Raw genomic sequence first — 130,000 nt, 5'->3', positions numbered from 1 at the left:
CGTCAACAGCAAATGGGTTACCGAGCAGTTCCAACCTGCTTTTTTGTGCTTCAAAGTCAGCAAATCGGCGTCGAAAGTCAGCGGCAAGCATACCTATTTTATCAGCCAACTGTGCGCTCGGGAACGCACTGGTAGAGAGCTTCTCTTTCATGGTCTGGCAGCTGGGAAAGTGGCTCAAATTTTCTTTCCGCATCTGCGTCTCCCACAGAGTCAGTTTGGTTTTAAATGCCTTCACTGTACTGTACATATCAGAGATGACACGATCCCGACCCTGCAGCTGCAAGTTCATTGCATTCAGATGACTCGTAATGTCACACAGAAAAGCCATTTCACACAGAAACATTTCGTCTCGGAGTTGTGTTGTGTCTTTCCCTTTGCTGTCCAAGAACAGACAAATCTCCTCACGAAGCTCGAAACATCTTTGAAGCACCTTTCCCTGGCTTAGCCATCGCACCTCTGTGTGATAAGGCAAATCACCATGCTCCGTTTCTAACTCCGTCAGAAATGCCTTGAACTGGCGGTGATTCAAACCTTTGGCTCTGATAAAGTTAACTGTGCGCGTGATGATGCTCATTACATGCTCCATTTTCAAGGCTTTACCGCACAACGCTTCCTGGTGTATGATACAATGATAAGCTGTCAGCTCACCTGTCGCGTTTTCCTCTTGCATCTTTTCCCGTATCTTCGCCACCAGTCCGCTCCTGTGTCCACACATCGCAGGTGCTCCGTCGGTTGTCAAACCCACGAGTTTTTCCCAAGGCAGCTCCATCTCATTTACACATCTTGACACCTCTTCATACAAATCATGCCCCGTAGTTGTGCCATGCATAGGACGTAAAGCCAAAAACTCCTCTGTCACGCTTAGGCTGGAGTCCACTCCGCGGATGAAAATTGACAACTGGGCAATGTCAGAAATGTCGGTGCTCTCATCCACAGCCAAGGAATATGCAATGAAATCTTTTCCCTTTTTCACAAGCTGCTCTTTTAGATTGATGGACAACTGGTCTACTCTCTCGGCAATGGTGTTTCTGCTCAGACTCACATTTAAAAAGAGTTGCCTTTTTCTGGGCAAACTTCGTCACAAACTTTAATCATGCAGTTTTTGATGAAATCCCCCTCCGTAAATGGCCGGGCTGATTTAGCGATCTCTTCTGCCAAAATAAAACTGGCCTTGACAGCAGCCTGGCCTTGTGATTTGGCTTTTTTGAACAGAGCCTGTCGAGATTTGAGGCCTCGTTTTAATTCCTCTGCCTTTTGTAGCCTTTGTTCCATGTCCATATTCTTGTTTTTGTCCGCGTGTTTCGTTTCATAATGTCGTCTCAGATTATACCCTTTCAGTACCGCCACACTTTCTCCACACAGAAGACACACAGGTCTTCCAGCTACCTCCGTGAACAAATACTCCGACTCCCACCTTGTTTGAAACCCCCGGTTCTCAGTGTCCACCTTCCGTTTTGCCATTTTTGATGGGTATCTGAAAGTTAATTTTACTGTGATGCTGACAACTGCTGTGCCAATAAATATTGAAATGAAGCAGCCTACTGCTCGGTGCGTCACCGTTGCATTGTGGGAAATGTAGTATTGGTGCGTGTAAAAGATCTGCGGGCTGCCGGCTTGCTGCGGTCTGCGGGCCGGTTCTAATAATAAATCAAGATCATCCCAGGGGCCGTAAAAAACCTTCTCGCGGGCCGGATGTGGCCCGCGGGCCTTGACTCTGACATATGTGCTCTAAAGGGTACTGGGTCAGTGGTGTTCTCTCTAAAGGGTACTGGGTCAGTGGTGTTCTCTCTAAAGGGTACTGGGTCAGTGGTGTTCTCTCTAAAGGGTACTGGGTCAGTGGTGTTCTCTCTAAAGGGTACTGGGTCAGTGGTGTTCTCTCTAAAGGGTACTGGGTCAGTGGTGTTCTCTCTAAAGGGTACTGGGTCAGTGGTGTTCTCTCTAAAGGGTACTGGGTCAGTGGTGTTCTCTCTAAAGGGTACTGGGTCAGTGATGTTCTCTCTAAAGGGTACTGGGTCAGTGGTGTTCTCTCTAAAGGGTACTGGGTCAGTGGTGTTCTCTCTAAAGCGTACTGGGTCAGTGATGTTCTCTCTAAAGGGTACTGGGTCAGTGATGTTCTCTCTAAAGGGTACTCGGTCAGTGGTGTTCTCTCTAAAGGGTACTGGGTCAGTGATGTTCTCTCTAAAGGGTACTGGGTCAGTGGTGTTCTCTCTAAAGGGTACTGGGTCAGTGGTGTTCTCTCTAAAGCGTACTGGGTCAGTGGTGTTCTCTCTAAAGCGTACTGGGTCGGTCAGTGGTGTTCTCTCTAAAGCGTACTGGGTCAGTCAGTGGTGTTCTCTCTAAATGGTACTGGGTCAGTGATGTTCTCTCTAAAGGGTACTGGGTCAGTGATGTTCTCTCTAAAGGGTACTGGGTCAGTGGTGTTCTCTCTAAAGGGTACTGGGTCAGTGGTGTTCTCTCTAAAGCGTACTGGGTCAGTGATGTTCTCTCTAAAGCGTACTGGGTCAGTGGTGTTCTCTCTAAAGCGTACTGGGTCAGTGGTGTTCTCTCTAAAGGGTACTGGGTCAGTGGTGTTCTCTCTAAAGCGTACTGGGTCAGTGGTGTTCTCTCTAAAGCGTACTGGGTCAGTGATGTTCTCTCTAAAGCGTACTGGGTCAGTGGTGTTCTCTCTAAAGCGTACTGGGTCAGTGGTGTTCTCTCTAAAGGGTACTGGGTCAGTGGTGTTCTCTCTAAAGGGTACTGGGTCAGTGGTGTTCTCTCTAAAGGGTACTGGGTCAGTGGTGTTCTCTCTAAAGGGTACTGGGTCAGTGATGTTCTCTCTAAAGCGTACTGGGTCAGTGGTGTTCTCTCTAAAGCGTACTGGGTCAGTGGTGTTCTCTCTAAAGGGTACTGGGTCAGTGATGTTCTCTCTAAAGCGTACTGGGTCAGTGGTGTTCTCTCTAAAGCGTACTGGGTCAGTGGTGTTCTCTCTAAAGGGTACTGGGTCAGTGGTGTTCTCTCTAAAGGGTACTGGGTCAGTGGTGTTCTCTCTAAAGCGTACTGGGTCAGTGGTGTTCTCTCTAAAGGGTACTGGGTCAGTGGTGTTCTCTCTAAAGCGTACTGGGTCAGTGGTGTTCTCTCTAAAGGGTACTGGGTCAGTGGTGTTCTCTCTAAAGCGTACTGGGTCAGTGGTGTTCTCTCTAAAGGGTACTGGGTCAGTGGTGTTCTCTCTAAAGCGTACTGGGTCAGTGGTGTTCTCTCTAAAGGGTACTGGGTCAGTGGTGTTCTCTCTAAAGGGTACTGGGTCAGTGGTGTTCTCTCTAAAGGGTACTGGTTCAGTGGTGTTCTCTCTAAAGGGTGTTGGGTCAGTGGTGTTCTCTCTGGGTGTTGGGTCAGTGGTGCGTACTGGGTCAGTGGTGTTCTCTCTAAAGCATACTGGGTCAGTGGTGTTCTCTCTAAAGGGTACTGGGTCAGTCGTGTTCTCTCTAAAGGGTACTGGGTCAGTGGTGTTCTCTCTAAAGCGTACTGGGTCAGTGGTGTTCTCTAAAGGGTACTGGGTCAGTGGTGTTCTCTCTAAAGGGCACTGGGTCAGTGGTGTTCTCTCTAAAGGGTACTGGGTCAGTGGTGTTCTCTCTAAAGGGTACTGGGTCAGTGATGTTCTCTCTAAAGGGTACTGGGTCAGTCGTGTTCTCTCTAAAGCGTACTGGGTCAGTGGTGTTCTCTCTAAAGCGTACTGGGTCAGTGATGTTCTCTCTAAAGGGTACTGGGTCAGTGATGTTCTCTCTAAAGCGTACTGGGTCAGTGGTGTTCTCTCTAAAGCGTACTGGGTCAGTGGTGTTCTCTCTAAAGCGTACTGGGTCAGTGGTGTTCTCTCTAAAGGGTACTGGGTCAGTGATGTTCTCTCTAAAGCGTACTGGGTCAGTGGTGTTCTCTCTAAAGCGTACTGGGTCAGTGGTGTTCTCTCTAAAGCGTACTGGGTCAGTGGTGTTCTCTCTAAAGCGTACTGGGTCAGTGGTGTTCTCTCTAAAGGGTACTGGATCAGTGGTGTTCTCTCTAAAGGGTACTGGGTCAGTGGTGTTCTCTCTACAGCGTACTGGGTCAGTGGTGTTCTCTCTACAGCGTACTGGGTCAGTGGTGTTCTCTCTAAAGCGTACTGGGTCAGTGGTGTTCTCTCTAAAGGGTACTGGGTCAGTGGTGTTCTCTCTAAAGCGTGGGTCAGTGGTGTTCTCTCTAAAGGGTACTGGGTCAGTGGTGTTCTCTCTAAAGGGTGCTGGGTCAGTGGTGTTCTCTCTAAAGCGTGCTGGGTCAGTGGTGTTAGATGTTCTCTCTAAAGGGTACTGGGTCGGTGGTTTTCTCTAAAGCGTAATGGGTCAGTGGTGTTCTCTCTACAGCGTACTGGGTCAGTGGTGTTAGATGTTCTCTCTAAAGCATACTGGGTCAGTGGTGTTCTCTCTAAAGGGTACTGGGTCAGTGGTGTTCTCTCTACAGCGTACTGGGTCAGTGGTGTTCTCTCTACAGCGTGCTGGGTCAGTGGTGTTCTCTCTAAAGCGTACTGGGTCAGTGGTGTTCTCTCTAAAGCGTACTGGGTCAGTGGTGTTCTCTCTAAAGGGTACTGGGTCAGTGGTGTTCTCTCTAAAGGGTACTGGGTCAGTGGTGTTCTCTCTAAAGGGTACTGGGTCAGTGGTGTTCTCTCTAAAGGGTACTGGGTCAGTGGTGTTCTCTCTAAAGGGTACTGGGTCAGTGGTGTTCTCTCTAAAGGGTACTGGGTCAGTGGTGTTCTCTCTAAAGGGTACTGGGTCAGTGGTGTTCTCTCTAAAGTGTACTGGGTCAGTGGTGTTCTCGCTAAAGGGTACTGGGTCAGTCGTGTTCTCTCTAAAGGGTACTGGGTCAGTGGTGTTCTCTCTAAAGGGTACTGGGTCAGTGATGTTCTCTCTAAAGGGTACTGGGTCAGTGATGTTCTCTCTAAAGGGTACTGGGTCAGTGGTGTTCTCTCTAAAGCGTACTGGGTCAGTGGTGTTCTCTCTAAAGGGTACTGGGTCAGTGGTGTTCTCTAAAGTGTACTGGGTCAGTGGTGTTCTCTCTAAAGGGTACTGGGTCAGTGATGTTCTCTCTAAAGGGTACTGGGTCAGTGATGTTCTCTCTAAAGGGTACTGGGTCAGTGGTGTTCTCTCTAAAGCGTACTGGGTCAGTGGTGTTCTCTCTAAAGGGTACTGGTTCAGTGGTGTTCTCTCTAAAGGGTACTGGGTCAGTCGTGTTCTCTCTAAAGGGTACTGGGTCAGTGGTGTTCTCTCTAAAGGGTACTGGGTCAGTCGTGTTCTCTCTAAAGCGTACTGGGTCAGTGGTGTTCTCTCTAAAGGGTACTGGTTCAGTGGTGTTCTCTCTACAGGGTACTGGGTCAGTCGTGTTCTCTCTAAAGTGTACTGGGTCAGTCATGTTCTCTCTACAGCGTACTGGTTCAGTGGTGTTCTCTCTAAAGGGTACAGGAAATTATCAATGCCCTAGATCTGACAGTAGAGGGACAAATCTCTCACCATGACACTGCCCACAAAAACTCAGGCTGTCATTGACCATGTAGCTAAGATCTGCCTGACCCCTCACCCTCTTACTGACTGGTCTCAGAACAGAGGATATGATTCAGTCTGGGGACCCAAACACAAACAGGCTTAGTTTCCTCCCAACCACATGTTAGATTACACGTTGCCTGTTCTAAAAATAGCTTTGTATGCAATCTAAGAAGAAGAAGGAGGAGAGGGATGTGGAGGAGGAGGATGTGGAGGAGGAGGATGTGGAGGATGTGGAGGAGGAGGACGTGGAGGAGGAGGACGTGGAGGAGGAGGACGTGGAGGAGAAGACGAGGAGGAGGAGGACGTGGAGGAGGAGGACGTGGAGGAGGAGGACGGGTCATCTTGCTGATAAGAGGCCCAGCTCATAATTATATCTGGAGGGGCTTGGGGAGGGAGAGGAGGCCATATCTGGGCAGGGCCCACATTCCCTCTGCTCTGAGTCAGTCTTAGTGTCAGCTCCTCTCTCCCTTCTCCCTCCTCTCTCCCTTCATCCTCCTCTCTCCATTCTACCTCCTCTCTCCCTTCTACCTCCTCCTCCTCTCTCCCTTCTACCTCCTCCTCCTCCTCTCCCCTTCTACCTCCTCTCTCCCTTCTACCTCCTCCTCCTCTCCCCCTTCTACCTCCTCTCTCCCTTCTACCTCCTCCTCCTCTCCCCCTTCTACCTCCTCTCTGCCTTGTACCTCCTCTCCCCCTTCTACCTCCTCCTCCTCTCCCCTTCTACCTCCTCTCTGCCTTGTACCTCCTCTCCCCCTTCTACCTCCTCTCTGCCTTGTACCTCCTCTCTGCCTTCTACCTCCTCTCTCCCTTCTACCTCCTCTCTGCCTTCATCCTCCTCTCTGCCTTCATCCTCCTCTCTGCCTTCTACCTCCTCTCTCCCTTCTACCTCCTCTCTCCCTTCTACCTCCTCTCTCCCTTCTACCTCCTCTCTCCCTTCTACCTCCTCTCTGCCTTCTACCTCCTCTCTGCCTTCTACCTCCTCTCTCCCTTCTACCTCCTCTCTCCCTTCTACCTCCTCCTCCTCTCTCCCTTCATCCTCCTCTCTCCCTTCATCCTCCTCTCTCCCTTCTACCTCCTCTCTCCCCTTCTACCTCCTCTCTCCCTTCTACCTCCTCTCTGCCTTCATCCTCCTCTCTGCCTTCTACCTCCTCTCTCCCTTCTACCTCCTCTCTACCTTCATCCTCCTCTCTCCCTTCTACCTCCTCTCTCCCTTCTACATCCTCTCTACCTTCATCCTCCTCTCTGCCTTCTACCTCCTCTCTGCCTTCTACCTCCTCTCTACCTTCATCCTCCTCTCTGCCTTCTACCTCCTCTCTCCCTTCTACCTCCTCTCTCCCTTCATCCTCCTCTCTCCCTTCATCCTCCTCTCTCCCTTCTACCTCCTCTCTGCCTTCATCCTCCTCTCTGCCTTCTACCTCCTCTCTCCCTTCTACCTCCTCTCTCCCTTCATCCTCCTCTCTCCCGTCTACCTCCTCTCTCCCGTCTACCTCCTCTCTCCCTTCATCCTCCTCTCTCCCTTCTACCTCCTCTCTGCCTTCTACCTCCTCTCTGCCTTCTACCTCCTCTCTCCCTTCATCCTCCTCTCTCCCGTCTACCTCCTCTCTCCCGTCTACCTCCTCTCTCCCTTCATCCTCCTCTCTCCCGTCTACCTCCTCTCTCCCTTCATCCTCCTCTCTCCCTTCTACCTCCTCTCTCCCTTCATCCTCCTCTCTCCCTTCATCCTCCTCTCTTCCTTCTACCTCCTCTCTTCCTTCTACCTCCTCTCTGCCTTCATCCTCCTCTCTGCCTTCTACCTCCTCTCTCCCTTCATCCTCCTCTCTCCCTTCATCCTCCTCTCTGCCTTCTACCTCCTCTCTACCTTCATCCTCCTCTCTGCCTTCTACCTCCTCTCTGCCTTCTACCTCCTCTCTCCCTTCATCCTCCTCTCTCCCTTCATCCTCCTCTCTGCCTTCTACCTCCTCCTCCTCTCTCCCTTCTACCTCCTCTCTCCCTTCTACCTCCTCTCTGTCTTCTACCTCCTCCTCCTCTCTCCCTTCTACCTCCTCTCTCCCTTCTACCTCCTCTCTACCTTCTACCTCCTCTCTACCTTCTACCTCCTCTCCGCCTTCATCCTCCTCTCTGCCAGGCCAAGGACTGGGAGGTCATCCGCTCAACATTCCGTCACACCACTTCAAGGAAAACCACGCAGCTGGAAAGTACCTAGAATATCAACAGGTCTTTGTTTTTGTGACCACAGCTGACTGTGTTCTCCTTCCAATGTCTTTTCCTGGAAGGAGGATCGTAAAAATATCCTTACCCATTCCACAGTTTGTCCATTAGTTTGACTGAGCGGTAGTGTCCCCATTCCACAGTTAGTCCATTTTAACTGAGCAGTACTGTCCCCATTCCACAGTTAGTCCATTAGTTTGACTGAGCAGTACTGTCCCCATTCCACAGTTAGTCCATTAGTTTGACTGAGCGGCAGTGTCCCCATTCCACAGTTAGTCCATTAGTTTGACTGAGCAGTAGTGTCCCCATTCCACAGTTAGTCCATTAGTTTGACTGAGCAGTAGTGTCCCCATTCCACAGTTAGTCCATTAGTTTGACTGAGCAGTAGTGTCCCCATTCCACAGTTAGTCCATTAGTTTGACTGAGCGGTAGTGTCCCCATTCCACAGTTAGTCCATTAGTTTGACTGAGCAGTAGTGTCCCCATTCCACAGTTAGTCCATTAGTTTGACTGAGCAGTAGTGTCCCCATTCCACAGTTAGTCCATTTGACTGAGCAGTACTGTCCCCATTCCACAGTTAGTCCATTAGTTTGACTGAGCAGTACTGTCCCCATTCCACAGTTTGTCCATTAGTTTGACTGAGCAGTACTGTCCCCATTCCACAGTTAGTCCATTAGTTTGACTGAGCAGTAGTGTCCCCATTCCACAGTTAGTCCATTAGTTTGACTGAGCAGTAGTGTCCCCATTCCACAGTTAGTCCATTAGTTTGACTGAGCGGTAGTGTCCCCATTCCACAGTTAGTCCATTAGTTTGACTGAGCGGTAGTGTCCCCATTCCACAGTTAGTCCATTAGTTTGACTGAGCAGTAGTGTCCCCATTCCACAGTTAGTCCATTTGACTGAGCAGTAGTGTCCCCATTCCACAGTTAGTCCATTAGTTTGACTGAGCAGTAGTGTCCCCATTCCACAGTTAGTCCATTAGTCTGACTGAGCGGTAGTGTCCCCATTCCACAGTTAGTCAGAGCAGGGTAAATACTGATCTAGATTAGGACACAGTATTTCTGGTTTCATTCCCTCTGGACAGGGCAGAGCAGGTTAAATACTGATCTAGATTAGGACACAGTATTTCTGGTTTCATTCCCTCTGGACAGGGCAGAGCAGGGTAAATACTGATCTAGATCAGGACACAGTATTTCTGGTTTCATTCCCTCTGGACAGGGCAGAGCAGGGTAAATACTGATCTAGATCAGGACACAGTATTTCTGGTTTCATTCCCTCTGGACAGGGCAGAGCAGGGTAAATACTGATCCAGATTAGGACACAGTATTTCTGGTTTCCTTCCCTCTGGACAGGGCAGAGCAGGGTAAATACTGATCTAGATCAGGACACAGTATTTCTGGTTTCATTCCCTCTGGACAGGGCAGAGCAGGTTAAATACTGATCCAGATTAGGACACAGTATTTCTGGTTTCATTCCCTCTGGACAGGGCAGAGCAGGTTAAATACTGATCCAGATTAGGACACAGTATTTCTGGTTTCATTCCCTCTGGACAGGGCAGAGCAGGTTAAATACTGATCTAGATCAGGACACAGTTTCCAGTCCCTGTTTTTGGATTATCAGTTTTTGGGGACGGAAAACAGCAAGTATTTCTGGTTTCGGACAGGAAGACCCGACACGAACCAGGGCAAATGGATGTGAATTTATAGAGGAGGAGATGTTCAGTTATTCTCAATAAATATCAACATGTTTAGAAGGGAATGGGCCCATAACCTAGTCAGTAGTAGTAGTAGTCTGTTACAGGACTAGTTATGGGCCCATAACCTAGTCAGTAGTAACCTAGTAGTAGTAGTAGTCTGTTACAGGACTAGTTATGTGTCATAACCTAGTCAGTAGTAGTAGTAGTATTAGTCTGTTACAGGACTAGTTATGGGCCCATAACCTAGTCAGTAGTAGTAGTAGTCTGTTACAGGACTAGTTATGGGCCCATAACCTAGTCAGTAGTAGTAGTAGTCTGTAACAGGACTAGTTATGTGTCATAACCTAGTCAGTAGTAGTAGTCTGTTACAGGACTAGTTATGTGTCATAACCTAGTCAGTTGTAGTAGTCTGTTACAGGACTAGTTATGTGTCATAACCTAGTCAGTTGTAGTAGTCTGTTACAGGACTAGTTATGTGTCATAACCTAGTCAGTAGTAGTAGTCTGTTACAGGACTAGTTATGGGCCCATAACCTAGTCAGTAGTAGTAGTCTGTTGCAGGACTAGTTATGGGCCCATAACCTAGTCAGTAGTAGTAGTAGTAGTCTGTTGCAGGACTAGTTATGGGCCCATAACCTAGTCAGTAGTAGTAGTAGTCTGTTACAGGACTGGTTATGTGTCATAACCTAGTCAGTAGTAGTCTGTTACGGGACTAGTTATGTGTCATAACCTAGTCAGTAGTAGTAGTATGCTACAGGACTAGTTATGGGCCCATAACCTAGTCAGTAGTAGTAGTCTGTTACAGGACTAGTTATGTGTCATTGTAGTGATGTCATAACCTAGTCAGTAGTAGTAGTCTGTTACAGGACTAGTTATGGGCCCATAACCTAGTCAGTAGTAGTAGTCTGTTACAGGACTAGTTATGTGTCATTGTAGTGATGTCATAACCTAGTCAGTAGTAGTAGTCTGTTACAGGACTAGTTATGTGTCATAACCAAGTCAGTAGTAGTAGTAGTAGTAGTCTGTTACAGGACTAGTTATGTGTGATTGAAGTGATGTCATGAAAGAGTATTTTCAAAGATCAGCATGTCATCAACCTCCTCAGTGTGCTACAGAGCAACACTGTTTAATAACGATTAGTGCTATCTGGGATCCTTGGGATGTCCATACCCTAAATCCGAACCCCTAAATCCGAACCCCTAATTCCGAACCTCTAATTCCGAACCACTAATTCCGAACCTCTAATTCCGAACCACTAAACCCTAACCGCTAACCCCTAACGCCTAAATCGTAACCCCTAAACCCTAACACCTAAATCCTAACCCCTAAGTTCCTAAGTTCAATGCATTTAGTTGACTCCCTACTAAGTTCAATGCATTTAGTTGACTCCCTGCTAAATTCAATCTAATAGTTGATTCCCTACTGAGTTCAATACAGTGTGGGCCTAACACTGGGGGCGAGTGGGCCTAACACTGGGGGCGAGTGGGCCTGACACTGGGGGCGAGTGGGCCTGACACTGGGGGCGAGTGGGCCTGACACTGGGGGTGAGTGGGCCTGACACTGGGGCCCTGACACTGGGGGCCTGACACTGGGGGCGAGTGGGCCTGACACTGGGGGACACTGGGGGCCTGACACTGGGGGCCTGACACTGGGGCCTGACACTGGGGGCCTGACACTGGGGGCCTGACACTGGGGGCGAGTGGGCCTGACACTGGGGGCGAGTGGGCCTGACACTGGGGGCCTGACACTGGGGGTGAGTGGGCCTGACACTGGGGGCCTGACACTGGGGGCGAGTGGGCCTGACACTGGGGGCCTGACACTGGGGGCGAGTGGGCCTGACACTGGGGGCGAGTGGGCCTGACACTGGGGGCCTGACACTGGGGGCCTGACACTGGGGGCCTGACACTGTGGGCCTGACACTGGGGGCGAGTGGGCCTGACACCGGGGGCGAGTGGGCCTGACACTGGGGGCGAGTGGGCCTGACACTGGGGGCGAGTGGGCCTGACACTGGGGGCGAGTGGGCCTGACACTGGGGGCGAGTGGGCCTGACACTGGGGGCGAGAGGGCCTGACACTGGGGGCGAGTGGGCCTGACACCGGGGGCGAGTGGGCCTGACACCGGGGGCGAGTGGGCCTGACACTGGAACTGCAACATTGACAGTTTTGGTGTAACATGGCGACCCTCTATTTGTCTCCTCAGAGCTGCAGAAGGAAGAAGATGAGGAGCAGGGTCGTCATGGGTACCGTCCGGATCGCCCTCCAGCCCCACGTAGAGTCAGCTTCAGCCAGGACACCTCTCACCCCTACTACGATGTGGCTCGACACGGGATCCTACAGGTCACAGGTAACCAGGACACCTCTCACCCCTACTACGATGTGGCCCGACACGGGATCCTACTGGTCACAGGTAACCAGGACACCTCTCACCCCTACTATGATGTGGCTCGACACGGGATCCTACTGGTCACAGGTAACCAGGACACCTCTCACCCCTACTATGATGTGGCCACAGGGATCCTACAGGCCACAGGGATCCTACAGGCCACAGGGATCCTACAGGTCACAGGGATCCTACAGGGATCTGACAGGCCACAGGGATCCGACAGGCCACAGGGATCCTACAGGTCACAGGGATCCTACAGGCCACAGGGATCCGACAGTCCACAGGGATCCGACAGGTCACTGGGATCCTACAGGTCACAGGGATCCTACAGGCCACAGGTATCCTACAGGCCACAGGGATCCTACAGGCCACAGGGATCCTACAGGCCACAGGGATCCTACAGGCCACAGGGATCCTACAGGCCACAGGGATCCTACAGGCCACAGGGATCCTACAGGTCACAGGGATCCTACAGGCCACAGGGATCCTACAGGCCACAGGTATCCTACAGGCCACAGGTAACCAGGACACCTCTCACCCCTACTATGATGTGGCTCGACACGGGATCCTACAGGCCACAGGGATCCTACAGGCCACAGGTATCCTACAGGCCACAGGTAACCAGGACACCTCTCACCCCTACTATGATGTGGCTCGACACGGGATCCTACTGGTCACAGGTAACCAGGACACCTCTCACCCCTACTATGATGTGGCCACAGGGATCCTACAGGCCACAGGGATCCTACAGGCCACAGGGATCCTACAGGTCACAGGGATCCTACAGGGATCTGACAGGCCACAGGGATCCGACAGGCCACAGGGATCCTACAGGTCACAGGGATCCTACAGGCCACAGGGATCCTACAGGCCACAGGGATCCTACAGGTCACAGGGATCCTACAGGCCACAGGGATCCTACAGGTCACAGGGATCCTACAGGCCACAGGGATCCTACAGGCCACAGGGATCCTACAGGCCACAGGGATCCTACAGGCCACAGGGATCCTACAGGCCACAGGGATCCTACAGGCCACAGGGATCCTACAGGCCACAGGGATCCTACAGGGATCCTACAGGTCACAGGGATCCTACAGGTCACAGGGATCCTACAGGCCACAGGGATCCTACAGGCCACAGGGATCCTACAGGCCACAGGTATCCTACAGGCCACAGGGATCCGACAGGCCACAGGGATCCGACAGGCCACAGGGATCCGACAGGTCACAGGGATCCTACAGGTCACAGGGATCCGACAGGGATCCTACAGGTCACAGGGATCCTACAGGGATCCTACAGGTCACAGGGATCCTACAGGGATCCTACGGGTCACAGGGATCCTACAGGGATCATAGGGGCCACAGGGATCCTACAGGTCACAGGGATCCTACAGGGATCCTACAGGGATCCTACAGGGATTCTACAGGGATCCTACAGGTCACAGGGATCCTACAGGTCACACCTCCTAACCCTAACCCTTGACACACCTGTATTTGAGGAGTTTCTCCCATTTTTCTCTGCAGATCCTCTCAAGCTCTGTCCGGGTTGCATCGCTGCACAGCTATTTTCAGGTCTCTCCAGAGGGTTCAAGTCCGGGCTCTGGCTGGGCCACTCAAGGACATTCAGAGACTTGTCCCAAAGCCACTCCTGTGTTGTCTTGGCTGTGTGCTTAGGGTCGTTGTCCTGTTGGAAGGTGAACCTTCACCCCAGTCTGAGGTCCTTCGCACTCTGGAGAAGGTTTTCATCAAGGATCTCTCTATACTTTGCTCCGTTCATCTTCCCTCGATCCTGACTCGTCTCCCAGTCCCTGCCGCTGAAAAACATCCCCACAGCATGATGTTACCACCACCATTCTTCACAGGTTTCCTCCAGACGTGACCCTTGGCACTCAGGTCAAAGAGTTCAATCTTGTTTTCATCAGACCAGAGAATCTTGTTTCTCATGGTCTGAGAGTCCTTTAGGTGCCTTTTTGCAACTCCAAGCGGGCTGTCACGGGCATATTACTGAGGAGTGGCTTCCGTCTGGCCACTCTACCATAAAGGCCTGATTGGTGGAGTGCTGCAGAAATGGTTGTCCTTCTGGAAGGTTCTCCCATCTCCACAAAGGAACTATGGAGCTCTGTCAGAGTGACCACCGTCACCTCCCTGACCAAGGCCCTTCTCCCCAGATTGCTCAGTTTGGCCGGGCAGCCAGCACTAGGAAGAGTCTTGGTGGTTCCAGACTTCTTCCATTTAATAATGATGGAGGCCACTGTGTTCTTGGGGACCTTCAATGCTGCTGATATTTTTGGAACCCTTCCCCAGATCTGTGCCATGACTCAATCCTGTATCGGAGCTCTACGGACAATTCCTTCGACCTCATGGCTTGGTTTTTGCTCTGACATGCACTGTCAACTGTGGGACCTTATATAGACAGGTGTGTGCCTTTCCAAATCATGTCCAATCAATAGAATTTACCACAAGTGGACTCCAAGTTGTAGAAACATCTCAAGGATGATCAATGGAAACAGGATGCACCTGAGCTCAATTTCGAGACTCATAGCAAAGAGTCTGAATCCTTTTGTAAATAAGGTATGTGTTTTTTATTTTTATAGATTTTCCAAAAAAATCTATTTTTGCTTTGGCATTTTGTGGAAATGTGTGTGGATCGATGAGGAAAATATGTATTTCATAGATTTTAGAAAAAGGCTGTAACAAAAGGGTCTGAATACTTCCTGAATGCCCTGTATCCTGTTGGGTCAACCTGTCCTAAAGGTGAAAGGGTCTGAATACTTCCTGAATGCCCTGTATCCTGTTGGGCCAACCTGTCCTAAAGGTGAAAGGGTCTGAATACTTCCTGAATGCCCTGTATCCTGTTGGGTCAACCTGTCCTAAAGGTGAAAGGGTCTGAATACTTCCTGAATGCCCTGTATCCTGTTGGGCCAACCTGTCCTAAAGGTGAAAGGGTCTGAATACTTCCTGAATGCCCTGTATCCTGTTGGGTCAACCTGTCCTAAAGGTGAAAGGGTCTGAATACTTCCTGAATGCCCTGTATCCTGTTGGGCCAACCTGTCCTAAAGGTGAAAGGGTCTGAATACTTCCTGAATGCCCTGTATCAACCTGTCCTAAAGGTGAAAGGGTCTGAATACTTCCTGAATGCCCTGTATCCTGTTGGGTCAACCTGTCCTAAAGGTGAAAGGGTCTGAATACTTCCTGAATGCCCTGTATCCTGTTGGGCCAACCTGTCCTAAAGGTGAAAGGGTCTGAATACTTCCTGCTGAATGCCCTGTATCCTGTTGGGCCAACCTGTCCTAAAGGTGAAAGGGTCTGAATACTTCCTGAATGCCCTGTATCCTGTTGGGTCAACCTGTCCTAAAGGTGAAAGGGTCTGAATACTTCCTGAATGCCCTGTATCCTGTTAGGTCAACTTGTCCTAAAGGTGCGAGAGAAATATTCCAGACATCGTCTGGGACAGTTGTGGGATGCGATAGATCCCAAATGAATACAACCACAAGCATCAAAACACCTTTTAAAAGCAATGAAGCTGATGCATCAGATCAGAACGTTTTGGCTTGAAAATCGTCACTAAATGGCAGCAATGCACCTGGCAGGAGGCTATGAGCACCAGTGTACCTGGCAGGAGGCTATGAGCACCAATGTACCTGGCAGGAGGCTATGAGCACCAATGTACCTGGCAGGAGGCTATGAGCACCAATGTACCTGGCAGGAGGCTATGAGCACCAATTCACCTGGCAGGAGGCTATGAGCACCAGTGTACCTGGCAGGAGGCTATGAGCACCAATGTTCCTAAATGGCAGCAATTCACCTGGCAGGAGGCTATGAGCACCAGTGTACCTGGCAGGAGGCTATGAGCACCAATGTTCCTAAATGGCAGCAATACACCTGGCAGGAGGCTATGAGCACCAGTGTACCTGGCAGGAGGCTATGAGCACCAAAACCACCTGGCAGGAGGCTATGAGCACCAATGTACCTGGCAGGAGGCTATGAGCACCAATGTTCCTAAATGGCAGCAATGCACCTGACAGGAGGCTATGAGCTCCAATGTACCTGGCAGGAGGCTATGAGCACCAATGTACCTGGCAGGAGGCTATGAGCACCAGTGCACCTGGCAGGAGGCTATGAGCACCAATGTACCTGGCAGGAGGCTATGAGCACCAATGTACCTGGCAGGAGGCTATGAGCACCAGTGTACCTGGCAGGAGGCTATGAGCACCAATTCACCTGGCAGGAGGCTATGAGCACCAATTCACCTGGCAGGAGGCTATGAGCACCAATTCACCTGGCAGGAGGCTATGAGCACCAATTCACCTGGCAGGAGGCTATGAGCACCAATTCACCTGGCAGGAGGCTATGAGCACCAATGTACCTGGCAGGAGGCTATGAGCACCAGTGTACCTGGCAGGAGGCTATGAGCACCAATTCACCTGGCAGGAGGCTATGAGCACCAATTCACCTGGCAGGAGGCTATGAGCACCAATTCACCTGGCAGGAGGCTATGAGCACCAATTCACCTGGCAGGAGGCTATGAGCACCAATGTACCTGGCAGGAGGCTATGAGCACCATTGTACCTGGCAGGAGGCTATGAGCACCAATGTACCTGGCAGGAGGCTATGAGCACCAGTGTACCTGGCAGGAGGCTATGAGCACCAGTGTACCTGGCAGGAGGCTATGAGCACCAGTGTACCTGGCAGGAGGCTATGAGCACCAGTGTACCTGGCAGGAGGCTATGAGCACCAGTGTACCTGGCAGGAGGCTATGAGCACCAATGTACCTGGCAGGAGGCTATGAGCACCAATGTACCTGGCAGGAGGCTATGAGCACCAATGTACCTGGCAGGAGGCTATGAGCACCAATTCACCTGGCAGGAGGCTATGAGCACCAAAATCACCTGGCAGGAGGCTATGAGCACCAGTGTACCTGGCAGGAGGCTATGAGCACCAGTGTACCTGGCAGGAGGCTATGAGCACCAGTGTACCTGGCAGGAGGCTATGAGCACCAGTGTACCTGGCAGGAGGCTATGAGAACCAGTGTACCTGGCAGGAGGCTATGAGCACCAATGCACCTGGCAGGAGGCTATGAGAACCAGTGTACCTGGCAGGAGGCTATGAGCACCAATGCACCTGGCAGGAGGCTATGAGAACCAGTGTACCTGGCAGGAGGCTATGAGCACCAGTGTACCTGGCAGGAGGCTATGAGCACCAGTGCACCTGGCAGGAGGCTATGAGCACCAATGTACCTGGCAGGAGGCTATGAGCACCAATGCACCTGGCAGGAGGCTATGAGCACCAGTGTACCTGGCAGGAGGCTATGAGCACCAGTGTACCTGGCAGGAGGCTATGAGCACCAGTGTACCTGGCAGGAGGCTATGAGCACCAGTGTACCTGGCAGGAGGCTATGAGCACCAGTGTACCTGGCAGGAGGCTATGAGCACCAGTGTACCTGGCAGGAGGCTATGAGCACCAGTGTACCTGGCAGGAGGCTATGAGCACCAATGTACCTGGCAGGAGGCTATGAGCACCAGTGTACCTGGCAGGAGGCTATGAGCACCAGTGTACCTGGCAGGAGGCTATGAACACCAATGTACCTGGCAGGAGGCTATGAGCACCAATGTACCTGGCAGGAGGCTATGAGCACCAGTGTACCTGGCAGGAGGCTATGAGCACCAATGTACCTGGCAGGAGGCTATGAGCACCAATGCACCTGGCAGGAGGCTATGAGCACCAGTGTACCTGGCAGGAGGCTATGAGCACCAGTGTACCTGGCAGGAGGCTATGAGCACCAGTGTACCTGGCAGGAGGCTATGAGCACCAGTGTACCTGGCAGGAGGCTATGAGCACCAGTGTACCTGGCAGGAGGCTATGAGCACCATTCACCTGGCAGGAGGCTATGAGCACCAAAATCACCTGGCAGGAGGCTATGAGCACCAATGCACCTGGCAGGAGGCTATGAGCACCATTCACCTGGCAGGAGGCTATGAGCACCATTCACCTGGCAGGAGGCTATGAGCACCATTCACCTGGCAGGAGGCTATGAGCACCAATGTTCCTAAATGCATTAATTAGCGGGGAAAACACCATTCTCAAAGTGATTCTCTGTGTAATGCTGTCTTATAAAGGGGCATTGTTTTTATGGTGAAAAATGATCTTCCCCAGAAACTGTAAACTGACACGGTGTCTATGTGTTCCAGTTAGGCTCTACACCGGTTCTAATAAGGATTAATGTGCTGATGTGCTCTCTCCTCCTCCTGTTCTCTCTGTTTTCTCTCTGTTCTCTCTCCTCCTGTGCTCTCTCTCCTCCTGTTCTCTCTCTCCTCCTGTTCTCTCTCTCCTCCTGTTCTCTCTCTCTCCTGTTCTCTCTGTTCTCTGTTCTCTCCAGGTGATGATAACTATGGCAGGAAGCTAGTGATCTTCAGTAGCTGCCTGATGCCCCCTCCCATCAGCTCAACCACCACCACCTACTGCAGTGAGTCAGGACAACCATCATACGATATGTGTTGTTTATGTACACTTGACCCGTAGTAGCTCTATGTAGTCTATATCTACCTCTATGGTCTGTTCTGCTCTATGTAGTCCATATCTACCTCTATGGTCTGTTCTGCTCTATGTAGTCCATATCTACCTCTGTGGAATGTCCTCTATGGTCTGTTCTGCTCTATGTAGTCCATATCTACCTCTATGGTCTGTTCTGCTCTATGTAGTCTACAGTAATAGTTGTTGAGGTAGGAGCTGTCTGATAGGACCTTGGCTCAGGTACAGGACCTCTACAGTAATAGTTGAGGTAGGAGCTGTCTAATAGGACCTTGGATCAGGTACAGGACCTCTACAGTAATAGTTGTTGAGGTAGGAGCTGTCTGATAGGACCTTGGATCAGGTACCAGACCTCTACAGTAATAGTTGTTGAGGTAGGAGCTGTCTGATAGGACCTTGGATCAGGTACCAGACCTCTACAGTAATAGTTGTTGAGGTAGGAGCTGTCTGATAGGACCTTGGCTCAGGTACAGGACCTCTACAGTAATAGTTGTTGAGGTAGGAGCTGTCTGATAGGACCTTGGCTCAGGTACAGGACATCTACAGTAATAGTTGTTGAGGTAGGAGCTGTCTGATAGGACCTTGGATCAGGTACCAGACCTCTACAGTAATAGTTGTTGAGGTAGGAGCTGTCTGATAGGACCTTGGATCAGGTACAGGACCTCGACAGTAATAGTTGAGGTAGGAGCTGTCTGATAGGACCTTAGCTCAGGTACAGGACCTCTACAGTAATAGTTGTTGAAGTAGGAGCTGTCTGATAGGACCTTGGCTCAGGTACAGGACCTCTACAGTAATAGTTGTTGAGGTAGGAGCTGTCTGATAGGACCTTGGATCAGGTACAGGACCTCTACAGCAATAGTTGTTGAGGTAGGAGCTGTCTGATAGGACCTTGGTTCAGGTACAGGACCTCTACAGTATAATAGTTGAGGTAGGAGCTGTGTGATAGGACCTTGGCTCAGGTACAGGACCTCTACAGTAATAGTTGAGGTAGGAGCTGTCTGATAGGACCTTGGATCAGGTACAGGACCTCTACAGTAATAGTTGTTGAGGTAGGAGCTGTCTGATAGGACCTTGGCTCAGGTACAGGACCTCTACAGTAATAGTTGAGGTAGGAGCTGTCTAATAGGACCTTGGATCAGGTACAGGACCTCTACAGTAATAGTTGTTGAGGTAGGAGCTGTCTGATAGGACCTTGGCTCAGGTACAGGACCTCTACAGTAATAGTTGTTGAGGTAGGAGCTGTCTGATACGACCTTGGATCAGGTACCAGACCTCTACAGTAATAGTTGTTGAGGTAGGAGCTGTCTGATAGGACCTTGGATCAGGTACAGGACCTCTACAGTAATAGTTGTTGAGGTAGGAGCTGTCTGATAGGACCTTGGCTCAGGTACAGGACATCTACAGTAATAGTTGTTGAGGTAGGAGCTGTCTGATAGGACCTTGGATCAGGTACCAGACCTCTACAGTAATAGTTGTTGAGGTAGGAGCTGTCTGATAGGACCTTGGATCAGGTACCAGACCTCTACAGTAATAGTTGTTGAGGTAGGAGCTGTCTGATAGGACCTTGGATCAGGTACAGGACCTCGACAGTTATAGTTGAGGTAGGAGCTGTCTGATAGGACCTTGGCTCAGGTACAGGACCTCTACAGTAATAGTTGTTGAGGTAGGAGCTGTCTGATAGGACCTTGGCTCAGGTACAGGACCTCTACAGTAATAGTTGTTGAGGTAGGAGCTGTCTGATAGGACCTTGGCTCAGGTACAGGACCTCTACAGTAATAGTTGTTGAGGTAGGAGCTGTCTGATAGGACCTTGGCTCAGGTACAGGACCTCTACAGTAATAGTTGTTGAGGTAGGAGCTGTCTAATAGGACCTTGGATCAGGTACAGGACCTCTACAGTAATAGTTGTTGAGGTAGGAGCTGTCTGATAGGACCTTGGATCAGGTACAGGACCTCTACAGTAATAGTTGTTGAGGTAGGAGCTGTCTGATAGGACCTTGGATCAGGTACAGGACCTCTACAGTAATAGTTGAGGTAGGAGCTGTCTGATAGGACCTTGGATCAGGTACCAGACCTCTACAGTAATAGTAGTTGAAGCCCTTCACTCCCTCCCACCTCTCCTCAGGCCTCCAGACAGAAGGTATCTTCAGGTACAGGACCTCTACAGTAATAGTAGTTGAAGCCCTTCACTCCCTCCCACCTCTCCTCAGGCCTCCAGACAGAAGGTATCTTCAGGTACAGGACCTCTACAGTAATAGTAGTTGAAGCCCTTCACTCCCTCCCACCTCTCCTCAGGCCTCCAGACAGAAGGTATCTTCAGGTACAGGACCTCTACAGTAATAGTAGTTGAAGCCCTTCACTCCCTCCCACCTCTCCTCAGGCCTCCAGACAGAAGGTATCTTCAGGAGGTCCGCTCGTGTTCAGCTCATCAAGGACGTCCAGAAGCTCTACAACCAGGGTGAGATGGAACCTTTATAACCTCCATAATAACTTTTATAACCTCCATAATAACCTTTAACCTCCATAATAACCTCTATAATCTCCATAATAACCTTTATAACCTCCATAATAACTTTTATAACCTCCATAATAACCTATATAACCTCCATATTAAATGTTATAACCTCCATAATAACCTTTTTAACCTCCATAATAACCTTTATAACCTCCATAATAACCTCCATAATAACATCCATAATAACCTTTATAACCTCCATAATAACCTTTATAACCTCCATAATAACCTGTATAAGCTCTTTAACCAGGGTGAGATGGAACCTTTATAACCTCCATAATAACCTTTATAACCTCCATAATAACCTTTATAAGCTCCATAATAACCTTTAGAAACTTCATAATATCCTCTATAACCTCCATAATAACCTATATAACCTCCATAATAACCTTTATAAGCTCCATAATAACCTCCATAATAACCTTTATAACCTCCATAATAACCTCCATAATAATCTCCATAATAACCTTTATAACCTCCTTAATAACCTTTATAACCACCATAATAACCTTTATAAGCTCTTTAACCAGGGTGAGATGGAACCTTTATAACCTCCATAATAACCTTTATAACCACCATAATAACCTTTATAACCTCCATAATAACCTCCATAATAACCTCTATAACCACCATAATAACCTTTATAACCTCCATAATAACCTCCATAATAACCTTTATAACCACCATAATAACCTTTATAACCTCCATAATAACCTTTATAACCTCCATAACAACCTTTATAACCTCCATAATAACCTCCATAATAACCTCTATAACCACCATAATAACCTTTATAACCACCATAATAACCTTTATAACCTCCATAATAACCTCCATAATAACCTCTATAACCTCCATAATAACCTTTATAACCACCATAATAACCTCCATAATAACCTTTATAACCTACATAATAACCTTTATAACCTACATAATAACCTTTATAACCTCCATAATAACCTCCATAATAACCTTTATAACCTCCATAATAACCTCCATAATAACCTCCATAATAACCTTTATAACCTCCATAATAACCTTTATAACCTACATAATAACCTTTATAACCACCATAATAACCTTTATAAGCTCTTTAACCAGGGTGAGATGGAACCTCTAACCTCCATAATAACCTTTATAACCTCCATAATAACCTCCATAATAACCTCCATAATAACCTCCATAATACCCTTTATAACCTCCATAATAACCTTTATAACCTCCATAATAACCTTTATAACCTCCATAATAACCTTTATAAGCTCCATAATAACCTATATAACAACCTTTATAACCTCCATAATAACCTTTATAACCTCCATAATACCCTTTATAACCTCCATAATAACGTTTATAAGCTCCATAATAACCTATATAACAACCTTTATAACCTCCATAATAACCTCCATAATAACCTATATAACCTCCATAATAACCTTTATAACCACCATAATAACCTTTATAACCTCCATAATAACCTTTATAACCTCCATAATAACCTTTATAACCTCCATAACAACCTATATAACCTCCATAATAACCTTTATAACCTCCATAATAACCTATATAACAACCTCTATAACCTCCATAATAACCTTTATAACCTCCATAACAACCTCTATAAACTCCATAATAACCTTTATAACCTCCACAATACCCTTTATAAACTCCTATTAGCTCTACAACCAGGGTGAGATGGAACCTTTATATCCTCCATAATAACCTTTAGAAACTTCATAATATCCTCTATAACCTTCATAATATTCTCTATAATAACCTTTATAACCTCCATAATAACCTTTATAAGCTCCATAATAACGTTTATTAGCTCTACAACCAGGGTGAGATGGAACCTCTATAACCTCCATAATAACCTCTATAACCTCCCTAATAACCTATATAACCTCCTATAAGCCCTTTAACCAGAGGTAGAGGAGCTGGAACTCTGAGCCCCGCCAGAGGCGGGGGTCTCCCGGGGCCGGAGGCGGGGGTCTCCCGGGGCCAGAGGCGGGGGTCTCCCGGGGCTTTTATCCCTCACTACCAGGAAGCAGAGATCAATAATAATCCAGATCAACCTCTATCTCCTCTGTCTCAGATGACATCACACCACAGCCCCATGTCCCACCCAGACCTCTGTTGACTGTTGTCTGTTATCAGGTATCTCTCTCCTCCTCAGGGAAGCTCAGTCTGTTATCAGGTCTCTGTCTCTCCTCCTCCTCAGGGAAGCTCAGTCTGTTATCAGGTCTCTGTCTCTCCTCCTCAGGGAAGCTCAGTCAGTCTGTTATCAGGTCTCTGTCTCTCCTCCTCAGGAAGCTCAGTCAGTCTGTTATCAGGTCTCTGTCTCTTCTCCTCAGGGAAGCTCAGTCAGTCTGTTATCAGGTCTCTGTCTCTCCTCCTCAGGAAAGCTCAGTCAGTCTGTTATCAGGTCTCTGTCTCTCCTCCTCAGGGAAGCTCAGTCAGTCTGTTATCAGGTCTCTGTCTCTCCTCCTCAGGGAAGCTCAGTCAGTCTGTTATTAGGTCTCTGTCTCTTCTCCTCAGGGAAGCTCAGTCAGTCTGTTATCAGGTCTCTGTCTCTCCTCCTCAGGAAAGCTCAGTCAGTCTGTTATCAGGTCTCTGTCTCTCCTCCTCAGGGAAGCTCAGTCAGTCTGTTATCAGGTCTCTGTCTCTCCTCCTCAGGGAAGCTCAGTCAGTCTGTTATCAGGTCTCTGTCTCTCCTCCTCCTCAGGGAAGCTCAGTCAGTCTGTTATCAGGTCTCTCTCTCCTCCTCAGGGAAGCTCAGTATGTTATCAGGTCTCTCTCTCCTCCTCAGGGAAGCTCAGTCTGTTATCAGGTCTCTCTCTCCTCCTCAGGGAAGCTCAGTCTGTTATCAGGTCTCCGTCTCTCCTCCTCAGGGAAGCTCAGTCTGTTATCAGGTCTCTCTCTCCTCCTCAGGGAAGCTCAGTCTGTCTGTTATCAGGTCTCTGTCTCTTCTCCTCAGGGAAGCTCAGTCTGTTATCAGGTCTCTGTCTCTTCTCCTCAGGGAAGCTCAGTCTGTTATCAGGTCTCTCTCTCCTCCTCAGGGAAGCTCAGTATGTTATCAGGTCTCTCTCTCCTCCTCAGGGAAGCTCGGTCTGTTATCAGGTCTCTGTCTCTTCTCCTCAGGGAAGCTCAGTATGTTATCAGGTCTCTCTCCTCCTCAGGGAAGCTCAGTCAGTCTGTTATCAGGTCTCTGTCTCTCCTCCTCCTCAGGGAAGCTCAGTCAGTCTGTTATCAGGTCTCTGTCTCTCCTCCTCAGGGAAGCTCAGTATGTTATCAGGTCTATGTCTCTCCTCCTCAGGGAAGCTCAGTCTGTTATCAGGTCTCTGTCTCTTCTCCTCAGGGAAGCTCAGTCTGTTATCAGGTCTCTGTCTCTCCTCCTCAGGGAAGCAAGTGGTGTTTGAGCAGTACGGAGACATCCACGTGCCTGCTGTCATCCTGAAGACCTTCCTCAGAGAGCTTCCTGAACCTCTGCTCACCTTCCCCTCTACCACCAGATACAGGACATAGTCCGTAAGTACATGAGGCTTTAGCTCAGCAGGCTAAACACACTGTTGTGAAGAGCGTCTGCTAAATGACTTAAATGTAAATGTAAAACGTAGGTCCACGGGTCCAATGCAATGCCTTTTTCCTACAGAGTTCTCTGTCGACATGTTCACACGCCCCCTTAAGCCTTAGCTCCACCAATCTCTTTAAAATGTCACATGACGGCGGCTCTCTTCGGCTCTCTCTTCGTGGTCGGCGCTCTCTCTTCGTGGTCGGCGGCTCTCTCTTCGTGGTCGGCGGCTCTCTCTTCGTGGTCGCCGGCTCTCTCTTCGTGGTCGCCGGCTCTCTCTTTCGTGGTCGCCGGCTCTCTCTTCGTGGTTATCGGCTCTACTTTTTTTCCACCATAATTTGCAAATACATTCATTAAAAATCCTACAATGTGATTTTCTGGATTTTTTTTTCTCATTTTGTCTGTCATAGTTGAAGTGTACCTATGATGAAAATTACAGGCCTCTCTCATCTTTTTAAGTGGGAGAACTTGCACAATTGGTGGCTGACTAAATACTCTGTCTGAGAAGTAGTTGGTGAACCAGGCGAGGCAGTCATCTGAGAAACCAAGGCTATTGAGTCTGCCGATAAGAATATGGTGATTGACAGAGTCGAAAGCCTTGGCCAGGTCGATGAATACGGCTGCACAGTACAGTGATCACTGAGATCCTGGTTGAAGACAGCAGAGGTGTATTTGGAGGGCAAGTTGGTCAGGATATCATCTATGAAGTTGTCCATGTTTACGGATTTTGGGTTGTACCTGGTAGGTTCCTTGATAATTTGTGTGAGATGGAGGGCATCTAGCTTCGATTGTAGGACGGCCGGGGTTCTAAGCATATCCCAGTTTAGGTCAACATTGGAATTCATATCTCCAGATCATTGTGAAGTAGGAAGCTGTATCAATATACTAATTTAATGGCTCTACTGTGAAGTAGGAAGCTGTATCAATATACTAATTTAACGGCTCTACTGTGAAGTAGGAACCTGCATCGATATACTAATTTAACAGGCTCTACTGTGAAGTAGGAAGCTGTATCAATATACTAATTTAACGGCTCTACTGTGAAGTAGGAACCTGTATCAATATACTAATTTAACGGCTCTACTGTGAAGTAGGAACCTGTATCAATATACTAATTTAACGGCTCTACTGTGAAGTAGGAACCTGTATCAATATACTAATTTAACGGCTCTACTGTGAAGTAGGAACCTGCATCAATATACTAATTTAACGGCTCTACTGTGAAGTAGGAACCTGTATCAATATACTAATTTAATGGCTCTACTGTGAAGTAGGAACCTGCATCAATCAATATACTAATTTAACTGCTCTACTGTAAGTAGGAACCTGCATCAATATACTAATTTAACGGCTCTACTGTGAAGTAGGAACCTAAATCAGTATACTAATTTAACTGCTCTACTGTGAAGTAGGAACCTGTATCAATATACTAATTTAACGGCTCTACTGTGAAGTAGGAACCTGTATCAATATACTAATTTAACGGCTCTACTGTGAAGTAGGAACCTGTATCAATATACTAATTTAACGGCTCTACTGTGAAGTAGGAACCTGTATCAATATACTAATTTAATGGCTCTACTGTGAAGTAGGAACCTGCATCAATCAATATACTAATTTAACTGCTCTACTGTGAAGTAGGAACCTGCATCAATATACTAATTTAACGGCTCTATTGTGAAGTAGGAACCTAAATCAATATACTAATTTAACTGCTCTACTGTGAAGTAGGAACCTGTATCAATATACTAATTTAACTGCTCTACTGTGAAGTAGGAACCTGTATCAATATACTAATTTAACAGGCTCTACTGTGAAGTAGGAACCTGTATCAATATACTAATTTAACGGCTCTACTGTGAAGTAGGAAGCTGCATCAATATACTAATTTAACGGCTCTACTGTGAAGTAGGAACCTGTATCAATATACTAATTTAACGGCTCTACTGTGAAGTAGGAACCTGCATCAATATACTAATTTAACGGCTCTACTGTGAAGTAGGAACCTGCATCAATATACTAATTTAACGGCTCTACTGTGAAGTAGGAAGCTGTATCAATATACTAATTTAACGGCTCTACTGTGAAGTAGGAACTGTATCAATATACTAATTTAACGGCTCTACTGTGAAGTAGGAAGCTGTATCAATATACTAATTTAATGGCTCTACTGTGAAGTAGGAACCTGTAACAATATACTAATTTAACGGCTCTACTGTGAAGTAGGAAGCTGTATCAATTGCCCAGCTTCCTGAAGTGATATGAAACAGACTGTGGTGACCCGGTGTATCTGAACTGGAAAGAGAACCTCAACGTGTGATGTGTGACGTTGTTGTTCCAGGAGTGGAGAGCAGTCTACGAGTGACCACCTGTAAACACATCCTAGAGAGACTACCAGAACACAACTACATGGTGTTGAAGTACCTGCTCTGCTTCTTGAACATGGTAACAACACCGCAAGGCAACACACAACACCGCACGGCAACACACAACACCGCACGGCAACACACCACACCGCACGGCAACACACAAATACCGCACGGCAACACACAACACCGCACGGCAACACACCACGCCGCACGGCAACACACAACGCCGCACGGCAACACACAAACACCGCACGGCAACACACCACACCGCACGGCAACACACCACACCGCACGGCAACACACGCACCGCACGGCAACACACAACACCGCACGGCAACACACAACGCGCACGGCAACACACAACACCGCACGGCAACACACACGCCACGGTAACACCGCACGGCAACACACCACACCGCACGGCAACACACCACACCGCACGGCAACACACACGCCGCACGGCAACACACCACGCCGCACGGCAACACACCACGCACGGCAACACACAACACCGCACTGCAACACACAACACCGCACGGCAACACACCTGACACACACACCACGCCGTGCGGCAACACACCACGCCGCACACACACCACGCACGGCAACACACACACCGCACGGCAACACACCACACGGCAACACACACGCACGGCAACACACCACACCGCACGGCAACACACCACGCCGCACGGCAACACCACCCGCACGGCAACACACAACACCGCACGGCAACACACAACACCGCACGGCAACACACAACACCGCACGGCAACACACAACACCGCACGGCAACGCACAACACCGCAAGGCAACACACCACACCGCACGGCAACACCGCACGGCAACGCACAACACCGCACGGCAACACACAACGCCCCGCACGGCAACACAACACCGCACGGCAACGCACAACACCGCACGGCACGCACAACACCGCACGGCACGCACACAACACACACACCGCACGGCGACACACCACACCGCACGGCAACACACAACACCGCACGGCAACACACAACACCGCACGGCAACACACAACACCGCACGGCAACACACAACAACATGACACAACCCGCACGGCAACACACAACACCGCACGGCAACACACAACAACATGACGCAAGGCAACACACAACAACATGACACAACGCCGCACGGCAACACACAACAACATGACACAACGCCGCACGGCAACACACAACAACATGACACAACGCCGCACGGCAACACACAACAACATGACACAACGCCGCACGGCAACACACAACAACATGACACAACGCCGCACGGCAACACACAACGCCGCACGGCAACACACAACAACATGACACAACACCGCACGGCAACGCACACCACACACAACACCGCACGCACGGCAACACACACAACACCGCACGGCAACACACAACACCGCACGGACAACACACAACACCGCAAGGCAACACACAACACCGCACGGCAACACACAACGCCGCACGGCAACAACACACACCACGGCAACACACAACAACATGACACAACGCCGCAAGGCAACACACAACAACATGCCGCACGGCAACGCACAACAACATGACACAACGCCGCACGGCAACACACAACAACCACAACTCCGCACGGCAACACACAACAACATGACACAACGCACGGCAACACACAACAACATGACACAACGCCGCACGGCAGTTTTGTTTTTGCACGGCGCACCACACCGCACGGCAACACCACACCGCCCTGGCAACACAACACCGCACGGCAACACACAACAACACGGCAACACACCACGCCGCACGGCAACACACCACGCCGCACGGCAACACACCACGCCATGTGACGGCACGCCGCACGGCAACACTTGAGACGCCGCACGGCAACACACACACCGCACGGCAACACACAACACTCCCATGCAACACACAACAACCGCACGGCAGGGCCACACCGCACGGCAACACACCGCACGGCAATGCACCACACCGCACAGCACTCACACAACACACCACGCCGCACGGCAACTTACCACGCCCTGCACGGCAACACACAACACCGCAAGGCCACAACACCGCAAGGTAATAAATACCGCAAGGAACGCATGAAAATGACCGCATGTTTTTGTCCGCACAACGCAAATGCACACCGCACGGCCGCACACCGCACGTAACATTTTAGACGGCAACAAGACCGCACGGGAAACACCACCAATAATAGCACACTGTTGCACTCAGACAGCACAGTTTTTGCACGCACCACACCGCACGGCAACACACAACACCGCACGGCAACCACAATGACCGCACGGCAACACACCACCGGGCAACCACAACACCGCACGGCAACACACAACAACATGACACGGACCACAACAACATGACACAACGCCGCAGGGCAACACACAACAACATGAGCCGCACGGCAACACACACAACATGACACAAGGCCTCAGAACATGACTGCCGACGGCTGGAGATGTGTCCCAACAACATGACACCCCGCACGGCAACGGCCACACACACAAATGTGCACGGCTGCACTTTGACCAGCACGGCCCACCTTCGCACGGGGAACCATTTGCACGAACACACAACACCGCAGACACAGGACGGCTAACATGACCACAACAGCACCACTGCTGCACGGCAACACACAACAACATGACACAACGCCGCACTGTCTTTGACCAGCTGGCCGCACAACAACATGATGAATAACGCCGCACGGCCACACAACAACATGACACAACTCCGGATCCACACAACAACATGACACAACGCTGGAGCACGGCAACACACAACAAACATGACACAACGCCGCACGGCCACACAACAACATGACACTGCACTGCAACTCACAACAACATGACTTTACCTTCACGGCCCATGCTGGTTACATGAATGCTGCAGGGCTTGACACAACGCACAGGGCTCTGACACTTTACCGCACTTCCCAACTGACACAACGCGCACGGCAACACACTGACACTTTACCCGCACGGCCCACAACAACATGACACAACGCCGCAGGGCAACACACAACAACATGACACAACTTCACGGCAACACACAACAACATGACACAATTACCGCACTTCCATGCTGATGTTAATATAATGCTGCGCACGTTAACACACAACAACATGAGCTCTCTGAGACTTTACCTTCACTTGACCATGCTGATGTTAATGTAAACGCTGACGCTCTCTGAGACTTTACCTTCACTTGACCATGCTGATGTTAATGTAATGCTGAGCTCAACGACTTTACCTTCACTTCCACACAACACAACCGCCATAATGTAAAGGGCTTTGTTCTGCATGGAGACAGACTTTACCTTAATGTCCTTAAGATGAGACATCTCAAAGCCCACTGAATAAATATTGCTGAAAATGACTTTTGTTTTTGACTTTATAACCAAATGCACAGCTATATGAATGCCCTGTAGACATTTTAGAAAAGGCCTGACCAACAAAAACAGACCACCACAATAATAGTCCACTGTTGAGAGAAATCAAACCCACGTCCCCTTTTTCTCCCATGTGAAATGCTGAGGTTTCAATGAGAAAACTTTACCTTCACTTCCCATGCTGATGTTAATGTAAAGGCCTGACTGGACGGCTGGAGATGTTTAGCACCTTCTGGCCCCTATATAGTGCACTGCTGACCAGGGTCCCATAATGTTTGCGAAGGCTCAGACAGGACGCTCCCTCAGCACCCTGGCCCCTTTGCACTTCACTTCCCATGGCCCCATAGTTAATGTAATTGCTGAGGCCTCAGACAGGACGGCTGGAGATGTGTCCTTCAGCACCCTGGCCCCTATATAGTGCACTGCCTTTGACCAGGGCCCCATAGGGAATAGGGAGCCATTTGGGATGAGGGCTTGCTCTGATCCAGATTGTGAGGACTCCCAGGGCTATGTTAATGTAATGCTGAGCTCACTCTCTGAGACTTTACCTTCACTTCCCATGCTGATGTTAATGTAATGCTGAGCTTCACTCTCTGAGACTTTACCTTCACTTCCCATGCTGATGTTAATGTAAAGCTGAGCTCTCTGAGACTTTACCTTCACTTCCCATGCTGATGTTAATGTAATGCTGAGCTCACTCTCTGAGACTTTACCTTCACTTCCCATGCTGATGTTAATGTAATGCTGAGCTTCACTCTCTGAGACTTTACCTTCACTTCCCATGCTGATGTTAATGTAATGCTGAGCTCTCTGAGACTTTACCTTCACTTCCCATGCTGATGTTAATGTAATGCTGAGCTCTCTGAGACTTTACCTTCACTTCCCATGCTGATGTTAATATAATGCTGAGCTCTCTGAGACTTTACCTTCACTTCCCATGCTGATGTTAATGTAATGCTGAGCTTCACTCTCTGAGACTTTACCTTCACTTCCCATGCTGATGTTAATGTAATGCTGAGCTCTCTGAGACTTTACCTTCACTTCCCATGCTGATGTTAATGTAATGCTGAGCTCTCTGAGACTTTACCTTCACTTCCCATGCTGATGTTAATGTAATGCTGAGCTCTCTGAGACTTTACCTTCACTTCCCATGCTGATGTTAATGTAATGCTGAGCTCTCTGAGACTTTACCTTCACTTCCCATGCTGATGTTAATGTAATGCTGAGCTCTCTGAGACTTTACCTTCTCTTCCCATGCTGATGTTAATGTAATGCTGAGCTTCACTCTCTGAGACTTTACCTTCACTTCCCATGCTGATGTTAATGTAATGCTGAGCTCTCTGAGACTTTACCTTCACTTCCCATGCTGATGTTAATGTAATGCTGAGCTCTCTGAGACTTTACCTTCACTTCCCATGCTGATGTTAATGTAATGCTGAGCTCTCTGAGACTTTACCTTCACTTCCCATGCTGATGTTAATGTAATGCTGAGCTTCACTCTGAGACTTTACCTTCACTTCCCATGCTGATGTTAATGTAATGCTGAGCTCTCTGAGACTTTACCTTCACTTCCCATGCTGATGTTAATGTAATGCTGAGCTCTCTGAGACTTTACCTTCACTTCCCATGCTGATGTTAATGTAATGCTGAGCTCTCTGAGACTTTACCTTCACTTCCCATGCTGATGTTAATGTAATGCTGAGCTCTCTGAGACTTTACCTTCTCTTCCCATGCTGATGTTAATGCTGAGCTTCACTCTGAGACTTTACCTTCACTTCCCATGCTGATGTTAATGTAATGCTGAGCTCTCTGAGACTTTACCTTCACTTCCCATGCTGATGTTAATGTAATGCTTCACTCTCTGAGACTTTACCTTCACTTCCCATGCTGATGTTAATGTAATGCTGAGCTTCACTCTCTGAGACTTTACCTTCACTTCCCATGCTGATGTTAATGTAATGCTGAGCTCTCTGAGACTTTACCTTCACTTCCCATGCTGATGTTAATGTAATGCTGAGCTCACTCTCTGAGACTTTACCTTCACTTCCCATGCTGATGTTAATGTAATGCTGAGCTCTCTGAGACTTTACCTTCACTTCCCATGCTGATGTTAATGTAATGCTGAGCTCTCTGAGACTTTACCTTCACTTCCCATGCTGATGTTAATGTAATGCTGAGCTCACTCTGAGACTTTACCTTCACTTCCCATGCTGATGTTAATGTAATGCTGAGCTTCACTCTCTGAGACTTTACCTTCACTTCCCATGCTGATGTTAATGTAATGCTGAGCTTCACTCTCTGAGACTTTACCTTCACTTCCCATGCTGATGTTAATGTAATGCTGAGCTTCACTCTCTGAGACTTTACCTTCACTTCCCATGCTGATGTTAATGTAATGCTGAGCTCTCTGAGACTTTACCTTCTCTTCCCATGCTGATGTTAATGTAATGCTGAGCTCACTCTCTGAGACTTTACCTTCACTTCCCATGCTGATGTTAATGTAATGCTGAGCTTCACTCTGAGACTTTACCTTCACTTCCCATGCTGATGTTAATGTAATGCTGAGCTCTCTGAGACTTTACCTTCACTTCCCATGCTGATGTTAATGTAATGCTGAGCTCTCTGAGACTTTACCTTCACTTCCCATGCTGATGTTAATGTAATGCTGAGCTCTCTGAGACTTTACCTTCACTTCCCATGCTGATGTTAATGTAATGCTGAGCTTCACTCTCTGAGACTTTACCTTCACTTCCCATGCTGATGTTAATGTAATGCTGAGCTTCACTCTCTGAGACTTTACCTTCACTTCCCATGCTGATGTTAATGTAATGCTGAGCTCTCTGAGACTTTACCTTCTCTTCCCATGCTGATGTTAATGTAATGCTGAGCTTCACTCTCTGAGACTTTACCTTCACTTCCCATGCTGATGTTAATGTAATGCTGAGCTTCACTCTCTGAGACTTTACCTTCACTTCCCATGCTGATGTTAATGTAATGCTGAGCTCTCTGAGACTTTACCTTCACTTCCCATGCTGATGTTAATGTAATGCTGAGCTCACTCTGAGACTTTACCTTCACTTCCCATGCTGATGTTAATGTAATGCTGAGCTTCACTCTCTGAGACTTTACCTTCACTTCCCATGCTGATGTTAATGTAATGCTGAGCTTCACTCTCTGAGACTTTACCTTCACTTCCCATGCTGATGTTAATGTAATGCTTCACTCTCTGAGACTTTACCTTCACTTCCCATGCTGATGTTAATGTAATGCTGAGCTCTCTGAGACTTTACCTTCACTTCCCATGCTGATGTTAATGTAATGCTGAGCTCTCTGAGACTTTACCTTCACTTCCCATGCTGATGTTAATGTAATGCTGAGCTTCACTCTCTGAGACTTTACCTTCACTTCCCATGCTGATGTTAATGTAATGCTGAGCTCTCTGAGACTTTACCTTCACTTCCCATGCTGATGTTAATGTAATGCTGAGCTTCACTCTGAGACTTTACCTTCACTTCCCATGCTGATGTTAATGTAATGCTGAGCTCTCTGAGACTTTACCTTCACTTCCCATGCTGATGTTAATGTAATGCTGAGCTCTCTGAGACTTTACCTTCACTTCCCATGCTGATGTTAATGTAATGCTGAGCTCTCTGAGACTTTACCTTCACTTCCCATGCTGATGTTAATGTAATGCTGAGCTCTCTGAGACTTTACCTTCACTTCCCATGCTGATGTTAATGTAATGCTGAGCTTCACTCTCTGAGACTTTACCTTCACTTCCCATGCTGATGTTAATGTAATGCTGAGCTTCACTCTCTGAGACTTTACCTTCACTTCCCATGCTGATGTTAATGTAATGCTGAGCTTCACTCTCTGAGACTTTACCTTCACTTCCCATGCTGATGTTAATGTAATGCTGAGCTCTCTGAGACTTTACCTTCACTTCCCATGCTGATGTTAATGTAATGCTGAGCTCTCTGAGACTTTACCTTCACTTCCCATGCTGATGTTAATGTAATGCTGAGCTTCACTCTCTGAGACTTTACCTTCACTTCCCATGCTGATGTTAATGTAATGCTGAGCTCTCTGAGACTTTACCTTCACTTCCCATGCTGATGTTAATGTAATGCTGAGCTCTCTGAGACTTTACCTTCACTTCCCATGCTGATGTTAATGTAATGCTGAGCTCTCTGAGACTTTACCTTCACTTCCCATGCTGATGTTAATGTAATGCTGAGCTCTCTGAGACTTTACCTTCACTTCCCATGCTGATGTTAATGTAATGCTGAGCTCTCTGAGACTTTACCTTCTCTTCCCATGCTGATGTTAATGTAATGCTGAGCTCTCTGAGACTTTACCTTCACTTCCCATGCTGATGTTAATGTAATGCTGAGCTCTCTGAGACTTTACCTTCACTTCCCATGCTGATGTTAATGTAATGCTGAGCTCTCTGAGACTTTACCTTCACTTCCCATGCTGATGTTAATGTAATGCTGAGCTCTCTGAGACTTTACCTTCACTTCCCATGCTGATGTTAATGTAATGCTGAGCTTCACTCTCTGAGACTTTACCTTCACTTCCCATGCTGATGTTAATGTAATGCTGAGCTCTCTGAGACTTTACCTTCTCTTCCCATGCTGATGTTAATGTAATGCTGAGCTTCACTCTCTGAGACTTTACCTTCACTTCCCATGCTGATGTTAATGTAATGCTGAGCTCTCTGAGACTTTACCTTCACTTCCCATGCTGATGTTAATGTAATGCTGAGCTCTCTGAGACTTTACCTTCACTTCCCATGCTGATGTTAATGTAATGCTGAGCTCTCTGAGACTTTACCTTCACTTCCCATGCTGATGTTAATGTAATGCTGAGCTTCACTCTCTGAGACTTTACCTTCACTTCCCATGCTGATGTTAATGTAATGCTGAGCTCTCTGAGACTTTACCTTCACTTCCCATGCTGATGTTAATGTAATGCTGAGCTTCACTCTCTGAGACTTTACCTTCTCTTCCCATGCTGATGTTAATGTAATGCTGAGCTCTCTGAGACTTTACCTTCTCTTCCCATGCTGATGTTAATGCTGAGCTTCACTCTCTGAGACTTTACCTTCACTTCCCATGCTGATGTTAATGTAATGCTGAGCTCTCTGAGACTTTACCTTCACTTCCCATGCTGATGTTAATGTAATGCTTCACTCTCTGAGACTTTACCTTCACTTCCCATGCTGATGTTAATGTAATGCTGAGCTTCACTCTCTGAGACTTTACCTTCACTTCCCATGCTGATGTTAATGTAATGCTGAGCTTCACTCTCTGAGACTTTACCTTCTCTTCCCATGCTGATGTTAATGTAATGCTGAGCTCTCTGAGACTTTACCTTCACTTCCCATGCTGATGTTCATGTAATGCTGAGCTTCACTCTCTGAGACTTTACCTTCACTTCCCATGCTGATGTTAATGTAATGCTGAGCTCTCTGAGACTTTACCTTCACTTCCCATGCTGATGTTAATGTAATGCTGAGCTCTCTGAGACTTTACCTTCACTTCCCATGCTGATGTTCATGTAATGCTGAGCTTCACTCTCTGAGACTTTACCTTCACTTCCCATGCTGATGTTAATGTAATGCTGAGCTCTCTGAGACTTTACCTTCACTTCCCATGCTGATGTTAATGTAATGCTGAGCTCTCTGAGACTTTACCTTCACTTCCCATGCTGATGTTCATGTAATGCTGAGCTTCACTCTCTGAGACTTTACCTTCACTTCCCATGCTGATGTTAATCTAATGCTGAGCTTCCTGGGTTCTGAGACTTTACCTTCACTTCCCATGCTGATGTTAATGTAATGCTGAGCTTCTCTCTGAGACTTTACCTTCACTTCCCATGCTGATGTTAATGTAATGCTGAGCTTCTCTCTGAGACTTTACCTTCACTTCCCATGCTGATGTTAATATAATGCTGAGCTCTCTGAGACTTTACCTTCACTTCCCATGCTGATGTTAATGTAATGCTTCACTCTCTGAGACTTTACCTTCACTTCCCATGCTGATGTTAATGTAATGCTGAGCTTCTGAGACTTTACCTTCACTTCCCATGCTGATGTTAATGTAATGCTGAGCTTCTCTCTGAGACTTTACCTTCACTTCCCATGCTGATGTTAATGTAATGCTGAGCTCTCTGGGTTTGTTAGACACTTCCCATGCTGATGTTAATGTAGTCAGAGCTCTCTGAGACTTTACCTTCACTTCCCATGCTGATGTTAATGTAATGCTGAGCTTAACTCTCTGAGACTTTACCTTCACTTCCCATGCTGATGTTAATGTAATGCTGAGTTCTCTCTGAGACTTTACCTTCACTTCCCATGCTGATGTTAATGTAATGCTGAGTTCTCTGAGACTTTACCTTCACTTCCCATGCTGATGTTAATGTAATGCTGAGCTTCTCTCTGAGACTTTACCTTCTCTTCCCATGCTGATGTTAATGTAATGCTGAGCTTCACTCTCTGAGACTTTACCACTTCCCATGCTGATGTTAATGTAATGCTGAGCTCTCTGAGACTTTACCTTCACTTCCCATGCTGATGTTAATGTAATGCTGAGCTCTCTGAGACTTTACCTTCACTTCCCATGCTGATGTTAATGTAATGACTTCACTCTCTGAGACTTTACCTTCACTTCCCATGCTGATGTTAATGTAATGCTGAGGTACTCTCTGAGACTTACCTTCAGATTCCCATGCTGATGTTAATGTAATGCTTCACTTTCTGAGACTTTACCTTCACTTCCCATGCTGATGTTAATGTAATGCTGAGCTTCTGAGACTTTACCTTCACTTCCCATGCTGATGTTAATGTAATGCTGGGCTTCACTCTCTGAGACTTTACCTTCACTTCCCATGCTGATGTTAATGTAATGCTGAGGTCTCTGAGACTTTACCTTCACTTCCCATGCTGATGTTAATGTAATGCTGAGCTCTCTGATACTTTACCTTCACTTCCCATGCTGATGTTAATGTAATGCTGGGCTCTCTGAGACTTTACCTTCACTTCCCATGCTGATGTTAATGTAATGCTGAGCTCTCTGAGACTTTACCTTCTTTCCCATGCTGATGTTAATGTAATGCTGAGCTTCAGATCTCTCTGGGACTTTACCTTCACTTCCCATGCTGATGTTAATGTAATGCTGAGCTTCACTCTCTGAGACTTTACCTGGGTTCCCATGCTGATGTTAATGTAATGCTGAGCTTCACTCTGAGACTTTACCTTCTCTTCCCATGCTGATGTTAATGTAATGCTGAGCTCTCTGAGACTTTACCTTCACTTCCCATGCTGATGTTAATGTAATGCTGAGCTCTCTGAGACTTTACCTTCACTTCCCATGCTGATGTTAATGTAATGCTGAGCTTCACTCTCTGAGACTTTACCTTCTCTTCCCATGCTGATGTTAATGTAATGCTGAGCTCTCTGAGACTTTACCTTCACTTCCCATGCTGATGTTCATGTAATGCTGAGCTTCACTCTCTGAGACTTTACCTTCACTTCCCATGCTGATGTTAATGTAATGCTGAGCTCTCTGAGACTTTACCTTCACTTCCCATGCTGATGTTAATGTAATGCTGAGCTCTCTGAGACTTTACCTTCACTTCCCATGCTGATGTTCATGTAATGCTGAGCTTCACTCTCTGGGACTTTACCTTCACTTCCCATGCTGATGTTAATGTAATGCTGAGCTTCACTCTCTGAGACTTTACCTTCACTTCCATGCTGATGTTAATGTAATGCTGAGCTTCACTCTCTGAGACTTTACCTTCACTTCCCATGCTGATGTTAATATAATGCTGAGCTCTCTGAGACTTTACCTTCACTTCCCATGCTGATGTTAATGTAATGCTTCACTCTCTCTGAGACTTTACCTTCACTTCCCATGCTGATGTTAATGTAATGCTGAGCTCTCTGAGACTTTACCTTCACTTCCCATGCTGATGTTAATATAATGCTGAGCTTCACTCTCTGAGACTTTACCTTCACTTCCCATGCTGATGTTAATGTAATGCTGAGCTCTCTGAGACTTTACCTTCACTTCCCATGCTGATGTTAATGTAATGCTGAGCTCTCTGAGACTTTACCTTCACTTCCCATGCTGATGTTAATGTAATGCTGAGCTCTCTGAGACTTTACCTTCACTTCCCATGCTGATGTTAATGTAATGCTGAGCTCTCTGAGACTTTACCTTCACTTCCCATGCTGATGTTAATGTAATGCTGAGCTTCACTCTCTGAGACTTTACCTTCACTTCCCATGCTGATGTTAATGTAATGCTGAGCTTCACTCTCTGAGACTTTACCTTCACTTCCCATGCTGATGTTAATGTAATGCTGAGCTCTCTGAGACTTTACCTTCACTTCCCATGCTGATGTTAATGTAATGCTGAGGTATTCACTCTCTGAGACTTTACCTTCTCTTCCCATGCTGATGTTAATGTAATGCTGAGCTCTCTGAGACTTTACCTTCACTTCCCATGCTGATGTTAATGTAATGCTGAGCTCTCTGAGACTTTACCTTCTCTTCCCATGCTGATGTTAATGTAATGCTGAGCTCTCTGAGACTTTACCTTCACTTCCCATGCTGATGTTAATGTAATGCTGAGCTCTCTGAGACTTGATCCTTCTGGCTCAGTTGGTAGAGCATGGCGCTTGTAACGCCAGGGTAGTGGGTTCGATTCCGGGACCACTGGTAGAATGTATGCACACATGACTGTAAGTCGCTTTGGATAAAAGCGTCTGCTAAATGGCATATATTATTATTATTATTATTATTATTATTTACCTTCACTTCCCATGCTGATGTTAATGTAATGCTGAGCTTCACTCTCTGAGACTTTACCTTCTCTTCCCATGCTGATGTTAATGTAATGCTGAGCTCTCTGAGACTTTACCTTCACTTCCCATGCTGATGTTAATGTAATGCTGCCAGACGGGGGGACTGGTTGTCGGGCCGACGGGGGACTGGTTGTCGGGCCGACGGGGGACTGGTTGTCGGGCCGGCGGGGGACTGGTTATCGGTTATCGGACCGGGGGACTGGTTATCGGTTATCGGACCGGGGGACTGGTTATCGGTTATCGGACCGGGGACTGGTTATCGGTTATCGGACCGGGGGACTGGTTATCGGTTATCGGACCGGGGGACTGGTTATCGGACCGGGGGACTGGTTATCAGACGGGCCGACAGGTTTATTAAAGGGCTTTTTTTGTGGATTAGCAGACTTCTCTTCCGCCATGTAGTCTGTCAAACCAATAGGAGTAAATACATTCCTGGAATAGTCTTCTGTTGTCATACAGATCATTAGGATGTTGCCATTTTATATGTGGACTAGGTTGAATGGCAGGCAGTCTGTTTAGTCAGGATCGTACTCTGACAGGTTGAATAGCAGGCAGTCTGTTTAGTCAGGATCGTACTCTGACAGGTTGAATAGCAGACAGTCTGTTTAGTCAGGATCGTACTCTGACAGGTTGAATAGCAGACAGTCTGTTTAGTCAGGATCGTACTCTGACAGGTTGAATAGCAGGCAGTCTGTTTAGTCAGGATCGTACTCTGACAGGTTGAATAGCAGACAGTCTGTTTAGTCAGGATCGTACTCTGACAGGTTGAATAGCAGACAGTCTGTTTAGTCAGGATCGTACTCTGACAGGTTGAATAGCAGACAGTCTGTTTAGTCAGGATCGTACTCTGACAGGTTGAATAGCAGACAGTCTGTTTAGTCAGGATCGTACTCTGACAGGTTGAATAGCAGACAGTCTGTTTAGTCAGGATCGTACTCTGACAGGTTGAATAGCAGACAGTCTGTTTAGTCAGGATCGTACTCTGACAGGTTGAATAGCAGACAGTCTGTTTAGTCAGGATCGTACTCTGACAGGTTGAATAGCAGACAGTCTGTTTAGTCAGGATCGTACTCTGACAGGTTGAATAGCAGACAGTCTGTTTAGTCAGGATCGTACTCTGACAGGTTGAATAGCAGACAGTCTGTTTAGTCAGGATCGTACTCTGACAGGTTGAATAGCAGACAGTCTGTTTAGTCAGGATCGTACTCTGACAGGTTGAATAGCAGACAGTCTGTTTAGTCAGGATCGTACTCTATGATCCTTCTGACAGGTTGAATAGCAGCAGAGTCAGGATCAGTCTGTTTAGTCAGGATCGTACTCTGACAGGTTGAATAGCAGACAGTCTGTTTAGTCAGGATCGTACTCTGACAGGTTGAATAGCAGACAGTCTGTTTAGTCAGGATCGTACTCTGACAGGTTGAATAGCAGACAGTCTGTTTAGTCAGGATCGTACTCTGACAGGTTGAATAGCAGACAGTCTGTTTAGTCAGGATCGTACTCTATGATCCTTCTGACAGGTTGAATAGCAGACAGTCTGTTTAGTCAGGATCGTACTCTGACAGGTTGAATAGCAGACAGTCTGTTTAGTCAGGATCGTCTATGATCCTTCTGACAGGTTGAATAGCAGACAGTCTGTTTAGTCAGGATCGTACTCTGACAGGTTGAATAGCAGACAGTCTGTTTAGTCAGGATCGTACTCTGACAGGTTGAATAGCAGACAGTCTGTTTAGTCAGGATCGTACTCTGACCGGTTGAATAGCAGACAGTCTGTTTAGTCAGGATCGTACTCTGACAGGTTGAATAGCAGACAGTCTGTTTAGTCAGGATCTATGATCCTTCTGACAGGTTGAATAGCAGACAGTCTGTTTAGTCAGGATCGTACTCTGACAGGTTGAATAGCAGACAGTCTGTTTAGTCAGGATCGTACTCTATGATCCTTCTGACAGGTTGAATAGCAGACAGTCTGTTTAGTCAGGATCGTACTCTGACAGGTTGAATAGCAGACAGTCTGTTTAGTCAGGATCGTACTCTAACAGGTTGAATAGCAGACAGTCTGTTTAGTCAGGATCGTACTCTGACCGGTTGAATAGCAGACAGTCTGTTTAGTCAGGATCGTACTCTGACAGGTTGAATAGCAGACAGTCTGTTTAGTCAGGATCGTACTCTGACAGGTTGAATAGCAGGCAGTCTGTTTAGTCAGGATCGTACTCTGACAGGTTGAATAGCAGACAGTCTGTTTAGTCAGGATCGTACTCTGACAGGTTGAATAGCAGGCAGTCTGTTTAGTCAGGATCGTACTCTGACAGGTTGAATAGCAGACAGTCTGTTTAGTCAGGATCGTACTCTGACAGGTTGAATAGCAGACAGTCTGTTTAGTCAGGATCGTACTCTGACAGGTTGAATAGCAGACAGTCTGTTTAGTCAGGATCGTACTCTGACAGGTTGAATAGCAGACAGTCTGTTTAGTCAGGATCGTACTCTGACAGGTTGAATAGCAGACAGTCTGTTTAGTCAGGATCGTACTCTGACAGGTTGAATAGCAGACAGTCTGTTTAGTCAGGATCGTACTCTGACAGGTTGAATAGCAGACAGTCTGTTTAGTCAGGATCGTACTCTGACAGGTTGAATAGCAGGCAGTCTGTTTAGTCAGGATCGTACTCTGACAGGTTGAATAGCAGGCAGTCTGTTTAGTCAGGATCGTACTCTGACAGGTTGAATAGCAGACAGTCTGTTTAGTCAGGATCGTACTCTGACAGGATGAATAGCAGACAGTCTGTTTAGTCAGGATCGTACTCTGACAGGTTGAATAGCAGGCAGTCTGTTTAGTCAGGATCAAATGTAAACACTTTCTCTCTCCCTCCTCCTCTTCCAGGTCTCTCAGCAGAGTATCATCAACAAGATGTCTCCCTCCAACCTGGCTTGTGTGTTTGGTGTCAATCTGTCCTGGCCTTCTCAGGGCTCTGTCTCTCTGACATCTCTAACACCGCTCAACATCTTCACTGAGATCCTTATAGAACATTACCATACAGTCTTCAGCTCCCGCTGCCCACAAGCAGAGGTACTGCCCTGATAGCAGCCCTGATAGCAGCCTGATAGGCTTGCAGCCTGATTAGTCAGCCCTGATACCAGCTCCTGATACCAGCCCTGATACCAGCCTGATACCAGCCCTGATACCAGTCCCGATACCAGTCTGATACCAGTCCTGATACCAGCCCCGATACCACCTGATACCAGCCCGATACCACCTGATACCAGCCCGATACCACCTGATACCAGCCCGATACCACCTGATACCAGCCCGATGACCTGACCTGATACCAGCCAGACCATCTGATACCAGCCCGATACCACCTGATACCAGCCCCGATACCACCTGATACCAGCCCCGATACCAGCCTGATACCAGCCCCGATACCAGCCCGATACCACCTGATACCAGCCCACCTGATACCAGCCCAGCCTGATACCAGCCCGATACCACCTGATACCAGCCCGATACCACCCTGATACCAGCCCCGATACCAGCCCGATACCACCTGATACCAGCCCGATACCACCTGATACCAGCCCGATACCAGCCTGATACCAGCCCACCTGATACCAGCCCCGATGACCTGATACCAGCCCCGATACCAGCCCTGATACCAGCCCCAGATACCACCTGATACCAGCCCGATACCACCTGATACCAGCCCCGATTGATACCAGCCCCGATGATACCAGCCCCGATACCACCTGATACCAGCCCGATACCACCCCCTGTGTTACCAGCCTGATACCAGCCCGATACCACCTGATACCAGCCCCGATACCACCTGATTAGATACCAGCCCGATACCACCTGATACCACCTGATACCAGCCCCGATACCACCTGATACCAGCCTGATACCACCTGATACCAGCCCGATACCACCTGATACCAGCCCGATACCACCTGATACCAGCCCGATACCAGCCTGATACCAGCCTGATACCAGCCCCCCGATACCACCTGATACCAGCGATACCACCTGATACCAGCCAGCCCCGATTGATACCACCTGATACCAGCCCGATACCAGCCCCGATACCAGATACCAGCCCGATACCACCTGATACCAGCCCTGATACCAGCCCGATACCACCTGAGTCCCGATACCAGCCTGATACCAGCCCGATACCACCTGATACCAGCCCGATACCAGCCCCGATACCACCTGATACCAGCCCCGATACCACCTGATACCAGCCCGATACCCTGACCCCGAGGTTGATACCAGCCCGCCCCCGATACCACCTGATACCAGCCCGATACCACCTGATACCAGCCCTGGATGAGCCCCGATACCAGCCCATACCACCTTACCAGCCCGATACCAGATACCAGCCCGATACCACCTGATACCAGCCCGATGAACCTGATACCAGCCCGATACCAGCCCGATGACCACCTGATACCAGCCCGATTACCAGCCCCGATACCACCTGATACCAGCCCGATACCACCTGATACCAGCCCGATACCACCTGATACCAGCCCCGATACCAGCCCCGATACCAGCCCCGATACCACCTGATACCAGCCCGATACCACCTGATACCAGCCCGATACCACCTGATACCAGCCCGATACCACCTGATACCACCCGATACCAGCCCCGATACCACCTGATACCAGCCCCGATACCACCTGATACCAGCCCGATACCACCTGATACCAGCCCGATACCACCTGATACCAGCCCGATACCAGCCTGATACCAGCCCGATACCAGCCCGATACCACCTGATACCAGCCCGATACCACCTGATACCAGCCCGATACCAGCCTGATACCAGCCCCCACCTGATACCAGCCTGATACCAGCCTGATACCAGACCCGATACCACCTGATACCAGCCCGATACCAGCCTGATACCAGCCCGATACCACCTGATACCAGCCAGCCCTGATACCAGCCTGATACCAGCCACCTGATACCAGCCTGATACCAGCCCCGATACCAGCCTGATACCAGCCCCGATACCAGCCCCGATACCAGCCTGATTACCACCTGATACCAGCCCCGATACCAGCCCTGATACCAGCCACCTGACCAGCCCGATGATACCAGCCCCGATACCAGCCTGATACCAGCCCGATACCACCTGATACCAGCCTGATACCAGATACCTGATACCACCTGATACCAGCCCCGATACCACCTGATACCAGCCCCTGATACCACCTGATACCAGCCCCGATACCACCTGATACCAGCCCCACCTGATACCAGCCCGATACTGATACCAGCCCCGATACCACCTGATACCAGCCCGATACCACCTGATACCAGCCCCGATACCACCATACCAGCCCCGATACCACCTGATACCAGCCCGATGCCACCTGATACCAGCCCGACCACCTGATACCAGCCTGATACCAGCCCCGATACCACCTGATACCAGCCCCGATGACCTGATACCAGCCCACCTGATACCAGCCCCGATACCACCTGATACCAGCCCGATACCAGCCTGATACCAGCCCGATACCACCTGATACCAGCCCGATACCACCTGATACCAGCCCGATACCACCTGATACCAGCCCGATTGATACCAGCCCCGATACCACCTGATACCAGCCCGATACCAGGATACCAGCCCCTGATACCAGCCCTGATACCAGCCCGATACCACCTGATACCAGCCCCGATACCACCTGATACCAGCCCGATACCACCTGATACCAGCCCCGATACCCAGCCCGATACCACCTGATACCAGCCCGATACCACCTGATACCAGCCCCTGATACCAGATACCCCCCGATACCAGCCACCTGATACCAGCCACCTGATACCAGCCCGATACCAGATACCACCTGATACCAGCCCGATACCACCTGATACCAGCCCGATACCAGCCTGATACCACCTGATACCACCTGATACCAGCCCGATACCACCTGATACCAGCCCGATACCACCTGATACCAGCCCCGATACCACCTGATACCAGCCCGATACCACCTGATACCAGCCCGATACCACCTGATACCAGCCCGATACCACCTGATACCAGCCCCGATACCCCGACCACCTGATACCAGCCCGATACCACCTGATACCAGCCCCGATACCACCTGATACCAGCCCGATACCACCTGATACCAGCCCCGATACCACCCCGATACCACCTGATACCAGCCCGATACCACCTGATACCAGCCCGATACCACCTGATACCAGCCCGATACCACCTGATACCAGCCCGACCAGCCCCGATACCACCTGATACCAGCCCCGATACCCTGATACCAGCCCGATACCACCTGATACCAGCCCGACCACCTGATACCAGCCCGATACCACCTGATACCAGCCCGATACCACCTGATACCAGCCCCGATACCACCTGATACCAGCCCCGATACCAGATACCAGCCCGATACCATACCAGCCCCTGACCTGACCAGCCTGATACCAGCCCCGATACCAGCCCACCTGATACCATACCACCTGATACCACCTGATACCAGCCCCTGATACCACCTGATACCAGCCCCGATACCACCTGATACCAGCCCCTGATACCAGCCTGATACCACCTGATACCAGCCCCGATGATACCAGCCCCGATACCAGCCCCTGATACCAGCCCGATACCAGCCCGATACCACCTGATACCAGCCCGATACCACCCCGATACCAGCCCGATACCACCTGATACCAGCCTGATACCACCCGATACCAGCCCGATACCAGCCCCGATACCACCTGATACCAGCCCCACCTGATACCACCTGATACCAGCCCCCACCTGATACCAGCCCCGATACCTGATACCAGCCCGATACCACCTGATACCAGCCCGATACCACCTGATACCAGCCCCCGATACCTGATACCCCGATGATACCAGCCCGATACCAGCCCGATACCACCTGATACCAGCCCGATACCACCTGATACCAGCCCCGATACCAGCCTGATACCAGCCCGATACCACCTGATACCAGCCCCGATAGATACCAGCCCCCAGATACCAGCCCTGATACCAGCCCGATACCACCTGATACCAGCCCCACCTGATACCAGCCCGATACCAGCCCCGATACCACCTGATACCAGCCCGATACCACCTGATACCAGCCCGATACCACCTGATACCAGCCTGATACCAGCCCCGATACCACCCACCTGATACCAGCCCGATACCAGCCACCTGATACCAGCCCGATACCACCTGATACCAGCCCCTGATACCAGCCCGATACCACCTGATACCAGCCCGATACCACCTGATACCAGCCCGATACCAGCCTGATACCAGCCCACCTGATACCAGCCCACCTGATACCAGCCCGATACCAGCCAGCCCGATACCACCTGATACCAGCCCCCACCTGATACCAGCCTGATACCAGCCCCATACCACCTGATACCAGCCCCTGATACCAGCCCGATACCAGCCCGATACCACCTGATACCAGCCCGATACCACCTGATACCAGCCCCGATACCACCTGATACCAGCCCCGATACCAGCCCGATACCACCTGATACCAGCCCGATACCACCTGATACCAGCCCGATACCACCTGATACCAGCCCGATACCACCTGATACCAGCCCCGATACCACCTGACCAGCCCGACCAGCCCGATACCACCTGATACCAGCCCGATACCACCTGATACCAGCCCGATACCACCTGATACCAGCCTGATACCAGCCCCGATACCACCTGATACCAGCCCCGATACCACCTGATACCAGCCCGATACCCAGCCCCGATACCACCTGATACCAGCCCCGATACCACCTGATACCAGCCCCGATACCAGCCTGATGACCAGCCCGATACCAGCCCGATACCACCCTGATACCAGCCCCAGATACCAGCCTGATACCAGCCCCGATACCACCTGATACCAGCCCGATACCACCTGATACCAGCCCGATACCAGCCCGATACCCACCTGATACCACCCGATAGCCCGATACCACCTGATACCAGCCCGATACCAGCCCGATGACCTGATACCAGCCCCCAGCCCGATACCACCTGATACCAGCCCCGATACCACCTGATACCACCCCGATACCAGCCTGATACCAGCCCGATACCAGCCCCGATACCACCTGATACCAGCCCGATGATACCAGCCCACCTGATACCACCTGATACCAGCCCGATACCAGCCCGATACCAGCCTGATACCAGCCCGATACCACCTGATACCAGCCCGATACCACCTGATACCAGCCCCGATACCACCTGATACCAGCCAGCCCCGATACCAGCCCCGATACCACCTGATACCAGCCCGATACCAGCCCCCAGCTGATACCACCTGATACCAGCCCACCTGATACCAGCCCGATACCACCTGATACCAGCCCGATACCACCACCTGATACCAGCCCCGATACCACCTGATACCAGCCCGATACCACCTGATACCCCGATACCAGCCTGATACCACCTGATACCAGCCCGATACCACCTGATACCAGCCCCACCTGATACCAGCCCCGATACCACCTGATACCAGCCCGATACCACCTGATACCACCTGATACCAGCCCCCTGATACCACCAGCCCCAATGATACCACCTGCCCCACCTGATACCAGCCCCCGATACTGATACCAGCCCCACCTGATACCAGCCCGATACCACCTGATACCAGCCCGATACCAGCCCGATACCAGCCCGATACCAGCCCGATACCACCTGATACCAGCCCCGATGATACCAGCCCTGATACCAGCCCGATGACCAGCTGATACCAGCCCCGATACCAGCCTGATACCAGCCCCTGATACCACCTGATACCAGCCCGATACCAGCCCCGATACCACCCCGATGATACCAGCCCCGATACCACCCCTGCCCCGATACCACCTGATACTGATACCAGCCCCTGATACCAGCCCCGATGATACCAGCCCCTGATACCAGCCCGATCTGATACCAGCCCCGATACCAGCCCCGATACTGATACCAGCCCGATACCACCTGATACCAGCCCGATACCAGCCCCGATACCACCTGATACCAGCCCGATACCACCTGATACCAGCCCCGATACCAGCCTGATACCAGCCCCTGATACCAGCCTGATACCAGCCCCTGTACCACCTGATACCAGCCCCGATCCAGCCCCGATACCACCTGATACCAGCCCCCGATGATACCAGCCCTGATACCAGCCCCTGATACCAGCCCCGATCTGATACCAGCCCCTGATACCAGCCCCGATACTGATACCAGCCCCTGTACCAGCCTGATACCAGCCCCTGTACCAGCCCCGATGATACCAGCCCCTGTACCAGCTCTGATACCAGCCCCGATGATACCAGCTACTGATACCAGCCCTGTACCAGCTCCACCTGATACCAGCCCGGTACCAGCCCGGTCTGATACCAGCCCGATACCACCTGGTACCACCTGATACCAGCCCCCCTGATACCAGCCCCGATACCACCTGATACCAGCCCCGATACCACCTGATACCAGCCCGATACCATACCTGATACCAGCCCCGATACCACCTGATACCAGCCCCTGATACCAGCTCTGATACCAGCCCCTGTACCAGCTCTGATACCAGCCCCTGTACCAGCTCTGATACCAGCCCCTGTACCAGCCCTGATACCAGCCCCTGATACCAGCCCTGATACCAGCCCCGATGTACCAGCTCTGATACCAGCCCCTGATACCAGCCTGATACCAGCCCCTGATGTACCAGCTCTGATACCAGCCCCTGTACCAGCTCTGATACCAGCCAGCCCCTGTACCAGCTCGAGCCCCGATACAACTACCAGCCCTGTACCAGCTCTGATACCAGCCCCTGTACCAGCTCTGATACCAGCCCCTGTACCAGCTCTGATACCAGCCCCGGTACCAGCTCTGATACCAGCCCGGTACCAGCCGATACCAGCCCACCACCGTACGGACAGGCTCCACGGCACAGCCCAACACTGAGCAACTCAACCCAGCAAAACAGACATGCTGTGATTGTCTACTGGGACGACCTGTTTTGAAGAACGTCCCCAACCACCTGTTGCTGCTGAAACAAGATGGCTCCCAAATCTGTTCCTTTTCTTTCTCCTGTCACATAATCCAGTTTGTTTTGGTACACAACTTCCTGACTTTATTGTCCCCATGGGGAAATGTTGTTGCAGTGTCATGTACACATTTAAAGTGGCGTTTAGATACAAAACCAAATTGACAATACAACTTTCATAACAGTTACATACCAATAAAAAATGTAATAATTATAAGAAATAAAGAAATAAAACATACATTTAAAAAAAAATGTAAAAAAGACGTTAGCCTGCTGGTCTTACTGAGTCTATAGGAACATTAGCCTGCTGGTCTTACTGAGTCTATAGGAACATTAGCCTGCTGGTCTTACTGAGTCTATAGGAACATTAGCCTGCTGGTTTTACTGAGTCTATAGGAACATTAGCCTGCTGGTCTTACTGAGTCTATAGGAACATTAGCCTGCTGGTCTTACTGAGTCTATAGGAACATTAGCCTGCTGGTCTTACTGAGTCTATAGGAACATTAGCCTGCTGGTCTTACTGAGTCTATAGGAACATTAGCCTGCTGGTCTTACTGAGTCTATAGGAACATTAGCCTGCTGGTCTTACTGAGTCTATAGGAACATTAGCCTGCTGGTCTTACTGAGTCTATAGGAACATTAGCCTGCTGGTCTTACTGAGTCTATAGGAACATTAGCCTGCTGGTCTTACTGAGTCTATAGGAACATTAGCCTGCTGGTCTTACTGAGTCTATAGGAACATTAGCCTGCTGGTCTTACTGAGTCTATAGGAACATTAGCCTGCTGGTCTTACTGAGTCTATAGGAACATTAGCCTGCTGGTCTTACTGAGTCTATAGGAACATTAGCCTGCTGGTCTTACTGAGTCTATAGGAACATTAGCCTGCTGGTCTTACTGAGTCTATAGGAACATTAGCCTGCTGGTCTTACTCGGTCTATAGGAACATTAGCCTGCTGGTCTTACTGAGTCTATAGGAACATTAGCCTGCTGGTCTTACTGAGTCTATAGGAACATTAGCCTGCTGGTCTTACTGAGTCTATAGGAACATTAGCCTGCTGGCCTTACTGAGTCTATAGGAACATTAGCCTGCTGGTCTTACTGAGTCTATAGGAACATTAGCCTGCTGGTCTTACTGAGTCTATAGGAACATTAGCCTGCTGGTCTTACTGAGTCTATAGGAACATTAGCCTGCTGGTCTTACTGGGTCTATAGGAACATTAGCCTGCTGGTCTTACTGAGTCTATAGGAACATTAGCCTGCTGGTTTTACTGAGTCTATAGGAACATTAGCCTGCTGGTCTTACTGAGTCTATAGGAACATTAGCCTGCTGGTCTTACTGGGTCTATAGGAACATTAGCCTGCTGGTCTTACTGAGTCTATAGGAACATTAGCCTGCTGGTCTTACTGAGTCTATAGGAACATTAGCCTGCTGGTCTTACTGAGTCTATAGGAACATTAGCCTGCTGGTCTTACTGAGTCTATAGGAACATTAGCCTGCTGGTCTTACTGAGTCTATAGGAACATTAGCCTGCTGGTCTTACTGAGTCTATAGGAACATTAGCCTGCTGGTCTTACTGAGTCTATAGGAACATTAGCCTGCTGGTCTTACTGGGTATATAGGAACATTAGCCTGCTGGTCTTACTGAGTCTATAGGAACATTAGCCTGCTGGTCTTACTGAGTCTATAGGAACATTAGCCTGCTGGTCTTACTGAGTCTATAGGAACATTAGCCTGCTGGTCTTACTGGGTCTATAGGAACATTAGCCTGCTGGTCTTACTGAGTCTATAGGAACATTAGCCTGCTGGTCTTACTGAGTCGATAGGAACATTAGCCTGCTGGTCTTACTGGTCTATAGGAACATTAGCCTGCTGGTCTTACTGAGTCTATAGGAACATTAGCCTGCTGGTCTTACTGAGTCTATAGGAACATTAGCCTGCTGGTCTTACTGAGTCTATAGGAACATTAGCCTGCTGGCCTTACTGAGTCTATAGGAACATTAGCCTGCTGGTCTTACTGAGTCTATAGGAACATTAGCCTGCTGGTCTTACTGAGTCTATAGGAACATTAGCCTGCTGGTCTTACTGAGTCTATAGGAACATTAGCCTGCTGGTCTTACTGGGTCTATAGGAACATTAGCCTGCTGGTCTTACTGAGTCTATAGGAACATTAGCCTGCTGGTTTTACTGAGTCTATAGGAACATTAGCCTGCTGGTCTTACTGAGTCTATAGGAACATTAGCCTGCTGGTCTTACTGGGTCTATAGGAACATTAGCCTGCTGGTCTTACTGAGTCTATAGGAACATTAGCCTGCTGGTCTTACTGAGTCGATAGGAACATTAGCCTGCTGGTCTTACTGAGTCTATAGGAACATTAGCCTGCTGGTCTTACTGAGTCTATAGGAACATTAGCCTGCTGGTCTTACTGAGTCTATAGGAACATTAGCCTGCTGGTCTTACTGAGTCTATAGGAACATTAGCCTGCTGGTCTTACTGAGTCTATAGGAACATTAGCCTGCTGGTCTTACTGGGTCTATAGGAACATTAGCCTGCTGGTCTTACTGAGTCTATAGGAACATTAGCCTGCTGGTCTTACTGAGTCTATAGGAACATTAGCCTGCTGGTCTTACTGAGTCTATAGGAACATTAGCCTGCTGGTCTTACTGAGTCTATAGGAACATTAGCCTGCTGGTTTTACTGAGTCTATAGGAACATTAGCCTGCTGGTCTTACTGAGTCTATAGGAACATTAGCCTGCTGGTCTTACTGAGTCTATAGGAACATTAGCCTGCTGGTCTTACTGAGTCTATAGGAACATTAGCCTGCTGGTCTTACTGAGTCTATAGGAACATTAGCCTGCTGGCCTTACTGAGTCTATAGGAACATTAGCCTGCTGGTCTTACTGAGTCGATAGGAACATTAGCCTGCTGGTTTTACTGAGTCTATAGGAACATTAGCCTGCTGGTCTTATTGAGTATATAGGAACATTAACTATCAGTCACTATCCATGGAATGCCCACTGCCTTCTATATACAGTATGTAATGTATATTTAATGTTTGATCTGATTTGTTTAATGATGGACGAAACAAAAGCTAGTAACAGCAGAGGTCTATACTGCCCCCTACTGTAGTAACAGCAGAGGTCTATACTGCCCCCTACTGTAGGAACAGCAGAAGTCTATACTGCCCCCTACTGTAGGAACAGCAGAGGTCTATACTGCCCCCTACTGTAGGAACAGCAGAAGTCTATACTGCCCCCTACTGTAGGAACAGCAGAGGTCTATACTGCCCCCTACTGTAGTAACAGCAGAGGTCTATACTGCCCCCTACTGTAGGAACAGCAGAAGTCTATACTGCCCCCTACTGTAGGAACAGCAGAGGTCTATACTGCCCCCTACTGTAGTTACAGCAGAGGTCTATACTGCCCCCTACTGTAGGAACAGCAGAAGTCTATACTGCCCCCTACTGTAGGAACAGCAGAGGTCTATACTGCCCCCTACTGTAGTAGCAGAGGTCTATACTGCCCCCTACTGTAGGAACAGCAGAGGTCTATACTGCCCCCTACTGTAGTAGCAGAGGTCTATACTGCCCCCTACTGTAGGAACAGTAGAGGTCTATACTGCCCCCTACTGTAGGAACAGTAGAGGTCTATACTGCCCCCTACTGTAGGAACAGCAGAGGTCTATACTGCCCCCTACTGTAGTAGTAGAGGTCTATACTGCCCCCTACTGTAGGAACAGCAGAGGTCTATACTGCCCCCTACTGTAGTAGCAGAGGTCTATACTGCCCCCTACTGTAGGAACAGTAGAGGTCTATACTGCCCCCTACTGTAGGAACAGTAGAGGTCTATACTGCCCCCTACTGTAGGAACAGTAGAGGTCTATACTGCCCCCTACTGTAGGAACAGTAGAGGTCTATACTGCCCCCTACTGTAGGAACAGTAGAGGTCTATACTGCCCCCTACTGTAGGAACAGCAGAGGTCTATACTGCCCCCTACTGTAGGAACAGTAGAGGTCTATACTGCCCCCTACTGTAGGAACAGTAGAGGTCTATACTGCCCCCTACTGTAGGAACAGTAGAAGTCTATACTGCCCCCTACTGTAAGAACAGCAGAGGTCTATACTGCCCCCTACTGTAGGAACAGAGGTCTATACTGCCCCCTACTGTAGGAACAGTAGAGGTCTATACTGCCCCCTACTGTAGGAACAGTAGAGGTCTATACTGCCCCCTACTGTAGTAACAGAGGTCTATACTGCCCCCTACTGTAGGAACAGCAGAGGTCTATACTGCCCCCTACTGTAGGAACAGCAGAGGTCTATACTGCCCCCTACTGTAGGAACAGTAGAGGTCTATACTGCCCCCTACTGTAGGAACAGTAGAGGTCTATACTGCCCCCTACTGTAGGAACAGTAGAGGTCTATACTGCCCCTACTGTAGTAACAGTCTATACTGCCCCCTATGTAGGAACAGCAGAGGTCTATACTGCCCCCTACTGTAGGAACAGTAGATTTCTATACTGCCCCCTACTGTAGGAACAGCAGAGGTCTATACTGCCCCCTACTGTAGGAACAGCAGATCTATACTGCCCCTACTGTAGGAACAGTAGAGGTCTATACTGCCCCTACTGTAGGAACAGTAGAGGTCTATACTGCCCCTACTGTAGGAACAGTAGAGGTCTATACTGCCCCCTACTGTAGGAACAGCAGAGGTCTATACTGCCCCCTACTGTAGGAACAGCAGAGTCTATACTGCCCCCTACTGTAGGAACAGTAGAGGTCTATACTGCCCCCTACTGTAGGAACAGTAGAGGTCTATACTGCCCCCTACTGTAGGAACAGTAGTCTTAGGTCTATACTGCCCCTACTGTAGGAACAGTAGAGGTCTATACTGCCCCCTACTGTAGGAACAGTAGAGGTCTATACTGCCCCTACTGTAGGAACAGTTGAGGTCTATACTGCCCCCTACTGTAGGAACAGCAGAGGTCTATACTGCCCCCTACTGTAGGAACAGTAGAGGTCTATACTGCCCCCTACTGTAGGAACAGTAGAGGTCTATACTGCCCCCTACTGTAGGAACAGTAGAGGTCTATACTGCCCCCTACTGTAGGAACAGCAGAAGTCTATACTGCCCCCTACTGTAGGAACAGCAGAGGTCTATACTGCCCCCTACTGTAGGAACAGCAGAGGTCTATACTGCCCCCTACTGTAGTAGCAGAGGTCTATACTGCCCCCTACTGTAGGAACAGCAGAAGTCTATACTGCCCCCTACTGTAGTAACAGAGGTCTATACTGCCCCCTACTGTAGGAACAGCAGAGGTCTATACTGCCCCCTACTGTAGGAACAGCAGAGGTCTATACTGCCCCCTACTGTAGTAACAGCAGAGGTCTATACTGCCCCCTACTGTAGGAACAGCAGAGGTCTATACTGCCCCCTACTGTAGTAACAACAGAGGTCTATACTGCCCCCTACTGTAGGAACAGCAGAGGTCTATACTGCCCCCTACTGTAGGAACAGTAGAGGTCTATACTGCCCCCTACTGTAGTAACAGCAGAGGTCTATACTGCCCCCTACTGTAGGAACAGAGGTCTATACTGCCCCCTACTGTAGGAACAGTAGAGGTCTATACTGCCCCCTACTGTAGTAACAACAGAGGTCTATACTGCCCCCTACTGTAGGAACAGCAGAGGTCTATACTGCCCCCTACTGTAGGAACAGTAGAGGTCTATACTGCCCCCTACTGTAGGAACAGTAGAGGTCTATACTGCCCCCTACTGTAGGAACAGTAGAGGTCTATACTGCCCCCTACTGTAGGAACAGCAGAGGTCTATACTGCCCCCTACTGTAGGAACAGTAGAGGTCTATACTGCCCCCTACTGTAGGAACAGTAGAGGTCTATACTGCCCCCTACTGTAGGAACAGTAGAGGTCTATACTGCCCCCTACTGTAGGAACAGCAGAAGTCTATACTGCCCCCTACTGTAGGAACAGCAGAGGTCTATACTGCCCCCTACTGTAGGAACAGCAGAGGTCTATACTGCCCCCTACTGTAGGAACAGTAGAGGTCTATACTGCTCCCTACTGTAGGAACAGCAGAGGTCTATACTGCCCCCTACTGTAGGAACAGCAGAGGTCTATACTGCCCCCTACTGTAGGAACAGCAGAGGTCTATACTGCCCCCTACTGTAGGAACAGCAGAGGTCTATACTGCCCTGTACTGTAGGAACAGCAGAGGTCTATACTGCCCCCTACTGTAGGAACAGCAGAAGGTCTATACTGCCCCTACTGTAGGAACAGTAGAGGTCTATACTGCCCCCTACTGTAGGAACAGTAGAGGTCTATACTGCCCCTACTGTAGGAACAGTAGAGGTCTATACTGCCCCCTACTGTAGGAACAGCAGAAGTCTATACTGCCCCTACTGTAGGAACAGCAGAGGTCTATACTGCCCCCTACTGTAGGAACAGCAGAGTCTATACTGCCCCCTACTGTAGGAACAGCAGAGGTCTATACTGCCCCTACTGTAGGAACAGCAGAAGGTCTATACTGCCCCCTACTGTAGGAACAGCAGAGGTCTATACTGCCCCAACACTGTAGGAACAGCAGAGGTCTATACTGCCCCCTACTGTAGGAACAGCAGAGGTCTATACTGCCCCCTACTGTAGAAACAGCAGAGGTCTATACTGCCCCCTACTGTAGTAACAGAGGTCTATACTGCCCCCTACTGTAGGAACAGCAGAGGTCTATACTGCCCCCTACTGTAGTAACAGAGGCTATACTGCCCCTACTGTAGGAACAGCAGAGGTCTATACTGCCCCCTACTGTAGGAACAGCAGAGGTCTATACTGCCCCCTACTGTAGGAACAGCAGAGGTCTATACTGCCCCCTACTGTAGGAACAGCAGAGGTCTATACTGCCCCCTACTGTAGCAACAGCAGAGGTCTATACTGCCCCCTACTGTAGGAACAGTAGAGGTCTATACTGCCCCCTACTGTAGGAACAGCAGAGGTCTATACTGCCCCCTACTGTAGCAACAGCAGAGGTCTATACTGCCCCCTACTGTAGGAACAGTAGAGGTCTATACTGCCCCCTACTGTAGTAACAGCAGAGGTCTATACTGCCCCCTACTGTAGTAACAGCAGAGGTCTATACTGCCACCTACTGTAGGAACAGCAGAGGTCTATACTGCCCCCTACTGTAGGAACAGCAGAGGTCTATACTGCCCCCTACTGTAGGAACAGAGGTCTATACTGCCCCCTACTGTAGGAACAGCAGAGGTCTATACTGCCCCCTACTGTAGGAACAGCAGAGGTCTATACTGCCCCCTACTGTAGGAACAGTAGAGGTCTATACTGCCCCCTACTGTAGGAACAGTAGAGGTCTATACTGCCCCCTACTGTAGGAACAGTAGAGGTCTATACTGCCCCCTACTGTAGGAACAGTAGAGGTCTATACTGCCCCCTACTGTAGTAACAGAGGTCTATACTGCCCCCTACTGTAGGAACAGCAGAGGTCTATACTGCCCCCTACTGTAGGAACAGCAGAGGTCTATACTGCCCCCTACTGTAGGAACAGCAGAGGTCTATACTGCCCCCTACTGTAGGAACAGCAGAGGTCTATACTGCCCCCTACTGTAGGAACAGCAGAAGTCTATACTGCCCCCTACTGTAGGAACAGCAGAGGTCTATACTGCCCCCTACTGTAGTAACAACAGAGGTCTATACTGCCCCTACTGTAGGAACAGTAGAGGTCTATACTGCCCCCTACTGTAGGAACAGCAGTTGTCTATACTGCCCCTACTGTAGGAACAGAGGTCTATACTGCCCCCTACTGTAGTAACAGAGGTCTATACTGCCCCCTACTGTAGTAGCAGAGGTCTATACTGCCCCCTACTGTAGGAACAGCAGAGGTCTATACTGCCCCCTACTGTAGGAACAGTAGAGGTCTATACTGCCCCCTACTGTAGGAACAGCAGAGGTCTATACTGCCCCCTACTGTAGGAACAGCAGAGGTCTATACTGCCCCCTACTGTAGTAACAGAGGTCTATACTGCCCCCTACTGTAGTAGCAGAGGTCTATACTGCCCCCTACTGTAGGAACAGTAGAGGTCTATACTGCCCCCTACTGTAGGAACAGTAGAGGTCTATACTGCCCCCTACTGTAGTAACAGTAGAGGTCTATACTGCCCCCTACTGTAGGAACAGTAGAGGTCTATACTGCCCCCTACTGTAGTAACAGAGGTCTATACTGCCCCCTACTGTAGGAACAGCAGAGGTCTATACTGCCCCCTACTGTAGTAACAGTAGAGGTCTATACTGCCCCCTACTGTAGGAACAGCAGAGGTCTATACTGCCCCCTACTGTAGGAACAGCAGAGGTCTATACTGCCCCCTACTGTAGGAACAGCAGAGGTCTATACTGCCCCTACTGTAGGAACAGCAGAGGTCTATACTGCCCCTACTGTAGGAACAGCAGAGGTCTATACTGCCCCCTACTGTAGGAACAGCAGAGGTCTATACTGCCCCCTACTGTAGGAACAGAGGTCTATACTGCCCCCTACTGTAGGAACAGCAGAGGTCTATACTGCCCCCTACTGTAGTAGCAGAGGTCTATACTGCCCCCTACTGTAGTAGCAGAGGTCTATACTGCCCCCTACTGTAGGAACAGCAGAGGTCTATACTGCCCCCTACTGTAGTTACAGCAGAGGTCTATACTGCCCCCTACTGTAGGAACAGCAGAGGTCTATACTGCCCCCTACTGTAGTAACAGCAGAGGTCTATACTGCCCCCTACTGTAGGAACAGCAGAGGTCTATACGGCCCCCTACTGTAGTAACAGAGGTCTATACTGCCCCCTACTGTAGTAACAGAGGTCTATACTGCCCCCTACTGTAGTAGCAGAGGTCTATACTGCCCCCTACTGTAGGAACAGCAGAGGTCTATACTGCCCCCTACTGTAGTTACAGCAGAGGTCTATACTGCCCTCTACTGTAGTAACAGAGGTCTATACTGCCCCCTACTGTAGGAACAGCAGAGGTCTATACTGCCCCCTACTGTAGTAACAGCAGAGGTCTATACTGCCCCTACTGTAGGAACAGCAGAGGTCTATACGTTGTACTGTAGTAACAGAGGTCTATACTGCCCCTACTGTAGTAACAGAGGTCTATACTGCCCCCTACTGTAGTAACAGAGGTCTATACTGCCCCCTACTGTAGTAACAGTAGAGGTCTATACTGCCCCCTACTGTAGTAACAGCAGAGGTCTATACTGCCCCCTACTGTAGTAGCAGAGGTCTATACTGCCCCCTACTGTAGTAACAGCAGAGGTCTATACTGCCCCCTACTGTAGTAGCAGAGGTCTATACTGCCCCCTACTGTAGTAACAGAGGTCTATACTGCCCCCTACTGTAGGAACAGCAGAGGTCTATACTGCCCCCTACTGTAGGAACAGTAGAGGTCTATACTGCCCCCTACTGTAGGAACAGCACACACACACACACACACACACGTCAAAGGATCACGTTTCCACCCAGTGTGTTTTGTTCTTGAATTTTTATTTATTTAATGATTCCATTTTTCATAAGAACTTGGTAGAAAACAAAGTGAGACTACTCTTATTAACCATTTACCAATGTCCATCAATCAACTTTAAATCACCATCAAGATACAACTACATTGGCAATAGACGAACGCTTCCCTGTACACGCCATCCACTGAACAGCCCCCTTGTCATCAATGCCAATGGGAGAAAAAAAAAAACTACTTTAATAACAGCCAAACGACATTTCCATGTAAAAAAAAAAAAGAGTGTAGTCATCTCTCCTGTTTTTACCCTCTCCGTCCTCCTCGTGGCAAAACAACACATTGAACATTGCAAGCTCATTACTATGCATAATTGGCAAACAATATATTTTAAAAAACAGTCCCAATGTTTATTTTCTTATTTTTATTTGTTCATCGTTGATAAAAAGAATATAAAATAATAAAAAAAAGATGTATGTTTTTATCATTTGTTCAAAGGTTGTGTCTGAGTGTATTAAAATAGATGTGTATTTAAACACTGCACAGTTTCTCCCGATATTCTGGGTGATGTAGTCTGGGATACCTCTTGATGGGGATAATGGATGAAGGGCACACTGCGGAGGTGGTAGAAGCTGCTTCACTAAAAACCTCTGATCTGGAGTCATGTTATGTTATGTATTCTGTATTCTCCTAATGTTAAAGTTCGGGTTGAGCCTGATCCTAGATCTGTGTGGGGTTGAACTTCTACCTTGATGCAACGTGATGTGGCACCAGTCTTTCAGCCCCCTCTCTTGGGGATTTGATTCCCATCAGAGTGGTAGACCGTATGCTGTGCAGATGCTCGTCTCTGTCTGTCGTGATATTCCATGTTGGAAGAGGCAGAGCTCATGATATGTGTTGAATGTTGCACCAGACTAAGGAATGGTAAAGACCTATTAGAAAGAAAGAGAGACGGACGGACGGATCAGTAGACAGACAGACAGATAGATCAGTAGACAGACAGACAGATAGATCAGTAGACAGACAGACAGACAGATCAGTAGACAGACAGACAGACAGACAGACAGACAGACAGATCAGTAGACAGACAGACATATCAGTAGATAGACAGACAGATCAGTAGATAGACTGACAGATCAGTAGACAGACAGATCGATCAGTAGACAGACGGATCGATCAGTAGACAGACAGACAGATCAGTCGATATGTTAGTTAGTTGGTATGGATGTCCTCAGTGTGTTTTGAGGCTTGGTATGGATGTCCTCAGTGTGTTTTGAGGCTTGGTATGGATGTCCTCAGTGTGTTTTGAGGCTTGGTATGGATGACAGCTGGATCAGTCCTCTCTATAGTCCTAGCGCTGTCAACAACCTCCTGCCCAAAGTGTTCGACACTACATCATAGATTCCGGTCTCTGTGTAGAAAACAAGTATTGTATTCGATATGTATTGGTGGTCTCTTCTAATTATTGCATTTTCCTTCTCATTTGATCAGTTTGGTTCCAACACAAATACAGATTATAATATTGTTGTCCTCTCTTTAGAGTGATATATTATCTCTCGATTCCCATAGTTAGTTTTTTGTTCCTCAGTGTGTCATTTTAGAATAGAGGGATCCCACAACACAGCGTTGATTTGATCATCAGGAACCCCCCGTGATGAAGTCTAACGAGATCAACACTGAACTGTTGCAGAGTGATATGACAGTCCTCTCCCCCCTGTGACAGCAGGAAGTCTAACTAGAGATCAACACTGAGCTGTTGCAGAGTGATATGACAGTCCTCTTCCCCACCCCCTGTGACAGCAGGAAGTCTAACTAGAGATCAACACTGAGCTGTTGCAGAGTGATATGACAGTCCCCCCCCCTGTGACAGCAGGAAGTCAAACTAGAGATCAACACTGAGCTGTTGCAGAGTGATATGACAGTCCTCTTCCCCACCCCCTGTGACAGCAGGAAGTCTAACTAGAGATCAACACTGAGCTGTTGCAGAGTGATATAACAGTCCTCTTCCCTCTCCCCCCTGTGACAGCAGGAAGTCAAACTAGAGATCAACACTGAGCTGTTGCAGAGTGATATGACAGTCCTCTTCCCCACCCCCTGTGACAGCAGGAAGTCTAACTAGAGATCAACACTGAGCTGTTGCAGAGTGATATGACAGTCCCCCTGTGACAGCAGGAAGTCTAACTAGAGATCAACACTGAGCTGTTGCAGAGTGATATAACCGTCCTCTCCCCCTGTGACAGCAGGGAGTCTAACTAGAGATCAACACTGAGCTGTTGCAGAGTGATATGACAGTCCTCTTCCCCACCCCCCTGTGACAGCAGGAAGTCTAACTAGAGATCAACACTGAGCTGTGCAGAGTGATATAACAGTCCTCTTCCCTCTCCCCCTGTGACAGCAGGAAGTCAAACTAGAGATCAACACTGAGCTGTTGCAGAGTGATATGACAGTCCTCTTCCCCACCCCCTGTGACAGCAGGAAGTCAAACTAGAGATCAACACTGAGCTGTTGCAGAGTGATATGACAGTCCTCTTCCCCACCCCCTGTGACAGCAGGAAGTCCAACTAGAGATCAACACTGAGCTGTTGCAGAGTGATATAACAGTCCCCCCATTCACTGGTGTCTGACTGTTTATTAAACTATAGAATAAAGAAACCCTGGTTGGATTCTAGTTGTTCTCGAGGCAGTGTTCATTTTGTACCTTCTAGCAGACTAGAAAGCAGTTCATTTGTACCTATCTAACAGACTATAAACAGAACAATAGAAACAGTTGAAATCAGCAGGCTCTTCAAATGTCAAGTCATCATAATGAACATCATCTAGAGTTTTTTTTTTAAACAAATAGTGTGAAAACGACAAAATATATATTTTTTAAATATACAAAACCAGGCAGGGATAAAAAAAAGCATGCCAGACATATCTGATACGTACACAGGATGTCCCAGTACTAAATGTAATGGGGTTTTTTTGGCATATTTTTTTCTATAGTGGTGAAAAGAAAAGGATTTAAAATGGTTTGGATCTCACAGCTACAGGATGGTTGTTGTTGTTGTGAATCCGGTAACAGGAACATGGACTACTACAGGATGGTTCAAAATGGCCGCTTCTGAGTTGTTGTTGTTGTTGTTGTAGTAGATGTTGTTGTAGTAGATGTTGTTGTAGTAGATGTTGTTGTTGTTGTTGTAGTAGATGTTGTTGTTGTTGTTGTAGTAGATGTTGTTGTTGTTGTAGTAGATGTTGTTGTTGTTGTTGTTGTAGTAGATGTTGTTGTTGTTGTAGTAGATGTTGTTGTTGTTGTAGTAGATGTTGTTGTTGTTGTAGTAGATGTTGTTGTTGTTGTTGTAGTAGATGTTGTTGTTGTTGTTGTAGTAGATGTTGTTGTTGTTGTTGTAGTAGATGTTGTTGTTGTTGTAGTAGATGTTGTTGTTGTTGTTGTTGTTGTAGATGTTGTTGTTGTAGATGTTGTTGTTGTTGTAGTAGATGTTGTTGTTGTTGTAGTAGATGTTGTTGTTGTTGTAGTAGATGTTGTTGTTGTAGTAGATGTTGTTGTTGTTGTTGTAGTAGATGTTGTTGTTGTTGTTGTTGTAGTAGATGTTGTTGTTGTTGTAGTAGATGTTGTTGTTGTTGTTGTTGTTGTTGTTGTTGTTGTTGTAGATGTTGTTGTAGTAGATGTTGTTGTTGTTGTTGTTGTTGTAGTAGATGTTGTTGTTGTTGTTGTTGTAGTAGATGTTGTTGTTGTTGTTGTTGTAGTAGATGTTGTTGTTGTTGTAGTAGATGTTGTTGTTGTTGTAGTAGATGTTGTTGTTGTTGTAGTAGATGTTGTTGTTGTAGTAGATGTTGTTGTTGTTGTTGTAGTAGATGTTGTTGTTGTTGTTGTTGTAGTAGATGTTGTTGTTGTTGTTGTAGTAGATGTTGTTGTTGTTGTTGTAGATGTTGTTGTTGTTGTAGTAGATGTTGTTGTTGTTGTTGTTGTTGTAGTAGTTGTTGTTGTTGTTGTTGTAGTAGATGTTGTTGTTGTTGTTGTAGTAGATGTTGTTGTTGTTGTTGTTGTAGTAGATGTTGTTGTTGTTGTAGTAGATGTTGTTGTTGTTGTTGTTGTAGTAGATGTTGTTGTTGTTGTAGTAGATGTTGTTGTTGTTGTTGTAGTAGATGTTGTTGTTGTTGTTGTAGTAGATGTTGTTGTTGTTGTTGTAGTAGATGTTGTTGTTGTAGTAGATGTTGTTGTTGTTGTTGTTGTAGTAGATGTTGTTGTTGTTGTAGTAGATGTTGTTGTTGTTGTTGTAGTAGATGTTGTTGTTGTTGTTGTAGTAGATGTTGTTGTTGTTGTTGTAGTTGATGTTGTTGTTGTAGTAGATGTTGTTGTTGTTGTTGTAGTAGATGTTGTTGTTGTTGTTGTAGATGTTGTTGTTGTTGTAGTAGATGTTGTTGTTGTTGTAGTAGATGTTGTTGTTGTTGTAGTAGATGTTGTTGTTGTTGTTGTAGTAGATGTTGTTGTAGATGTTGTAGTTGTAGATGTTGTAGTTGTAGATGTTGTTGTTGTTGTAGTAGTAGATGTTGTTGTTGTTGTTGTAGTAGTGATGTTGTTGTTGTAGTAGATGTTGTTGTTGTTGTTGTAGTAGATGTTGTTGTTGTTGTTGTAGTAGTAGATGTAGTAGTTGTTGTTGTTGTTGTTGTTGTTGTTGTTGTTGTTGTTGTTGTTGTGAATCCGGTAACAGGAACATGGAGAAGGACCTGGGATAATTATACAACCTATATACAACGATAGATCCCTTCCATCAATACTCCTCAATACTCAAACTAAGTCATCAACAGCATGAAAATACTCAACTCTCCCCTAAGAAAGACTAAATTCTGTAGTCGTCTATAAATACTTTTTCTCTCTCTCTTTAAACTATATACTAATACTGAGAGAGAAAAAAAAATTGATTCTCTTGTTTTTTTGTTGTTGTTTTTGAAGGCTTGCATGTGCTTTTCTTCCGTACATACACAATGAAAACTTCTCTCCCTTTTCCCCCGTAATCACCTGATAATTATGGCAAAATGTTGTTCACTGTACTCTCATTTATAGCAGTCCTTTGTCCCCACTTCTTAATATCCATTGTTCATTTGTAACTAACTACGCTAGTGTTGTCTCTCTCTCTCTCTCTCTCTATATGCAGAACAAATATTATACCGGTTTATAAAATAAAAAAAAATCTAAAATATTTTTCGGCCACACAGAAAATACCTATTTGATTTTGCAGCACTGTGATCGAGCTTCTTTACAGTCAGAGTAAATACATTAAGGCCAGGAAACATTGATAATTACAATAATAAATACCACAAAAAAATAAAAAACTATAAATAAAATAAATCTCGTAAGCACTGTAGGTGTTGGGTTTAAAAAATACTTATCATGAAATGTAGTGAAAAGGAAGATGTGGTTTTTTTTTTGTGTGTTTCTCGTTCATCCCCCTCCAGCTCTTCAACCGTACGGTTCACTGATATTCAATGGTTTCAATGGAGTCTCTGACTTCTACTTCTTCTACTTCTTCTTAAAAAAAAACCCGCTGTCTTCAATGTCTCTGTGACAGGTGGCCACGTGGCATGGATACTTCGTCTAAGTCCCAAATGGCACCCTATTCCCTATGTAGTGCACTACTTTAGACCAAAGCCCTAATTCCCCCCTATATAGTGCACTACTATAGACCAGAACCCTATTCCCTATATAGTGCACTACTTTAGACCAGAGCCCTATTCCCTATATAGTGCACTACTATAAACCAGAGCCCTATTCCCTATATAGTGCACTACTTTAGACCAGAGCCCTATTTCCTATTTATTACACTACTTTAGACCAGAGCCCTATTCCCTATATAGTACACTACTATAGACAGAGCCCTATTCCCTATATAGTACACTACTTTAGACCAGAGCTCTGATGTCAAATGGACATGTATTTGAAACTTCCCCTATGGGTCTGTTTATTAAAAGTTCTACAGTATATAGGGAATAGAGTGCCATTTGTGGCGCAACCTTGGACTGTGAACTGTGGCCCCCTGATGGGCTGGGGTGGTACTCCTAGAGCTCAGACATTGCCCTGAGCCTGGCTCTGTGTCTGAGACTTCTGCTGCAGTAGCATAGACGGTCCAGCAGGGGGCACTGTGTGTGTGGCGGCGCCGGAGGGTTTGATCCAGGGCAGGGAGAGCAGGGACACTCCGGTGGTGGTGGCGGTGGCTGTCATGGTAACCTGGATCATCTGGTCTCTTTGGATCAGACGAATCAGAGCCTTGAGACGCTCCAGGGAGGACTGGGTGTCCCTCTGTTGACCAATCAGACGCTCCCGCACGCCCATCACCTTCTGCTGGGACAGAGACACAGGAACATAAACATGTGTAAGTACTGACGAAGACTTCTGACTAGTTAGTTAGCAGTCTGCTTCACTGTTGAGCTCCATCTGACTAGTTAGTAGCAGTCTGCTTCACTGTTGAGCTCCATCTGGCTAGTTAGTTAGCAGTCTGCTTCACTGTTGAGCTCCATCTGGCTAGTTAGTTAGCAGTCTGCTTCACTGTTGAGCTCCATCTGGCTAGTTAGTAGTAATATGCTTCACTGTTGAGCTCCATCTGACTAGTTAGTTAGCAGTCTGCTTCACTGTTGAGCTCCATCTGGCTAGTTAGTTAGCAGTCTGCTTCACTGTTGAGCTCCATCTGGCTAGTTAGTTAGCAGTCTGCTTCACTGTTGAGCTCCATCTGGCTAGTTAGTTAGCAGTCTGCTTCACTGTTGAGCTCCATCTGGCTAGTTAGTAGCAGTCTGCTTCACTGTTGAGCTCCATCTGACTAGTTAGTAGCAGTCTGCTTCACTGTTGAGCTCCATCTGGCTAGTTAGTAGCAGTCTGCTTCACTGTTGAGCTCCATCTGGCTAGTTAGTAGCAGTCTGCTTCACTGTTGAGCTCCATCTGACTAGTAGCAGTCTGCTTCACTGTTGAGCTCCATCTGGCTAGTTAGTTAGCAGTCTGCTTCACTGTTGAGCTCCATCTGACTAGTTAGTTAGCAGTCTGCTTCACTGTTGAGCTCCATCTGGCTAGTTAGTAGCAGTCTGCTTCACTGTTGAGCTCCATCTGGCTAGTTAGTTAGCAGTCTGCTTCACTGTTGAGCTCCATCTGGCTAGTTAGTAGCAGTCTGCTTCACTGTTGAGCTCCATCTGGCTAGTTAGTTAGCAGTCTGCTTCACTGTTGAGCTCCATCTGGCTAGTTAGTTAGCAGTCTGCTTCACTGTTGAGCTCCATCTGGCTAGTTAGTAGCAGTCTGCTTCACTGTTGAGCTCCATCTGGCTAGTTAGTAGCAGTCTGCTTCACTGTTGAGCTCCATCTGGCTAGTTAGTTAGCAGTCTGCTTCACTGTTGAGCTCCATCTGGCTAGTTAGTTAGCAGTCTGCTTCACTGTTGAGCTCCATCTGGCTAGTTAGTAGCAGTCTGCTTCACTGTTGAGCTCCATCTGGCTAGTTAGTTAGCAGTCTGCTTCACTGTTGAGCTCCATCTGGCTAGTTAGTAGTAATATGCTTCACTGTTGAGCTCCATCTGGCTAGTTAGTTAGCAGTCTGCTTCACTGTTGAGCTCCATCTGGCTAGTTAGTAGCAGTCTGCTTCACTGTTGAGCTCCTTCTGACTAGTTAGTTAGCAGTCTGCTTCACTGTTGAGCTCCATCTGACTAGTTAGTAGCAGTCTGCTTCACTGTTGAGCTCCATCTGACTAGTTAGTAGCAGTCTGCTTCACTGTTGAGCTCCATCTGGCTAGTTAGTAGCAGTCTGCTTCACTGTTGAGCTCCTTCTGGCTGGTTAGTAGCAGTCTGCTTCACTGTTGAGCTCCATCTGGCTAGTTAGTAGCAGTCTGCTTCACTGTTGAGCTCCATCTGACTAGTTAGTTAGCAGTCTGCTTCACTGTTGTGCTCCATCTGGCTAGTTAGTAGCAGTCTGCTTCACTGTTGAGCTCCTTCTGGCTAGTTAGTAGCAGTCTGCTTCACTGTTGAGCTCCATCTGGCTAGTTAGTAGCAGTCTGCTTCACTGTTGAGCTCCATCTGGCTAGTTAGTAGCAGTCTGCTTCACTGTTGAGCTCCATCTGGCTAGTTAATAGTAATATGCTTCACTGTTGAGCTCCATCTGGCTAGTTAGTTAGCAGTCTGCTTCACTGTTGAGCTCCATCTGACTAGTTAGTAGCAGTCTGCTTCACTGTTGTGCTCCATCTGGCTAGTTAGTAGCAGTCTGCTTCACTGTTGAGCTCCATCTGACTAGTTAGTTAGCAATCTGCTTCACTGTTGAGCTCCATCTGACTAGTTAGTTAGCAGTCTGCTTCACTGTTGAGCTCCTTCTGGCTAGTTAGTAGCAGTCTGCTTCACTGTTGATCTCCTTCTGGCTAGTTAGTTAGCAGTCTGCTTCACTGTTGAGCTCTTTCTGACTAGTTAGTTAGTAGTATGCTTCACTGTTGAACTCCATCTGACTAGTTAGTAGCAATATGCTTCGCTGAGCTCCATCTGACTAGTTAGTTAGCAATATGCTTCACTGTTGAGCTCCATCTGGCTAGTTAGTTAGCAGTCTGCTTCACTGTTGAGCTCCTTCCGTGAGGGACTTGCTGAGTTGCTGGTCCTGCTGTACTGTGTTGTGAGTGTGTCAGGGGTCAGAGGTCATACTGTGAGGGACTTGTTGGTCCTGCTGTACCGTGTTGTGAGTGTGTCAGGGGTCAGAAGTCATACTGTGAGGGACTTGTTGGTCCTACTGTGTTGTGAGTGTGTCAGGGGTCAGAAGTCATACTGTGAGGGACTTGTTGGTCCTGCTGTACCGTGTTGTGAGTGTGTCAGGGGTCAGAGGTCATACTGTGAGGGACTTGCTGAGTTGCTGGTCCTGCTGTACTGTGTTGTGAGTATGTCAAGGGGTCAGAGGTCATACCGTGAGGGACTTGCTGAGTTGCTGGTCCTGCTGTACTGTGTTGTGAGTATGTCAAGGGGTCAGAGGTCATACCGTGAGGGACTTGCTGAGTTGCTGGTCCTGTTCCTCCAGGTGAGCACACTCCTTCTTCAGCTCTACATTCCTCCTGAGTAGACTCCTCTTCTCCCCTCTCTCACTAAACACACAAATACACCTAGTATTAACACAGCATAACACACACACCTAGTATTAACACAGCATAACACACAATACACCTAGTATTAACACAGCATAACACACAATACACCTAGCATTAACACAGCATAACACACAATACACCTAGTATTAACACAGCATAACACACAATACACCTAGCATTAACACAGCATAACACACAATACACCTAGCATTAACACAGCATAACCTACAATACACCTAGCATTAACACAGCATAACACACAATACACCTAGCATTAACACAGCATAACACACAATACACCTAGTATTAACACAGCATAACACACAATACACCTAGCATTAACACAGCATAACACACAATACACCTAGTATTAACACAGCATAACACACAATACACCTAGCATTAACACAGCATAACACACAATACACCTAGTATTAACACAGCATAACACACAATACACCTAGCATTAACACAGCATAACCTACAATACACCTAGCATTAACACAGCATAACACACAATACACCTAGTATTAACACAGCATAACACACAATACACCTAGCATTAACACAGCATAACACACACACCTAGCATTAACACAGCATAACCTACAATACACCTAGCATTAACACAGCATAACACACAATACACCTAGCATTAACACAGCATAACACACAATACACCTAGCATTAACACAGCATAACACACAATACACCTAGCATTAACACAGCATAACCTACAATACACCTAGCATTAACACAGCATAACACACAATACACCTAGTATTAACACAGCATAACACACAATACACCTAGCATTAACACAGCATAACACACAATACACCTAGCATTAACACAGCATAACACACAATACACCTAGCATTAACACAGCATAACACACAATACACCTAGTATTAACACAGCATAACACACAATACACCTAGCATTAACACAGCATAACACACAATACACCTAGCATTAACACAGCATAACACACAATACACCTAGCATTAACACAGCATAACACACAATACACCTAGTATTAACACAGCATAACACACAATACACCTAGTATTAACACAGCATAACACACACACACACACACACACACACACACACACACACACACACACACACACACACACAACACACACACACCTAGTATTAACACAGCATAACACACACACCTAGCATTAACACAGCATAACACACAATACACCTAGTATTAACACAGCATAACACACAATACACCTAGTATTAACACAGCATAACACACACACCTAGCATTAACACAGCATAACACACAATACACCTAGTATTAACACAGTATAACCTACAATACACCTAGCATTAACACAGCATAACCTACAATACACCTAGCATTAACACAGCATAACACACAATACACCTAGCATTAACACAGCATAACACACAATACACCTAGTATTAACACAGCATAACCTACAATACACCTAGCATTAACACAGCATAACACACAATACACCTAGCATTAACACAGCATAACACACAATACACCTAGTATTAACACAGCATAACACACAATACACCTAGCATTAACACAGCATAACACACAATACACCTAGCATTAACACAGCATAACACACAATACACCTAGTATTAACACAGCATAACACACACACACACACACACACACACACACACACACACACACGCACACACACACACACACACACACACCTAGTATTAACACAGCATAACACACACACACACACACACACACACACACACCTAGTATTAACACAGCATAACACACACACACACCTAGCATTTACACAGCATAACACACATTGCAGGCCCAACAGCCACATGCGAGCCAAGTAAAGGAGTCTCACCCGTCTTGTGTGTCACATAGGACTGGACAAAGTTCTGTGGCCACGACATATTCTCTTTGTTCAGAACCTTCAGGAGGAAGGGAAATACAAGGTTGTAAAATGGAGGACGACACGAGGTTATAAAATGGAGTACGATACAAGGTTATAAAATGGAGGACGATACAAGGTTATAAAATGGAGGACGATACAAGGTTATAAAATGGAGTACGATACAAGGTTATAAAATGGAGGACGACACAAGGTTATAAAATGGAGGACGACACAAGGTTATAAAATGGAGGACGACACAAGGTTATAAAATGGAGGACGATACAAGGTTATAAAATGGAGGACGATACAAGCTTATAAAATGGAGTACGATAGAAGGTTATAAAATGGAGGACGACACAAGGTTATAAAATGGAGGACTGACACAAGGTTATAAAATGGAGGACGACACAAGGTTATAAAATGGAAGACATACAAGGTTATAAAATGGAGGACGACAAGGTTATAAAATGGAGGACGACACAAGGTTAAAAATGGAAGACGATACAAGGTTATAAAATGGAGGACGATACAAGGTTATAAAATGGAGGACGACACAAGGTTATAAAATGGAGGACGACACGAGGTTATAAAATGGAGGACGATACAAGGTTATAAAATGGAGGACGACACGAGGTTATAAAATGGAGGACGACACGAGGTTATAAAATGGAGGACGATACGAGGTTATAAAATGGAGGACGACACGAGGTTATAAAATGGAGGACGATACAAGGTTATAAAATGGAGGACGACACGAGGTTATAAAATGGAGGACGATACAAGGTTATAAAATGGAGGACGACACGAGGTTATAAAATGGAGGACGACACAAGGTTATAAAATGGAGGACGATACAAGGTTATAAAATGGAGGACGACACGAGGTTATAAAATGGAGGACGATACAAGGTTATAAAATGGAGGACGACACAAGGTTATAAAATGGAGGACGACACAAGGTTATAAAATGGAGGACGACACAAGGTTATAAAATGGAGGACGATACGAGGTTATAAAATGGAGGACGATACGAGGTTATAAAATGGAGGACGACACAAGGTTATAAAATGGAGGACGACACAAGGTTATAAAATGGAGGACGACACAAGGTTATAAAATGGAGGACGACACAAGGTTATAAAATGGAGGACGATACAAGGTTATAAAATGGAGGACGATACAAGGTTATAAAATGGAGGACGATACAAGGTTATAAAATGGAGGACGATACAAGGTTATAAAATGGAGGACGATACAAGGTTATAAAATGGAGGACGACACAAGGTTATAAAATGGAGGACGATGGAAACAGTTATCTTCCCTTCATCTAATACATTCAGTAGTGTTGTTATAGTCAGTAGATGTCATTCAGTAGTGTTGTTATAGTCAGATGTCATTCAGTAGTGTTGTTATAGTCAGATGTCATTCAGTAGTGTTGTTATAGTCAGTAGATGTCATTCAGTAGTGTTGTTATAGTCAGATGTCATTCAGTAGTGTTGTTGTAGTCAGATGTCATTCAGTAGTGTTGTTATAGTCAGATGTCATTCAGTAGTGTTGTTGTAGTCAGATGTCATTCAGTAGTGTTGTTATAGTCAGATGTCATTCAGTAGTGTTGTTATAGTCAGTAGATGTCATTCAGTAGTGTTGTTATAGTCAGATGTCATTCAGTAGTGTTGTTATAGTCAGATGTCATTCAGTAGTGTTGTTATAGTCAGATATCATTCAGTAGTGTTGTTATAGTCAGTAGATGTCATTCAGTAGTGTTGTTATAGTCAGATGTCATTCAGTAGTGTTGTTATAGTCAGATGTCATTCAGTAGTGTTGTTGTAGTCAGAGATGTCATTCAGTAGTGTTGTTATAGTCAGATGTCATTCAGTAGTGTTGTTATAGTCAGTAGATGTCATTCAGTAGTGTTGTTATAGTCAGATGTCATTCAGTAGTGTTGTTATAGTCAGATGTCATTCAGTAGTGTTGTTATAGTCAGATATCATTCAGTAGTGTTGTTATAGTCAGTAGATGTCATTCAGTAGTGTTGTTATAGTCAGATGTCATTCAGTAGTGTTGTTATAGTCAGATGTCATTCAGTAGTGTTGTTATAGTCAGTAGATGTCATTCAGTAGTGTTGTTATAGTCAGATGTCATTCAGTAGTGTTGTTATAGTCAGTAGATGTCATTCAGTAGTGTTGTTATAGTCAGATGTCATTCAGTAGTGTTGTTATAGTCAGATGTCATTCAGTAGTGTTGTTATAGCCAGATGTCATTCAGTAGTGTTGTTATAGTCAGATATCATTCAGTAGTGTTGTTATAGTCAGATGTCATTCAGTAGTGTTGTTATAGTCAGATGTCATTCAGTAGTGTTGTTATAGTCAGATGTCATTCAGTAGTGTTGTTATAGCCAGATGTCATTCAGTAGTGTTGTTATAGTCAGATGTCATTCAGTAGTGTTGTTATAGTCAGATGTCATTCAGTAGTGTTGTTATAGTCAGATGTCATTCAGTAGTGTTGTTATAGTCAGATGTCATTCAGTAGTGTTGTTGTAGTCAGATGTCATTCAGTAGTGTTGTTGTAGTCAGATGTCATTCAGTAGTGTTGTTATAGTCAGATGTCATTCAGTAGTGTTGTTATAGTCAGTAGATGTCATTCAGTAGTGTTGTTATAGTCAGATGTCATTCAGTAGTGTTGTTATAGTCAGATGTCCTTCAGTAGTGTTGTTATAGTCAGATGTCATTCAGTAGTGTTGTTATAGTCAGTAGATGTCATTCAGTAGTGTTGTTATAGTCAGTAGATGTCATTCAGTAGTGTTGTTATAGTCAGATGTCATTCAGTAGTGTTGTTATAGTCAGATGTCATTCAGTAGTGTTGTTATAGTCAGTAGATGTCATTCAGTAGTGTTGTTATAGTCAGTAGATGTCATTCAGTAGTGTTGTTATAGTCAGATGTCATTCAGTAGTGTTGTTATAGTCAGTAGATGTCATTCAGTAGTGTTGTTATAGTCAGATGTCATTCAGTAGTGTTGTTATAGTCAGATGTCATTCAGTAGTGTTGTTATAGTCAGTAGATGTCATTCAGTAGTGTTGTTATAGTCAGATGTCATTCAGTAGTGTTGTTATAGTCAGATGTCATTCAGTAGTGTTGTTATAGTCAGATGTCATTCAGTAGTGTTGTTATAGTCAGTAGATGTCATTCAGTAGTGTTGTTATAGTCAGTAGATGTCATTCAGTAGTGTTGTTATAGTCAGATGTCATTCAGTAGTGTTGTTATAGTCAGTAGATGTCATTCAGTAGTGTTGTTATAGTCAGATGTCATTCAGTAGTGTTGTTATAGTCAGTAGATGTCATTCAGTAGTGTTGTTATAGTCAGTAGATGTCATTCAGTAGTGTTGTTATAGTCAGATGTCATTCAGTAGTGTTGTTATAGTCAGATGTCATTCAGTAGTGTTGTTATAGTCAGATGTCATTCAGTAGTGTTGTTATAGTCAGATGTCATTCAGTAGTGTTGTTATAGTCAGATGTCATTCAGTAGTGTTGTTATAGTCAGTAGATGTCATTCAGTAGTGTTGTTATAGTCAGTAGATGTCATTCAGTAGTGTTGTTATAGTCAGATGTCATTCAGTAGTGTTGTTATAGTCAGATATCATTCAGTAGTGTTGTTATAGTCAGATGTCATTCAGTAGTGCTGTTATAGTCAGTAGATGTCATTCAGTAGTGTTGTTATAGTCAGATGTCATTCAGTAGTGTTGTTATAGTCAGATGTCATTCAGTAGTGTTGTTATAGTCAGATGTCATTCAGTAGTGTTGTTATAGTTAGATGTCATTCAGTAGTGTTGTTATAGTCAGATGTCATTCAGTAGTGTTGTTATAGTCAGATGTCATTCAGTAGTGTTGTTATAGTCAGATGTCATTCAGTAGTGTTGTTATAGTCAGTATATGTCATTCAGCAGTGTTGTTATAGTCAATAGATGTCATGTCATTCAGTAGTGTTGCTATAGTCAGATGTCATTCAGTAGTGTTGTTATAGTCAGATGTCATTCAGTAGTGTTGTTATAGTCAGATGTCATTCAGTAGTGTTGTTATAGTCAGAGATGTCATTCAGTAGTGTTGTTATAGTCAGATGTCATTCAGTAGTGTTGTTATAGTCAGATGTCATTCAGTAGTGTTGTTATAGTCAGATGTCATTCAGTAGTGTTGTTATAGTCAGATGTCATTCAGTAGTGTTGTTATAGTCAGATGTCATTCAGTAGTGTTGTTATATTCAGTAGATGTCATTCAGTAGTGTTGTTATAGTCAGATGTCATTCAGTAGTGTTGTTATAGTCAGATGTCATTCAGTAGTGTTGTTATAGTCAGTAGATGTCATTCAGTAGTGTTGTTATAGTCAGATGTCATTCAGTAGTGTTGTTATAGTCAGATGTCATTCAGTAGTGTTGTTATAGTCAGATGTCATTCAGTAGTGTTGTTATAGCCAGATGTCATTCAGTAGTGTTGTTATAGTCAGTAGATGTCATTCAGTAGTGTTGTTATAGTCAGTAGATGTCATTCAGTAGTGTTGTTATAGTCAGTAGATGTCATTCAGTAGTGTTGTTATAGTCAGATGTCATTCAGTAGTGTTGTTATAGTCAGTAGATGTCATTCAGTAGTGTTGTTATAGTCAGATGTCATTCAGTAGTGCTGTTATAGTCAGTAGATGTCATTCAGTAGTGTTGTTATAGTCAGATGTCATTCAGTAGTGATGTTATAGTCAGATGTCATTCAGTAGTGTTGTTATAGTCAGTAGATGTCATTCAGTAGTGTTGTTATAGTCAGATGTCATTCAGTAGTGTTGTTATAGTCAGTAGATGTCATTCAGTAGTGTTGTTATAGTCAGATGTCATTCAGTAGTGTTGTTATAGTCAGTAGATGTCATTCAGTAGTGTTGTTATAGTCAGTAGATGTCATTCAGTAGTGTTGTTATAGTCAGATGTCATTCAGTAGTGTTGTTATAGTGAGATGTCATTCAGTAGTGTTGTTATAGTCAGTAGATGTCATTCAGTAGTGTTGTTATAGTCAGATGTCATTCAGTAGTGTTGTTATAGTGAGATGTCATTCAGTAGTGTTGTTATAGTCAGTAGATGTCATTCAGTAGTGTTGTTATAGTCAGATGTCATTCAGTAGTGTTGTTATAGTCAGATGTCATTCAGTAGTGTTGTTATAGTCAGATGTCATTCAGTAGTGTTGTTATAGTCAGTAGATGTCATTCAGTAGTGTTGTTATAGCCAGATGTCATTCAGTAGTGTTGTTATAGTCAGTAGATGTCATTCAGTAGTGTTGTTGTAGTCAGATGTCATTCAGTAGTGTTGTTATAGTCAGATGTCATTCAGTAGTGTTGTTATAGTCAGATGTCATTCAGTAGTGTTGTTATAGTCAGATGTCATTCAGTAGTGTTGTTATAGTCAGTAGATGTCATTCAGTAGTGTTGTTATAGTCAGATGTCATTCAGTAGTGTTGTTATAGTCAGATATCATTCAGTAGTGTTGTTATAGTCAGATGTCATTCAGTAGTGTTGTTATAGTCAGATGTCATTCAGTAGTGTTGTTGTAGTCAGATGTCATTCAGTAGTGTTGTTATAGTCAGTAGATGTCATTCAGTAGTGTTGTTATAGTCAGATGTCATTCAGTAGTGTTGTTATAGTCAGATGTCATTCAGTAGTGTTGTTATAGTCAGATGTCATTCAGTAGTGTTGTTATAGTCAGTAGATGTCATTCAGTAGTGTTGTTGTAGTAGATGTCATTCAGTAGTGTTGTTATAGTCAGATGTCATTCAGTAGTGTTGTTATAGTCAGATGTCATTCAGTAGTGTTGTTATAGTCAGATGTCATTCAGTAGTGTTGTTATAGTCAGTAGATGTCATTCAGTAGTGTTGTTATAGTCAGATGTCATTCAGTAGTGTTGTTATAGTCAGTAGATGTCATTCAGTAGTGTTGTTATAGTCAGATGTCATTCAGTAGTGTTGTTATAGTCAGATGTCATTCAGTAGTGTTGTTATAGTCAGATGTCATTCAGTAGTGTTGTTATAGTCAGTAGATGTCATTCAGTAGTGTTGTTATAGTCAGATGTCATTCAGTAGTGTTGTTATAGTCAGATGTCATTCAGTAGTGTTGTTATAGTCAGATGTCATTCAGTAGTGTTGTTATAGTCAGATGTCATTCAGTAGTGTTGTTATAGTCAGATGTCATTCAGTAGTGTTGTTATAGTCAGTAGATGTCATTCAGTAGTGTTGTTATAGTCAGATGTCATTCAGTAGTGTTGTTATAGTCAGATGTCATTCAGTAGTGTTGTTATAGTCAGATGTCATTCAGTAGTGTTGTTATAGTGAGATGTCATTCAGTAGTGTTGTTATAGTCAGATGTCATTCAGTAGTGTTGTTATAGTCAGATGTCATTCAGTAGTGTTGTTATAGTCAGATGTCATTCAGTAGTGTTGTTATAGTCAGATGTCATTCAGTAGTGTTGTTATAGTCAGTAGATGTCATTCAGTAGTGTTGTTATAGTCAGATATCATTCAGTAGTGTTGTTATAGTCAGATGTCATTCAGTAGTGTTGTTATAGTCAGAAGTCATTCAGTAGTGTTGTTATAGTCAGATGTCATTCAGTAGTGTTGTTATAGTAGATGTCATTCAGTAGTGTTGTTATAGTCAGTAGATGTCATTCAGTAGTGTTGTTATAGTCAGATGTCATTCAGTAGTGTTGTTATAGTCAGATGTCATTCAGTAGTGTTGTTATAGTCAGATGTCATTCAGTAGTGTTGTTATAGTCAGATGTCATTCAGTAGTGTTGTTATAGTCAGATGTCATTCAGTAGTGTTGTTATAGTCAGATGTCATTCAGTAGTGTTGTTATAGTCAGATGTCATTCAGTAGTGTTGTTATAGTCAGATGTCATTCAGTAGTGTTGTTATAGTCAGTAGATGTCATTCAGTAGTGTTGTTATAGTCAGTAGATGTCATTCAGTAGTGTTGTTATAGTCAGATGTCATTCAGTAGTGTTGTTATAGTCAGATGTCATTCAGTAGTGTTGTTATAGTCAGTAGATGTCATTCAGTAGTGTTGTTATAGTCAGATGTCATTCAGTAGTGTTGTTATAGTCAGATGTCATTCAGTAGTGTTGTTATAGTCAGATGTCATTCAGTAGTGTTGTTATAGTCAGATGTCATTCAGTAGTGTTGTTATAGTCAGTAGATGTCATTCAGTAGTGTTGTTATAGTCAGATGTCATTCAGTAGTGTTGTTATAGTCAGATGTCATTCAGTAGTGTTGTTGTAGTCAGATGTCATTCAGTAGTGTTGTTATAGTCAGATGTCATTCAGTAGTGTTGTTATAGTCAGATGTCATTCAGTAGTGTTGTTATAGTCAGATGTCATTCAGTAGTGTTGTTATAGTCAGATGTCATTCAGTAGTGTTGTTATAGTCAGATGTCATTCAGTAGTGTTGTTATAGTCAGATGTCATTCAGTAGTGTTGTTATAGTCAGATGTCATTCAGTAGTGTTGTTATAGTCAGATGTCATTCAGTAGTGTTGTTATAGTCAGATGTCATTCAGTAGTGTTGTTATAGTCAGTAGATGTCATTCAGTAGTGTTGTTATAGTCAGTAGATGTCATTCAGTAGTGTTGTTATAGTCAGTAGATGTCATTCAGTAGTGTTGTTATAGTCAGATGTCATTCAGTAGTGTTGTTATAGTCAGTAGATGTCATTCAGTAGTGTTGTTATAGTCAGATGTCATTCAGTAGTGTTGTTATAGTCAGATGTCATTCAGTAGTGTTGTTATAGTCAGATGTCATTCAGTAGTGTTGTTATAGTCAGATGTCATTCAGTAGTGTTGTTATAGTCAGTAGATGTCATTCAGTAGTGTTGTTATAGTCAGATGTCATTCAGTAGTGTTGTTATAGTCAGATGTCATTCAGTAGTGTTGTTGTAGTCAGATGTCATTCAGTAGTGTTGTTATAGTCAGATGTCATTCAGTAGTGTTGTTATAGTCAGATGTCATTCAGTAGTGTTGTTATAGTCAGATGTCATTCAGTAGTGTTGTTATAGTCATTCAGTAGTGTTGTTATAGTCAGATGTCATTCAGTAGTGTTGTTATAGTCAGATGTCATTCAGTAGTGTTGTTATAGTCAGTAGATGTCATTCAGTAGTGTTGTTATAGTCAGATGTCATTCAGTAGTGTTGTTATAGTCAGATGTCATTCAGTAGTGTTGTTATAGTCAGATGTCATTCAGTAGTGTTGTTATAGTCAGTAGATGTCATTCAGTAGTGTTGTTATAGTCAGATGTCATTCAGTAGTGTTGTTATAGTCAGATGTCATTCAGTAGTGTTGTTATAGTCAGATGTCATTCAGTAGTGTTGTTATAGTCAGATGTCATTCAGTAGTGTTGTTATAGTCAGATGTCATTCAGTAGTGTTGTTATAGTCAGTAGATGTCATTCAGTAGTGTTGTTATAGTCAGTAGTGTTGTTATGTCATGTCAGTAGTGTTGTTATAGTCAGATGTCATTCAGTAGTGTTGTTATAGTCAGATGTCATTCAGTAGTGTTGTTATAGTCAGATGTCATTCAGTAGTGTTGTTATAGTCAGATGTCATTCAGTAGTGTTGTTATAGTCAGATGTCATTCAGTAGTGTTGTTATAGTCAGATGTCATTCAGAGTGTCATTCAGTAGTGTTGTTATAGTCAGTATGTCATTCAGTAGTGTTGTTATAGTCAGATGTCATTCAGTAGTGTTGTTATAGTCAGTAGATGTCATTCAGTAGTGTTGTTATAGTCAGATGTCATTCAGTAGTGTTGTTATAGTCAGATGTCATTCAGTAGTGTTGTTATAGTCAGATGTCATTCAGTAGTGTTGTTATAGTCAGATGTCATTCAGTAGTGTTGTTATAGTCAGATGTCATTCAGTAGTGTTGTTATAGTCAGATGTCATTCAGTAGTGTTGTTATAGTCAGATGTCATTCAGTAGTGTTGTTATAGTCAGATGTCATTCAGTAGTGTTGTTATAGTCAGATGTCATTCAGTAGTGTTGTTATAGTCAGATGTCATTCAGTAGTGTTGTTATAGTCAGATGTCATTCAGTAGTGTTGTTAAAGTCAGATGTCATTCAGTAGTGTTGTTATAGTCAGATGTCAGTAGTGTTGTTATAGTCAGATGTCAGTAGTGTTGTTATAGTCAGATGTCATTCAGTAGTGTTGTTATAGTCAGATGTCATTCAGTCATAGTCAGATGTCATTCAGTAGTTTGTTATAGTCAGATGTCATTCAGTAGTGTTGTTATAGTCAGATGTCATTCAGTAGTGTTGTTATAGTCAGATGTCATTCAGTAGTGTTGTTATAGTCAGTAGATGTCATTCAGTAGTGTTGTTATAGTCAGATGTCATTCAGTAGTGTTGTTATAGTCAGATGTCATTCAGTAGTGTTGTTATAGTCAGTAGATGTCATTCAGTAGTGTTGTTATAGTCAGTAGATGTCATTCAGTAGTGTTGTTATAGTCAGATGTCATTCAGTAGTGTTGTTATAGTCAGTAGATGTCATTCAGTAGTGTTGTTATAGTCAGTAGATGTCATTCAGTAGTGTTGTTATAGTCAGATGTCATTCAGTAGTGTTGTTATAGTCAGTAGATGTCATTCAGTAGTGTTGTTATAGTCAGATGTCATTCAGTAGTGTTGTTATAGTCAGATGTCATTCAGTAGTGTTGTTATAGTCAGATGTCATTCAGTAGTGTTGTTATAGTCAGATGTCATTCAGTAGTGTTGTTATAGTCAGATGTCATTCAGTAGTGTTGTTATAGTCAGATGTCATTCAGTAGTGTTGTTATAGTCAGATATTCCCAGTGTTGTTATAGTCAGATGTCATTCAGTAGTGTTGTTATAGTCAGATGTCATTCAGTAGTGTTGTTATAGTCAGATGTCATTCAGTAGTGTTGTTATAGTCAGATGTCATTCAGTAGTGTTGTTATAGTCAGATGTCATTCAGTAGTGTTGTTATAGTCAGATGTCATTCAGTAGTGTTGTTATAGTCAGTAGATGTCATTCAGTAGTGTTGTTATAGTCAGATGTCATTCGGTAGTGTTGTTAAAGTCAGATGTCATTCAGTAGTGTTGTTATAGTCAGTAGATGTCATTCAGTAGTGCTGTTATAGTCAGTAGATGTCATTCAGTAGTGTTGTTATAGTCAGATGTCATTCAGTAGTGTTGTTATAGTCAGATGTCATTCAGTAGTGTTGTTATAGTCAGATGTCATTCAGTAGTGTTGTTATAGTCAGTAGATGTCATTCAGTAGTGTTGTTATAGTCAGTAGATGTCATTCAGTAGTGTTGTTATAGTCAGATGTCATTCAGTAGTGTTGTTATAGTCAGATGTCATTCAGTAGTGTTGTTATAGTCTTAAAATGTCGCTGTAGCATTACAAAGTATCCATTCTACCCCAACCAGATCTCTATCCTCCCACCTTCTTCTGACACTTTGTGCAAACCCAGACCCCCCGGGGCGGTGTTTTGAGAGGTGGGTGCAGGCAGTCAGGGTGGTAGGCTCTGGGGCAGTTGTGGCACAGCTGCAGCTCTCCGTCCCCCTTACACACAGAGCAGTGGTCGTCGTGCTCCAGCTCTTCCTGTCGGACAGACACACAGTCAGATGGTTCAGGACGTACGGCTGTTAGGGCTTCTCTTCCACCTGCCCTTCAAATATCACAGTAATGACACGTCTAAACAACACACACTTTTATGGGTGGGCGGGGCTTTTGACTGTAGATCCACTGTAAAGTACTGAATGATTGATTGATCCAGTGAAACACTGAATATCTCTCTGATTACATCGCCCTCTAACAGTTCGTCACATCGTCCCCCATCTCTCAGATTATCTGTCAAATGACTGTTGGAAAAACTACAACACCACTATCTACAGTATACCACACTACAACACCACTATCTACAGTATACAACACTACAACACCACTATCTACAGTATACCACATCACTATCTACAGTATACAACACCACTATCTACAGTATACAACACTACAACACCACTATCTACAGTATACAACACTACAACACCACTATCTACAGTATACCACACCACTATCTACAATATACAACACCACTATCTACAGTATACAACACTACAACACCACTATCTACAGTATACAACACCACAACACCACTATCTACAGTATACCACACTATAACACCACTATCTACAGTATACCACACTACAACACTACTATCTACAGTATACCACACTACAACACCACTATCTACAGTATACAACACTACAACACCACTATCTACAGTATACCACACTACAACACCACTATCTACAGTATACACCACCACTATCTACACTATACAACACTACAACACCACTATCTACAGTATACAACACTACAACACCACTATCTACAGGATACAACACTACAACACCACTATCTACAGTAAACAACACTACAACACCACTATCTACAGTACATAACACCACTATCTACAGTATACAACACCACTATCTACAGTATACAACACTACAACACCACTATCTACAGTATACAACACTACAACACCACTATCTACAGTATACAACACTACAACACCACTATCTACAGTATACAACACCACTATCTACAGTATACCACACTACAACACCACTATCTACAGTATACAACACTACAACACCACTATCTACAGTATACAACACCACTATCTACAGTATACAACACTACAACACCACTATCTACAGTATACAACACTACAACACCACTATCTACAGTATACAACACCACTATCTACAGTATACCACACTACAACACCACTATCTACAGTATACAACACTACAACACCACTATCTACAGTATACCACACTACAACACCACTATCTACAGTATACAACACCACAACACCACTATCTACAGTATACAACACCACAACACCACTATCTACAGTATACAACACTACAACACCACTATCTACACACTACAACACCACTATCTACAGTATACAACACCACTATCTACAGTATACAACACTACAACACCACTATCTACAGTATACCACACTACAACACCACTATCTACAGTATACAACACCACAACACCACTATCTACAGTATACAACACTACAACACCACTATCTACAGTATACAACACTACAACACCACTATCTACAGTATACAACACTACAACACCACTATCTACAGTATACAACACTACAACACCACTATCTACAGTATACAACACCACTATCTACAGTATACAACACTACAACACCACTATCTACAGTATACAACACCACTATCTACAGTATACAACACTACAACACCACTATCTACAGTATACAACACTACAACACCACTATCTACAGTATACAACACTACAACACCACTATCTACAGTATACAACACTACAACACCACTATCTACAGTATACAACACCACTATCTACAGTATACAACACTACAACACCACTATCTACAGTATACAACACCACTATCTACAGTATACAACACTACAGCACCACTATCTACATTATACAACACTACAACACCACTATCTACAGTATACAACACTACAACACCACTATCTACAGTATACAACACTACAACACCACTATCTACATTATACAACACTACAACACCACTATCTACAGTATACAACACTACAACACCACTATCTACAGTATACCACACTACAACACCACTATCTACAGTATACAACACTACAACACCACTATCTACAGTATACAACACTACAACACCACTATCTACAGTATACCACACTACAACACCACTATCTACAGTATACCACACTACAACACCACTATCTACAGTATACAACACTACAACACCACTATCTACAGTATACAACACTACAACACCACTATCTACAGTATACAACACTACAACACCACTATCTACAGTATACAACACTACAACACCACTATCTACAGTACATAACACCACTATCTACAGTATACAACACCACTATCTACAGTATACAACACCACTATCTACAGTATACAACACTACAACACCACTATCTACAGTATACAACACTACAACACCACTATCTACAGTATACAACACCACTATCTACAGTATACCACACTACAACACCACTATCTACAGTATACAACACCACAACACCACTATCTACAGTATACAACACCACTATCTACAGTATACAACACCACTATCTACAGTATACAACACCACTATCTACAGTATACAACACCACTATCTACAGTATACAACACCCCTATCTACAGTATACAACACCACTATCTACAGTATACAACACCACTATCTACAGTACATAACACCACTATCTACAGTATACACCACTATAACTACTACGTCAGACACATCGTAGCTGTAATCATGCTCCGGTACATACCTTCCATCTGTAGTCCCCAGTGGCTAGCGTGCGTAACACAGGAAGCAGATAACAGGTTAGTAGCTGACAACAGGTGAAGACAATGGGGGTTGAGCAGCAGTTTGGGCCGGAGAGGGGAAGGGGTGCAGGAACAGGGTTTTAGACCCGGGAAACATTAAGCAACAGACCGGCAACATCTCTGTTCTGGGGAACGCAGCTCATATCGACACAGACATGCTCTAGTCTAGTAGGATACAGTGTAATTACAGTCCATGCTCTAGTCTAGTAGGATACAGGGTAATTACAGTCCATGCTCTAGTCTAGTAGGGTACAGTGTAATTACAGTCCATGCTCTAGTCTAGTAGGGTACAGTGTAATTACAGTCCATGCTCTAGTGTAGTAGGGTACAGTGTAATTACAGTCCATGCTCTAGTCTAGTAGCATACAGTGTAATTACAGTCCATGTTCTAGTCTAGTAGGATACAGTGTAATTACAGTCCATGCTCTAGTCTAGTAGGATACACTGTAATTACAGTCCATGCTCTAGTCTAGTAGGATACACTGTAATCCTTCTCACCCCCCTTAAAAGATTTAGATGCACTATTGTAAAGTGGCTGTTCCACTGGATGTCATAAGGTGAATGCACCAATTTGTAAGTCGCTCTGGATAAGAGCGTCTGCTAAATGACTTAAATGTAAATGTAATTACAGTCCATGCTCTAGTCTAGTAGGGTACAGTGTAATTACAGTCCATGCTCTAGTCTAGTGGGATACACTGTAATTACAGTCCATGCTCTAGTCTAGTAGGATACAGTGTAATTACAGTCCATGCTCTAGTCTAGTAGGATATAGTGTAATTACAGTCCATGCTCTAGTCTAGTAGGGTACAGTGTAATTACAGTCCATGCTCTAGTCTAGTAGGATACAGTGTAATTACAGTCCATGCTCTAGTCTAGTAGGATACACTGTAATCCTTCTCAACCCCCCCCCCCCTTAAAAGATTTAGATGCACTATTGTAAAGTGGCTGTTCCACTGGATGTCATAAGGTGAATGCACCAATTTGTAAGTCGCTCTGGATAAGAGCGTCTGCTAAATGACTTAAATGTAAATGTAAATGTAATTACAGTCCATGCTCTAGTCTAGTAGGGTACAGTGTAATTACAGTCCATGCTCTAGTCTAGTGGGATACACTGTAATTACAGTCCATGCTCTAGTCTAGTAGGATACACTGTAATTACAGTCCATGCTCTAGTCTAGTGGGATACACTGTAATTACAGTCCATGCTCTAGTCTAGTAGCATACAGTGTGATTACAGTCCATGCTCTAGTCTAGTAGGATACAGTGTAATTACAGTCCATGCTCTAGTCTAGTAGGATACAGTGTAATTACAGTCCATGCTCTAGTCTAGTAGGGTACAGTGTAATTACAGTCCATGCTCTAGTCTAGTAGGATACAGTGTAATTACAGTCCATGCTCTAGTCTAGTAGGATACACTGTAATTACAGTCCATGCTCTAGTCTAGTAGGGTACAGTGTAATTACAGTCCATGCTCTAGTCTAGTAGGATACACTGTAATTACAGTCCATGCTCTAGTCTAGTAGGGTACAGTGTAATTACAGTCCATGCTCTAGTCTAGTAGGATACAGTGTAGTTACAGTCCATGCTCTAGTCTAGTAGGATACAGTGTAATTACAGTCCATGCTCTAGTCTAGTAGGGTACAGTGTAATTACAGTCCATGCTCTAGTCTAGTAGGATACAGTGTAATTACAGTCTACGCTCTAGTCTAGTAGGATACAGTGTAATTACAGTCCATGCTCTAGTCTAGTGGGATACACTGTAATTACAGTCCATGCTCTAGTCTAGTAGGATACAGTGTAATTACAGTCAAGCTCTGTGATCTGGACCTCTTTCTAAACAACCACAAAGTCCAGTTTTAATGTTTATAGATGTGTTTTACCAGTCCTGTCTAGTTGTGTTGAGGGGCTGGTATACATGTGTTTTACCAGTCCTGTCTAGTCGTGTTGAGGGGCTGGTATACATGTGTTTTACCAGTCCTGTCTAGTCGTGTTGAGGGGCTGGTATACATGTGTTTTACCAGTCCTGTCTAGTTGTGTTGAGGGGCTGGTATACATGTGTTTTACCAGTCCTGTCTAGTCGTGTTGAGGGGCTGGTATACATGTGTTTTACCAGTCCTGTCTAGTTGTGTTGATGGGTCAGTATAAATGTGTTTTACCAGTCCTGTCTAGTTGTGTTGAGGGGCTGGTATACATGTGTTTTACCAGTCCTGTCTAGTCGTGTTGATGGGTCAGTATACATGTGTTTTACCAGTCCTGTCTAGTCGTGTTGAGGGGCTGGTATACATGTGTTTTACCAGTCCTGTCTAGTCGTGTTGAGGGGCTGGTATACATGTGTTTTACCAGTCCTGTCTAGTTGTGTTGAGGGGCTGGTATAAATGTGTTTTACCAGTCCTGTCTAGTTGTGTTGATGGGCTGGTATACATGTGTTTTACCAGTCCTGTCTAGTCGTGTTGAGGGGCTGGTATACATGTGTTTTACCAGTCCTGTCTAGTTGTGTTGATGGGCTGGTATACATGTGTTTTACCAGTCCTGTCTAGTCGTGTTGATGGGCTGGTATACATGTGTATTACCAGTCCTGTCTAGTTGTGTTGAGGGGCTGGTATACATGTGTTTTACCAGTCCTGTCTAGTCGTGTTGATGGGCTGGTATACATGTGTATTACCAGTCCTGTCTAGTTGTGTTGAGGGGCTGGTATACATGTGTTTTACCAGTCCTGTCTAGTCGTGTTGAGGGGCTGGTATAAATGTGTTTTACCAGTCCTGTCTAGTTGTGTTGAGGGGCTGGTATACATGTGTTTTACCAGTCCTGTCTAGTTGTGTTGAGGGGCTGGTATAAATGTGTTTTACCAGTCCTGTCTAGTTGTGTTGAGGGGCTGGTATACATGTGTTTTACCAGTCCTGTCTAGTTGTGTTGAGGGGCTGGTATACATGTGTTTTACCAGTCCTGTCTCGTTGTGTTGAGGGGCTGGTATACATGTGTTTTACCAGTCCTGTCTAGTTGTGTTGAGGGGCTGGTATACATGTGTTTTACCAGTCCTGTCTAGTTGTGTTGATGGGCTGGTATACATGTGTTTTACCAGTCCTGTCTAGTTGTGTTGAGGGGCTGGTATACATGTGTTTTACCAGTCCTGTCTAGTCGTGTTGATGGGGTCAGTATAAATGTGTTTTACCAGTCCTGTCTAGTTGTGTTGAGGGGCTGGTATACATGTGTTTTACCAGTCCTGTCTAGTCGTGTTGAGGGGCTGGTATACCTGTGTTTTACCAGTCCTGTCTAGTTGTGTTGAGGGGCTGGTATACATGTGTTTTACCAGTCCTGTCTAGTTGTGTTGATGGGTCAGTATAAATGTGTTTTACCAGTCCTGTCTAGTTGTGTTGATGGGCTGGTATAAATGTGTTTTACCAGTCCTGTCTAGTTGTGTTGATGGGGTCAGTATAAATGTGTTTTACCAGTCCTGTCTAGTCGTGTTGAGGGGCTGGTATAGATGTGTTTTACCAGTCCTGTCTAGTTGTGTTAATGGGCTGGTATAAATGTGTTTTACCAGTCCTGTCTAGTCGTGTTGAGGGGCTGGTATACATGTGTTTTACCAGTCCTGTCTAGTCGTGTTGAGGGGCTGGTATACATGTGTTTTACCAGTCCTGTCTAGTTGTGTTGATGGGCTGGTATACATGTGTTTTACCAGTCCTGTCTAGTTGTGTTGAGGGGCTGGTATACATGTGTTTTACCAGTCCTGTCTAGTTGTGTTGATGGGGTCAGTATACATGTGTTTTACCAGTCCTGTCTAGTTGTGTTGATGGGCTGGTATACATGTGTTTTACCAGTCCTGTCTAGTTGTGTTGATGGGTCAGTATGAATGTGTTTTACCAGTCCTGTCTAGTTGTGTTGAGGGGCTGGTATACATGTGTTTTACCAGTCCTGTCTAGTTGTGTTGAGGGGCTGGTATACATGTGTTTTACCAGTCCTGTCTAGTTGTGTTGAGGGGCTGGTATACATGTGTTTTACCAGTCCTGTCTAGTTGTGTTAATGGGCTGGTATAAATGTGTTTTACCAGTCCTGTCTAGTCGTGTTGAGGGGCTGGTATACATGTGTTTTACCAGTCCTGTCTAGTTGTGTTGAGGGGCTGGTATAGATGTGTTTTACCAGTCCTGTCTAGTTGTGTTGAGGGGCTGGTATAAATGTGTTTTACCAGTCCTGTCTAGTTGTGTTGATGGGCTGGTATACATGTGTTTTACCAGTCCTGTCTAGTTGTGTTAATGGGCTGGTATAAATATGTTTTACCAGTCCTGTCTAGTTGTGTTGAGGGGCTGGTATACATGTGTTTTACCAGTCCTGTCTAGTTGTGTTGATGGGGTCAGTATAAATGTGTTTTACCAGTCCTGTCTAGTCGTGTTGATGGGCTGGTATACATGTGTTTTACCAGTCCTGTCTAGTTGTGTTGATGGGGTCAGTATACATGTGTTTTACCAGTCCTGTCTAGTTGTGTTGATGGGCTGGTATAGATGTGTTTTACCAGTCCTGTCTAGTTGTGTTGATGGGGTCAGTATACATGTGTTTTACCAGTCCTGTCTAGTTGTGTTGATGGGTCAGTATACATGTGTTTTACCAGTCCTGTCTAGTCGTGTTGATGGGCTGGTATACATGTGTTTTACCAGTCCTGTCTAGATGTGTTGATGGGTCAGTATAAATGTGTTTTACCAGTCCTGTCTAGTCGTGTTGAGGGGCTGGTATACATGTGTTTTACCAGTCCTGTCTAGTCGTGTTGAGGGGCTGGTATACATGTGTTTTACCAGTCCTGTCTAGTCGTGTTGAGGGGCTGGTATACATGTGTTTTACCAGTCCTGTCTAGTCGTGTTGAGGGGCTGGTATACATGTGTTTTACCAGTCCTGTCTAGTCGTGTTGAGGGGCTGGTATACATGTGTTTTACCAGTCCTGTCTAGTTGTGTTGAGGGGCTGGTATACATGTGTTTTACCAGTCCTGTCTAGTCGTGTTGAGGGGTTAGGGTTAGGGTTACCTCTCACTGACAGGAAGAGCGGGTCGTTCAGGTAATTTGATGCAAGGCGTTTACGCTGTAAAGTAGAAAGTGAGGAGAGAAACAGAGAAAATGTTTACTTCCTTCACCTCAGACACAACAGGAATTATAGCTCTGCTTATCGACCCTCAACAGCATTCACTGAATTCTCCCAAGTTTACACGGAAAGCACTTTAGTAGAAAGACTGCAGCACACGACTAAGGCCATCAGAGACTAAGGCCATCAGAGACTAAGGCCATCAAAGACTAAGGCCATCAGAGACTAAGGCCATCAGAGACTAAGGCCATCAGAGACTAAGGCCATCAGAGACTAAGGCCATCAGAGACTAAGGCCATCAGAGACTAAGGCCATCAAAGACTAAGGCCATCAGAGACTAAGGCCATCAGAGACTAAGGCCATCAGAGACTAAGGCCATCAGAGACTAAGGCCATCAGAGACTAAGGCCATCAGAGACTAAGGCCATCAGAGACTAAGGCCATCAGAGACTAAGGCCATCAAAGACTAAGGCCATCAGAGACTAAGGCCATCAAAGACTAAGGCCATCAGAGACTAAGGCCATCAGAGACTAAGGCCATCAGAGACTAAGGCCATCAGAGACTAAGGCCATCAGAGACTAAGGCCATCAGAGACTAAGGCCATCAGAGACTAAGGCCATCAGAGACTAAGGCCATCAGAGACTAAGGCCATCAGAGACTAAGGCCATCAGAGACTAAGGCCATCAGAGACTAAGGCCATCAGAGACTAAGGCCATCAAAGACTAAGGCCATCAGAGACTAAGGCCATCAGAGACTAAGGCCATCAAAGACTAAGGCCATCAGAGACTAAGGCCATCAGAGACTAAGGCCATCAGAGACTAAGGCCATCAGAGACTAAGGCCATCAGAGACTAAGGCCATCAGAGACTAAGGCCATCAGAGACTAAGGCCATCGGAGACTAAGCCATCGGAGACTAAGGCCATCGGAGACTAAGGCCATCGGAGACTAAGGCCATTGGAGACTAAGGCCATCGGAGACTAAGGCCATCGGAGACTAAGGCCATCGGAGACTAAGGCCATCGGAGACTAAGGCCATCGGAGACTAAGGCCATCGGAGACTAAGGCCATCAGAGACTAAGGCCATCAGAGACTAAGGCCATCAGAGACTAAGGCCATCAGAGACTAAGGCCATCAGAGACTAAGAACTGTCTAAACTGAACCAATCAGAGACTAAGGCCATCAGAGACTGAACCCATCAGAGACTAAGAACTGTCTAAACTGCCAATCAGAGACTAAGGCCATCAGAGACTAAGGCCATCAGGAGACTAAGGCCATCGGAGACTAAGGCCATCAGACTAAGGCCATCTAAGGCCATCGGAGACTAAGGCCATCGGAGACTAAGGCCATCAGAGACTAAGGCCATCGGAGACTAAGGCCATCAGACTAAGGCCACTAAGGCCATCAGAGACTGAACCCATCAGAGACTAAGGCCATCAGGGAGGCCACAGGGACTAAGGCCATCAGAGACTAAGGCCATCAGAGACTAAGGCCATCAGAGACTAAGGCCATCCAAGGCCATCAGAGACTAAGGCCATCAGAGACTAAGGCCATCAGAGACTAAGGCCATCAGAGACTAAGGCCATCAGAGACTGAACCCATCAGAGACTAAGGCCATCAGAGACTAAGGCCATCAGAGACTGAACCCATCAGAGACTAAGGCCATCGGAGACTAAGGCCATCAGAGGAGACTAAGGCCATCAGAGGAGACTAAGGCCATCAGAGACTAAGGCCATCAGAGACTAAGGCCATCAGAGACTGAACCCATCAGAGACTAAGGCCATCAGAGGAGACTAAGGCCATCAGAGACTAAGGCCATCAGAGACTAAGGCCATCAGAGACTAAGGCCATCAGAGACTAAGGCCATCAGAGGAGACTAAGGCCATCAGAGACTAAGGCCATCAGAGACTAAGGCCATCAGAGACTAAGGCCATCAGAGACTAAGGCCATCAGAGACTAAGGCCATCAGAGACTGAACCCATCAGAGACTAAGAACTGCCAACCAATCAGAGACTAAGGCCATCAGAGACTGAAGGACCATCTAAACTGAACCAATCAGAGACTAAGGCCATCAGAGACTAAGGCCATCAGAGACTAAGGCCATCAGAGACTAAGGCCATCGGAGACTAAGGCCATCGGAGACTAAGGCCATCAGAGACTAAGGCCATCAGAGACTAAGGCCATCGGAGACTAAGGCCATCAGAGACTAAGGCCATCAGAGACTGAACCCATCAGAGACTAAGGCCATCAGAGACTGAACCCAAGAGACCATCAGAGACTAAGGCCATCAGAGACTAAGGCCATCAGAGACTAAGGCCATCAGAGACTAAGGCCATCAGAGACTGAACCCATCAAGGCCATCAGAGACTGAACCCATCAGAGACTAAGGCCATCAGAGACTAAGGCCATCAGAGACTAAGGCCATCAGAGACTAAGGCCATCAGAGACTAAGGCCATCAGAGACTAAGGCCACTAAGGCCATCAGAGACTAAGGCCATCAGAGACTAAGGCCATCAGAGACTAAGGCCATCAGAGACTAAGGCCATCAGAGACTAAGGCCATCAGAGACTAAGGCCATCAGAGACTAAGGCCATCAGAGACTAAGGCCATCGGAGACTAAGGCCATCAGAGACTAAGGCCATCAGAGACTAAGGCCATCAGAGACTAAGGCCATCAGAGACTAAGGCCATCAGAGACTAAGGCCATCAGAGACTAAGGCCATCGGAGACTAAGGCCATCGGAGACTAAGGCCATCAGAGACTAAGGCCATCAGAGACTAAGGCCATCAGAGACTAAGGCCATCAGAGACTAAGGCCATCGGAGACTAAGGCCATCAGAGACTAAGGCCATCAGAGACTAAGGCCATCAGAGACTAAGGCCATCAGAGACTAAGGCCATCAGAGACTAAGGCCATCAGAGACTAAGGCCATCGGAGACTAAGGCCATCGGAGACTAAGGCCATCAGAGACTAAGGCCATCAGAGACTAAGGCCATCAGAGACTAAGGCCATCAGAGACTAAGGCCATCAGAGACTAAGGCCATCAGAGACTAAGACCATCAGAGACTTAAAGCCATCAGAGACTAAGGCCATCGGAGACTAAGGCCATCAGAGACTAAGGCCATCAGAGACTAAGGCCATCAGAGACTAAGGCCATCAGAGACTAAGGCCATCAGAGACTGAACCCATCAGAGACTAAGGCCATCAGAGAGTAAGGCCATCAGAGACTAAGGCCATCAGAGGAGACTAAGGCCATCAGAGACTAAGGCCATCAGAGACTAAGGCCATCAGAGACTAAGGCCATCAGAGACTAAGGCCATCAGAGACTGAACCCATCAGAGACTAAGGCCATCGGAGACTAAGGCCATCAGAGACTAAGGCCATCAGAGACTAAGGCCATCAGAGACTAAGGCCATCAGAGACTAAGGCCATCAGAGACTAAGGCCATCAGAGACTAAGGCCATCAGAGACTAAGGCCATCAGAGACTGAACCCATCAGAGACCCATCAGAGACTAAGGCCATCAGAGACTAAGGCCATCAGAGACTAAGGCCATCAGAGACTAAGGCCATCAGAGACTGAACCCATCAGAGACTAAGGCCATCAGAGACTAAGGCCATCAGAGACTAAGGCCATCAGAGACTAAGGCCATCAGAGACTAAGGCCATCAGAGACTAAGGCCATCAGAGACTAAGGCCATCAGAGACTAAGGCCATCAGAGACTAAGGCCATCAGAGACTGAACCCATCAGAGACTAAGGCCATCAGAGACTAAGGCCATCAGAGGAGACTAAGGCCATCAGAGACTAAGGCCATCAGAGACTAAGGCCATCAGAGACTAAGGCCATCAGAGACTGAACCCATCAGAGACTAAGGCCATCGGAGACTAAGGCCATCAGAGACTAAGGCCATCAGAGACTAAGGCCATCAGAGACTAAGGCCATCAGAGACTAAGGCCATCAGAGACTAAGACCATCAGAGACTAAGGCCATCAGAGGAGACTAAGGCCATCAGAGGAGACTAAGGCCATCAGAGACTAAGGCCATCAGAGACTAAGGCCATCAGAGACTAAGACCATCAGAGGAGACTAAGGCCATCAGAGACTAAGGCCATCAGAGACTAAGGCCATCAGAGACTAAGGCCATCAGAGACTAAGGCCATCAGAGACTAAGGCCATCAGAGACTAAGACCATCAGAGACTAAGGCCATCAGAGACTAAGGCCATCAGAGACTAAGGTCATCAGAGACTGAACCCATCAGAGACTAAGACCATCAGAGACTAAGGCCATCAGAGACTAAGGCCATCAGAGACTAAGGCCATCAGAGGAGACTAAGGCCATCAGAGACTAAGGCCATCAGAGACTAAGGCCATCAGAGACTATGGCCATCAGGGACTAAGGCCATCAGAGACTAAGGCCATCAGAGACTAAGGCCATCAGGGACTAAGGCCATCAGGGACTAAGGCCATCAGGGACTAAGGCCATCAGAGACTAAGGCCATCAGAGACTGAACCCATCAGAGACTGAACCCATCAGAGACTGAACCCATCAGAGACTAAGGCCATCAGAGACTAAGGCCATCAGAGACTGAACCCATCAGAGACTAAGGCCATCGGAGACTAAGGCCATCAGAGACTAAGGCCATCAGAGGAGACTAAGGCCATCAGAGACTAAGGCCATCAGAGACTGAACCCATCAGAGACTAAGGCCATCAGAGGAGACTAAGGCCATCAGAGACTAAGGCCATCAGAGACTAAGGCCATCAGAGACTAAGGCCATCAGAGACTAAGGCCATCAGAGACTAAGGCCATCAGGGACTAAGGCCATCAGGGACTAAGGCCATCAGAGACTAAGGCCATCAGAGACTAAGGCCATCAGAGACTAAGGCCATCAGGGACTAAGGCCATCAGAGACTAAGGCCATCAGAGACTAAGGCCATCAGAGACTAAGGCCATCAGAGACTAAGGCCATCAGAGACTGAACCCATCAGAGACTAAGGCCATCAGAGACTAAGGCCATCAGAGACTGAACCCATCAGAGACTAAGGCCATCGGAGACTAAGGCCATCAGAGGAGACTAAGGCCATCAGAGGAGACTAAGGCCATCAGAGACTAAGGCCATCAGAGACTAAGGCCATCAGAGACTGAACCCATCAGAGACTAAGGCCATCAGAGGAGACTAAGGCCATCAGAGACTAAGGCCATCAGAGACTAAGGCCATCAGAGACTAAGGCCATCAGAGACTAAGGCCATCAGAGACTAAGGCCATCGGAGACTAAGGCCATCGGAGACTAAGGCCATCGGAGACTAAGGCCATCAGAGACTAAGGCCATCAGAGACTAAGACCATCAGAGACTAAGGCCATCAGAGACTAAGGCCATCAGAGACTAAGGCCATCAGAGACTGAACCCATCAGAGACTAAGAACTGTCTAAACTGAACCAATCAGAGACTAAGGCCATCAGAGACTGAACCCATCAGAGACTAAGAACTGTCTAAACTGAACCAATCAGAGACTAAGGCCATCAGAGACTAAGGCCATCGGAGACTAAGGCCATTAGAGACTAAGGCCATCGGAGACTAAGGCCATCGGAGACTAAGGCCATCAGAGACTAAGGCCATCAGAGACTAAGGCCATCGGAGACTAAGGCCATCGGAGACTAAGGCCATCAGAGACTGAACCCATCAGAGACTAAGGCCATCAGAGACTGAACCCATCAGAGACTGAACCCATCAGAGACTAAGGCCATCAGAGACTAAGGCCATCAGAGACTAAGGCCATCAGAGACTAAGGCCATCAGAGACTGAACCCATCAGAGACTGAACCCATCAGAGACTGAACCCATCAGAGACTAAGGCCATCAGAGACTAAGGCCATCAGAGACTAAGGCCATCAGAGACTAAGGCCATCAGAGACTAAGGCCATCAGAGACTAAGGCCATCAGAGACTAAGGCCATCGGAGACTAAGGCCATCAGAGACTAAGGCCATCAGAGACTAAGGCCATCAGAGACTAAGGCCATCAGAGACTAAGGCCATCAGAGACTAAGGCCATCAGAGACTAAGGCCTGTCTAAACTGAACCCATCAGAGACTAAGGCCATCAGAGACTAAGGCCATCGGAGACTAAGGCCATCAGAGACTAAGGCCATCAGAGACTAAGGCCATCAGAGACTAAGGCCATCAGAGACTAAGGCCATCAGAGACTAAGGCCATCAGAGACTAAGGCCATCGGAGACTAAGGCCATCGGAGACTAAGGCCATCAGAGACTAAGGCCATCAGAGACTAAGGCCATCAGAGACTAAGGCCATCAGAGACTAAGGCCATCGGAGACTAAGGCCATCGGAGGAGACTAAGGCCATCGGAGACTAAGGCCATCAGAGACTAAGGCCATCAGAGACTAAGGCCATCAGAGACTAAGGCCATCAGAGACTAAGGCCATCAGAGACTTAAGGCCATCAGAGACTCAGAGGAGACTAAGGCCATCGGAGACTAAGGCCATCGGAGACTAAGGCCATCAGAGACTAAGGCCATCAGAGACTAAGGCCATCAGAGACTAAGGCCATCAGAGACTAAGGCCATCAGAGACTAAGACCATCAGAGACTAAAGCCATCAGAGACTAAGGCCATCGGAGACTAAGGCCATCAGAGACTAAGGCCATCAGAGACTAAGGCCATCAGAGACTAAGGCCATCAGAGACTAAGGCCATCAGAGACTGAACCCATCAGAGACTAAGGCCATCAGAGAGTAAGGCCATCAGAGACTGAGGCCATCAGAGGAGACTAAGGCCATCAGAGACTAAGGCCATCAGAGACTAAGGCCATCAGAGACTAAGGCCATCAGAGACTAAGGCCATCAGAGACTAAGCCCATCAGAGACTAAGGCCATCGGAGACTAAGGCCATCAGAGACTAAGGCCATCAGAGACTAAGGCCATCAGAGACTCAGAGACTAGGCCATCAGAGACTAAGGCCATCAGAGACTAAGGCCATCAGAGACTAAGGCCATCAGGCCATCAGAGACTGAACCCATCAGAGACCCATCGGAGACTAAGGCCATCGGAGACTAAGGCCATCAGAGACTAAGGCCATCAGAGACTAAGGCCATCAGAGACTGAACCCATCAGAGACTAAGGCCATCAGAGACTAAGGCCATCAGAGACTAAGGCCATCAGAGACTAAGGCCATCAGAGACTAAGGCCATCAGAGACTAAGGCCATCAGAGACTAAGGCCATCAGAGACTAAGGCCATCAGAGACTAAGGCCATCAGAGACTAAGGCCATCAGAGACTGAACCCATCAGAGACTAAGGCCATCAGAGACTAAGGCCATCAGAGACTAAGGCCATCAGAGGAGACTAAGGCCATCAGAGACTAAGGCCATCAGAGACTAAGGCCATCAGAGACTGAACCCAAGAGACCATCAGAGACTAAGGCCATCAGAGACTAAGGCCATCAGAGACTAAGGCCATCAGAGACTAAGGCCATCAGAGACTAAGGCCATCAGAGACTAAGGTCATCAGAGACTAAGGACATCAGAGACTAAGGCCATCAGAGACTAAGGCCATCAGAGACTAAGGCCATCAGAGACTGAACCCATCAGAGACTAAGGCCATCAGAGACTAAGGCCATCAGAGACTAAGGCCATCAGAGGAGACTAAGGCCATCAGAGACTAAGGCCATCAGAGACTAAGGCCATCAGAGACTAAGGCCATCAGAGACTGAACCCATCAGAGACTAAGGCCATCGGAGACTAAGGCCATCAGAGACTAAGGCCATCAGAGACTAAGGCCATCAGAGACTAAGGCCATCAGAGACTAAGGCCATCAGAGACTAAGACCATCAGAGACTAAGGCCATCAGAGGAGACTAAGGCCATCAGAGGAGACTAAGGCCATCAGAGACTAAGGCCATCAGAGACTAAGGCCATCAGAGACTAAGACCATCAGAGGAGACTAAGGCCATCAGAGACTAAGGACATCAGAGACTAAGGCCATCAGAGACTATCAGAGACATCAGAGACTAAGACCATCAGAGACTAAGGCCATCAGAGACTAAGGCCATCAGAGACTAAGGTCATCAGAGACTGAACCCATCAGAGACTAAGACCATCAGAGACTAAGGCCATCAGAGACTAAGGCCATCAGAGACTAAGGCCATCAGAGGAGACTAAGGCCATCAGAGACTAAGGCCATCAGAGACTAAGGCCATCAGAGACTATGGCCATCAGGGACTAAGGCCATCAGGGACTAAGGCCATCAGAGACTAAGGCCATCAGAGACTAAGGCCATCAGGGACTAAGGCCATCAGAGACTAAGGCCATCAGGGACTAAGGCCATCAGAGACTAAGGCCATCAGAGACTAACCCATCAGAGACTGAACCCATCAGAGACTAAGGCCATCAGAGACTAAGGCCATCAGAGACTAAGGCCATCAGAGACTGAACCCATCAGAGACTAAGGCCAAGACCATCAGAGACTAAGGCCATCAGAGACTAAGGCCATCAGAGACTAAGGCCATCAGAGACTGAACCCATCAGAGACTAAGGCCATCAGAGGAGACTAAGGCCATCAGAGACTAAGGCCATCAGAGACTAAGGCCATCAGAGACTAAGGCCATCAGAGACTAAGGCCATCAGAGACTAAGGCCATCAGAGGAGACTAAGGCCATCAGAGACTAAGGCCATCAGAGACTAAGGCCATCAGAGACTAAGGCCATCAGAGACTAAGACCATCAGAGACTAAGGCCATCAGAGACTAAGGCCATCAGAGACTAAGGTCATCAGAGACTGAACCCATCAGAGACTAAGACCATCAGAGACTAAGGCCATCAGAGACTAAGGCCATCAGAGACTAAGGCCATCAGAGACTAAGGCCATCAGAGACTAAGGCCATCAGAGACTAAGGCCATCAGGGACTAAGGCCATCAGAGACTAAGGCCATCAGAGACTAAGGCCATCAGAGACTAAGGCCATCAGAGACTAAGGCCATCAGAGACTAAGGCCATCAGAGACTAAGGCCATCAGAGACTAAGGCCATCAGAGACTAAGGCCATCAGAGACTAAGGCCATCAGAGACTAAGGCCATCAGAGACTAAGGCCATCAGAGACTAAGGCCATCAGAGACTAAGGCCATCAGAGACTAAGGCCATCAGAGACTAAGGCCATCAGAGACTGAACCCATCAGAGACTAAGGCCATCAGAGACTAAGGCCATCAGAGACTAAGGCCATCAGAGACTAAGGCCATCAGAGACTAAGGCCATCAGAGGAGACTAAGGCCATCAGAGACTAAGGCCATCAGAGACTAAGGCCATCAGAGACTAAGGCCATCAGAGACTAAGGCCATCAGAGACTAAGGCCATCAGAGACTAAGGCCATCAGAGACTAAGGCCATCAGAGACTAAGGCCATCAGGGACTAAGGCCATCAGGGACTAAGGCCATCAGAGACTAAGGCCATCAGAGACTAAGGCCATCAGAGACTAAGGCCATCAGGGACTAAGGCCATCAGAGACTAAGGCCATCAGAGACTAAGGCCATCAGAGACTAAGGCCATCAGAGACTAAGGCCATCAGAGAGACTAAGACCCATCAGAGACTAAGGCCATCAGAGACTAAGGCCCATCAGAGACTAAGGCCATCAGGAGACTAAGGCCATCAGAGAGACTAAGGCCATCAGAGACTAAGGCCATCAGAGACTAAGGCCATCAGAGACTAAGGCCATCAGAGACTAAGGCCATCAGAGACTAAGGCCATCGGAGACTAAGGCCATCAGAGACTAAGGCCATCAGAGACTAAGGCCATCAGAGACTAAGGCCATCAGAGACTAAGGCCATCAGAGACTAAGGCCATCAGAGACTAAGGCCATCAGAGACTAAGGCCATCAGAGACTAAGGCCATCAGAGACTAAGGCCATCAGACTAAGGCCATCAGAGGCCCATCAGAGACTGAAGGCCATCAGAGACTAAGGCCATCAGAGACTAAGGCCATCAGAGGAGACTAAGGCCATCAGACTAAGGCCATCAGAGACTAAGGCCAGACTAAGGCCATCAGAGACTAAGGCCATCAGAGACTAAGGCCATCAGAGACTAAGGCCATCAGAGACTAAGGCCATCAGAGACTAAGGCCATCAGAGACTAAGGCCATCAGAGACTAAGGCCATCAGAGACTAAGGCCATCAGAGACTAAGGCCATCAGAGACTAAGGCCATCAGAGACTAAGGCCATCAGAGACTAAGGCCATCAGAGACTAAGGCCATCAGAGACTAAGGCCATCAGAGACTAAGGCCATCAGAGACTAAGGCCATCAGAGACTAAGGCCATCAGAGACTAAGGCCATCAGAGACTAAGGCCATCAGAGACTAAGGCCATCAGAGACTAAGGCCATCAGAGACCTTCAGAACCTAAGGCCATCAGGACCATCAGAGACTAAGGCCATCAGAGACTAAGGCCATCAGAGACTAAGGCCATCAGAGACTAAGGCCATCAGAGACTAAGGCCCATCAGAGACTCAGAGACTAAGGCCATCAGAGACTAAGGCCATCAGAGACTAAGGCCATCAGAGACTAAGGCCATCAGAGACTAAGGCCATCAGAGACTAAGGCCATCAGAGACTAAGGCCATCAGAGACTAAACCCATCAGAGACTAAGGCCATCAGAGACTAAGGCCATCAGAGACTAAGGCCATCAGAGACTAAGGCCATCAGAGACTAAGGCCATCAGAGACTAAGGCCATCAGAGACTAAGGCCATCAGAGACTAAGGCCATCAGAGACTAAGGCCATCAGAGACTAAGGCCATCAGGAGACTAAGGCCATCAGAGACTAAGGCCATCAGAGACTAAGGCCATCAGAGACTAAGGCCTGTCTAAATTGAACCCATCAGAGACCTTCAGACGAGTCTAGTGAGGCCTGTGGCGTCTTAGAGAAAAACAGCTGACATCTACATGTCCGTGAGAGACTCACCTCTACCACAGCTATATATCTAGCTTAAACTGACAGATTTCTGTGGGGGATTTTTTTTCTTTCTGATAATTAAGATTTCAGCACTGGCGCGGACAATCGACCCTTATTTAAACTAGCACTACTCAACGTCTTAATTAACATAAATGTTACATACTGTATGTCTATCTCTTACACATTTCAAACACACATATCTCTCCTAAACAGCTCTAACTGACTTTCAGATGACATTTTGTCAACTATTGCAGCTCTTTGAACCAGACAAAAAGGGTACCTCTGGTTGGACCAGGCCGCTGTAGGCTGGGTTGGCTGTGCTCCGCCTCTTCCTCTCCTGTCTCTTGGTCTGGATCTCTGCCATGGTAGAGGAACGCAGGCTTATGTTACAGAGGTTTAGATACACACAGCCAGTACAGCTAGATGGGTCAGACAGACAGGTAGACACAGCCGGTACAGCTAGATGGGACAGGTACACACAGCCAGTACAGCTAGATGGGACAGGTAGACACAGCCGGTACAGCTAGATGGGACAGGTAGACACAGCCGGTACAGCTAGATGGGACAGACAGGTAGACACAGCCGGTACAGCTAGATGGGACAGACAGGTAGACACAGCCGGTACAGCTAGATGGGACAGACAGGTAGACACAGCCGGTACAGCTAGATGGGACAGACGGGTAGACACAGCCGGTACAGCTAGATGGGACAGGTAGACACAGCCGGTACAGCTAGATGGGACAGACAGGTAGACACAGCCGGTACAGCTAGATGGGACAGACAGGTAGACACAGCCGGTACAGCTAGATGGGACAGACAGGTAGACACAGCCGGTACAGCTAGATGGGACAGACGGGTAGACACAGCCAGTATAGCTAGATGGGACAAACAGGTAGACACAGCCGGTACAGCTAGATGGGACAGGTAGACACAGCCGGTACAGCTAGATGGGACAGGTAGACACAGCCGGTACAGCTAGATGGGACAGGTAGACACAGCCGGTACAGCTAGATGGGACAGACAGGTAGACACAGCCGGTACAGTTAGATGGGTCAGACAGACAGGTAGACACAGCCGGTACAGCTAGATGGGACAGGTAGACACAGCCGGTACAGCTAGATGGGACAGGTAGACACAGCCGGTACAGCTAGATGGGACAGGTAGACACAGCCGGTACAGGTAGATGGGACAGACAGGTAGACACAGCCGGTACAGCTAGATGGGTCAGACAGACAGGTAGACACAGCCGGTACAGCTAGATGGGACAGGTAGACACAGCCGGTACAGCTAGATGGGACGGGTACACACAGCCGGTACAGGTAGATGGGACAGACAGGTAGACACAGCCGGTACAGCTAGATGGGACAGACAGGTAGACACAGCCGGTACAGCTAGATGGGACAGGTAGACACAGCCGGTACAGCTATATGGGACGGGTACACACAGCCGGTACAGGTAGATGGGACAGACAGGTAGACACAGCCGGTACAGCTAGATGGGACAATAGACACAGCCGGTACATCTAGATGGGACAGACAGGTACACACAGCCGGTACAGCTAGATGGGACAGACAGGTAGACACAGCCGGTACAGCTAGATGGGACAGACAGGTAGACACAGCCGGTACAGCTAGATGGGACAGACGGGTAGACACAGCCAGTATAGCTAGATGGGACAAACAGGTAGACACAGCCGGTACAGCTAGATGGGACAGGTAGACACAGCCGGTACAGCTAGATGGGACAGGTAGACACAGCCGGTACAGCTAGATGGGACAGACAGGTAGACACAGCCGGTACAGCTAGATGGGACAGGTAGACACTGCCGGTACAGCTAGATGGGACAGGTAGACACAGCCGGTACAGCTAGATGGGACAGACAGGTACACACAGCCGGTACAGGTAGATGGGACAGACAGGTAGACACAGCCGGTACAGCTAGATGGGACAGACAGGTAGACACAGCCGGTACAGCTAGATGGGACAGGTAGACACAGTCGGTACAGCTAGATGGGACAGGTAGACACAGCCGGTACAGCCGGTACAGCTAGATGGGACGGGTACACACAGCCGGTACAGGTAGATGGGACAGACAGGTAGACACAGCCGGTACAGCTAGATGGGACGGGTACACACAGCCGGTACAGGTAGATGGGACAGACAGGTAGACACAGCCGGTACAGCTAGATGGGACAGACAGGTAGACACAGCCGGTACAGCTAGATGGGACAGGTAGACACAGCCGGTACAGCTAGATGGGACAATAGACACAGCCGGTACATCTAGATGGGACAGACAGGTACACACAGCCGGTACAGCTAGATGGGACAGACAGGTAGACACAGCCGGTACAGCTAGATGGGACAGACAGGTAGACACAGCCGGTACAGCTAGATGGGACAGGTAGACACTGCCGGTACAGCTAGATGGGACAGGTAGACACAGCCGGTACAGCTAGATGGGACAGACAGGTACACACAGCCGGTACAGGTAGATGGGACAGACAGGTAGACACAGCCGGTACAGCTAGATGGGACAGACAGGTAGACACAGCCGGTACAGCTAGATGGGACAGGTAGACACAGTCGGTACAGCTAGATGGGACAGGTAGACACAGCCGGTACAGCTAGATGGGACAATAGACACAGCCGGTACAGCTAGATGGGACAGACAGACAGACAGGTAGACACAGCTGGTACAGCTAGATGGGACAGACAGGTAGACACAGCCGGTACAGCTAGATGGGACAGGTAGACACAGCCGGTACAGCTAGATGGGACAGGTAGACACAGCCGGTATAGCTAGATGGGACAGGTAGACACAGCCGGTACAGCTAGATGGGACAGGTAGACACAGCCGGTACAGCTAGATGGGACAATAGACACAGCCGGTACAGCTAGATGGGACAGACAGATAGACACAGCCGGTACAGCTAGATGGGACAGGTAGACACAGCCGGTACAGCTAGATGGGACAGACAGGTAGACACAGCCGGTACAGCTAGATGGGACAGGTACACACAGCCGGTACAGCTAGATGGGACAGACAGGTAGACACAACCGGTACAGCTAGATGGGTCAGACAGACAGGTAGACACAGCCGGTACAGCTAGATGGGACAGGTACACACAGCCGGTACAGCTAGATGGGACAGACAGGTAGACACAGCCGGTACAGCTAGATGGGACAGACAGACAGGTAGACACAGACGGTACAGCTAGATGGGACAGACAGGTAGACACAGCCGGTACAGCTAGATGTGACAGACAGGTAGTCACAGCCGGTACATCTAGATGGAACAGACAGGTAGACACAGCAAGTACAGCTAGATGGGACAGGTAGACACAGCCAGTACAGCTAGATGGGACAGACAGACAGACAGGTAGACACAGCCGGTAGAGCTAGATGTGACAGACAGGTAGTCACAGCCGGTACATCTAGATGGAACAGACAGGTAGACACGGCAAGTACAGCTAGATGGGACAGGTAGACACAGCCGGTACAGCTAGATGTGACAGACAGGTAGTCACAGCCGGTACAGGTAAAATATATATCTGCCGCTGATGTGTGGATGAACAAGTTTTAACACAGTGATACTAGCCAGAGCAGTGTGTGGGTTTCTCAGTTCATTCTCTGTGTGGGTAAAAACAGTGATACTAGCCAGAGCAGTGTGTGGGTTTCTCTGTTCATTCTCTGTGTGGGTAAAAACAGTGATACTAGCCAGAGCAGTGTGTGGGTTTCTCTGTTCATTCTCTGTGTGGGTAAAAACAGTGATACTAGCCAGAGCAGTGTGTGGGTTTCTCAGTTCATTCTCTGTGTGGGTAAAAACAGTGATACTAGCCAGAGCAGTGTGTGGGTTTCTCTGTTCATTCTCTGTGTGGGTAAAAACAGTGATACTAGCCAGAGCAGTGTGTGGGTTTCTCCGTTCATTCTCTGTGTGGGTAAAAACAGTGATACTAGTCAGAGCAGTGTGTGGGTTACTCCGTTCATTCTCTGTGTGGGTAAAAACAGTGATACTAGTCAGAGCAGTGTGTGGGTTACTCCGTTCATTCTCTGTGTGGGTAAAAACAGTGATACTAGCCAGAGCAGTGTGTGGGTTTCTCTGTTCATTCTCTGTGTGGGTAAAAACAGTGATACTAGCCAGAGCAGTGTGTGGGTTTCTCCGTTCATTTAATTTCTCTCGTTGTTACCACCTGCCACAAGACAGCAAAGATGTGCCAATGCCTTGTTGAATTCTGATGAGTTTAATTAAATTAGTGTCACAGGACGAACTCACCTTCCAGTGTCTCTGTAGTGACCAGGCCAAGAGCCACCATGAAGGACATTTTCTGTAGGGGAGAGGGGACACGTTAGAGTGTGACACCCATATGAATACCATACAGGTGGAGAGGGGACATGTTAGAGTGTGACACCCATATGAATACCATACAGGTGGAGAGGGGACACGTTAGAGTGTGACACCCATATGAATACCATACAGGTGGAGAGGGGACACGTTAGAGTGTGACACCCATATGAATACCATACAGGTGGAGAGGGGACACGTTAGAGTGTGACACCCATATGAATACCATACAGGTGGAGAGGGGACATGTTAGAGTGTGACACCCATATGAATACCATACAGGTGGAGAGGGGACACGTTAGAGTGTGACACCCATATGAATACCATACAGGTGGAGAGGGGACACGTTAGAGTGTGACACCCATATGAATGGAGAGGACATGTTACCATACAGGTGGAGAGGGACATGTTAGGAGTGTGACACCCATATGAATACCATACAGGTGGAGAGGGGACACGTTAGAGTGTGACACCCATATGAATACCATACAGGTGGAGAGGGGACACCCATATGTACCATGCAGGTGGAGAGGGGAGTGTGACACCCATATGAATACCATACAGGTGGAGAGGGGACATGTTAGAGTGTGACACCCATATGAATACCATACAGGTGGAGAGGGGACACGTAACAGTGTGACACCCATATGAATACCATACAGGTGGAGAGGGGACAGTTATATCATATAGATTGATAACAAGGTAGTGTATAGTATTACCATTCCAGTCCCACTGTGGGAGGCATGGCAACTGGAACATCTATCCTCTATTCTCCAGCCGGAGAACCCTCAGAGAACCCCTCCCTTCTTGTCTGGGTCTATTACCCTCCCTCCCTGTCTGGGTCCCTCCCTCCCTCCCTCCCTCCCTCCCTGTCTGGGTCCCTCCCTCCCTCCCTTCTTGTCTGGGTCCCTCCCTCCCTCCCTTCTTGTCTGGGTCCCTCCCTCCCTCCCTGTCTGGGTCCCTCCCTCCCTCCCTTCTTGTCTGGGTCCCTCCCTCCCTCCCTCCCTCTTCTTGTCTGGGTCCCTCCCTCCCTCCCTCCCTTCCTTGTCTGGGTCCCTCCCTCCCATTCCTACCTGGGTCCCTCCCTCCCTCCCATGGAAAGAGTTCTGCCCTTGTCTTTGTGTACATATGTCCCTCCCTCCCTTCCTGTCTGGGTCCCTCCCTCCCTCCCTCCCTCCCTCCCTGTCTGGGTCCCTCCCTCCCCCTCTTTGTCTGGGTCCCTCCCTCCCTCTCCCTTCTTGTCTAGGTCCTCCCTCTCATTGTCTGGGTCCCTCCCTCCCTTCTTGTCTGGGTCCCTCCCTCCCTCCCTCTGGGTCCCTCCCTCCCTCCCTTCTTGTCTGGGTCCCTCCCTCCCTTCTTGTCTGGGTCCCTCCCTCCCTCACTGGGTCTGGGTCCCTCCCTCCTTCTTGTCTGGGTCCCTCCCTCTGGGTCCCTCCCTCCCTTCCTGTCTGGGTCCCTCCCTCCCTGTCTATTACCTCCCTGTTCCTGTCTATTGATCCTCCTCCCTGTCTGGGTCCCTCCCTCCCTCCCTGTCTGGGTCTATTACCCTCCTCCCTGTCTGGGTCCCTCCTCCCTCCCTAGCTGGGTCTGTCTCTCTCTCATTAGTCTTCTCTCTCATTATCCAAACACTGTCCACCCTGCCACTCTCATTAGTCACTGCTTGTCTGGGTGTCCCTCCTCAAGTACTCCAGTCACTGCTGGGAGTTGGGCTAGTACTGGGTCCCTCCGTTGTGATGTCTCCCCAGTGACTCCTGTGTCCATGGCACGTCCATCTCCAGTCAGTCCGTAGTGAATCACTCTCATTAGTCACTGCTTGTTGAATCAGTCAGTCCGTAGTGAATCACCTCCACTGCTTGTTGAATCAGTGTCCGTAGTGAATCACCTCCACTGCTTGTTGAATCAGTCAGTCCGTAGTGAATCACTCTCATTAGTCACTGCTTGTTGAATCCCCATAGTGAATCACCTCATTAGTCTCCCCGTAGTGAATCACTCTCATTAGTCACTGCTTGTTGAATCCAGTCCGTCACTCTCCTCACTGCTTGTTGAATCTCAGTCCGTAGTGAATCACTCTCATTAGTCACTGTTTGTTGAATCAGTCAGTCCTAGTGAATCACTCTCATTAGTCACTGCTTGTTGAATCAGTCAGTCTCACTCTCATTAGTCACTGCTTGTTGAATCAGTCAGTCCGTCACTCTCATTAGTCACTGCTTGTTGAATCACAGTCCGTGTGAATCACTTCACACTGCTTGCCAGTCCGTAGTGAATCACTCTCACACTGCTTGTTGAATCAGTCAGTCCTACAATGTCACGGTTGAATCAGTCAGTCCGTAGTGAATCACTCTCATTAGTCACTGTTTGTTGAATCAGTCAGTCCGTATAATCACTCTCATTAGGCTTGTTTCAGTCAGTCCGTAGTGAATCACTCTCATTAGTCACTGCTTGTTGAATCAGTCAGTCCATAGTGAATCACTCTCATTAGTCACTGCTGGTCAGGTGAATCACTCTCAGTCAGTGAATCACTCAGTCCGTAGAATTAGTCACTCTTGCTAGTACGTGTGGTTCCCTCATTAGTCACTGGCAACAGCAACACTTACTGTAGTAAGGGAACCGCTTGTGATGTCTCCCCAGTGACCACTCCATTAGTCACTGCTTGTTCCATGGCACCAGTGATCCATCTCTGTCAATCAGTCAATCCAGTCCGTAGTGAATCACTCTCATTAGTCACTGCTTGTTGAATCAGTCAGTCCGTAGTGAATCACTGTTTGTTGAATCAGTCAGTCTTAGTAATCACTCTCATTAGTCACTGCTTGTTGAATCAGTCAGTCCGTAGTGAATCACGTTAGTCACTGCTTGAATCAGTCAGTCCGTAGTGAATCACTCTCATTAGTCACTGCTTGTTGAATCAGTCAGTCCGTAGTGAATCACTCTCATTAGTCACTGCTTGTTGAATCAGTCAGTCCGTAGTGAATCACTCTCATTAGTCACTGCTTGTTGAATCAGTCAGTCCGTAGTGAATCACTCTCATTAGTCACTGTTTGTTGAATCAGTCAGTCCGTAGTGAATCACTCTCATTAGTCACTGCTTGTTGAATCAGTCAGTCCGTAGTGAATCACTCTCATTAGTCACTGCTTGTTGACAGTCAGAGAATCAACTTCATAGTCACTGTTTGTTGAATCAGTCAGTCCGTAGTGAATCACTTCATTAGTCACTGCTTGTTGAATCAGTCAGTCCGTAGTGAATCACTCTCATTAGTCACTGCTTGTTGAATCAGTCAGTCCAGTGAATCACTCCGTCATTAGTCACTGCTTGTAGAATCAGTCAGTCCGTAGTGAATCACTCTCATTAGTCACTGCTTGTTGAATCAGTCAGTCCAGAGACACTCATTAGTCACTGCTTGTTGATCAGTCAGAGTGAATCACTCATTAGTCACTGCTTGTTGAATCAGTCAGTCCGTGAGTGAATCACCAGAGAATCTCATTAGTCACTGTTTGTTGAATCAGTCAGTCCGTAGTGAATCACTCTCATTAGTCACTGTTTGTTGAATCAGTCAGTCCGTAGTGAATCACTCTCATTAGTCACTGACTTGTTGAATCAGTCAGTCCGTAGTGAATCACTCTCATTAGTCACTGCTTGTTGAATCAGTCAGTCCGTGAATAGTGAATCACTCTCATTAGTCACTGCTGGTTGAATCGGTCAGTCCGTAGTGAATCACTCTCATTAGTCACTGCTTGTTGAATCAGTCACCCTGTAGTGAATCACTCTCATTAGTCACTGCTTGTTGAATCAGTCAGTCCGTAGTGAATCACTCTCATTAGTCACTGCTTGTTGAATCAGTCAGTCCGTAGTGAATCACTTCATTAGTCACTGCTTGTTGAAATCAGTCAGTCCATGAATCACATTAGTCACTGCTTGTTGATAGTCAGTCCGTAGTGAATCACTCTCATTAGTCACTGCTTGTTGAATCGGTCAGTCCGTAGTGAATCACTCTCATTAGTCACTGCTTGTTGAATCAGTCAGTCCGTAGTGAATCACTCTCATTAGTCACTGCTTGTTGAATCAGTCAGTCCGTAGTGAATCACTCTCATTAGTCACTGCTTGTTGAATCCGTAGTCACTCTCAGTCCTGCTTGTTGAATCAGTCAGTCTGTCACCACTCTCATTAGTCACTGCTTGTTGAATCAGTCAGTCCGTAGTGAATCACTCTCAGAGTCACTGCTTGTTGAATCAGTCAGTCCGTGAATCATTAGTGAGTGAATCACTCTCATTAGTCACTGCTTGTTGAATCAGTCAGTCCGTAGTGAATCACTCTCATTAGTCACTGCTTGTTGAATCAGTCAGTCCGTAGTGAATCACTCTCATTAGTCACTGCTTGTTGAATCAGTCAGTCCGTAGTGAATCACTCTACCATTAGTCACTGCTTGTTGAGATCAGTCAGTCCGTAGTGAATCACTCTATTAGTCAGCAGTAGCTTACCAGAGAACCTGATCAGTCAGTCCATACCAGAAGACCCTTATCAGTAGCAGCCATACCAGACCCTTATAGTCAGAGTGAACCTGATCGTGAAGTAGACATACCAGAAACCCTTATAGTCAGCAGTCCATAATAATTACCAGAGTCAGCAGTACCAGAGACCCTTATAGTCAGTAGTAGCACCATACCAGAGACCCTGATAGTCAGCAGTAGCACCATACCAGAGACCCTGTCAGCAGTCAGCATAGTAGCACACATACAGCAGAGACCCAGAGACCCCTTATAGTCCAGAGACCCTTATAGTAGCACCATACCAGAGACCCTTATAGTCAGCAGTAGCACCATACCAGAAACCCTTAGCACCCATACCAGAGACCCTTATAGTCAGCAGTAGCACCATACCAGAGACCATAGTCAGCAGTAGCAGAGACCCTTATAGTCAGCAGTAGCACCATACCAGAGACCCTTATAGTCAGTAGCACCATACCAGAGACCCTTATAGTCAGCAGTAGCATCATACCAGAGACCTTCAGAGACCCATACCAGAGACCTATAGTCAGCAGTAGCACCATACCAGAGACCCTTATAGTCAGCATAGAGCCATCAGCAGTAGCACCATACCAGAGACCCTTATAGTCAGCAGTAGCACCATACCAGAAACCCTTATAGTCACAGTAGAGCCCAGAGACCCTATCAGAGACCCATACCAGAGACCTTTATAGTAGCACCATACCAGAGACCCTTATAGTCAGCAGTAGCCATACCAGAGACCCTTATAGTCAGCAGTAGCACCATACCAGAGACCCTTATAGTCAGCAGTAGCACCATACCAGAGACCCTTATAGTCAGCAGTAGCACCATACCAGAGACCCTTATAGTCAGCAGTAGCACCATACCAGAGACCTTTATAGTCAGCAGTAGCACCATACCAGAGACCCTATAGTCAGCAGTAGCCATACCAGAGACCCCTACCAGAGACCATACCAGAGACCTTATAGTCAGCAGTAGCACCATACCAGAGACCCTTATAGTCAGCAGTAGCACCAGAGACCCTTATAGTCAGAGTAGCCCATAACAGAGACCCTATAGTCAGCAGTAGCACCATACCAGAGACCCTGATAGAGACAGCAGTAGCACCATACCAGAGACCCTGATAGTCAGCAGTAGCACCATAACATCAGCCACCATACCAGAGACCCTGATAGTCAGCAGTAGCACCATAAGCAGTAGCACCATACCAGAGACCCTTATAGTCAGCAGTAGCACCATACCAGAGACCCTGATAGTCAGCAGTAGAGCCATACCAGAGACCCTTATAGTCAGCAGTAGCACCATACCAGAGACCCTTATTGTCAGAAACCCTTAGTCAGCAGTAGCACCATACCAGAGACCCTTATAGCAGTAAAGCACCATACCAGAGACCTTTATAGTCAGCAGTAGCCATACCAGAGACCCTTATAGTCAGTACCAGAGACCCTTAGTCAGCAGTAGCACCATACCAGAGACCCTTATAGTCAGCAGTAGCATCATACCAGAGACCAGAGAGTAGCACCATACCAGAGACCCTATAGTCAGCAGTAGCACCATACCAGAGACCCTGATATAGTCACCCTTATAGTCAGCAGTAGCACCATACCAGAGACCCTTATAGTCAGCAGTAGAGCCATACCAGAAACCCTTATCGTCAGCCATACCAGAGACCCTTATAGTCAGCAGTAGCACCATACCAGAGACCCTTATAGTCAGCAGTAGCACCATACCAGAGACCCTTATAGTCAGCAGTAGCACCATACCAGAGACCCTTATAGTCAGCAGTAGCACCATACCAGAGACCCTTATAGTCAGCAGTAGCACCATACCAGAGACCCTTATAGTCAGAGACATCGTCAGCAGTAGCACATACCAGAGACCCTTATAGTCAGCAGTAGCACCATACCAGAGACCTTATAGTCAGCAGTAGCACCATACCAGAGACCCTTATAGTCAGCAGTAGCACCATACCAGAGACCCTGTCAGCAGTAGCACCATACCAGAGACAGTAGTAGCACCATACAGAGACCCTTATTCAGTTAGAGACCTTTATAGTCAGCAGTAGCACCATACCAGAGACCCTTATAGTCAGCAGTAGCACCATACCAGAGACCCTTATAGTCAGCAGTAGCACCATATCAGAGACCTGATAGTCAGCAGTAGCATTACTTAGATAAATACCAGATGTTTTTATTGGCTTTAAATCCTTATTTATATAATAGCACCATACATTTAATACAAGCACCATGGACCCTTATAGTCAGCTAGCACCATGTTATTGAGTAGCACCATATCAGCAGTAGCAATTATTCAGCAGTAGCACCATGTGGTTACCAGAGACCCTCATAGTCCTCTGAGTCCTCATCCTTGATAGTCAGCAGTAGCACCATACCAGAGACCCTTATAGTCAGCTGGTAGCACCATATCAGAGACCCTTATAGTCAGCAGTAGCACCATACCAGAGACCCTTATAGTCAGCAGTAGCACCATACCAGAGACCCTTATAGTCAGCAGGAACCATAGCAGGTTATAGTCAGAGGGGTTGGTAGCACCATACCAGAGACCCTTATAGCAGAGTAGCACCATGATGGAGTAATTGCCATACCAGAGACCCTCAGCAGTGCCTGTGAGGGGAGACCCTGTCAGGCACCATACCCCTGGGGCACCATCCTCAGCAGTAGCTGGGATAGTCAGTCCTGGACCCTTATAGTCAGCAGTAGCACCATGTCAGGGGTCATACCAGAGACCCTTATAGTCAGCAGTAGCACCATACCAGAGACTTATAGGATGCACTGTAAGAGACCCTTATAGTCAGCAAGACCCTTATCGTCAGTAGTGCACCATACCAGAGACCTTTATAGTCAGCACACCATACCAGAGACCCTTATAGTCACAGTGATGCACCATACAGCCTGTATAGTCAGCACACACCATACCAGAGACCCTTATAGTCAGCAGTAGCACCATACAGAGACCCATATAGTCACAGTAGCACCATACCAGAGACCCTTATAGTCAGCAGTAGCACCATACCAGAGACCTTTATAGTCAGCAGTAGCACCATACCAGCCCTTATAGGCAGTAGAGCCATGTACCAGAGACCCTATCGCAGTAGCACCATACCAGAGACCTTTATTGATGCACCATACCAGAGACCCTATAGTCAGGCACCATACAGACCCTTATAGTCAGCAGTAGCACCATGAGACCTTTATGTCAGTTAAGAGCCCTTAGTCAGCAGTAGCACCATACCAGAGACCCTTATAGTCACCCTATTTGCCTGTAGTGAGACCTTATAGTCAGTACCAGAGACCCTTATAGATGTAACCATACCAGAGACCCTGTATTGATGCCTGTAATGATGCCCTTATAGTCAGTTGACCATCTGTAGACCCTGATGCCAGTAGAGCCATACCAGAGACCCTTATAGTCAGATGCCTACCAGAGACCCTAATGATGCCTGAGACCCTATCGTCAGATAGCACCATACCAGAGCCTGTCAGCAGTGATGAGACCTGTATAGTCAGCAGTAGCACCATACCAGAGCCTGTATGAGTAGCACCATACCAGAGACCCTAGTCAGTCTGATGCCTGTATAGTCAGCAGTGCACCATACCAGAGACCTGTATTGAGTGCCTGTACCAGAGACCCTTATAGTCAGATGCCTGTATGATGATGCCTGTACCAGAGACCCTGATGCACTACCAGAGACCCTAGTGATGAGCCATGAGACCCTATCGTCAGCAGTAGCCCATAAGAGACCCTTATAGTCAGATGCCTGTACCAGAGACCCTTATAGTCAGCAGTGCCTACCAGAGACCCTTATAGTCAGCAGTGCACCATACCAGAGACCTGTAGTGATGCCCATACCAGAGACCTATAGTCAGCATGCACCATACCAGAGACCCTTATAGTCAGCAGTGAGCCTGTAATGAGACCCTATTGATGCCTGTAATGAGACCTGTATAGTGATGCCTGTATAGTCAGCAGTAGCACCATACCTGAGATGATGCCTGTATAGTCAGCATGCATGTACAGAGCCTGTAATGATGCACCATATCAGAGACCCTGCCTGTAATGAGACCTGTATAGTCAGCAGTAGCACCATACCAGTTATAGTCAGATGAGACCTTAGTCAGCAGTAGCACCATATCAGATGCCTGTAGTGATGCCTACCAGAGACCTATAGTGAGTGACCTGAGACCCTAGTGATGCCTGTACCAGAGACCCTGTCAGATAGCCCATACCAGATTTATAGTCAGCAGTAGCACCATACCAGAGACCCATAGATAGTCAGCAGTGCACCATACCAGAGACCCTATAGTCAGAGTAGCCTGAGACCCTATAGTGCCTGTAAATGCACCATGAGACCCTTATAGTCAGCAGTGCCTACCAGTATAGTCAGATGCCCATGCCAGATAAGCAGTGAGACCCTTATTGATGTCAGTTGATGCCTGTAGCAGTGATGCCTGTAATGAGGCCTGTAGCATGCACCATGTCTGTAATGATGCCTAGCACCAATGATGCCTACCAGTATAGTGAGTAGCCTGAGACCCTGTATAGTGATGCCTGTAATGACCTGTATAGTGATGTAGCACCATACCAGAGACCTGTATACCAGAGACCCATATAGTCAGCAGTAGCACCTGAGACCTGATAGTGATGCCTGTAAGAGACCCTGATGCCCATACCAGAGACCCATATAGTAGCACCATACCAGAGACCTGTAATGATGCCTGTAAGAGACCCTGAGTCAGCAGTAGCCTGTAATGTCAGCAGTGAGCCTGTAGAGACCCTGTCAGCAGTAGCCTGTACCAGAGACCTGATAGTGGCCCATACCAGAGACCTATAGTCAGCATGCACCATAAGTCAGCAGTGCACCATACCAGAGACCTTTATAGTCAGCCTGTACCTGAGCCTGTAGTGCAGTAGAGCCTGAGACCCTTATCACAGTGTAGCACCATACCCAGAGACCTGTCAGCAGTAGCACCATGAGACCCTGAAGGATACCAGTTATAGTCAGCAGTGCACCAAGAGACAGTCTAGAGCCATACCAGAGACCCTAACCTTATTGTCACCATACCAGAGACCCTGTCAGCAGTAGCAAGACCCTGTAGTGGCTACCAGAGACCTGACTGCCTCCACCCTGTCAGCAGTAGCACCATACCAGAGACCTCCAGTAGCACCCTGCAGCAGTAGTAATCCCCCTTATAGTAATGATGACTGTATAGTCAGCGTAGCCATACCAGAGCCTTTATAGTCAGCAGTAGCACCATACCAGATGCCTGTATAGTCAGCAGTAGTCTGTAATGATGCCTGTATAGTGAGTGCCTACCAGAGACCCTTATGTCTGGCCAGAGACCCTTATAGTCTGAGTAGCCTGAGATGATGGAGAAGGTCACAGTAGCACTGCCTTAATGGGGCTTTAATTTATGTAATATAATACTGTAGTGGCTGAGATGATGCTGTTATTGAGGAGTGCCTGCTGCTGGTGAGAGGTGGGGGATGCCTGTAAGGCTGATGCCTGAGATGCCTGTAAACAGGCCACACAGTGAGGCTGGGCTGGGAGAGAGCCTGTACCTGTATTGATGCCTGTAATGAATGATGCCTGTATTGATGCCTGTAATGATGCCTGTAGTGATGCCTGTAGTGATGCCTGTAATGATGCCTGTAGTGATGCCTGTAGGATGCCTGTAATGATGCCTGTAGTGATGCCTGTATTGATGCCTGTATGATGATGCCTGTAGTGATGCCTGTAATGATGCCTGTAGATGCCTGTAATGATGCCTGTAATGAGGCCTGTAGTGATGCCTGTAATGATGCCTATAATGATGCCTGTAGATGCCTGTAATGATGCCTGTAGTGATGCCTGTAATGAGCCTGTAGTGATGCCTGTAATGATGCCTGTAATGACCTGTAATGAGGCCTCTGGGCAGCCTGTATTGATGCCTGTAATGATGCCTGTATTGATGCCTGTAATGAGGCCTGTAGTGATGCCTGTAATGATGCCTGTAGTGATGCCTGTAAGTGATGACCTGTAGTGGCTGGAATGATGCCTATAATGATGGTCTGTAGTGTTCCCGGCCTGAGGGCAGAGATGATGGAGAAGGTCTGTAATGATGCCTATAATGATGCCTGTAGATGATGTCTGGCTGATGCCTGGAGAGAGATGCCTGGGGCTAGTGATGCCTGTAATGATGCCTGTAATGATGCCTGTAGAGAGACTGGGTCTGGGCCTGGGAGAGAGACTGGGCCTATAATGATGCCTGTCTGGGCCTGGGTAGTGAGCCTGGGAGACTGGGTCTGGGCCAGGGAGAGAGACTGGGTCTGGGCCTGGGTCTGGGCTGGTGAGACTGGGTCTGGGCCAGACCTGGGCCAGGGAGAGAGACTGGATCTGGGCTGGGGAGAGATGGGTCTGGGCTGGGGAGAGACTGGGTCTGGGCCTGGGAGAGAGACTGGGTCTGGGCCTGGAGAGAGACTCCCCTGGGCCGGGGGAGAGACCTGGGAGAGGATATGGGTCTGGGCCAGGGGAGAGACCATGGTCTGGGCCAGGGGAGAGACCAGGGGCTGGTAGGGGACAGACCAGGTCTGGGCCAGGGAGAGACCAGGGTCTGGGCCAGGGGAGGGGGTGAGGAGGTTGAAGACCAGGTGGCTGTGTCTCCCTCACTGATGGAGCACCCGTTCTGGGCTGAACGTGCTGTTGGCTGTAGGCAGGGCCGGGCCGAGGGTGTGGCTCTGGGTGAGGGTGTGGCTCGAGCTGGGTGTGGTTAAAACTGTGGGCGTGGCTCTTAGGGCTGACTACAGCGGTAGCTCTCTGGAGGTTGAGGAGACTGAAGGCCTGACAGGATGACTGTTTCTGGCTGGCTGGCTGCTCCCTGAGGGAGAGACACAGGGCTGTGGCTTAGGAGGAGGCTGGCTGGCTGCTCCCTAGGGAGAGACACAGGGCTGTGGCTGAGGAGGAGGCTGGCTGGCTGCTCCCTAGGGAGAGACACAGGGCTGTGGCTGAGGAGGAGGCTGGCTGGCTGCTCCTCGGGAGAGAGACACAGGGCTGTGGCTGGGGAGGAGGCTGGCTGGGATCACACTGGGCTGAACCTGGAGAGAGGGAGGAGAGGAGGAGCATGTTACAACTTCTTTGGGATAGGGGGCAGTATTTTCACGTCCGGATGAAAAGCATGCCAGTTTCAACTGTTCTGCCTTACTATTATTCGACCATGGGTCATTCGACCATGCTGGTCATTTATGAACATTTGAACATCTTGGCCATGTTCTGTTATAATCTCCACCTGGGCCAGAAGAGGACGGGCCACCCCACATATGCTCTGGGCTAATTCTCTTTCTTTCTTTCTTTCTTTCTCTCTCGGAGGACCTGAGCCCTGGACCGTGCCCCAGGACTACCTGACATGATGGCTCCTTGCTGTCCCCAGTCCACCTGGTGCTGCTGCTCCAGTTTCAACTGTTCTGCCTTGTTATTATTCGACCATGCTGGTCATTTATGAACATTTGAACATCTTGGCCATGTTCTGTTATAATCTCCACCCGGCAGAGCCAGAAGAGGACTGGCCACCCCACATAGCCTGGTTCCTCTCTAGGTTTCTTCCAAGGTTTTGGCCTTTCTAGGGAGTTTTTCCTAGCCACCGTGCTTCTACACCTGCATTGCTTGCTGTTTGGGGTTTTAGGCTGGGTTTCTGTACAGCACTTTGAGATATCAGCTGATGTACGAAGGGCTCTATAAATCAATTTGATTTTTGATTTGATTTGATGCCCAAAGTAAACTGCCTGTTGCTCAGGCCCAGAAGCTAGGATACGCATATAATTGGTAGATTTAGATAGAAAACACTCTAAAGTTTCTGAAACTGTTAAACTGATGTATGTGAGTATAACAGAACTGATATGGCGAAACCCAGAGGAAAAACATCCCCCCAAAAAACTATTTGGCTTACCACTATTTTCAATGGCTAGTACTATAATTATAAGCCCAAGTCCTCCCAAGTTGCAGTTCCTAGGGCTTCCACTAGATGTCAATAGTTTTAGAAAGAGTTTCAGGCTGGTTTTTGGTTAATGGTTAATGGTGCTGCCACCTGGTGGTTACTTCAACACCTGGCTTTGTAATGGTGCTGATACCTGGTTGTTACTTCAACAACCTGGGTTTGTAATGGTGCTGATACCTGGTGGTTACTACAACACCTGGGTTAATGGTGCTGAACCTGGAGACTACAAGGGAGGGTTTGTAATGGTGCTGATACCTGGTGGTTACTACAACACCTGGGTTTGTAATGGTGCTGATACCTGGTTGTTACTACAACACCTGTATTTTACAACACCTGGGTTTGTAATGGTGCTGATACCTGGTTTACTACAACACCTGGGTTTGTAATGGTGCTGATACCTGGTTGTTACTACAACACCTGGGTTTGTCATTGCTGATACCTGGTGGTTACTTACAACACCTGGGTTTGTAATGGTGCTGATACATCTTGGTTACTACAACACCTGGTTTGTAATGGTTATAATCTCAACACCTGGGTTTGTAATGGTGCTGATACCTGGTGGTTACTACAACACCTGGGTTTGTAATGGTGCTGATACCTGGTGGTTACTTTCAACAACCTCGGTTTGTAATGGTGCTGATACCTGGTGGTTACTACAACAACCTGGGTTTGTAATGGTGCTGATACCTGGTGGTTACTACAACAACCTGGGTTTGACTACAACACCTGGTTTGTAATGGTGCTGATACCTTGGTTACTTCAACACCTGGGTTTGTAATGGTGCTGATACCTGGTGGTTACTACAACAACCTGGGTTTGTAATGGTTACCTGGTGGTTACTACAACAACCTGGGTTTGTAATGGTGCTGATACCTGGTGGTTACTACAACAACCTGGGTTTGTAATGGTGCTGATACCTGGTGGTTACTACAACAACCTGGGTTTGTAATGGTGCTGCCACCTGGTGGTTACTACAACACCTGGGTTTGTAATGGTGCTGATACCTGGTGGTTACTACAACAACCTGGGTTTGTAATGGTGCTGATACCTGGTGGTTACTACAACAACCTGGGTTTGTAATGGTGCTGATACCTGGTGGTTACTACAACACCTGGGATTTGGTTGGGTTTGTAATGGTGCTGATACCTGGTGGTTACTACAACAACCTGGGTTTGTAATGGTGCTGATACCTGGTGGTTACTACAACAACCTGGGTTTGTAATGGTTAGATACCTGGTGGTTACAAACACCTGGGTTTGTAATGGTGCTGATACCTGGTGGTTACTACAACACCTGGTGGTTACTGGGTTTGTAATGGTGCTGATACCTGGTGGTTACTACAACAACCTGGTGGTTACTGTAATGGTGCTGATACCTGGTGGTTACTCAACAAGTCCTCCCCAAACAACCTGGTGCTTACTAGAACAATAGTTTTTACTTCAACAACTGGGTTTGTGGTTAATGGTGCTGCCAACAACCTGGTGGTTACTTCAACACCTGGGTTTGTAATGGTGCTGATACCTGGTGGTTACTACAACACCTGGGTTTGTAATGGTGCTGATACCTGGTGGTTACTACAACACCTGGGTTTGTACTGATACCTGGTGGTTACTACAACACCTGGGTTTGTAATGGTGCTGATACCTGGTGGTTACTACAACAACCTGGGTTTGTAATGTTACTACAACACCTGGGTGGTTATACCAACTGGTGGTTACTACAACAACCTGGGTTTGTAATGGTGCTGATACCTGGTGGTTACTACAACACCTGGTGGGTTGATACCTGGTGGTTACTTCAACACCTGGGTTTGTAATGGTGCTGATACCTGGTGGTTACTACAACACCTGGGTTTGTAATGGTGCTACATACCTGGTGGTTACTACAACACCTGGGTTTGTAATGGTGCTGATACCTGGTGGTTACTACAACAACCTGGGTTTGTAATGGTGCTGATACCTGGTGGTTACTTCAACACCTGGGTTTGTACAACCTGGTGGTTACTACAACAACCTGGTTTGTAATGTGCTGAAACCTGGTGGTTACTACAACAACCTGGTGGTTACTACAACAACCTGGGTTTGTAATGGTGCTGATACCTGGTGGTTACTCAACACCTGGGTTTGTAATGGTGCTGAACCTGGTGGTTACTACAACAACCTGGGTTTGTAATGGTGCTGATACCTGGTGGTTACTACAACAACCTGGGTTTGTAATGGTGCTGATACCTGGTGGTTACTAACACCTGGGTTTGTAATGGTGCTGATACCTGGTGGTTACTACAACACCTGGGTTTGTAATGGTGCTGATACCTGGTTTACTAAACACCTGGGTTTGTAATGGTGCTGATACCTGGTGGTTACTACAACACCTGGGTTTGTAATGGTGCTGATACCTGGTGGTTACTTCAACACCTGGGTTTGTAATGGTTTGGGTTTGTAATGGTGCTGATACCTGGTGGTTACTACAACAACCTGGTGGTTACTACAAACACCTGGGTTTGTAATGGTGCTGATACCTGGTGGTTACTACAACAACCTGGGTTTGTAATGGTGCTGATACCTGGTGGTTACTACAACAACCTGGGTTTGTAATGGTGCTGATACCTGGTGGTTACTACAACACCTGGTGGTTACTACAACAACTGGGTTTGTAATGGTGCTGATACCTGGTGGTTACTACAACACCTGGGTTTGTAATGGTGCTGATACCTGGTGGTTACTACAACACCTGGGTTTGTAATGGTGCTGATACCTGGTGGTTACTACAACACCTGGGTTTGTAATGGTGCTGATACCTGGTGGTTACTACAACAACCTGGTGGTTACTAATGGTGCTGATACACTAAAACAACCTGGGTTTGTAATGGTGCTGACATGGTGGTTACTACAACAACCTGGGTTTGTAATGGTGCTGATACCAACACCTGGTGGTTACTACAACAACCTGGGTTTGTAATGGTGCTGATACCTGGTGGTTACTAACAACCTGGGTTTGTTACTGATACCTGGTGGTTACTTCAACACCTGGGTTTGTAATGGTGCTGATACCTGGTGTTACTACAACACCTGGGTTTTGTAATGGTGCTGATACCTGGTGGTTACTACAACACCTGGGTTTGTAATGGTGCTGATACCTGGTGGTTACTTCAACACCTGGGTTTGTAATGGTGCTGATACCTGGTGGTTACTTCAACACCTGGGTTTGTAATGGTGCTGATACCTGGTGGTTACTACAACAACCTGGGCTTGTAATGGTGCTGATACCTGGTGGTTACTACAACACCTGGGTTTGTAATGGTGCTGATACCTGGTGGTTACTACAACACCTGGGTTTGTAATGGTGCTGATACCTGGTGGTTACTACAACAACCTGGGTTTGTAATGGTGCTGATACCTGGTGGTTACTTCAACACCTGGGTTTGTAATGGTGCTGATACCTGGTGGTTACTTCAACACCTGGGTTTGTAATGGTGCTGATACCTGGTGGTTACTACAACACCTGGTGGTTACTACAACACCTGGTGGTTACTACAACAACCTGGGTTTGTAATGGTGCTGATACCTGGTGGTTACTACAACAACCTGGGTTTGTAATGGTGCTGCCACCTGGTGGTTACTTCAACAAATGGTGCTGATACCTGGTGGTTACTACAACACCTGGTGGTTGTAAACACCTGGTGGTTTGTACTGGTTCATACCTGGTGGTTACTACAACAACCTGGGTTTGTAATGGTGTGATACCTGGTGGTTAAACACCTGGGTTTGTAATGGTGCTGATACCTGGTGGTTACTACAACAACCTGGGTTTGTAATGGTGCTGATACCTGGTGGTTACTACAACAACCTGGGTTTGTAATGGTGCTGATACCTGGTGGTTACTACAACAACCTGGGTTTGTAATGGTGCTGATACCTGGTGGTTACTACAACAACCTGGGTTTGTAATGGTGCTGATACCTGGTGGTTACCACCTGGGTTTGTACCTGGTGGTTACTTCAACACCTGGTGGTTACTACAACACCTGGTGGTTACTACAACAACCTGGGTTTGTAATGGTGCTGATACCTGGTGGTTACTACAACACCTGGGTTTGTAATGGTGCTGAGCCTACTACAACACCTGGGTTTGTAATGGTGCTGATACCTGGTGGTTACTGGGTTTGTAATGGTGCTGATACCTGGTGGTTACTACAACAACCTGGGTTTGTAATGGTGCTGATACCTGGTGGTTACTACAACACCTGGGTTTGTAATGGTGCTGATACCTGGTGGTTACTACAACACCTGGGTTTGTAATGGTGCTGATACCTGGTGGTTACTGGTGGGTTTGTAATGGTGCCATGGTGGTTTGCCAGCTGGTGGTTACTCACCTGGTGGTTACTAGGGTTTGTAATGGTGCTGATACCTGGTGGTTACTACAGCACCTGGGTTTGTAATGGTGCTGCCTGGTGGTTACTACAACACCTGGGTTTGTAATGGTGCTGATACCTGGTGGTTACTTCAACACCTGGGTTTGTAATGGTGCCACTTCAACACTTGGGTTTGTAATGGTGCTGATACTTCAACACCTGGGTTTGTAATGGTGCTGATAGCTGGTGGTTACTTCAACACCTGGGTTTGTAATGGTGCTGATACCTGGTGGTTACTACAACACCTGGGTTTGTAATGGTGCTGATACCTGGTGGTTACTACAACAACCTGGGTTTGTAATGGTGCTGATACCTGGTGGTTACTTCAACACCTGGGTTTGTAAGGTGCTGACTGGTGGTTACTAAACACCTGGGTTTGTAATGGTGCTGATACCTGGTGGTTACTTCAACACCTGGGTTTGTAATGGTGCTGATACCTGGTGGTTACTACAACAACCTGGGTTTGTAATGGTGCTGCCACCTGGTGGTTAAACACCTGAAGGTTACACACCTGGGTTTGTAATGGTGCTGATACCTGGTGGTTACTACAACACCTGGGTTTGTAATGGTGCTGATACCTGCTGGTTACTACAACACCTGGGTTTGTATGGTGCTTATACCTGGTGGTTACTACAACAACCTGGGTTTGTAATGGTGCTGATACCTGGTGGTTACTACAACAACCTGGGTTTGTAATGGTGCTGATACCTGGTGGTTACTACAACAACCTGGGTTTGTAATGGTGCTGATACCTGGTGGTTACTACAACAACCTGGGTTTGTAATGGTGCTGATACCTGGTGGTTACTACAACAACCTGGGTTTGTAATGGTGCTGATACCTGGTGGTTACTACAACAACCTGGGTTTGTAATGGTGCTGATACCTGGTGGTTACTACAACACCTGGGTTTGTAATGGTGCTGATACCTGGTGGTTACTACAACACCTGGGTTTGTAGGTGCTGATACCTGGTGGTTACTACAACACCTGAAGGTTACTTCAACACCTGGTGGTTACTACAACACCTGAAGGTTACTACAACACCTGGGTTTGTAATGGTGCTGCCACCTGGTGGTTACTACAACACCTGAAGCTTACTTCAACACCTGGTTGTTACTTCAACAACCTGGGTTTGTAATGGTGCTGATACCTGGTGGTTACTTCAACACCTGGGTTTGTAATGGTGCTGATACCTGGTGGTTACTACAACAACCTGGGTTTGTAATGGTGCTGATACCTGGTGGTTACTTCAACACCTGGGTTTGTAATGGTGCTGATACCTGGTGGTTACTACAACAACAACTGGGTTTGTAATGGTGCTGATACCTGGTGGTTACTTCAACACCTGGGTTTGTAATGGTGCTGATACCTGGTGGTTACTACAACAACCTGGGTTTGTAATGGTGCTGATACCTGGTGTTACTACAACAACCTGGGTTTGTAATGGTGCTGATACCTGGTTGTTACTACAACAACCTCGGTTTGTAATGGTGCTGATACCTGGTGGTTACTTCAACACCTGGGTTTGTAATGGTGCTGATACCTGGTGGTTACTTCAACACCTGGGTTTGTAATGGTGCTGATACCTGGTGGTTACTACAACAACCTGGGTTTGTAATGGTGCTTCCACCTGGTGGTTACTACAACAACTGGGTTTGTAATGGTGCTGATACCTGGTGGTTACTACAACAACTGGTGGTTAAAGCATAACCAGAGGGTTACTGGTTCAGACCATTACAGCCTCCCAGCAGTCTGAGAAACACAATGTTCTCTATATATCAGAGGGTTACTGGTTCAGACCATTACAGCCTCCCACAGTCTGAGAAACACAATGTTCTCTATATATCAGAGGGTTACTGGTTCAGACCATTACAGCCTATATACCAGAGGGTTACTGGTTCTACACAGCCTCCCAGTAGTCTGACACAATGTTCTCTATACCAGAGGGTTACTGGTTCCGACCATTACAGCCTCCCAGTAGTCTGAGAAACACAATGTTCTCTATATACCAGAGGGTTACTGGTTCAGACCATTACAGCCTCCCAGAGTCTGAGAAACACAATGTTCTCTATATACCAGAGGGTTACTGGTTCAGACCATTACAGCCTCCCAGTGTCTGAGAAACACAATGTTCTCTATATACCAGAGGGTTACTGGTTCCGACCATTACAGCCTCCCAGCAGTCTGAGAAACACAATGTTCTCTATATACCAGAGGGTTACTGGTTCTGCACCATTACAGCCTCCCAGCAGTCTGAGAAACACAATGTTCTCTATATATCAGAGGGTTACTGGTTCAGACCATTACAGCCTATATATCAGAGGTTGTCTGGTTCAGACCATTACAGCCTCCCAGCAGTCTGACACAATGTTGTGACTACAGAGGTTACTGGTTCAGACCATTACAGCCTATGTGAGGGTTACTGGTTCAGACCATGAGCCTCCCAGTAGTCTGAAACACAATGTTCTCTTTACTGGTTCAGACCATTACAGTCTCCCAGAGAGTGACACAATGTTCTCTATATACCAGAGGGTTACTGGTTCAGAGACCATTACAGCCTCCCAGTAGTCTGAGAAACAATGTTCTCTATATACCAGAGGGTTACTGGTTCCAGACCATTACAGCCTACAGTCTGAGAACTTTAATGTTCTCTATATATAACAGAGGGTTACTGGTTCAGATTACAGCCTATATACCAGAGGGTTACTGGTTCAGACCATTACAGCCTCCCATTCTAGTGTTCTCTATATATCAGAGGGTTACTGGTTCAGACCATTACAGCCTCCCACAGTCTGAGAAACACAATGTTCTCTATACAGAGGGTTACTGGTTCACACCATGTACAGCCTATATACTACAGGGTTACTGACCTACAGCCTATATATCAGGTCTGTGTGTGTACATGTGTGTGTGTGTGTGTGTGTGTGTGTGTGTTGTGTGTGTGTGTGTGTGTGTGTACATGTGTGTGTGTGTGTGTGTGTGTGTGTGTGTGTGTGTGTGTGTGTGTGTGTACCTGAGGTAGACAGTGGAAAAGACAGCCGGTGTGAGAGCTGACCTAGGAACCTTGATGACACTACTGTTATGTTTCCCAACATCTAGACAGGAGGAGAAGAGAGACAGAGAGAGACATGTGACTTTCTATTGTAATATAACACAGTGACCTTGTCTTTGACTATATTCATAGCAGACAAAAAGCTGACTCTACACACTTTATGACTACATGTGACTCTACACACTTTGTGACTACATGTGACTCTACACACTTTGTGACTACATGTGACTCTACACACTTTGTGACTACATGTGACTCTACACACTTTGTGACTACACACTTTGTGACTACATGTGACTCTACACACTTTGTGACTACATGTGACTCTACACACTTTGTGACTACATGTGACTCTACACACTTTGTGACTACATGTGACTCTACACACTATGTGACTACATGTGACTCTACACACTTTGTGACTACATGTGACTCTACACACTTTGTGACTACATGTGACTCTACACACTTTGTGACTACATGTGACTCTACACACTTTATGACTACATGTGACTCTACACACTTTGTGACTACATGTGACTCTACACACTTTGTGACTACATGTGACTCTACACACTATGTGACTACATGTGACTCTACACACTTTGTGACTAAAACATGTTGAATGTGACTCTACACACTTTGTGACTAACATGTGACTCTACAGGATGTGTGTGACTACAAGTACAGAAACACAGTGAGAACCCTCCATGAGCCCTCAACAGGATGTGTTGAAGAACAGAAACACAGTGAGAACCCTCAACAGGATGTGTTGAAGGACAGAAACACAGTGAGAACCCTCCATGACCCTCAACAGGATGTGTTGAAGGACAGAAACACAGTGAGAACCCTCCATGACACTCAACAGGATGTGTTGAAGGACAGAAACACAGTGAGAACCCTCCATGACACTCAACAGGATGTGTTGAAGGACAGAAACGCAGTGAGAACCCTCCAACAGGATGTGTTGAAGGACAGAAACACAGTGAGAACCCTCAACAGGATGTGTTGAAGGACAGAAACACAGTGAGAACCCTCAACAGGATGTGTTGAAGGACAGAAACGCAGTGAGAACCCTCAACAGGATGTGTTGAAGGACAGAAACACAGTGAGAACCCTCAACAGGATGTGTTGAAGGACGGAAACGCAGTGAGAACCCTCAACAGGATGTGTTGAAGTACAGAAACGCAGTGAGAACCCTCAACAGGATGTGTTGTAGGACAGAAACACAGTGAGAACCCTCAACAGGATGTGTTGAAGGACAGAAACGGACCCTCAACAGGATGTGTTGAAGGACAGAAACACAGTGAGAACCCTCAACAGGATGTGTTGAAGGACAGAAACGCAGTGAGAACCCTCAACAGGATGTGTTGAAGGACAGAAACGCAGTGAGAACCCTCAACAGGATGTGTTGAAGGACAGAAACGCAGTGAGAACCCTCACAGGATGTGTTGAAGGACAGAAACACAGTGAGAACCCTCCATAGCTTGATGTTTGTGTTGTCTCCTCAGAGTATCTCATGTTACCTCTGGAAGCAGCTTGATGTTTGTGTTGTCTCCTCAGAAACACAGTATCTCATGTTACCTCTGGAAGCAGCTTGATGTTTGTGTTGTCTCCTCAGAGTATCTCATGTTACCTCTGGAAGCAGCTTGATGTTTGTGGACAGTCTCCTCAGAGTATCTCATGTTACCTCTGGAAGCAGCTTGATGTTTGTGTTGAAACACAGTGAGTATCTCATGTTACCTCTGGAAGCAGCTTGATGTTTGTGTTGTCTCCTCAGAGTATCTCATGATACCTCTGGAAGCAGCTTGATGTTTGTGTTGTCTCAGAGTATCTCATGTTACCTCTGGAAGCAGCTTGATGTTTGTGTTGTCTCAGAGTATCTCATGTTACCTCTGGAAGCAGCTTGATGTTTGTGTTGTCTCCTCAGAGTATCTCATGTTACCTCTGGAAGCAGCTTGATGTTTGTGTTGTCTCCTCAGAGTATCTCATGTTACCTCTGGAAGCAGCTTGATGTTTGTGTTGTCTCCTCAGAGTATCTCATGTTACCTCTGGAAGCAGCTTGATGTTTGTGTTGTCTCCTCAGAGTATCTCATGTTACCTCTGGAAGCAGCTTGATGTTTGTGTTGTCTCCTCAGAGTATCTCATGTTACCACTGGAAGCAGCTTGATGTTTGTGTTGTCTCCTCAGAGTATCTCATGTTACCTCTGGAAGCAGCTTGATTTTTGTGTTGTCTCCTCAGAGTATCTCATGTTACCTCTGGAAGCAGCTTGATGTTTGTGTTGTCTCCTCAGAGTATCTCATGTTACCTCTGGAAGCAGCTTGATGTTTGTGTTGTCTCATCAGAGTATCTCATGTTACCTCTGGAAGCAGCTTTATGTTTGTGTTGTCTCCTCAGAGTATCTCATGTTACCTCTGGAAGCAGCTTGATGTTTGTGTTGTCTCCTCAGAGTATCTCATGTTACCTCTGGAAGCAGCTTGATTTTTGTGTTGTCTCCTCAGAGTATCTCATGTTACCTCTGGAAGCAGCTTGATGTGTTTGTTGTTTTTGTTGATTCTGAACCTCTCCTCATCAACCAGGCCAGATCTGGGTTTTACTGACCCTCTCCTCATCAACCAGGCCAGATCTGGGTTTTACTGACCCTCTCCTCATCAACCAGGCCAGATCTGGGTTTTACTGACCCTCTCCTCATCAACCAGGCCAGATCTGGGTTTTACTGACCCTCTCCTCATCAACCAGGCCAGATCTGGGTTTTACTGACCCTCTCCTCATCAACCAGGCCAGATCTGGGTTTTACTGACCCTCTCCTCATCAACCAGGCCAGATCTTCTGTAGAGTGTAAAGCCAGTCTTCTGTAGAGTGTGATCCAGCCAGTCTTCTATAGAGTGTAATCCAGCCAGTCTTCTGTAGAGTGTAATCCAGCCAGTCTTCTATAGAGTGTAATCCAGCCAGTCTTCTATAGAGTGTAATCCAGCCAGTCTTCTGTAGAGTGTAATCCAGCCAGTCTTCTGTAGAGTGTAATCCAGCCAGTCTTCTATAGAGTGTAATCCAGCCAGTCTTCTATAGAGTGTAATCCAGCCAGTCTTCTGTAGAGTGTAATTCAGCCAGTCTTCTATAGAGTGTAATCCAGCCAGTCTTCTGTAGAGTGTAATCCAGCCAGTCTTCTATAGAGTGTAATCCAGCCAGTCTTCTGTAGAGTGTAATCCAGCCAGTCTTCTATAGAGTGTAATCCAGCCAGTCTTCTATAGAGTGTAATCCAGCCAGTCTTCTATAGAGTGTAATCCAGCCAGTCTTCTGTAGAGTGTAATCCAGCCAGTCTTCTGTAGAGTGTAATCCAGCCAGTCTTCTATAGAGTGTAATCCAGCCAGTCTTCTATAGAGTGTAATCCAGCCAGTCTTCTGTAGAGTGTAATCCAGCCAGTCTTCTGTAGAGTGTAATCCAGCCAGTCTTCTGTAGAGTGTAATCCAGCCTGTCTTCCAGAAAGGCCTTCTGTTCTTCGTGCTATTGAAGGCCAGTTCCCTGGAAACAAGCTAAAATGGAAAGTCTTCTGAATGGAGTGGTGGAGGAGACAGTCTTCTAGGAGACGAGCGGTGGAGGAGATCTTTTGGATGAGAGGGGTGGAGGAGACGTTTGGATCCAGCCAGTCTTGGAGGGGTGGAGGAGACAGCCAGTCTTCTAGAGGGGTGGAGGAGTAGACGAGGGGGTGGAGGAGAGTGTGGAGGAGCCAGTCTTCTGGAGAGTGTAATGGCTTCAGTCAGTCTTCTATAGAGTGTGGAGGCCAGTCTTCTATAGAGTGTAATCCAGCCAGTCTTCTGTGGAGTGTAATCCAGCCAGTCTTCTATAGAGTGTAATCAGCCAGTCTTCTGGAGACGTGTGGAGGTCTTCTGACGAGCCAGTCTTGGAGTAGACGTGGGGAATCCAGCCAGTCTTCTGTAGAGTGTAAGGAGCCAGTCTTCTATAGAGTGTAATCCAGACAGTCTTCTTTAGACGTGTAATTCAGCCTGGAACCCAGGGTGGAAACCTTCTGTTCTTCGTGGGGTGGAGGCCAGTTCCCATGGAGGAACAAGCTAAAATGGAAGACGAGGGGAGGGAGACGAGGGTGGAGGAGACGAGTGGTGGAGGAGACTCCCAGAGACGAGGGGTGGAGGAGACGAGGGGTGGAGGAGACGAGGGGTGGAGCAGAGTGCGGGTGGAGGGACGAGGGGTGGAGCAGACGTGCTGGAGGAGACCATCCATTTACCTCCACTTTCTTCCCATTAGCCCAATAACAACCTTCTCTCCCCTGGCCCGCTGCCTGCTGGACCCCCAACCTTCTTCCTCCCCCTCACCTCCCCCTCACCTCCCCCATGACCCCCAATCTTCTTCCTCCCACCTCACCTCCCCATGACCCCCAACCTTCTTCCTCCCACCTCACCTCCCCCATGACCCCAAACCTTCTTCCTCCCCTCAACTCCCCCATGACCCCCAACCTTCTTCCCACCTCACCTCCCCCATGACCCCCAACCTTCTTCCTCCCACCTCACCTCCCCATGACCCCCAACCTTCTTCCCCCACCTCCCTCCCCCATGACCCCAACCTTGCTTCCTCCAACCTGAACTCCCCATGACCCCCAACCTTCCTCCCACCTCACCTCCCCCATGACCCCCAACCTTCTTCCTCCCACCTCACCTCCCCATGACCCCCAACCTTCTTCTCCCATGAGACCTCCTCCCCCCTCACCTCCCCCATGACCCCAAACCTTCCTCCCCCTCACCTCCCCCATGACCCCCAACCTTCTTACCCCCTCACCCCATGACCCCCAACCTTCCTCCCACCCCACCTCCCCATGACCCCCAACCTTCACCCACCTCACCCCCCCATGACCTCAACCTTCTTCCCCTCACGTCTCCCATGACCCCCAACCTGGTGGTCCTTCTTACCTCAGTTTAGAGCATGGCGCTTGTAACGCCAGGGTTCTGTGGGTTCGACCACCCATACGTAGAATGTTTGCACACATGACTGTAAGTCCTTTGGATAAAAGCGTTCTGCCTCAATGGCCATGACCCCCAACCTTCTTCCCCCTTCTGTCTCCCATGACGCCCGTTGGTTGATGTATACCATGCGTATCGAGTACATGAGACTAATAAAACGTCAAATTTGAAGGGTTCGTTTCAACAGGATACTGTACGTTCTAACTCTTCTCATGCAGATTCTGACTTCTTGACCCCGACCTTCTGTTTGAGAGAGTCACCTCCCCACCCCATTTACACACACACACCTCCCCACCCCATTTACACACACACACAAACACACACACACAAACCCATTTACACACACACACACACACACACCCATTTACACACACACACACACACACACACACACCTCCCCACCCCATTTACACACACACACCTGGTTCCCCCATTTACACACACACACATTTAAAGGGTTCCCCACCCCAAGGGTTCACACACACACATACCTTTAAACACACACACACACACACACATCTCCCCACCCCTGTTTAAAGGGTTCTGACCCCACCACTGTTTAAACGGTTCTGTTTAAACGGTTCTGTTTAATGGGTTCTACACAAAGGGTTCTGGTGTGGTTCTGTTTAAACGGTTCTATTTAAAGGGTTCTGGTGTGGTTCTGTTTAATGGGTTCATTTAACACACACTGGACACCTCTGTTTAAAGGGTGTTTTAAAGGTTCTGGTGTTTAACAGGGTTCTGTTTAAAGGTTCTGGACACATTCTGTTTAATGGGTTCTATTTAAACACCTCTGGACCCCTGTTTAAAGGGTTCTATTTAAAGGGTTCTGGTGTGGTTCTGTTTAAAAGGGTTCTGGTGTTCTGATTAAAGGGTTCTATTTAAAGGGTTCTGTTTTAATGGGTTCTGATTTGGTTCTGTTTAATGGGTTCTATTTAAAGGGTTCTGTTGGTTCTGTTTAAAGGGTTCTGATGTGGTTTGTTTAAAGGGTTCTGGTGTGGTTTTGATTAAAGGTTTCTATTTATTTAACTTCTTTTGACCAGAGTCCTATGGGCACAAGGCACCCTATTCCCTACATAATGCACTTCTTTTGACCAGAGCTCTATGGGGGAATAGGGTGCCATTTGGGACAGCCAGTGTGTTATAAAATCTTCTATTAACTTTCACAGTAGCTCCTCTGTCTCTGTCTTCCAAGATCAACAAACCAGAACTACTACTATTAGTGGCCAGCTGAGACCAGAGACACAACAGGGATTCTATTAAAGAACTTTAACTCAACAGACAGCTGAAAGCACTCGGAAGAGAGGAGGAGAGGAGAGGAGAGAGGAGGAGAGGAGGAGAGGAGAGAGGAGGAAGAGGAAGGAGGAGAGGAGGGAGAGGAGAGGAGAGGAGAGGAGAGGGGAGAGGAAAGGGAAAAGCCCTATAGTTATAATGTGTTTTTCACAGGCAACGTGTCTTACATTCCTTGAAAGAGAGGGAGGAGAGGGAGAGAGGAGAGAGGAGGAGAGGAGAGGAGGAGAGGAGGGAGGAGGAGAGGGAGAGGAGGGGGAGGAGGAGGAGGGGAGGAGGAGAGGAGAGAGGAGGAGAGGAGAGGAGGGAGGAGGAGAGGGAGAGAGGAGGAGAGGGGAGGGAGGAGGAGAGGAGAGGAGGGGGGAGGAGGAGAGGAGGGGGAGGAGGG

General features: G+C 46.9%; 2 protein-coding genes and 4 long non-coding RNA genes across 28 annotated transcripts in view; 4 read left to right on the top strand and 2 right to left on the bottom strand.

Annotated features, from left to right (window-relative positions):
- LOC127928912 (rho GTPase-activating protein 1-like) overlaps positions 1–18,338 on the top strand; it is a 33,329-nt gene extending 14,991 nt beyond the window's left edge. The window contains exons 3-4 of the mRNA XM_052516501.1: positions 11,638–11,781; positions 18,196–18,338. Of these exons, the coding sequence (XP_052372461.1) occupies positions 11,638–11,781; positions 18,196–18,338 (287 nt within the window). The remainder of the gene's footprint in view (positions 1–11,637; positions 11,782–18,195) is intronic.
- A 3,654-nt stretch (positions 18,339–21,992) lies between these two features.
- Positions 21,993–42,139, top strand: LOC127928907 (uncharacterized). Of its 6 annotated transcripts, none has more exons than XR_008132740.1 (5): positions 21,993–23,148; positions 23,240–23,331; positions 23,424–24,388; positions 26,773–26,876; positions 41,946–42,139. It is a non-coding gene; the product is annotated as an uncharacterized LOC127928907 (long non-coding RNA). The 6 variants fall into 6 exon arrangements; XR_008132741.1 differs by having other exon boundaries at positions 23,240–23,610; positions 23,817–24,388; XR_008132742.1 differs by having other exon boundaries at positions 23,240–23,858; positions 23,901–24,388.
- LOC127928909 (uncharacterized) lies at positions 39,354–41,619 on the top strand. Of its 2 annotated transcripts, none has more exons than XR_008132749.1 (3): positions 39,354–40,343; positions 40,689–40,823; positions 41,110–41,619. It is a non-coding gene; the product is annotated as an uncharacterized LOC127928909 (long non-coding RNA). The 2 variants fall into 2 exon arrangements; XR_008132748.1 differs by having other exon boundaries at positions 40,689–40,868; positions 41,065–41,619.
- A 708-nt stretch (positions 42,140–42,847) lies between the features above and the next one.
- On the bottom strand, positions 42,848–46,884 carry LOC127928908 (uncharacterized). Of its 4 annotated transcripts, XR_008132745.1 has the most exons (5): positions 46,789–46,884; positions 43,723–43,744; positions 43,582–43,627; positions 43,272–43,293; positions 42,904–42,946 (listed from the first exon to the last, which is right to left on the bottom strand). It is a non-coding gene; the product is annotated as an uncharacterized LOC127928908 (long non-coding RNA). The 4 variants fall into 4 exon arrangements; XR_008132747.1 differs by lacking the exons at positions 42,904–42,946; positions 43,272–43,293 and adding an exon at positions 42,848–42,888; XR_008132744.1 differs by lacking the exon at positions 42,904–42,946 and having other exon boundaries at positions 43,249–43,293.
- A 4,095-nt stretch (positions 46,885–50,979) lies between these two features.
- On the top strand, positions 50,980–55,113 carry LOC127928910 (uncharacterized). Of its 14 annotated transcripts, none has more exons than XR_008132756.1 (3): positions 50,980–52,222; positions 52,529–52,562; positions 55,040–55,113. It is a non-coding gene; the product is annotated as an uncharacterized LOC127928910 (long non-coding RNA). The 14 variants fall into 14 exon arrangements; XR_008132757.1 differs by lacking the exon at positions 52,529–52,562 and adding an exon at positions 52,427–52,460; XR_008132750.1 differs by lacking the exon at positions 52,529–52,562 and adding an exon at positions 52,325–52,358.
- An 8,570-nt stretch (positions 55,114–63,683) lies between these two features.
- LOC127928911 (PHD finger protein 21B-like) lies at positions 63,684–103,441 on the bottom strand. The gene is made up of 8 exons (XM_052516500.1): positions 103,335–103,441; positions 99,340–99,416; positions 88,072–88,126; positions 83,004–83,026; positions 80,074–80,232; positions 69,541–69,653; positions 67,610–67,712; positions 63,684–64,964 (listed from the first exon to the last, which is right to left on the bottom strand). The coding sequence occupies exons 1-8, from the start codon at positions 103,381–103,383 to the stop codon at positions 64,692–64,694; spliced, it is 852 nt and encodes a 283-aa protein (XP_052372460.1). The 5' UTR covers positions 103,384–103,441; the 3' UTR covers positions 63,684–64,691.
- Between the last annotated feature and the right edge of the window lie 26,559 nt (positions 103,442–130,000).

The sequence above is a fragment of the Oncorhynchus keta genome, unplaced genomic scaffold (genome assembly GCF_023373465.1).
Source record: "Oncorhynchus keta strain PuntledgeMale-10-30-2019 unplaced genomic scaffold, Oket_V2 Un_scaffold_4875_pilon_pilon, whole genome shotgun sequence".
NCBI classification, from domain to species: domain Eukaryota; kingdom Metazoa; phylum Chordata; class Actinopteri; order Salmoniformes; family Salmonidae; genus Oncorhynchus; species Oncorhynchus keta.
This window is presented reverse-complemented; position numbering and strand designations above follow the sequence as displayed.

Excerpts from the sequence above, each read along its gene's own strand:
- LOC127928911 (XM_052516500.1), bottom strand. The coding sequence starts at position 103,383 with ATGTCCTTCATGGTGGCTCTTGGCCTGGTCACTACAGAGACACTGGAA. Across the intron at positions 88,127-99,339 it reads GCGGCCTGGTCCAACCAGAG|CGTAAACGCCTTGCATCAAA; the intron begins GTACCCTTTTTG and ends TCTACTTTACAG. Across the intron at positions 64,965-67,609 it reads AACTCAGCAAGTCCCTCACG|AAGGTGATGGGCGTGCGGGA; the intron begins GTATGACCTCTG and ends CTGTCCCAGCAG.